The following is a 144,179-nucleotide window of genomic DNA, read 5'->3' as shown; positions in this document are numbered from 1 at the left end:
TCTTTCACGTCCTTATGAGATGTGATCAAAAATATGGTGAATGCGGATATTGTGTATCATTCAATAGAAAAACAGATTTGTAAAACATTTCCGTGTGTCCTCCACACCCTGTGCACTGGACCTGGCACCGTGTGACTTCTGGCTCTTCCCACACTCAAAACCACCATGAAAGAGAAATATTGGAAATCTTTTTGAGACATCAAGATAACCAAGACAGCAGCACAACTAAAGATACAAAAGTGTCTAGGACTGCTTCAGAAAGTGGCACCATTTTTGGAATGAGTGTTCAAGGAAAGTATTTCTGAGATTAAAGGCAACATGCATTTTACTGTAAAAGAGGGGTTTTTTTTAGTATGTATTCACTGTATTCTTTGATCATACTTTGAGAATTAGAGAAATCAAAATTCAAAGAAGTTTCTCCTCAAAAAATCAACCTATTTAATTCTCTTATTTATGTAATAACAAGGCAGAGGGCAGACAGATTTATTGTTTTGTCAGACATAAATAGCATCAGAATGAATTTAACCCAGATCCTCTGTTCTGATTTGTGACCAAGGATCATCAACCTGTTGTAAAATGAAAAATAGGATAATTTAGAATACTTTCTAAATGTGAATCAGTTCAACTTAAAGAATCATCCTTTATCTCAAGGTTTGTGCCTTTTAAGGCCTTCTACCTTTTTTTTTTTTTTTTGCAATTAAAATCTTGCCTCTGTTAGGCAATAATGACCCCAGATGTATTTGGAGTTTTGGGGGTTTTCTTAAATGCCCTGATTTTGGCAATCCTAAAGCAATTCATCACCACTGTCCCTTTTTTTTCAAATAAACAAACGTCTGAGAACAGCAAAATAGAACACCTGTTTCCAAAAAGAGCAAGCAGGAGTCACAGGCAGGCCTGCTGGAAGAAAGAGATGGAGGGAGCCGCTCCGGTTACCTTCATAAACAAGCAGCCAAAGCCCGGCCAGGCTCCTCTGGAATCCCCCTCCTCCTGCTCTCCGCTCCTTCATCTCCCAGTGAATCAGAACCTTCTGGAGTCCTTGGGCCCGACTCTTACACGTGGCCTCCCTGGGTCACCACGCATGTGGCCAGCATGGGTGGGAAGGAGACTCTTGCTGGCTGGGCCCTACCTTAGAATGCAAAGGGCTTGGGTATTATTTCTCCACTAATCTTAAGCCCTTTGCTTCAGGGAAGAATGTGAAGATCCAAGGGAAGACTTTTAGAACACAAAAGGAGCTAAACTCAGTGTTTCTCTGCTCTGTTACTAACCCCTCACTCGCTCCTGCTCCTTCCTAGGGAAGGGGAGGCCCAGTGACTAGAAAGGTTTCGTCAGGCCCCAGTGAGTCTCTACCACAATGTCCTGGAAGACCAGTTGGACCAGACCATTCAGATTCCGGCTTATACTTAACAGAGGCCTCTGAAGCTCTCAAAGGATTAATGTGAAGGTGCACCCCGGGCTCTCCATCCTGGGGGCTCCTCAGCTGCCAGCTCACCCGTTACAGCAAGGAGGATGTGATGGGTTTTGAAAGAGGAAGGAGGCAGTGAGAAGTTCAGAGATCTGAAAATGTTTTCAAGGGAAAAGGAAACCAAAACAGGAAAGAAATATGTGGTCAACACTTAGCGGTATATCCTCCTCTTGGGTTGGATTTCTTTTCATCCATTGCTCAGCCTAGCAATTATGCAAGCGACAGAGTCAGAGGACACTATGTGGGCAAAGGACACACTTCTGGGTCCTTAGCCTGTTGCTATGAAAAAGTGTGATCCTCATCTTCTTCTAGGGCAATCAGAAACTGAAAAGTGGTTTTTTTGGGCTAAAACCTATGACTCTGTGCTCGGGGTGTCCAGATGCCTATCTCATCTAATCAAGATCAGAACAAACAGGGGCTGGGGCTTTAGCTCAGTGGCATAAGCACCTACCTTGCAAGCAGGCAGTCATGAGTTCGATCCCCGGTACCAATAAAAAGGAAAAAGACAAAAAAAAAAAAAAAATCAGAACAAATTTGCCTTCCTTTTTGTAGGCTTTATTATCTTAGAACATTGGATTAGGCATTATGTAATTTTCAGGAATCAGCTGGACATTCAACTGCCAGACTTCACATCTGGCTCCAGATCCTAGCCCCTCAGAGTGATACCTAGAAGTTTCCAGCCATTGTTTCCAATCTTTAGTCACCTGGGACTCAGGAAAAGCAGACTGAAAGCCTCGAAGACAGAGGTAATCATGGAGGCTCCCCAGACCCCAGCCTGCCTCCATACTAGATCCCTTGCTTCCGCAGCGGGTCAGTCTGAACCCCTATGTCAGAATATGGAGTGCTTCCCTGGATTCATTTTTACTGTTCAAACAAATCAAATTCACCATGGTTTAATTTTAATTTTCATTAGCACTAAAAGTAAAGCCCCACACTAACCAGTGACAGGGACCAGACGGTTTTCACTGGGGAGGACTGCTCTGGTAAGGTTGCATCTGGCCGAGAACCAGGCTGCCTCTTCCTCTGGACTATGGTTTGGACAATTTCAGGAGTGCTGGCTGCAGAGAGGAGGGAGGGGCCTGACAGGGACCAGGATGCTGTGTGATATATCAATTACGAGGCCCTTGGGTGCTTTCTGGTTCCATCTGCACCATTCCACATGGGCTTGTTTTACAGAGCAGGAAGCAGCTGCTCGGAGAGTCAGGGTGCTTGCCCCAGGTCACTGGATTAAAGAGGACAGAACCAGCTCTGTGTAATCCAGGGTCAGTCTGGCACTTGAATCAGCTCCTTCTGTCTCCTTAGTGATCTTTTCTCAAAATTAGGCTTCAAGCTACCTGGCTAACACCTGGGGGCATGAGGATGAGGGGGATTGTAGTTTTTGAGCCATATTGTGACATCTAGAGAATCTAAGGAACAGAGAGAAATAACCCACTATGGACACAGAAGGTGGCCTTGACCTGTCTGTACCAGGCTTCCTATCTCCCTCTGTGTCTAAAGTTCTGAACCAAAAACCTATATAGGACACCAGAGGCCACTCTGGCACAGAAAGAAAGAGTCCCTATTTCATTAAAAGCAAATAAACAAAACCCCAAAAACTTGGATTCCAGATTGTAACAGTCTGTCCCAGCCAATGAGCAGGTGAATGCCATGAGCTTACTTTTCTAACAATTTCTAGAGCTGAGACACATCGCTGTTGTACTCATGACATCTTGGGTATGGAACAATTATTCATTCTTTCATTTCAGGTACTATTAACCAGTGTCAAGTAGTTCATGTTTAGATATATAAAAAGAAATATGCCTCAGAAAATAAAAACACAATCTGATATTTAAGCGTAAGGAAGCAGAAGTGTTAGGGATGCAACACGTGGCCTTTGCACAGCCCAGGAAATCCTCTGGCTTCTGCTTCAGGGATCTGAAGACTGTTTACATTCCAGTGGAATTCCTGGGAAAGTCCAGAGCTCTGCACACTATGAAAACAATGTCTTATGGACATAAATTTCCACTGTGCAATCTGAGACAGGGAGGCGAGGCCGGGAGGGTCCCTGGATGGGACTGGGCTGGACCAGCATTCACCTGCTTGCTGCACCTAAAACTGTTTGGAGGGTATGTGGACTCCTTCTGGAGGAGCCAAGCTTAGCCAACCACTGCTGCACTTCTCACTTCCAGGAGCAGCTATTGCTAAAAATTTCTATAAGTTTCAGAGTGGCAGCCACACCCAAAGTGGGTTAGGCACTTGTAAGATATGGGTACCTCCTTGGTTTACTAGGGAGTCTGGAGACAGAGCCAGCCACAGCTGGCCGCAGGCAACACTAAATCCTTCCTTTTGCAGAACAGGAAATATAGACCCTAGAAATTCAATGTATTAAAGTTCCACAGTGGCAGAACCAAGGCAGAAAGCCAAGTTTCATTTACCTACTCAACACATATTAATCAAGCTCTATACTGGGTTCCGCTGTCAACTTACACTAACAACGGAGAAGAGAGCTTTCAGCAGACTTGAGTTTATCTGAGAATAAGAGACATGGGGTTGCTATCTGTGATGCACAGGTGAGAACAAGTCACAAGGACATCTACCGAGATCCAGGTGAGGGGAAGTTTTCTAAAGAGAAAACCAAGCCCAAATAAGTTACTCTGAAACAAGGCTCAGAATGAGGCTTTATCTGACTGTTTTAGCCTTGAAAAATTTCTTGTGATAAGCCTTGTTACAGAAATTCATGCAGGCATGCAGAGTGAGCCAGGTATGCATGGGAAATAAGATATCAGAGGCATGCAAGATGGGAACGGTTTAAAACACTCCCAGGAGAGTTCTTATTTCAAACACACAAGCATGAGTACCCCACACTCCTCTGCCATGACTTCCTGACTGCTTTTTCTATGTTTGACAAGAGTGACTTCACCTTTCAGGAGGGAAAAAGTAAGGAGTCAAAGAGTGAAAGAGAGATGGATTTGGGAGTAATCTCACCCTCCGATTGTGTTATCAACCTCCTGAGAAGGAAAAGCCATATTCTTATTTCTATCTAGAAGAACACGGAAATATCATTGCTCTGGCCAAGAATGGCCTTGAGGAGGTGAGCATGTCACCCAGTCTTAGGCAAGCAAACCTGAAGGAAGCTTGTTACAAGGCTTGGAAGTGTTACCGGGAGCCCAGAGTGTTGTCAATAGGGACGTGCTGCCTGGAGTGACGGGAGCCTGAGGCTGAGGTCACCAGAGAAGCGAGTGGGGGAAATCACCTGGGCCTTGACATCATGGAGCCACTGAGACACCCAACTTGGAGGCCCTGCGACAGCCCTTATTGATATGTGAGCTGATAAAATTATCTTCCTGATTCAGCCAGCTGAGTTGGGTTTTGTAATCCTTGGCAACTGAAAGCACCTTTCAAAGACATTTGAAGTTTTTGTGGCAGGTCATTACCAGGGTTTCCTTCTGATGGCTCTTGTTTTCTCTTAGGAAGGGAGAGGCAGGAGAGATGTGAGAAAAATGGCAAATTGGAAATCAGCTCTCTAGGAAAATTCAGGAGTGTTGATGATGTCAGAGACCAAGAGACCACAGCAGGACCAATCTGCTCACCGGTGGCTCTTCACCAGCTGTCCTTAGCAGCCCAAGAACAGCAGTGAGAATATGGGTCATGGCATTACTTAACATGTAGGGGTTTTCCAGATGAGTGCTTTTCTCAGGCTGCTACATTATATTTTCTTCAGAATGTCAGTGCAGCTCAATATTAATAAGTGTCTACCATGCACAAGGTAGTCAGAGGCTCCTGTGAAATTAAAACATAATATTCTGGTCTCTAGATTGGCCCACATAAACTCATCGGTACTTGCTCCCATCCCCCGGGGGGGAGGGAAGGGGATGGTAATGTGAATTCATAGAACGAAATGATCACTAATTGTGAGATTGCAATGGGCACTGTGTCTTAAAAGATTTGGCAGGAACAAGATGGAAACAAAATTCACAAAAGTACAATAAATCTTGGCCTGTTTTTAACATTCTTTGGGTTAAAAATAATGCTCTAGATTGGTTTAAACAACAGCAACAAAGAACTGATGACATGTATCACTGACTTTACTCTTCCTTAGAGAATGCTCACCCAGCAAGTAACTACTTCAGCAGCAACTTGCTTTTTGGCCATGGAGTGGGGCAACCAGAGAAATGCTAATGGTTACGGCAAAATGCAGAATTTATAGGTGGCAGAGGGAGCCGTGAAAGGAAGTGCCCTCTTTTCTTTGGACGGAGGTACAACAGTGTGGTAAGCAGTCAGGACTCCTTCAAGGAATCCCTGGGAGAAGTCCCTTCAGCAGGAAGCCCTTGCAGTGTGTTTCATGCCACTGCAGCTTCCTGCCTTCAAGCCTATGAGGAGGGCAAAGAGTTTAGGTGGAGAGGGCAGCGGAGGGCCAGGACCACTTTGAGGAGCTTGAATTCAGTAACCCTGTAGAGAGAGGAGTTCCCAGGACCCAGGGAAGGTAAGTCATGCCATCAGCTGTGTGTCTTAGAAACCAGCTGTGATCTTGCAGAAGCTGCCCTGGAGAGGAGAGGCCGGAAAAGGAATGTAACGGGGGTTAGCCGGTAGGTGAGACAGACACTGTGGGGACAAACCCTTCCATTCACGTGCCTTTAAAGTGTCTTTTTAAAGTTTTTTAACTTTTATTTTAAAGATAATAAAACCCCCAAAACCAAAACAGAATAAATCTTTTGTATTTCGTATCTGCCATCTTCAGGACCCTCACAGGAGCATGCACAGAAGTGTGTGTGTCCACCATCTTAACCTTTGAACGTGGGAGGAGTGCACGGAGCTCACTAAAACTGCGTGCATGCTTCTGCCGTCTGCAGTGCTAATAAACATCTGGAACCAGTGGCCACCACTCTGAGCACCTCTTGGAATTGCAGAGGCCAAAGTTAACTTGTATTAATCTCATGATGTTTCAATAAATTTAGTATTAAATATTAATACAAAATTTTCTTTTTTTGGCAAATATTGACCTTGAACAGAAATATGTCTATCATCTTTCTTTCTGGAACTAGGAACGAAAGAGATACTCAGATGTGTGTACATTAAGCAGCCTGTTCTTAATGTGCTTCCTGGTATGAATATTTGCAGGTGGTCAGAATAAAATCCCGGGGCTTCCTCGAGGGGACAGCTAGGGGACAGCATGTTTGTTTTGCAGAAGACTCCTGTGCTCTCCTTAGTAGAGTTATGAAGTTTCCCCCATTCTTTTATCTTCTACTGTGCTCTGTGCTCCTTAGAAGGGGAACCCACTGTGTCTGGCTATCGGGGAGGAGGCTTGTGAGATACACTTTCTAACGTGAATTAAATTCAAATTCTAAAATAGAATAGGTTTTCAGAACACAGAAATTGTGAAGGATCACCTTTGGATTTACAAGGATAGAAGTTTATTTCTGAATCCTTAGCTACAATGGAGTTGGCTTTGACCTTCTTGAAATATTGGAATGGCTGCAGGATTACGGAATAATAGCCAAAAGAAATTTTTTAAAGATCACAATAAGACTTGATTTGAGTATTTTAAAAAATTATAAAAGAGATTCAAATATATAACCATAACCTCCTCTCTAATATTTCTTGAACATATTCTGTCTCTCTACATTGAGCGAATTCACCTCACCCTCAGCCTTCAGTGGCTTTTTCTCTCCCAGATACTCAACCCACCAATCCGAAGTTCTCTCTGTTCATTGCCATCCATCACCCCTCTCAGAAGATTCCAAAGTGGGAAAAGGCACTCACAATGAATGGCTCCTTTTTGGTGGTCCAAAGAAGGCTAGTATCACACTTATGGAAACACTAAGAGACCCCTAAGAGAGCTTTTGTATTCCAAGCAACTGCTTCCTTACTTCCATTGTGGGGCAATATTCCAGTGATCCCTTAACAGTGCAAGTAATCAAGTCAAGTCTGTAATTCCTCTTTTGGCCTGTTTTTTCAGGTATGAGAAACCCACAGTGGCCTGGAAGAAATGTTAACTTCCAGCTCAATGGAATAATCTTTGTGCTTCATGGCAAAAGCATTTCTGTTCCTAGAGCAAAGATTTCTAGGCTATCAGAGCATAAACTCAGAGAAACAAGAAGCAAAATTTTGTGGATGGCTCAGTAGGGGGTAAAAGGGAGTACTACCACTCCAATTTCTACCCTTAGACTCCTAGACCCATCCTGGCTATAAGAGAAACAGGATTATATATTCAATGTTGACTTCAAAGCTTATGTAGTTTTCCGGAGAATTTTGTTCAAAACTTAAAGGTATTACCACTTAGCACTGTAAAACACTTTTATCAGTAATCTATTAAAATGCTACTTTAGTATGGTGGATTACATGATGATGCCAGTGAGTTCCATGAGCATAGAGTTACTGCTATATCTCATTTACTGAAAAGTGGTTTTCTTGATCAGAGCAACGCTGTGCAGAAAGCTCTGATGTTAGATAAAACATTCTATAAATCCGTAGAAGATAGTTTTGTCAGAAACAACTAGATAGAGGAAAGGTAAATGCATATCCAGTGTCTCTTCCAATGAGGATAAAACGCTGCCCCTTCCATAATGGAAATGGTCCTGTGTAAATTGCCATGAGGTAATTAGCTGATCATCCCCAGGGAATGGTGACATTTGAGGGCTTAGTGTTAGTCTCTATTATTGGCAGACTGAACCCTCAGCAGAGCTTTAGCCTGACTGACCTTGGTTAGCAGAAGTCCATGTTGCCAAGCTCATTCACGACCTCCATCTCTGTCACCATGGCCACTTCATTCATAGACCCATTAGGTAATAACAAGGATGGCTGGGATAAGGGGCTGATTGGTATCCACAGACTAGATTATTCTATCCATGTGATTATTAATGTCCTCCTCTGCTGAGGATGTCAATGTGCTCTTCATCGGGCATTCACATGGAACACAAAGATCTTTACATTTTTTTGCTTATGTGAAGAGGCCTTTCCACACATCTCCATATTTGCCATCAATTTTCCAATCATGTTTATTCCAAATACCTAACCGTCCAGTAAAAACATTGGTTATAACTCATGAATTAGTTTATTGCCTTATTTCTCCTTCCAAAACAAATTCTCCTTTTTTTTTGTTCTATTAGACCCTCATCAGGTTAGATAATGTCTATCCAAATTGGTAAAGATAATTTTCATTAGTTAGTCAACTAATTCAAATGCTAATCTCCTCTGGAAACACCCTCACAAGCACACCCAGGAGTAATTTTTTAGTAGCTGTCTAGACAGAGCATTCAAACAAGCTGATATCCAAAATTAATCATCGCATCCTTGATGATCTTATACATGAAAGTTGAACTTGTATTTCTCCCTGGGATACGCTGCCGTGGGTAGAGTTGTAGGGAACACCTGTGTGGGTGCTGAGATGTCTAGCTCGTGGAAATAAACCCTGAAATCGTTGGATGACACCTGGAGTTCTCCTCATTTAACACCTCTTGTAAGTCACATTATTCATGTGATGTGATCAAAATATTATGAATATTTTAAGATACAAAGAATTATTACAGCAAAAAGGCACATTGCCATCAATCCACTTCAAAATACTTGCTCTTGCTTCCGAGGCTTATCCAATCATTCTTGTTACTTTCTGAAGCAGTTTTGCCCATATTCTTTCATGAGTGTCTTTTCATGGCTGTCTCCACATTCTGAATCCATTCAACATTTTTGTGGTGATTTCTGTCACATAAAAGCATTGCACTGTGTCCACATCAACTTTATTCGGTGGATCTGGCACTGTGCAATTTCTGGCTCATCCCCCAAGTCAGAATGACTATAAAGGACATCTTTTGAATAGATTTAGGGCATCAAGGCAGCTGTGACAGTGCAATGAAAGACACCCAGGAAGGAAAACTTCCAGAACTGATTGAGAAAGTGGCAAGAACGTTTAGGGATCCTGTATCTGAAGTGCGGGGAAGTATGCTGAATATTTAACACACATAGTGATGTGTGTTATATAATATTCACTGCACATCTTATCACACTGCAGAGGTCCCTGGCATTCTCTCTCCTGATGTGTGTTAAACACTTCTTGGAGGTGGAGTGTGAGGCATTAAGAGGGCACCGAGTCCTGTTTTCCACCTGGACCCGGGTGTAAAGCAGAGACAAACGGCTGCCTGAAGCAGCGCGTTGGCAGCAATAAGGAAAAACAAGACAATTCTTAGGCGTTGGAGCAAGTCAGAAGTACAGGTTCCAGTCATCCTCTTCACTTGTGAATCTTAATTCTATCGTTGATACTGGAAAACTGAGATGTGTTGCATCATGATTAGAAAAGGCGACCTTTATTTCAAAGGGCACAGCATGGCATCCATAAAACTCTGTGGGGTTTTGAACAGAGAAAAAGACCTAAACATAGTGAACTATGAGGTTTTCTATTCCTCTACCTAACCCATCTGCTCTTTAGGACAGTCTGGTGTTGATATTAATATCCACGTTGTTACTGGCAATCTCTTTCCCCAATCTTTGCCTTCCTGATTCACTAGTTCCTAAATCACTGAATTCCCCAGTTGAGTGGTCCCTGGGGTATGCAGTGCTGATCGTAAGCTTCCCATGAAACCAGGCCGAGAGCAAATCCCCAGTGAATGTTAGTGAATTCACAGCATCATCAGACTACATACAGAGGAAATAATGAACACTGAACTACCAGAAAAAATGAGTTTTCTAATTTTTGCTAAGTATCCTAAAAATATCAGAAGGGGAAAATCGCTTCCCGTCTCCTTCGCTGCCAAAGGGTTTTCTCCCACGAGCAGTTCATTAGCAGCGACCTGCCTAACTCTGAGCCCAAAGAGCAGCAAGAGTAAACCTAAAACACACACTGAGTGTGGGGACCCAACCCCAGCCAGGCTTAGGGAGTCGGAGTCGAAGAGCGCTCAGCTGTCACATGGCCGTCGGCTTCCAAGGCATCCCCTCTCTTCTTCTTTCTTGGGGTGGGATTTCTCAGACAGATTTTCACCCACACAGAGATGCTGACATTTTCCCCTGACCTTTCTACTTCAGTTATTTCCAAATTTGTTTCCCCTGCTGTGAGATCCTTTGCTTATCATCCTGCTCCCATCTGTGCGGGCCACACTTGGCATGGGCTGGTGGGGAGTTCCAGGCCCGTTTCCTACACGCCTCTGCGGTGCTTCCACATTGGCTCAGCCCAGCTAGCCTGGGAACACAACATCCCACCCAGTGCTGACCTGTGATCAGCCCCTGATGGAGCTTGCCTCTCTCTACCTTTCAGATTTCGTACCCAGAAATATTTTCTTGTTTGCAGGGAATTCTGACTACCACAAATGAAAACTTTGTCTCGGGGCTCGCACTGCCAAGTAAAGCCAAGAACGTGCTGTGTTGTAATATGCTGTCGTTGATACACCCAGAAAGCTCATGAAGTTTGGGAAATTAAGAGTACAGAAATCGCTCTGGCCTGTGAGATGAACATTCTAAGAGGAATGGAATTCAAACTGTTAAAAATAGACCAGAGCTTGGTTTTTGTGGGATCAGGGAATGTAGAGATTCTACATTTGCATTTGCAAACTTAAAAATTTGTTTCTGAATTCTTCATCAAATTGGACTCTGTGCGTTTTCTTGGAAAAGTATCATAGCTGCAAAATTATAGTTGGTGGTCAATAGAAATGTTTGAAAGTTTGCTTAAAACTTTAAAATGAATAGAAGAAGGGGACTTGTTTTAAAAGATTTTTCAAGAGAGAATCTGAAAAAAATTTCCTTGAAAACCTCACCTTTCATCAAAGGTTATTTTTTTTTAAATCGGTACCAGGAATCGAACTCACAACTGCACCCTTACAAGGCAGGCACTTATGCCGCTGAGCTAACTCCCCAGCCCATCAAAGGCTATTTTTATTTATTTGATTTTATCATTTTGTTTTGGTTTTGAGACAGGGTCTCACTGTGTAGTTCAGGCTGATCTTGAACTCAGTAATTAATCCCAGCTGCCTTGGAACTTGTGGTGATCCTCCTGCCTCAGCCTCCTGAGTTCTGGGATCACAGGTGCTGCACCACGCCTGTCTCATCAAGGGCTATTAAATTGGCATTTAAACATGCTGCCCAGCACTCTTGGAAGAGTCATGAAGGTGTTGTGTCAGCTGTGTGTCTGGCAGTCACTGGCAGCGTCTGAGCAAATGAATCAGCAGGTGAAGTCTGGAGGAGACTTATTCTCCCCAAGACTGGAGACATGGATGAGGCAAGGTGCAGCCATGGAAACTCATGGCCTTTCCTATAATTTCTTCTTCCCTCTCAGTCACTTCGGAGGTTTCAGAGCGACCTTTTAGAAAGGGCACTCAGTGCCATCTAGATCAACCGCCCCTGAAGGGGATGCAGCAGCAGAAGCAGGTAGAAAATGAAGAGGAAAATGACAAGAGAATTGGGCCATGCGGTGACAGCTGGGAACACACAGGGCTGTCCCTGCTGTCATGCGGAAGCGGTGAAGGCCAAGAAGCTTCTGCGTGAAGGAAGCTCTTCAGCTTGGCCCTGATGTGAATAAGGAGTGAGTACGAGGGGATCCAGATGTGACCCCCAACATCCCAGGCATTATTGAGGGGGCTCTGGCTTAGCTTCTCCATGAAGCTTCCCCATATTTAGCCCCTTGAGTGGAGCTCTCTAGGATGAGAGATCACCCCAGACATACGGCTGTGTTTTGGAGTAGGAAGCTAAAGACAAGGCAAGCCAAGTACGATGGATGGAAAGCGCTTTCAGCATTTAGAAAATGCTTTTTAGAGTTCATTATTTTCAATACCTGACCAGATGGAGGAAATGACTAAAATTCTGACCCGATTGCAAAAGCAGCTGAGAGGTTAGATGCAGTAACAAAGGGGGATTTCTTACTCTGTGGACAGAGCTAGATTCATCCTAGTTGAAAGCAGAAGCCGGGTAAATTCTTGATTTACCTGGCTGCACATTCACTTTCCCCACAGGAACAAAAACTTATGGGAGGAACTTCTACCCTGAATGGATAGTGAGACGCAAGCAGAAGCAGGCTGATGAACTGGAAGGCAGAGAGGAAAGTGGAGAGGAACAAGACCGGCACGTTCTGCGTGCCCATTCGGTACTGGTGTCACTCACAGCACTCAGCATTTTTGCATTTATTCACCTAATGAGTGCATGGCTGGCTCCACTCATTGACAAGGAGAATAAGTGACTGGGCTCCAACCACAGGCTCCGGTGAGAGTTCCGGGCTTCCAGCAAAGTCCTGACTTTTCCACTACCACTTTGCTTCCCTGAAAACACTGAGAAAAAAAAAATGCATAGCCTCTGAAGAGTGCCAGGCATTTAAACTAGACCTGGAACAATGTTTCTGATCACCCAATTAAAGTTAGCTCCTCGTGGTGACTTAAAGGTTTGGGGGAATAATGGTCTCTGCAAATAACTGTCCTGCACAACAGCTGGAGAGAGCAGCACAGACGCCGACATGTCTCCCGAGGACACCAGCTCAGACGTGATAGACACGGGAAAGGTGGAGAAGTTCACAAGTAAGGGGTGCTGTGCAAGGGAGGTTGCATTCAGAACATAGGCTGCTAATGTTTGGCAGGCATTAAGGCTTCTGAAAGTACCCAGGTGAAAAGTGGGGGCATTTGGGGTACAGTCAAAGCCGACAGCAGAGCAAGGAAGGCAAAGACCTACTCTGGAGGCTTTTTGCTTCTTCATTGTCTTTGTCAGTGAGAATAATGTTCCAACTTTCTGTGTTAGAGGCCATATTTGTAATGGTATAGGAGATAGGGCGTGGCAAAGCTGGCTGGGGACATATAGGGAGAATCACAAGAGCTCAGAGCAACCAGAGCCTCTATGCAGAACTTCTCCTGACCTCCCAGCGAATTCAGAGGGCATAAAGGAAGACCAGGTGCCACAGGGAGCTGCTATGCTGAGTTCCCAGGATAACCTGTGACATGTTTCTGAGTGTGTATAATCTCACTTTTCCTTTTATACTTTTTCTCTTTGTTAAGCCCAAGTTCTCTCTGCAGAGCTGGTTTCTTCCACATCTACTCATCCTGCACTTTTCAAATAAACTTTTGGATCCTGGGTGGGTGAGGTCAGTGACAGGAGTCTGAGTTCAGTCCTCTCTACTGGCAGAACCAGAGACACGCAGCCTTAGCACTTGAGCCAACAGGTGATCTCTAACTTTTCTTTTTGTTTTATTCGGTTCATCTTCCTCCTCTTTTGTCAACTATCTCACTTGACTTTATGATACTTTCATGTGAGTAAACACTGTCTCTTCCCTTTCTGGTTCACTTCAAAACCCCAAGGCCCTTCTTCCCTTCCAATCCTTCCCTCCTTTCTCCTCTAATTACCCAAAACCTGAATGATCATCCCGTGCCCTCCAACCTTGCTCCTACTGCAGTCAACCTCATGCTCTCTCCATCCCAGCCCCTGTCCTCCCAGTGTACCCCCACCACACACACACAGCAGGATAAAATTACTAAGTGGAAAATCATTGCATACAAGTTCCTGTTTTAAATTAGATTTTATTATCTTTCTGTAGACCTTCCTCCTATGGTTATGCATATCAGGCTAATAGTTACCACAGTCTGTTGTACTCAAGTCTATTGTTATTGCTAATTGAGCTAGTTTAACCAGGATATCATAATACTATAACTAGTTTTTCCCCTGTATGACAACTGCAATTGTAAGGGGTCAAAGCCATCACCATAGTCCAATACCAAACGGGTGGACCCTAAGTCAAATAAATAGCAACTCTTCAGTCTTAAAATATTAGGAAGGCAATTTCTTGGCATAGACATAAAGACCAAGAACCACCTACATCTAGAAGACACACAGAGGAACAGACACTTCCTAGGAAAGCCTCAACACCGTGATAAGGCTATCTAACATAAGAAATCTACAAGCATCAACACAGAAAACAAAATGAAATAAGAAATACAAAAATGGCAAGACAAAGAAGCAAAATGCAATCCCAAATGCACAGCTTCCCAGGACAAGGTGAGAATATAAAAAGTTAGAGGAAATTGGAAGTCAACATAGGGAAATCTCTGAAATGATAACAGCAGAAGCTAAAAAAACAAATGGAAGAGGTCATAGAAAAAATCATCTCTAAGGTGCAAAAAAAAAAAAAAAAAAAAAGGCTATCGAAAGAAAAGCTCTTAGGGGGGGCTGGGGATTTAGCTCAGTGGCATAAGTACCTGCCTTGCAAGCAGGCGGTCATGAGTTCAATCCCCAGTACCGATAAAAATGAAAAAGACCAAAAAAAAAAAAAAAGCTATTAAAGCAGATACAGATAATCAAATAGAGGAGCTAAGAAAAACAATTGAAACCATGAGTACCAAACATAGAAAAGAAATGGAATCAGTGAAATAGATCCGAACAGAAACACAGGAGAAAATAAATTCCACTGAAAATACATGCAGCAGACTGAATGAACTGAGGATGGAAGAGCAGACTGACCAGAAGCCAGGAAAAGAAAGGGATCTTAAAAATTGTAAAAGACCATGAAAAATCAATCCAACAGCTGCAGGATGAAGCAAAGATGAACAACACAAGATTGGTTGGAGTCATTGAGAAAGCTGGAGACGGCGCAAAAGCCATTAAAAATCCCTTCACAGAAATGATGGTAGAAAACATCCCCAACATGGATAAAGGATTTGACAGACAGATAAATGAAGCATGTCAAACTCCAAATAGCCATGAGAAAAATAAACCTACATCAACATGTATCAATATTCCAGAAATTCAACCCAAAAACAAAATACTAAAAGCAGCTAGATGGAAAGGACAGTGCGTGATGTACATACCCCTGATATATTGACTGATGTGCTTTGAAAGTTTTAGTTTTTTTCTTTTTTCCTTTTCTCCATGAAATAAAATAGATTTGGGGAAAAATAGAAAAAAATAAAATAAAAGCAGCTAGAGCAAAGAAACACATCACCTATAAAGGGAAGGGAAGGGCTTCTCAACTCCAATCAAGGAGAGCCTGGAGTGAGGCATTTCAAACCTAAAGGAAAATGATCTGTGACTCAGACTGATGTACCCTCCCAAAGCTATCTTTCAAAATTAATGGAGAAATAAGGTGCTTCCATGACAAAGAACAACTGAAGAAGTTTATGACCACCAAGCCAACTCCACAGAATGCTCTGAAGGACATATTAGAAAGAGATAACAAAGACCACAAACACACGAATATCAGTGGAAAGAAGCAGCTATGCAGAGCAAGTAATTAAACAGAGGCGAAAGACAGGCAATAAACAACAGGAAACAACATGAAAAGCAAAAGCTTATATATATCAGTTATAACCATGAACATAAATGGCCTCAACTGACCAATCAAAAGAAAGAGACTGGCAGAATGGATCAAGAAGCAAGATTCAACAATATACTATATTCAAGAAATACATTTAACCCAAAAGAAGTTCATAGACTAAAAGTCAAAGGATGGACAACAATTCTCCATGCCACAGGAACCCAGAAAAAAGCAGGGGTAAGTATTCTATTTGCAGACAATGCAAACTTCAAGTGAAAACTCATCAAAAGAGACATAGAGGGTCACTACATACTTGTTAAGGGGAAACTACAAGAAGAAGAAGAAGAAGAAGAAGAAGAAGAAGAAGAAGAAGAAGAAGAAGAAGAAGAAGAAGAAGAAGAAGAAAAAGAAGAGGAAGAGGAGGAAGAGGAAGAGGAGGAAGAGGAACAGGAAGAAGAAGAGGAAGAGATAATAATCATAAATATTTATGCACCAAACATAGGTTTACCCAATTACATGAAACAAATATTAACAGACAAGGAAAATAAAATAAGCACTAACACAATTGTAGTGGGGGACCTTAATACCCCACTCTTACAAATAGATAGCTCAACTAGACAAAGTGATCAACAACAAAAAAAACATTAGAATTAAACCAAATCTATGAACGGATGGACTTGGTAGATGTCTACAGAGTATTCCACCCCAAACATCACAATAGCTATTCTTCTCTTTTACAAATAGACCATGTATTAGCTGACAAAACATGTTTAAGTAAATGCAAAAGAATTGAAATCATCCCATGCGTACTATCTAACTGTAATACAGTGAAACTGGAAATCAACAACAAAGGAAATCACAAAAACTACATTAACACAAGGAAAGTAAACAACACCCTTCAGAACAACCAATGGGTCACAGAGGAAATTAAAGATGAAATTAAACAGTATATCCAATTAAATGATCATGTCGATACAATATACCAAAACTCATGGGATACAATGACAACAGTCCTATGAGGCAAAGTTATAGTGATGAACTCACACATTGGCAAAACAGAGTGAGCTCAAATAAATAACCTAATGTTGAACCTCAAACTTCTAAAAAAAGAAGAACAAATCAAACCCAAAGCTCATATGAGGGAGGAAGTTATAAAGACCAGAAATTAATGCAATAGGGACTAAGAAAATAATACAAAGAATCAATGAATTGAAAAGCTGGTTCTTTGAAAAATAAGTTAAATTGATAAACCATTAGCCAAACTCATCAAAAAGAGAAAAGAAAAAACACAAATTCAAGCAATTAGGAATGAAAAGGGGGAAATCACACGAGATTCCACAGAAATTCAGGAGAATATCAACAACCACTATGAGATCAGAGAAGAAATGGACAGATTATAGATACAATTAAGTTACCAAAACTAAAGCAAGAAGATATAAAAATTCTAAATAACCTGATATCGGCCAATGAAATTGAAAATGTAATTAAAAATTTACCATTAAAAAAAAGCCCAGGCACTGAAAGATTTACTGTTGAATTCCACAAGAAATTTATAGAAGAACTAATCCCACTAAAGGTGAAACTCTTTAAAGAAATTGAAAGGGAAGCAATACTTCCAAAATCACCACTGGAAGCAAATATTACCCTAATTCCAAAACCAGAGAAAAATGCAACCAAAAAAGAAAACTACAGGCCAATCTTCGTAATGAACATAGATGCAAAAATCCTTAATAAGATACTGGCAAACAGAATGCAGCAAATCATCAGGAAGATTATACACCATGACCAAGATGGATCCATCTCAGAGATGCAAGGATGGTTCAACATATGCGAATCAATAAATGAAATACACCATATTAACACAACCAAAGACAAAAATCACATAATCATCTCAAAAGATGCAGAAAAAGCATTTGACAAAGTCCAACACCCATTCATGATAAAAATCCTACAGAAAATTGAAATAGATGATCTTTACCTCAATCTTATAAAAGCCATCTATGACAAACCAATAGCTAGCATCATATTAAACAGGAAAAAACTGAAACCTTTCACTCTAAAGTCAGGAATAAGCGAGGATGTCCATTATCACCACTTTTATTCAATACAGTTCTGGAAACATATCCAGAGTAATTAGACAAAGGAAAAAAAAAGGAGTAAAGATATGACAGGAAGAAGTCAAATTATCATTATTTGTAGATGACAGGATACACTACAAAGAAGATCCTCAAAACTCCACCAAAAAACTTGCAGGTTTAATATCCAAATTCAGTAGTATAACAGGATATAAAGTCAATGCTCAAAAATCAATAGTATTCCTATACACAAGCAATAATATCATTGAGAGAGAAATTAGGGAACTTACATCCTTCACAATAACATCTAAAAAGATACTTAGAAATACTTAGAAATCAATTTAAAACAGGATGTAAAAGATTGATATGGTGAAAATTACAGTACCTTAAAAAAGGAAATCTAAGAGGCATTCATTCTTCTCTTCAAAAGGAAAGATATTCCTTGCTTTTGAAGAACCAACATAGTGAAAATGAGCATACTCTCAAAGGTGTGCAGATTAATACGATGCCAATCAAAATACCATTAGCATACCTCACAGAGTTAGAGAAAACACTCCTAAAATTCATTTGAGACTAGAATATACCTAGAATAGCAAAAGCAATTCTGAGCAACAAAGACAAGTTGGAAGCATCACAATTTCAAAACTGAAATTATACTATAAAGCTACTGTAATAAAATCAGCATGGTTATTAAAAAAAAATAGGCTTGAGGATCAGTGGAACAGAATAGAAGATGCAGACACAATCCCAAACACTCTCAGTCACTTTTCTTTGGCAAAAAGGCCAAACATGTTCACTGGAAGAAAGAAAGATAGTTTCTTCAACAAAGGGTGCTGAAAAAGCTGGTTTTCCTGTATGCCAAAAACTAAAACTAGATCCATGTCTATCACCATGCACTAAACTAAAGTCAAAATGGATCAAAGATCTAAATATTAAAACAGAAACACTGGGGCTGGGGATTTAGCTCAGCGGCATAAGCGCCTGCCTTGCAAGCAGGCAGTTGTGAGTTCGATCCCTGGTACCGATAAAAAAATAAAATAAAATAAAATAAAATAAAATAAAATAAAACAGACACACTAAATCTACCGAAAGAGAAAATAGATAGAAATCTTGAAGACATAGGTGTCATCAGAGACTTCATGAACAAAACCCAGACTGCAAGGGAAAGGTTACAAACAATCAACAACTAGGACTTCGCCCTATTGAAAAGTTTTTGCATAACAAAAGAAATCACCAACAGAGGAGAAAGACAACCCACAGAGTGGTAAGAATTTTTAGCCAGTTGTTCCTCAGTCTAAAGACTTATATTGAAAACATATAAAGAATTGAAAAAAACCAGACTCCTCCTAAATTCAAAGCCCCAATCCAAAAATGGGCATCTGAGATGAATACACACTTCTTGGATGAAAAAATATGAATGGCAAATAAGTACATGAAAAAGTGTTCAACAGCATTAGTCATTCACGAAATGCAAATTAGAAAAACACTGAGATTCTATTCACCCCAGGAAGAATTGGCTATCATCAAAAAACCAACTGATAACACATGCTGGAGGGACTGCAGGGAAAAGGAACCTTCTCTATTGTTTCTGGGAGTATCGACTGTGCAGCCACTGTGGGATCAGAGTGGAGATTCCCCATGAAGCTAAGATTGGAGGTCCCATTTGACCCAGCCCTTCCCCTTTTTGGTATCTTCCCAGAAGAATTAAAAACATCATACCACAGCAATATATGTGTACCCATATTTATAACAACACCATTTGTAATAGCTAAATCTTGGAAACAACCCAAATGCCCATCAACCAAGGAAGGGGTAAAAAAAGATGTGTTTTTAAAAATGTAGTGGAATACCACTTAGACATAAAGAAGGATAAACTTGAGACTTTTATAGTTAAATGAATGCAACTTGAGATCATACTCATAAGGAAATAAATCAGATTTGTGTGTAAACACTGATTGTCTCACTAGTGTGAGAAGCTGAGTGAGTAAATAAGATCCAAAATGCACAACAGATATTGTAAATTGGGAAGAAATTGTTCAAAAGCAAAGACAAACTGTGATAGGGGGAGGGGAAAGAAGGAAAGGGAAAAAGAAAAAATATTTATGCATAAGATAGTTAAGATAGTTATACAGCTAGTTTCTTTTAGTTCATTGAAAAATTTGTGTTAATATTGTTCGGACAAGATGTCATGCCTGTCTCTTGTACCTTGAATAACTACTATGAAGACAGTCATATGCAATCTATTAATTATTGTAGCTCTGCTACTAACCTGTTTTCAAACTGTTTTATTGTTATTCTTATTTTTTTCTCTTTAAAATAAAAAATCAGTTAAACTATTAGCACTGTTCTTGGCTTGTGTGGTCCAATTTTTTGTTCAAAGCAAGAAGGATCTGTAACACTTTTGATTGGCAAGCCATTTCTAAAAAAACTAACCGATAACAGTAATAAACTCTATCTCCTCTGTCTATCTCGGTGTATATCTCTGTCTGTCTGTCTCTGTCTGTCTGTCTGTCTGTCTCTCTCTCTCTCTCTCTCTCTCTCTGAGACAAGGTCTTGGTATGTGGTGAGGTTAGCTAGCTCAGGCTGAATCTGAGCTTACTACAACCCTCAGCTTCCTGAGTACCAGGACTGCACGCATGCACCACCATGCCTGGCTAGGTAACAGACTCTTAAAACCCAATTACCTGAACCGAGTTTTAGCTTCTTGTCCTAAACTAATGAACTTTCTGAGAAAAGTGCCCAGAAAGATCACAATGCAACACTCTCTGTGACAGGAAAGAAGAGCAGAGGTCACCCCAGAGGTATAGTTTCCCAAGAGATATTTTGAATTCAAGAAAGGAAGATGGTGAAGTCTCCACATCACTGTCAGGCCAGATGCATTGCACAGATTCAGGGCAAACCATCTGGGAGGGACCGATCTCATCTACTTGTACTCTTCTTCATGCAGACCAGAAGAAAGCGATAGGCAGGTGGCAGTAACAGTTTTTAGTACCTTGAAGATAAACAGGAAAAATCAGGGGCTAGACTATAATAAATCAGTGAAGTGTACTTGCAACTGGAAAGGAAATTCTGCTCATGAAACCGCATCATCCAGAGAGAGCTCTTTGGGAGGTTGATCACGGTTCTTCCTATCCTATTTAAATATCCTGTTTTATTGGATGTGAGCTGAAATGGCTTTTCTTTTTTTTTTTTTAATTTTTTATTTTTTATTTAAGGAGAAAAGAAAAAAAAACAGTGAAGGGGTACAAGTTATACAGATTTACAGAAGAAAAAAATGCGCAGTAGGAAATCACTAGTTAATGGATTACATATTGCCATCTTAGAAATAATTGTTCAAGTCACAAAATTATAGCTTGTAGAATGGACATTCCAACAATGATACTGCAAAGAATTCTGTTCAATGATCCAATAAAACTCTGTGATATCATTTTCTATCTTATACACTTAAATATACATGCAGTTATATAGTTTAGAGCACTTTCTTTTCCTCTCTTTTGTACAATGACTATTACACATTTTGGGTTTCATTGCTCCCACGGTTCTTATTGCTTTTTTGGAAGAGAGTAAAACCAAATGTGACATAACAGAACAGAATCGGTCAAGTCAAAAAGGTGGACATAATAGATAATATAAAAACATAATACAAGGTGATCAACAATGGTTACCATAATGCCTCCCGCTATCTCTAATAGAATTGCCTATATCATTAGTTGTAATACAATTGAACAAAACAGTAAAGAACAAAACCGACAAGGGGTTTGTGGCCGGGGAGAGCAGGCAAACCTCCTCCAGCCTTCCTCTCAGCGGAGTCCGGCCGGGCCGCCCCGGGGGGGTGACCCCAAAGGACAGGTAGGGGCGGGGCCGGCCGGGTGGTGGAGGAGGGCACAGCCGGCCAGGGGCACCAGGAGTCCCCACTGGGTGGCTGGAGGGGCCCAGGCACCTCTGGAGCGGGCCAGGCTGTGCAGGAGTGGGGCTGCTCGCTGGAGGACCTGACTGGGTCCTGCAGGCAACACAATCCGATCCGTCCCGGCCCTAACGCCGGCCTGTCACCTGCGCTGTCCTTGGCGAGGACGCTGGGCTCCTGCCCGAAGTATTTGCGTGGTGCTGGGACTCCCGGGCCTGCAGCAATCAAACTCAGGGCCTTGCACTTGCCAGGCAGGTGCTGGCACTGAGCTATATCCTGGACTGTGCAGTCTGTGTATTGATGCCCTGCTGTGCCAGAAACCCCGTGCTAAAGGAAGTACTTGCTGCAGAGGAGGAGCTGCGCGGATCCGGAGCGCCTGCAGAAGCCCCTTCCTTTGTCTGGAGGAGGAGGGATCCCAGGTTCCTGAGGCACCTCGGCCTGTGCCCAGCCACGCCTAGCCATCGGTGTGCAGAGGAGGAGCTGCGCGGATCCGGAGCGCCTGCAGAAGCCCCTTCCTTTGTCTGGAGGAGGAGGGATCCCAGGTTCCTGAGGTACCTCGGCCTGTGCCCAGCCGCGCCTAGCCATCGGTGTGCAGAGGAGGAGCTGCGCGGATCCGGAGCGCCTGCAGAAGCCCCTACCTTTGTCTGGAGGAGGAGGGATCCCAGGTTCCTGAGGCACCTCGGCCTGTGCCCAGCCACGCACAGCCATCGGCGTGCAGAGGAAGAATTGGGCGGACCCGGAGTGCCTGCAGAAGCCCCTTCCTTTGTCTGGAGGAGTGAATATTTCTGCAAGCAGGGAGGGATCCCAGGTTCCTGAGGCACCTCGGCCTGTGCCCAGCCGCGCCTAGCCATCTGCGTGCAGAGGAGGAGCTGGGTGGATCCAGAGTGCCCGCAGGAGGCCCTTCCTTTGTCTGGAGGACTGTGGATATCTCTGCAAGCAGGGAGGGATCACAGGCTCCTGAGGCACAGCGGCCTATGGTGAGTACCCTAACCCGGCTGCGATCCAAGAGCTGTGGATCTACCAAGGGGCAGGTGGGCGCACAGTGTCCCTGAGGCCCAGCTTGTCTGGAACCGCGGAGTTCTGAACAAGCAGAGGAGGGCCATTGGTTTTGCAGGCCCAATGGCCTGGGGTAGAGTGGTGCCAGAGTCTCAGTAGCTGCAAACATAGAAGGGGATTTTCAACAGATCCTGAGGAGGCTTTCAAATAACACTTGAAACAAAGAAATATAGGAAAATGACAAAACAAAAGACCAAATTACAACCTCAAACCTCCAGCCCATCTCAGGAAACCCTAGGAGGAATGTATTTAGAAGAAAATATATCCCATCTTCCTCATATATCAGACACAATAGCTACTGAAGTTGACAAGCAACTCCAGGAAGTTTAAAGAAATTCAAACTCGAAATAATATCCCAGATAAAAGAAGAAATGATAAAAGAAATGAAAGAGATTCTAAATATATCTAAAGAAAACACAGATAAAAAATTGGAGGAACTAAACAAAAAGATAGAATCCCTAGATGAGCAATATAAGAAACAAACAGAATACATAATGCAGATGCACAGAGATATACAGGAAATAAAAAACTCCACTGAAAGTTGTAAAAACCGCCTTAATGAAAGTGAAGATAGAATTTCAGACCTTGAAGACAGGATTGCAGCTAGTAAACAGGAAAGGAAAGATCTTTTAAAAATAACAAGGAATCAGGAAACAACAATTCAACAACTGCAAGATGATGCAAAGAAGAATAACATAAGAATGATAGGGATTAATGAAAAAGAAGGAGACAACATAAAGGATATCAAGAGGATATTTAGAGAAGCAATAGCTGAAAACTTCCCAAGCATGAGATCAGAAACTGACATCAGGATCAGTGAAGCATATAGAACTCCAAATAGTCATAACCAAAATAAAACTACACCCAAACATATAATAATCACCATCCCAGAAATCCAACACAAGAATAGATTATTAAAAGCTGTCAGAGAGAAAAGACAGATCACTTATAAAGGAAAACCTATCAGAATCACAGCAGACTTCTCATCACAAACAATAAAGTCAAGAAGAGCATGGAGTGAAGTATTCCAGATCCTAAAGCAAAATGATTTCCAACCTAGACTGATATATCCTGCAAAACTATCATTTAAAATAGATGGTGAAATATGATACTTCCATGACAAAGAACAGCTGAAGAACTTCATGAACACCAAACCAACCCTGCAAAAAATATTGAAAGACAGTTTAGATACACAAAGGAAAAAACCACTAAGCAAAGCAAATAATTAAACAGAACAGAAAGATAAAGATGCAACAGCAGAGAGATAAGATGCCTACAATTAACCAACATTTAACAGTAATAACCATTAATGTAAATGGTCTCAATGCACCAATCAAAAGAAACAGACTAGCAGAATGGATCAAGAAACAAAATCCAACCATATGCTGTTTACAGGAAACCCATCTAACCCAGAAGGATACTCACAGACTGAAAGTCAAAGGATGGAAAACAATTCTTCATGCAGCAGGAATCCAAAAAAAGGCAGGAGTAGCCATTCTGTTTGCAGACAACGTGAACTTTAAACCAACAATGACCATAAAGGATAAAGAAGGTCACTACATACTCGTAAGGGGAAAACTCCAAGAGGAAGAGATAACTATCTTAAATATATACGCACCAAACTCCAGAGCGCCCAGTTATATAAAACAATTATTAACAGAAATGAAAACTCAAATTATCAGTAACACAATTGTAACAGGAGACCTTAATACGCCATTGACACCAAGGGACAGATCGACCAGACAGAAAATGAGTAAAGAAATAACAGAACTGAATCATACCTGTGAACAAATGGGTTTGATAGACATATACAGAATGTTCCACCCAACAACATCAGAATACACATTCTTCTCAGCAGTACATGGATCATTTTCTAAAATAGACCATATATTAGCTCATAGAACATATTTAAACAAGTGCAAAAGAGCTGAAATCATCCCTTGCATGTTATCGGATCACAGCGCTCTGAAATTAGAAATTAACGATAAAAGATACTGCAAAAATCCCACAAACACATGGAAACTGAATAACACACTCTTGAGTAATCAGTGGGTCACAGAAGAAATTAAAGAAGAAATCAAACAATACCTAAAAGAAAATGAAAATGCAGATACAACTTACCGGAATCTGTGGGATGCAATGAAAGCCGTCCTGAGAGGAAAATTTATTGCACTGAGTTCCCACATCAGGAAAACAGAACGAATACAAAAAAATAACTTGATACTACACCTCAAACAGCTAGAAAAAGAAGAGCAAGTCAAGCCCAAAGCCAAAAGAAGAGAGGAAATTATAAAAATCAGAGCAGAAATCAATGCAATAGAGACTAAGAAAACAATCCAAAGGATCAACAAATCAAAGAGTTGGTTCTTTGAAAGAATAAATAAAATCGATAAGCCCCTAGCCAACCTTATTAAAAAAAGGGAAGAAAAAGCTCAAATTCATGCAATAAGAAATGAAAAAGGAGAAGTCACTACAGACCCAATAGAAATACAGAAGATCATCAACACCTATTTCGAAAACCTCTACTCTCAAAAGTTTGATAACACAGAAGAAATAGACAGATTCTTAGAAGCATATGAAGTGCCAAAGCTAGATCAAGAGGATGTAAAATTGTTGAATAACCCAATCTCGGTTACTGAAATTGAAAATGTAATTAAGTCCTTACCCACCAAGAAGAGCCCAGGCCCAGATGGATTCACTGCAGAATTCTACAAGAAATACAAAGAAGACCTAATGCCGACACTCCTCAAACTATTCAATGAAATTGAAAGGGAAGCAATCCTTCCTAAGTCATTCCTGGAAGCAAATATCACTCTAGTACCAAAACCTGAGAAAGACCCAACTAAAAAAGAGAACTATAGACCGATCTCCCTAATGAACACAGATGCAAAAATCCTCAATAAAATATTGGCAAATAGGATCCAGCAAATCATCAAGAAGATGATACACCATGACCAAGTGGGATTCATCCCAGGAATGCAAGGATGGTTCAACATACGCAAATCAATAAATGTAATCCACCATATCAATAAAGCCAAAAATAAGAATCACATGATCATTTCTATAGATGCAGAAAAAGCCTTCGATAAGGTCCAACATTTATTCATGATAAAAACTCTACAGAAAATTGGAATAGATGGTCTTTACCTCGATATAATAAAGGCCATTTATGACAAACCAACAGCCAGCATCATACTAAATGGCCAAAAATTGAAAGCCTTTACTTTAAAATCAGGCACAAGACAAGGATGTCCTTTATCACCACGCCTATTTAATATAGTACTGGAAGTACTAGCCAGAGCAATTAGGCAAGAAAGAGAAATAAAAGGGGTAAAGATAGGAAAAGAAGAAGTTAAGTTGTCATGGTTTGCAGATGACATGATACTCTACATAGAAGACCCCCTAAGCTCCATTGAAAGACTCTTAGATACAATAAATAAATTCAGTAATGTGGCTGGATACAAAATGAATACTCAGAAACCAATAGCATTCCTATACACAAAAAACAAAATCACAGAGAGGGAAATAAGGGAAACTGGACTATTCACATTAGCAAGCAAAAAAATGAAATATTTAGGAATTACTCTTACGAAAGAAGTGAAAGACTTATACAGTGAAAACTATAATACACTGAAAAAGGAAATTGAAGATGATCTCAGAAAATGGAAAGACATCCCTTGCTCATGGATAGGAAGAACAAACATTGTGAAGATGGCCATTCTCCCAAAACTCTTATACAGATTCAATGCTATCCCAATAGAAATACCATCAACATACCTTATAGATCTAGAGAAATCACTCCTAAATTTCATCTGGAACCAGAAGAGACCTAGAATCGCAAAAGCAATTCTAAGCAGCAAAGACAAAGCAGGAGGCATCACAATCCCTGACTTGAAATTATACTACAAAGCAACAGTAGTAAAATCAACATGGTATTGGAATCAAAACAGAGCTGAGGATCAATGGAATAGATTAGAAGATACAACCACAACTACAAACACACTCAACCACCTTATCTTTGATAAAGGAGCCAAGCAGGTTCACTGGAAGAACAACAGTCTCTTTAATAAATGGTGCTGGAAAAACTGGCTCTCCATTTGCCGAAAACTAAAGCTAGACCCATGTCTATCACCATGTACTAAATTAAAATCTAAATGGGTCAAAGATCTGAATATTAAAACAGAAATGCTAAATCTATTGGAAGACAAATTGGGTAGAAACCTTGGAGACATAGGAGTAGGTAGAGAATTCATGAATAGGACTCAAACTGCACGGGAAATACTTCCCAGAATCAATAACTGGGACCATTTCTTATTAAAAAGTTTTTGCATGTCAAAAGAAATCTCCAGCATAGTGAAAAGAAAACCCACAAACTGGGAAAAGATTTTAGTGAAGTCTCTCTCAGACAAGGAACTCTTGTCTAAAACATATAAAGAATTAAAAAAACTCAGACCTCCAAAATTCAAAGATCCAATCCAAAAATGGGCATCTGAGATGAATATGCAATTCTCAGATGAAGAAATGCAAATGGCAAATAAATACATGAAAAAATGCTCATCATCATTGGTCATTAGAGAAATGCAAATTAAAACCACACTGAGATACCATCTCACTCCTGAAAGAATGGCCAGGATCAAGAAAACCAACAACAACAAATGCTGGAGAGGCTGTGGGAAAAAAGGAACTCTCCTGCACTGTTGGTGGAAGTGTAGACTGGTACAGCCTTTGTGGAGGTCTGTCTGGAGGTTTCTCAAAAAGTTGGGATTGGAAATCCCATTTATTCCAGCTATTCCACTTCTAGGCATATTCCCAGAAGAACTGAAAGCATCATACCACAGGGATATATGTGCACCTATGTTTATAGCAGCACAATTTGTAATCGCCAGATCTTGGAAACAACCCAAGTGTCCATCAACTGAGGAATGGATAAAAAAGTTGTGGTATTTCTATACAATGGAGTATTATTCAGCTATAAAGAAGGATCGCATTGAGATATTTATCAATAAATGGGCGCAGCTTGAGACCATACTCATAAGTGAAATAAATCAATCTCGCATGTATGAATACCGAATAGTTTCCCTAATGTAAGTAATGATTCAAATATATAAAAATATGTGATAATCATGATTCCCCATTATGTGGCCTTGAAGCCTTATAAAATTTTCACTTATTAATTAGAAAGGCTTTATTCTGGGCTTTTTGATATGGAAATATTTGAAGCTATAGTATATGAAGTTTTATCCAAATATTTTAAGGAAAAAGACAGACACTATGGTAACTACTATTCTTTAAAAAAAATTATTTAGCTATTTCTTATGTTTATTTTAATTAAGGGAAAAATTTAAAAAATTAGGATATATAATAGTAACTCTTTTCGATCTCCTATTAACTTGTTTTGAAGTCCTGTAATACTCCCAAGATCTTGTTTTGACTGATTAGACTCTGTTCCATTCTGTGAGATAGTAGCAAGTCTGAGGGTATAGGCAACTAATTTGAAGGCAATAAGATTCACAAAGATGCCCATTCTGGTTTGGCTATTGTCTCCTTTGGAAGTCCTGTAATGTTCACAATGCCTAAGTTTTATTGGTCCTGTTCTCCACTGTTTTGTCCAACTTTATAATATCTAATGAGATAGACAATTCCTTTTAAGGAAACAAGAGACAATGTTGATAACCATTGTTAGTAACCTTGTACTCTGTTCTACATCATGTGCTATGTCTATCCTTGGTTTTGACTTACAGCTTTGTTTTGCCATATTTGACTTTATTCTCTCCCCCCCGCAAAAAAAGTAATAAGAACTGAGGAGCAATAAAATCCAAAATGTGTAAATTTTGTTGTAAAAAAGAGAGGGAGGAAAAAAAAAAGAGCTCTAACGGATATAACAGCAAGTGTGTTTAGGTGTGTTAAATAGCTGACTATATTAATGTTTTTGGATCATTGCACACAGCTGTTTGCAGTCTCTCTGTTTGAATGTCTACTTTGTATTCTTTGATACTGTGATTTGAGCAACTATTTCCAAGATGATAATATGTAATCTATTAACAGGTGATTTCTTACTGTTATGTTTTTTTTTGTAGTTTTGTATTATGTGTAATCTTACACTGCTTTGTTTTGTTTTGTGTTTTTCTCTTTTTCCTCTTAAATAAAAAAAAAAGAACAAAACCGACAAAACCAAAACATTGGAGACATTGTAGGTCTTCAAAAGTAGATAAAAGTCAACGAGAATGGGCGTTATAATGAATCTCATTATCTTCTCAGCTGATGCCTAAACTTTCGAACCTGATACTATCCAGTAAAACAGAATAGAGGAACCTCAGTCAAAAACAAGATGGTGAGAGTAATACAGGGCTTCAAATTGAGATAATAGAAAGTCAAAGTGGGTTACTATATTATATCCTGCTATTTTTTTTCCTTTAATTAAATGGATAAAAATGAAAAAGTAAATAATGGAGTGGAGATTGAGAAAAAAAGAGGGCATAACAGCGAAACAGGGCAGATCAAAACATAACCATTTAAGCAGAATAGTGTTTCACCACCAGATAATTCTGACCCAAGAGTAGTTACCATATTGACTCTTTCCTTGAAGTCCTTGAGTACAACTTCGTATACTGTAGCATTAAGTATATCAAAACAATGTAAAACCATTTAAGAGAATGACAGCATTATAGAGTATTTAGAATCGACTAACAGAAAATGAACAATGGTTTCTGTATAATCTCCTTGTCTTTAAAAGGTTTTTGCTTATACTATCGTATATAATAAAATCCAATAAGATACAACCTATTTAGACCATTGGAGCCAGAAGAACAAAAGCTAGAAGAGACTTCAAAACAAGATGGTACTAAATCAGTATTACCTATTAAGATGTCATTTTCTCCAAAATAGCTGTTCCTATCATCCAATCTTCTCTGTCTCATTTCTCTTGAGCTCTTTTTCTGTCAGTAGCTGTCAGTTCATCTTCTTCATTTTGTTCTCTGTTCCATTCGTTGTGGCCTCCCCGCCACTATTTCTGGGTTCTTTGTATTTTTCTTTTTTTAGAATATCCTGCAATACTTTCTGTAGGGTTGAATTGGTGGTTGCAAATTCCCCCAGTTCCTCTTTATCCTGGAAGCACCTCATTTTTCCATCAATTTCCAGGGACAGTTGTGCAGGATATCTCAATCTTGGCTGGAGATTATTATTTTTCAAAGCTTGAATTATTTCCCCCCATGCTCTTCGTGATTTGATGGTTTGTGCAGAGAAATCTGCTGTAATTCTGATGGGTGTTCCCTTGTAAGTGGTCTGTTTCTTGTCTCTTACAGCTTTTAATATTCTGTTCTTGTATTGAATTTCTGGAATTTTTATTATTATATGCCTGGGTGTTTCTCTGTTAGGGTTGTAGGTAGCTGGGGTCCTGTATGCCTCATACATCTGAGTATCTTTACCTTTTGCTAAACTAGGAAAATTCTCCTGGATTATTTCTGTGAGTAGCTTTTGTAGTTCACTTGTTTGTGTCCCTACTTCTTCTTTTATGTTCTTAATCCTTAAGTTATTGCTCCTCTTATCATCTTCTTGTCTTTGTATTATTGCTGTTTGTTTCTTTGTTATTTTAAAGAAGTTTTTCATTTCATTCTCCCATATTACAAGTCTGCCCTCCAGTTCAGATAGTCTGTCCTTAGTTTCTTTCAAGCTGTTATGCCAGTCTTGGATAAACTTCTTAATTTCTTGGTAGTCCCTTTGAACCTGCTTCACATACTCAATGCTTTCTCTGTTTTCTCCATCAAGCAATTCTCCCCTCTTTTTCTGTTCTTCCATTCCACCATCTGTTTTTTCCTGGGTGGTGCTTAGCATTTCTCTAACTATTCTGCATACTTTTAGCTTCAGGTCGTTGATAACTTCATTCCTGAATTGGTCTATGAGGCTCTCTATATGGCGCTTAATGTATATTGGTGCGGTGTCCACTATTGCCTGTTTCTCAGAATTGGGGGCCGAGGAGCCTTTCTTGTTGCTTCCCTTCCCCATATTTTCTGTTCCTTATAAAATGCAAGCTTACATAGGAGGCCTGGCTTCCCTGCCTGTCAGCCACAGCCTGATCAAATTGCGCTGGCTAGTTGTTCCCGCCCACTGCTGCGCACCAGGGAGTTGCGGAGGAGGCAGCCTACGCGGGAGTCAGTCGCTCCTCCGGGCCACCGTCAGGCTCTGGGATCTGGGTTAGGCCAGCCTACCAAGTCCGCCCACAGAGTCACGCAGGCCAGGCACTTTTCACCAATCCCGTCCGAGAGGGAAATGTGTGGCTGGAGTCGCCACCGCGCCCTGCTCTTACAGGACTGCCCGAGCCCAGAAAGTCCTCCGCTGGAGTCAAACTGTGGTGGAGTGTCAGTTTCTCTCACTCACCTCGCAACAAGTCAGTGTACGCCTCTTTGTCCGTCCTGTTTTCGACTCCGTTCGCAGACTCCCGTTCCCAGAGCTTCTGCGCGTCTCTCCTTGCCGAGCCGCTGTGGAGGCAGCCAGCCGCCGGGCAGCGGGAAACCCAAATCGCGGTTTCCAATGGCGCGGGGTCGAGCCTCCACACCGAGTCTTTTCTGTTCCTATTTTAGCACCAGGACTGTATTCTAAGTTGGTTTCTCTCAGCCCAGTTCGTTCCTAAGTCAGCAGAGCATATCTCTACCGGTTCATGTCTCCTTAGTCCGCATCCTTCCTGGCCTCTGAGAAGAGCCTTTCAGAGAGCCTCCGGTAGTTGCTGTTGTCTGTCCACCATGTTCTCCCGGAAGTCCTGAAATGGCTTTTTAATCAGAGTTCTGGTTATTTAAGATGAAGGTTGACTGAAAAACTGGTTGGCAGAGATAGAATTCATAGGAACTTGATGGACTGCAACAAAGACTTGAGCCCAATCGGGAAGCATGTGGTGTGGACAACATGGAGTTCTGCACATCAATCACAGTGTGCATTTCCGAATGGCGCACAAGCACAGGATGGCTGGGGTTTTTGCCAGAACCTTGGCCATGATGTGTGGTTGCATTCTTGAAGTACATGACCTGGGTCAGGGGAGTGAACTGCCTGTCCATTCCGCTCAAGTTGGAAGTCTTATCAAAAAGACAGTTCAGGTCAGGGCGCACACTCAGAGCGGGATGGTGACAGTGGGAGCGTGGCCAAGAGGAACAGGGTGGGAAATCAGAAGCGGCCAAAGGAAACTAGAAACAATGGAAGGAACTGGAAATACTGGGTCTGGAGAAGAGAGCCTGATAAGAAATGGGCTTCTCTGCAGTCTCAGAAGGCGGCCCAGGTAGATTTGGAACTGATTGTCAGGAGAAACATTTCAAGAATTATAGACACTTGGCAAAAAGTGAAACCAAAACATATCCAAAAAAAAAAATGCCATAAACTTGTGGATTTCCTCTCTTACTTTTGAGATACAGATTGGATAGTCACTTGCGGAGCAAGAGGAAGAGATGGGAGATTTTTTTGCTTAAAGCCTTATCATACCCAATGACCGGTCATCTAGCTTTCTCCTGAACACTGCTTGGGATGGCAAGATCACTACCTACTAACAGTGCCTAAACATTTCAGTACATGTTTATTGGTTATAGATACCATCAGTTATTAGGTTACTATTCTTAGGTAATTCCTAGACGGCTCCTCTGCCTTTGAAACGGTCTCATAACTGAGTCCAAAATGAATTCTTTTTTGCATTCCCTGCTCTTATTACCTAATTCAGCCTGCCATGATCTCTTGTTTACAACAGAGCAATTATTACTTGGATGAAATCTTCAGCCTTTTGTTTTATGTTCCTTCCATTGCATTCACACAATGGCCACAGTGCTCCTTCTTAAATGCATATTTTATCAAGTCAGCATCATCCCTAAGACCTCTAGAGGCTCAGTTTCTTCTATAAACCCATCGTATAATAAGGATGGGATAGAGGAAGCAAGCAATAGGCTGTTCAGCAATTAAAGAGCTTTCCAGAGCTTAAGCACCAAGTGCAGGGCTTGGACCTTGATTGGCTACTGACTTGGACAACACAACTCCAAACTTCCTTATGCATTATAATAGAAATCCTTTAATTAATTTCTTAGATTTTTTCCCCATCAAGCAATCATCTTATTTTGCCCTTTCCCAGAATCTAAGCAAATGTTCTTCATGTCTATAACCAGGGGTATGGAGGAGAAGCACTAATCTTCTCATCAGGCTCTTCAGGGAATAATGGATTAAGATGCCACCAGCTGTGTGAGTCACTGCTCCTCAGCACTCTGCCCTTGGTAAAGAAGTGGTATAATCAATTCCTGATTTTCTATTAACAGATGGAAGCAGACATAAATGTAAATAATCAGAGAATATTTCATCTGGTATATATCAGTGTTATGGCAATGCCTTAAAACCTTACTACAAGCCAGAGGCTATGGTGTGTAACTGCAATCCAAGCGTGCTGGGAGACAGAGGCAGGAGAATCAAAAGTTCAAGCTCAGCCTGGGTGTTATGTTTAAGATCAAAATCTCGTGTGTTTGGAAGGTTATTGGATCCTCGGGTGCTAAACTCATCAGTGGATCCATCCATTGAGGAGTCCAGCAGCCAGATATGCTGTTAGGAGGTGGGGTCTGCTTGGAGATGGGTCACTGGGGATGTGACCTGTGAAGGGTTTGTTCCTGTCCCCTGATCCTCCCTTCTGTCTCTGCTTCCTGGCTGCCATGTGTTGAGCAGCTTTCCTCAGCCAGGCCTTTCCAGCGTGCTGTTTCTACTTTGGTGTAAGCAGACTTTGGATTGACCCCACTGAAAACTGTGAGTCAAATAAAACTCTCCTCCTCTAAGTTGGGAATATTTGGTGTTTTGGCCCAATAATGGGAAAGGTGATGAGTATACTGGGCAACACAGCAACCGAGAGAGACTCTGGCTCAAAAACAAAACAAAACAAAAGGTCTGGGGTTGTAGTTTGGTAAGAAAGCCCTAAATTCAAATTCCAAAAAAAAAAAAAAAAGTAACCTGCTTACCTCCCTGGTAAGCAGCCATGGCTTGAACAAGCTTCGGCCACCCCAGGGAGAGAACCAGCCAGCGTCTCCCGAGATCTGTGCCTTGTTGGAACTTAGGGTGCTGGGAAACAAAGCAATCTGCTCACCTCCCTGGTAAGCAGATGTGAGCCTACCAGTGTGTGGGCTGAGAATCAAACATCCTGTCCTCCTCCATCTCCCCCTGTTAGCAAATGGGAGCCAGAGGTCTGAGCATCTCTTGGGAGGCTGACCATATGCCATATAGCAAATATGGGGATTTCCTTCTCCCATCTCTTTGAAGGCAAATATTGTTATCACTGTTTTGCTTTGTTCTGATTGTTTTGCCCTATTCAATATTCTGTTTTGATAAGTTCTACAGTGTTCTGTATATGGTTTGATTTTGCTATACCTAATTGAATTGACAACTATTGTGAAGATAACAAGATGTACTATGGCACCTATTACTGTTATCCCGGTAACCTACTATGACGTTCTGTACCAATTTCACTGCATTGTCTCAGTTGGCTTTGTTCTGTGTTGTTCTGTTGTATTTCACCTTCAAAATAATAAAAAATTAAAGTACACCACCAAATTCCCAACCCCCACGACTAGCTGAACTTCCTGCAAAAAGTCAGAAAGAGCTGGAAATGGGAAGCAGTCTTTGCAAAACCTTTGGAGAAAGCTGACTGATAAAATGAGCACTCACATCCTTTTCTTTGGACAATTGTTTCTAAATGGCATCTTTTAAAATTACTTTTCCGAACAGCATTTTCTGCTCCCTCCCCCACAGGGAAATTTTATGTTGGGATTCTCTTTCTTCAGGTGGCTAGAATTGTGAGAGGGCGATCCTGGAGCTGTAGGATTGTGAGTCCTTGGATCAAAGAATGAGAAAACAAAGCAAAGCAAAACAAAACAGCAAAGCAAAGCCAGTGGGCATATTCCTGAAGCAGGCAGCTCGAGAGAGGCACAGGGCCATGGTGAAAAAGAAGCCTTCACACTGTCTGATTCACCACGTCTGATTGCCTGCTTTTCTTGGAGTTCTTCAGACACGTCTCAGGCTTTATAGTAAACTCCCTGTTGATAATAGAAAGTCAAAGAAAAACCAGAGTGCGACCCAGTCATTATCTGAACAGTCTTCAAGCTCTTACTACTTTTATGAAACTTCCCTGATCACATCAGCCCAGCGATGCTATCTTCTCAATTCCTGTAAGTGCTAATTATCTCTTCTCCTTAACGCTCTTTAGCGCTCACGTTCACACTGTGAATTGCAGTCATATACCTCACAAGTAGGTTATGCTTTACCTGAAACCATGATTTATTACTCCTTCATATTTCCCACAGCACCCAGCTGAGCAGAAGACACACTGAGGCCCACTTTACCTACAAGTGGAGGAAATGAAGTTACCTTGACTTTGATAAAAGAGGGCCTAACGATGTAGGAAAGAAGAGTGAGACACTTATGATGATAGTAGGAAGAATTCTGGATTACACCAGCAGAGAGGCAGCTTTAAATGGCTTCCTAACAGTGTGTACAAGTCAGGACCAACCACCTCTAGGAGGTTAGAATGCTGATCAGCTTCACAAGTGAAATTCGCTTCCGACTCACTGGTATGTGGCATGCAACTTGCCTGTTCTGTTGCCTAAATTTCATGTGTTGACAATGATCTATGCTGAACCTTTCCACATTTACATCACCCAGAAAAATAAAGAACTCGCTGTACAAGTTCAACTTTAGAGAAGTCTGCTTTAGCAGGCGTTGATTATTGTGAAAAAGATCTGGGGACTTTAGTAGAGCTCAAGCTTAGTATGAATCAAGGACCCACTTCCATTTCTTAGGCAAATATAATCTTACACCAAGTTAGAGAATCACATTAACTTAGGGCTAAGTGTTTTGGTCATCTAGAAGGCTACTCTCTTGAATGGCTGCTTGGCTTTGGTCTCCGGGATGGAGACCTTTGGATGGCTTTGGAATCATCCGGGCATAGAGGTGTGTGCCTGTAATCCCAGCACTCGGGAAGCTGAGGCAGGGGGAGTGTTGTGAGTTCGAGGCCAGCCTGGGCTACAAAGTGAGTTCAAGGCCAGCCTGAACTGCATGGTGACACACTGTCTCAAAAAGATAAGAAAAAAAAAAAAAGAGAGAAAAAGAAAAAGAATCATCCAGGGTCTCATTGGATCCCATTCATGGTCCCTGAAATGGTCCATTCTATGTGGCACAGCTCAGTGCGTGGTAGATTCCCTAGTATGCTAAATGCTTTTTTCTGTCTACTGCCCCAGCATTTCTGCCTGTTGGACTTAACTGAGCCCACTGACCAAGCGCTGATCCCTGGCGGCATCGCAGGGAAAAGCTGCTGTCACGCAGCAGCCCAAAGCCCAGGCGAGGCTCACTCTCTGCACTTCTCTAGTACTTCCGTCCTTCTCTGCGCTGCTGCCTTTCTTCAGAGGCTGTATAGTATGAAGAAACTGTGACCCCGAAAAAAGACATTTGCTCAGAGTCTAACCATCAAAAGCATGAGAGTGACATTCACATCTGCGGTGACTAATTGTCTCACCAGGCAGCAGCTCCTTTGTTAGTGTGGGAGAAGCTACACCACAAAATAGCCGGGAGGGCATGGAAGCCAGGAGCCAAATGTCTGCAGTGGGTGAGCGCGGGACCAGACGCTGCTAGGAGTTTTCTGACTTTCCTATGAAAACACATCTACGTTTTCAGTCAAAAGGATTGGTCACATTTGAAGGAAATCAGTGTTACTTCTATTATCAATTAATTAAAATGATAGTTTTTGAAAGCTATGCATTGTTCCAGAGCTAAGAATTTCAAGGTGAGTAGGGAACATATGAGATTTTTAATTTCTGGTACATTCACCATCACCACACACGTGTTAGTTAGCCTTGGTAGCTTGTTTCTCTATGAGCTTATGTTTTCAAAGCGTATCTAAGCACCCTCTGTTGTTCTGAGAAACAACTTGGCATTGTAAGGCCTGCTTGAGAGTAAAATATATGTCAGGACTTAGGTGTGCCTTTATTGTAAATGTTGAAAGTTATGAATTGCTGAATTGACCTTACCAGAATCTCCTGGAAGTGAGAGGACCGGGATTGCTCCCTTGGGTCAGTTCTAGGTCACTGTGCTGTGAGTTTTTGTGGCACTTAGTCATGATGGGAATTAAGGTTGACTTGGATTTCCCCGTGGCATTTCCACCCGATCAGCTGTGAAATGCAGAGGGTATGAATTCTGTTTCATTCTAGAGTAGCAGGAAACTTCTGCTTTTCTTCCCAAACAGACTCCCTCCAATTTATAGAAGTCAGAAGTCTCGGGAGAATCAACGGCAGATGTTTCTGGTGTGTGATTCACCCCCAGGGACCGTGGGAGGCCATCGCAGGAGTTTTTGACAGACCCCCCAGGGTACCACTCAGAAGTTAAAGCCATTTCTTACTAATTCAAACTAATTAAATGGCGAACTGTCTGAATTAATAAAAGCCTTTTAATCGGATGTTGAAAAAACTTTTCTTTCAGTGATTCTAAACTTAAGGGGAGATCACAAAAGTAATGCATCAGATTTTCAGTTGTTCTTTACTCACTTCCCAAAATTCTAGCATTTTCCTGCATTTTAAATCACTCTGTTCTCAGTTCTCATGTATCTGTGTTCTCTCTTTTCTCTGAACTAACTGAGGGATCATCCATTTAGATTTCCCTTGAGGTCTTAGGACTTCCAAAGTATTTCCTAAGACTAAAGGCATTCTTTTAGGTAACCACAGCTATCAAATTCAGGACTTTTAATGCTGATGCAATAGTTTAACCCACCATTCATACTTTTCCAGGAATGTCCCTTTATTTCTTTCTCTTTCTGCTGCTTTAGTGTCTTTAGACACTGAATCTGGAACAAGTTTTGAGCCTGCTTCTATGACAACAGCCAGTCACTTAATGAATGTTTGTCTGCTGGGTTTGCCGATGTGTCCCTCTGTATCCCTGGTCAGAAAACCTCACAATGAGGAAAAACGCTCCGGCATTCCAGGCATCCGGTGGTCCCCTGCTCTCCTTCCCAGCATTCTTTGGATCACCTGATCACACTAGACCATCTTCCCGGCTCCATGTCTCTTTTCTTCCTCATGATCAGTAAGCTTTGTGGGAGACACTTTAAGCCCATATGAATATCCTACTCCTCATCACACTTTCCTTCCTAAACTTGCTTCTTGCTCTGAGCAGTCTTGGCTATGATGGTTATAAAACCATTACTCTTCTACCAGGCGTGGAGCACATGCCTACAATCCTAGCACTCGGGAAACTGAGGCAGGAGTTCAAGGCCAGCCTGGGCCACATAGTGAGTTGCAGGACAGTCTGAACTATATAGTGAGACCTTGTCTTTTTAAAAAAAGGGTACTTTTCTATCTCCAGCCACCTTCTCCAGAAGAAATGACTTTGTTCTTCCCCTCTCACTTATCTATTACTTGTATAGATTTCTGTAGTCTAATTTTATTCCATGGGTTAGAGTTCCTTCTGTCATTATTACTGCTGATGCCTAAATTTCCCCAGAGTTGACTATTTGGAGACACTGGAATGTGGCTCCTATCTGATTTTGATATGAGTTTTTAAAAGTACCTTCCTTTTGGGAGCGGCGAGGTCTCCAGGATCCTCATGTACCTTCCCCAACCCTGCCCTCTCTGCAAGGATCTGCTTCCTTTTCCTGGGAATGGCGTTCAGAAGGCAAGACCTGAGCCACAGGGTTCTGTACTAATGAAGTGCCTTTACCTCCAACCCCCAAATTAGGAAATACACATACACACACATGCATTCAAGCATGCACACACACACACACACACACACACATATGCGCACATTTGCTGGTGAGGATGTCTCACATCTAACAGAAATACAGAATTCTGAAGTTGTCCTGACGTGCTCAGTGTCCCATTCATTGCCATTCTTTGTGACTTCCACCTACTGCATCTGTGTCACCCTCCTCTTCTCCCACGTGAAGCCTGGTTTCCAACAACACCCATCTCATACACTGATTTTCCCTGCCCCACACCACACACTTTCAGAACTGTTCTCCTCAGATCACCATGCACATCAGTTTCTAAAAAGAAATTGACACACATTTGCAGTTCTTTATGTTTTCCCTAGAGTATGGACATCTAAACCAAATGTTATATTTCCAACTGGTTGAATTATTTCTTCACCACCCAATGCAGTCAGGTCCTTTTCCAAAAGGCCTACCTGGGAAAAGGTCGCTGCCCTTCTGTCACTTACACATGATACCCTCTTATCCTTTATATGGAAGTGATTTCATTGTTTTTTGCTTTATACTTCCTGCATTTCTTTTTTCAAAATAAGCCCATTTACTCATATTTTTGGTATAATTTCTCCTTGTTGTACATGAAAAGATGGTATATTGTAGATACCCTTTTGCATGGCTTTCTAAAAACTTACTATCCCCTAAAATTTAGAGAAATCCTCTCTGTACAGCTGTATAGTACTCCACTGTATGAACAACATACTCCAAATCATTTGGGTAGTCCCAATATTTTGTTATTACAAATAATGGTACCATTAAGAACCTAATAGATGTGCATTTTGATGTTTTTCAGGTAAAACTTCTGGATAAATTCCTAGAAAGAGATTCCAGAAGAGTAAATGTTTGTGTGTAGTGCTGTTATATATAGACAAATTCCTTTTTGGGGTACCATTTTGCATTTCCCTTGTCAGACTACAATTGACCCTGAAGTATCACAGAATGTGCTATCAAGCTTTTGAATATTTGCCAGTCAAAATGGTAAGAAGTAGCATTTCTGTGCAGTTCTAATTTTAATTTCATGAATGAGATTGTTTATCATTTCCTAGATTAAGGATCATGCTCATTTATATCCCTTTTGGGAACGGCTCAAGTCTTTTGCCTGTTTTAAAACAATATTTTAAAGTTTATTTGAAAGTTCTTTACATGTTAGGGAAATAGGACTGTTATTTGCGATAATTACCTAAAATATTTTCCCTTCATTGCTGTCTTTTAATATTGCTTATGCTTTTTGTTATTAAATTCTTTTGTCATCAGATTTATCAAGTATGTCTTCCCTTAAATATTATTGTTTTATTTAATATGACTGAGTTATAGTTTGAAACCTTCTACCTACAGTTCTGCTATTTATATAGTTATATTTAGACTTCTTATTCATTTAGAGCTTATTTTTGTATATACAAGTGGGCATGATTTTACCTTTCCCCAAATGTTTAGCTAATTGCCCACTGCATTTGTTAGAAAGTCTATTTTGACAGCAGCGATTCGAAATGCTACTAGTTTTTGTTATATCCTAGATTTCCGTATGTGATAACATCCACTTTTTGACTTTCCCTCTAATCCATTCATGTTCCGACATCCAGTTGTTTTTAAGGTAGAGATGTGATAATGTTCTAATATCCACTAGGGCTGGTCTTTCTCACCCCATTTCACACCCTGCGCCCCATCTGTTCCTTTTCAGTGTTTTCCTAGCACATTTAATTTTCCATATGAACTTTAATATTGATTTCTCTAGTTTCTGGAAGGAGGAAGGACCCTGTTGTTCTATTGGAATTTCATTAAGCATACAAATGAAGTAAGAGACAGCTGACATCTAACTGACATCCAGACTTCCTAACCAAGAATCTGAGATGTTTTTCCATTGGTTCTACTTTTGTAGTTTTAGAGAATGTTTGTAATTTTCTTCATTTAGGTTTTGAACATTTCTTTCTTAAGGTTGTTCCTAAATGTTTTACGTTTCTCAATGATCTTGTAAATGAATTTTTTTCCCATTGTATTTTCTAATTGGCTACTATCTGTGTAGGTGCAAGCTGTTGATCATTGCAGCTGATAGCTATTCTAAAGTATAATTAATTTCACTACTTACAATATATAATCTCAATGTTTTTAATGTTCTGGAACTTAAAAGATATTTTGCAGTATATATTTTAATAAGAGCATATAATAATCTAGCAAAACCAAAGATGTTCTGGTAGAATATATTTCTTCCCCAAAAGAACTGATCTATAATTCATTTATCCATGTTGTTTCTAGTGATATAATCATTTTAAATAATACATTATTTTTTTTAATGCTTTAAAATTATCTACTTCAGTGACACTATAATTTTAATTTTAAAAATATAATTTAAAGAGCTTACAAGCAGAGATAAGTTTCAGCTCAGATCCTGCTCACCTTCTCTCAAGTTTTGAAACTGTAAACTTTCTAATAGAATTAGATACTCAATCCATATTATCATAGTGACCTCAAATACTGGTGTTTATCACAGACTGATCAGGCCCACAACTTCCTAAATGAGATGATGGTGAAGGCTTAAATAACAGAGACAAGTAGTATGATTTTAGGGCTCCAGGAGGATCAAAATCCTCTACCAGAATTTGAGATTCTGGGGGCTAAGACAAAGAACTTCTCTGAGTGGACCGTATTTATTTGGTTTTCAAAGGGAGGGGCTACTGAGGAAAATGTGGGAACTGAGCAGCACCTTGGGAATGAGCTCAATGACTTCTCCAAGTAGTAAACTATGCTGATTTAGAGAACTACCTTATCTCCAGGTTGACGTTTATGGCAGGACTGAGACAGCAGGAGTGGATGTCTGCAGCTGCAGTCTCTATCTAGTTAGAGACTAGGATTTGGGGCCAAGTCTCCTCAGCTGTGGCCTTATCTTGTCCTTTGAGACATCACTGGCATCACAGGCCACTACAGGTCTCAACCGGGACTAGTGATTTGTAGAGGTTCACTTGCTATGAATCCCCTGCACATCTCCAGACCTGGTGCTTAGGCCCAGGACAGTCTCACTGGAAAACATAGAGAGCCAATTGGTTAATTTTAAATCCTGCTCAGAGCTGCTTCCTCATGGTCTCCATCAGGTATTTGTTTTACAAACCGGCAGAGCCAAAGGAGCTGTATTCTCCAAGCTACCTTGCAGTGTCCCTGCAGTGGCTCCTGATTATTCCTGGAGGCTGACCCCTGGGTGTCAGCCAACCCACTAGTACTGATGAAAACCACAGTGTTTGACAGTGCCACAAAATCCACAAAGCTTTTAGACAAATTAAACTGTGGTTAGCCCCATAGCACTTATACGCATTTAGAACACAGTGGTAAGTGCAGTCCATATACCATCTGACGACATTTTGTCAACTACAGGCCACATACATGACCACAGCCATCACATACACTTGGTGCTTACCATGATCACATCACTGGTTGTTTCATTCATCATGGCCCCTAAGTACACAAAATCTACTGCTAATGCTGCTGGTAAGAGGCAGCATGGAACACCAGAAACAAAGCTGAAAACAATCAGTGCTAACTCAAGGGGTAGAGATGTGATGCTTGCTATGGCTGGTCAGGCACATCCCACCCAGTCAACCAGAGCAATGGCCCTTGGAGAACAAGAACAAAGGGACAGGAGCTGTGAAAGGGCTGCTTCCCTGGCAGTAATGCCCGTAGCAAACATTTCACAAGTGCCTATATCAGATACGGAGCAATGCCTTTTCTTTTTTTCTCTTTTCATTTTATTTCTTTAGTTTGTTTTTAATTAGTGTATATCTCATACATAATAATGACACTCATGTTGGGGAATTGGTACATATTCATACTACATCTTAATCATTTTATTTCCATTTGCCCATCACCAGATCCTCTTCTTTATCTCTACGAAACCTCCTTCCATGTTTTCTATCATCTATCTCTTATTTTGCTTTTTAAATGACTTATATTTTGGGTTTCTCATATAAAAGAAAATGTGATATTTAACTATCTGTATGGCTTATTTTACATATTTAGCATTGTAGCCTAAAGGTGTATCAATTTCTCTAGAAATGACTCAAATTTATCCTTCCTTTTGGTTGAGTAGTATTCCTTTGTGGATTTAGCTATTATGAACAGTGCTGCTATAAACAAGAGTGTGCATGTATCACTGTAACATGTCATTAACTCTTGGTGAGACTTACTGAAGAGGAATAGCTGGGTCAAATGGAATTTCTACTTTTAGTTTGTTGAAGAATCGCTAGCATGGAGAAACTTCTAATGACCTGGATTGAGGTCAGGCACCAAAGTGTATTTCTGTCAACATCACAACGATTACGGTCAGAAAAAAAGTTCATTTATAATGTTCAAAGGAAAAGCTGGAACCAACTAAATGCTGATTAGATACCCAATTCTTGATCATCAAACAATGTAATATTTGTCTGCCTTTCTATAATGTGAAAGTGAGTGCTGAGCCTACATACACAGGTGTGCGGTAGACTACGGCATCTACATATATCTCAGTGTTCACATGACGAAATCACCTAACAGCGCCTTTCCCAGAACATGCCCCTGTTGTTAAATAACACATGGCAGTATGTGTGGGAGTTTATTTCATCACCCGTGGTGTTTACTATACAGATGAATTTAGAGACCTATGGTAAGAATTCCCCACATTCCCCTCAAGGCTCCAGGACCTCCGGTTGGCCTCTGTAACTGTGTAATGCCTTCGGGACTATGTATAATCCACAGAGCTCTACGAATAATCTACAGAGACTGAGGATATTTGCAAATGCCTCAACTTTTTAGTAGGAATGCCTTTTTTACGTCGAACTCAAATATGTCTTTTAAAATTTATATCTGGGGGCTGGGGATTTAGCTCAGCAGCATAAGTACCTGCCTTGCAAGCAGGTGGTCGTGAGTTCAATCCCCGGTACCGATAAAAATGAAAAAGACAAAAAAAAAAAAAACAAAAAAAAAACAAAACCTCAAATTGCAGATACTAATTATTATTGATTTCATAATGGACTCCAAAACATTATGAAATCAATAATAATTAGCATAATGGCTTTTGTTGTCTTCAAAATAGCTACAGATAACTTCAGATGTAGTGAAAATCAAACAGAACAGAACAGAAACAATAAAAACAAAACAATGAATGTAATAAAGGACTTCAAAACAAGCCAGTAGCAAATCTAAAATTGCTACTATAATATATCTTGCTATCTTTCAAATAGCTGCTCCTACTATCGAATTTAAAATAACACAAAAGAGAATAAACTCCAACCCAACAAAACAATAGAAATGATATAGAGTCGACTTTGAAACAAGATCATAAGGAATCAACAATGGTTACAGCCCTCAGAAGGAGATTCCTCCGTAGATGTCACATTGTGTACCACTATCCTCTACCTATGACCAGACCGCCGGCCCTAGACCTGCAATGTTAGTGAAACACCAAAGCACCACAGGCATTTAATTGCATTTCTTCTCCATAGCTATCTTCACAGCCTGTGTTTCTCTAGATAAGCCAGTTGCTTACGTGAGGAAGAGGAGGAATGATTGGTACTTCTTGTTTGCCAGCCCATACCTCAGAAGGGGCTGGGGTCTGGCTGGCTGTTCCCTGTCAGGTGAGGGCCCATGTAAGGCTCTGGTTCCCGGACTGGGTTTGCTTGCTGGTATGGCCTTGTTCTTTCTTTCCCTAGTCCACGAATGTTGCTGACTTACGGGGAAAGACGTGGGTCTGACTGACCCAGTCTTGTGGTGGCCTGCACTGAACATCAGTTTTATACCAGACAAGGTCCCAGAGGTTGGGGATAGTGCAGTGAGAAATTGTTATGGTTTAGATTGAGAGTGTGCCCCAAAAACTTCATGTGGTCAGGGATGAGGCTTTGAAAGGTGATTAGATTATGGGAATGATACAGCTCACTTGCTTTTAGGAGGTGGGGCCTGGTTAGAGGTGGTTACTGAGGTGTGACCCAGGAGGGTACACTTTCCTCCACAACTCCTCCCTTCTCTCTTTTTTCGTGGGCACCATGATGTGAGAAACTTTCCTCTGAGGCAGATCCTTCCACCATCTGTGCTGTGTTTGCATTTGGGCCAGGCAATCATGAACTGAAACTTCAGAAATGGTGAGCCAAGGGCCAGGGATTTCGCCTGCCTGACCAGTGTGAGGTCGTGAGTTTGATCCCCGGTACCGAAAAGAAAAAGAAAAAGAAAAAGAAAATTGTGAGCCAAAAATAAATCTTTCCTCTTTTAAGTTGTGGGTGTCAGGTACCAAGTCCCAGTAAAGAGAAAGTGACTCAGACAGCAATGTAAATGCATATACCCAGAACTTACAGTCTAAATCTTGCTGCATTAGCTTAAAAAGGAAAGAACTTCTTACTTTATGAGACAAAGAAGTTTAGCAATACTATTTCTTATAAACATAGGGACAAACTATACAAATAGCCAAATATTATGAATAGGCAAATATCCTTGTGCATTTGTAAGGGACTCCCTCGTGTGTAACTACTCCTTATTGATATATGCTATTCTGTGATGCACAATTATTTCCAGAACATTAGTTACATCAGTAATAATTTCCTCTGCTCGGTATTTTTTAAAAACTCTAAAATAATTTATGTGAAGAGACAAGGAGGAATAGTTTGTAGATGATTCCACATGACTTGCAGTATTGTTAGGGAATATATGCAAAAAAAGGTCTATGTAGCTTTGCAGAAGCCAGCAGAATTCACAGCTTCTGGTGTGAACATCCTGGCACTGAGCTGTGTTATCTATTAGAATTTGCAGATGCAATAATCATGTGGACAATGACCACTCGTGGCACAGTTTCTGCCTCTCTGAAACAGGAAAATCTTGACATGCACAAAATTGGGATGAATGAGTCTCTAGAACCCAGTTGTCTCACCAGAGCTAAGAGCCTGACAGAACAATGAAGGAGACAATTGCGGTTTCTGTTCTCTCATTCAGCCCATGCCAAAGCTAACTATCACAATAAAACCTGCCTATCCAGCGACATCATCTAATTATGCATGAAACAATGGAAAGTGCTAAAAAAAAGAGGGATTTTTATGGACTGACCTCAAGGCAATCTGAGGAAATAAGGAGACACCGCGTTTCATGAGCTGTGTTTTGTTTCTCATGGTTTGAGGGTGTTGAAGTCACTTTTGAATTGGATCCAACCGCACTCCAGCTTCATCCTCTCCTATCACAACAGATTAACACATTATTGCAGAATCTGTACGCTACATGCAATGAGAACTAGACAAGCTAGTGCACACAAAGGGCGTTTTCTAAACGACATTAACATCTCATGGAATCCGTGGATGAGTAGCTCAGCCACCCCCACACACCTGCTCTGGAAGATCTGGGAACGTCCACAAAGCCAGAGAAGTTCCCTCTGCCATGAACACTGATCAGCTCCCAAGAAGCATGAGCTCTGAATTCCAAAATCTTTAGAGAAGAAATCCAAATGATTCAGCCAATATTTTCCTTAGACTCAGGCAAGGCTGACCTTGCCATGAGCTCCATGAGTCAGAGAACCCTGTCGATGACAAAACCACACACACAAAAGGTAAACTTATTAAAGGACACATATAGTGTCTTTATTGTGGGGATTCTCTATATGGCTGGTGCAACACAAGCTTGAATCCTGAATGGTCAGGAGAGTGTCTTTCTGCCTGTGTTGCCGTAGGATGTGGAGTGAAAGGCATCCTCCTTTGGATTATGTGATACTTTATGGAGTGTGCTGTTGCTGATGTTTGAAGCAAACATTGTTTTAGATGCAGGGAAGATTCTCATGTTTAATTCTTGTAAGCCCTTTGGGATTTCACTGGTAACAAACTAGAAATATATGAGATAAATATCATTTGAGTTTGTATGTAAGTGCTTTTTTTACAACTGTCTTACAGATGCTGACCTGATAACTACTGTTGTTGCAAACAAAATATTGCATTTTCCAGTTAAAAAATTAAATCTAGAAAAAAAAGAACATGTTAATTAACTTGCCAAATTCCTCTCTTAGATACCATAATTAAAATAGGTTCTTCCATAATACTGTACCTACACAATATGTGGGTAGTGTTGGACATCTGTTTTCTTATTTTTGTTCATGCTACTGTTTGTGATTCTAGAAGCACTCATAGTTTTAGTGTATTCATCATAGTTCTTCAAGGCAGCTTAGAAATATTTTGCAATGTTAAGCAATTCAGATTGCTTTTAATTTTCTATATATGTAGATCTACAACATCAGTTAATTATAATGCTGAATTTTCATGGGCAACTATTTTACATGAATGAAAAACTTGCAAGTAGTTTAGCTCTTATCAAACAATTAGGCTCGCTCTCTCTCTCTCTCTCTCTCTCTCTCTCTCTCTCTCTCTCTCCCCCTCTCTCTCTGTTTCTTTTTTTGGTATCAAGGATCGAACTCATGACCTTGGGCCTACCAGGCAAGTGAGCTAAATCCCCAGAACAATTAGGTTTTGATAAAATTACACAATTGAGAATTCAGCTTGATTTAACTGATTTATGATATTCATTAATTACAGCTTGTGAACTTACACATTGAGACAGACTTCATTAAAGGTAGAAAGGTTTTACATTTATTAAAGGTGCTCTGTAGAGCAAATTTAGGCCAAGCAAAAGCAGCAAAAGAAGTACACCATACTGCATGAAAGCAGATCACTGAGAAAGAACACAGTAGCCCCAAGCCCACTGGTGACTGTCCTTTTGTATCTTCCACTCTTCAAGCTGATGTCATTCAGATCTAGACTGCCCTGTTGAGACCTGCTCCAGTAACAGTGAGAAGAAATGAAGGCAGCCCCCACTGATTGGCTCCGAGCGCAGGGTTCTGGGGAGTGTCCTGGGCGTTAGTAATTGGCAGGTCATGCCTGCTTCCCCAGCCAGTTTTGCCATGCCCTAATCTCTTGTCTCAACATTATTTTTGGCTATCTCTTAGGAGAATTCAAAGTGTATCTCTAAGCCTGGCATGGTGGCTCACTCCTGTAATCCCTGCACTGGGGAGACTGAGGCAGGAGGATTGTTGTGAGTGTGAGATCAGCCTGAGCTACAAAGTGAGCTCAAGTCCAGGCTGAACTGCATAGTGAGACCCTGCCTTTAAAAAGACCAAAAAAAAAAAAAAAAAAAGTGTATCTTTAAAAATTTTAGAGAAAATGGATTATCTTTCTAAAATGGCAGATGAGGTGACAAAAGTGGGACTCCAATAAAGAAAAAAGAAATTTGAAGACTTGGATATCTAGAAAGGATCTGTATCTATAAAGCAATTTCTACTAGAGACCAATTTCTAAATACAGTATTGGTCCAGATACAATCTTATACTAAGAGAGATTTCAACAAATTGAACAGTATATTATTGTCACTTTCATTTCTATAATATTATGACACTGAAATTTTGAAAGAAACAAAAATAAGAATTACTCTAAGGATATTGCTGTAAGAGACCATGACAGTTCCATGATAATAACATGTCACATTTAGGTAGCTTGTAGTAGACTTTATGGTCATGACAGCTCTTTATACCTAGTTCCACTACAATAATTAAATGTTACATGAAAGTTGCATTGTTCATCCCAAATCTAGTATTGTTTTAAGGACCGTATTAACAATTCCCGTTACACCAAAAGGGTAGAGTTGACCCAAAATGCAACTCATTCAAACAAAGAACTATGACTCAGCCAATACTGTGCATCCAGACGTAACAGTTGATAGACTACAAACTTAATGAAAAGCTGAATCATAACAACATACTTATTAATTTGACTCAAGTAGAAGGCAGGAAAATATTTTACCCAGTAAGTATGTAATAATGCACAAAAGATGTGTTATTTTATTATTCATAAACACTGATGAGCCATGAACTAACTGGATATACTAACATGCCTAAAAATAATAATTCAACTTTCTTTCCTATTTTTCTAACACTCAATGATATAAGGGTCATCCCTGTGTTTCTCAGGCATGTACACACAGGTGTATGTCTAAAATGTTACACAGAGAGTTAGAGCCCTTCTAATTTAACAGAAGGAGGATGCTACATCTTTCAGGCACCCTTACCAGAGGCTCAGTGATCTGGGAGCATTTTCCAGAGGAGATTGGTTGTTGTGAGCTGACTGTGACACACTCGGCAGGTCTTTCCCCTTCTTATTGTTCTCATTCTGTGCTAGAAACTCTGGTAATCTGCTCTGTCTGCCTTTGCTTTTGTTTTTTACTGGAATACACTCGCCATGTGCTCTGCCTGACAGCCTTCCCTTTCCAGTTCAGGTTGGTGTCTGCTCCTAAGCAGCTGTTACTCTCATTAGCATGAGCGAGAACCCCCACTGCCCTTTGAATCCCACCTGCTGTCCTCATTCCCGGAGGGGAGTCATCACCTGCTGAACACTGGTCCCTTCCAAGAAAATGCAGATTCTGCAGGGTAAAGACCATGGCTTTTTCTTTTTTTGATGTGTGTTTCTAATATCTAGCTCACAGTCTTATGCATACAAGGTAGTCAGACATTTACAGAATGAATAAATACAGTAAACTTCTGACAAATTTAAGGCCACTAATATTCATATAGTATACTATTATACACAGCAGATTATAAAATATTAATATTAGAGTACTCAGTATAATCCTTTTATATCTTAGTGTGTCAGAAAGCTTTTGGAGGTCATTAATAATGAAATTAAAAATAATTATATGAATGTTTCTGCCAATGTGAATGATATACCTAAATTATGAGTCAAGTGGTAGTGGTAATTTTTTTCAGGCAATGGATTTAACCTTGATGGGAAGAGAGGGAAAGTCACACTGCAAATACATATGCAGAGCAATGAGAGGAATTCTTGTGGGACATTTTGCAATTGACTGCACTTCCCTTTTGCCCATGAATTAGTCAGTGCCTGTGAATAGAGTCAGATGGAGAACTGTGCTGACATCTTTCTCCTCGCCGGAAACGCGCAAGGCTCAGAGCTCACGGCAGGGTCCTGCAAAAATCTCTATCAAGGATCTGTACCACAAGGCCCAAGGGCCAGTGGAAACGAGGAAGTCTGTGCTGGAGGCTGGGAGATTGCGCTGAAAGCCAGGAGACGATGTGCAAGATGAAGTGTCCAAGATGAAGACGAGGACTGAAGTTCTCCCTGAGGAAGACAACAGCCCAAACTGCAAGAAACCAAATGTGCTATGTTTTTAAACCTGGATATAAATCTCCTAACTCCTCACTCATCCAACAGTTGGATAGGTTTTTTCCCAGATATTTTTGAAGTTTAGGAATATCTCCTCCCTCCTCTCCTCCCTCTCTCTGTCTCTCTGTATGTCTGTCTGGCTCTTCTTCCCATCTCTCACTCTTCCCAAAATCCTAGGTTATTTTTTCTTTTTACTGTTTCTTTTAACCAAAGTAGGATTTTGCAATCCAAATTATTATGTAACTTGTTTTTGTCACTTAAAAACATAATTTGAAACCTGGTAATGGTAGCACATCCTCATAATTCCAGCATCCTGGAGACCGAGGCAGGAGAATTGCTTATGTGGGGTCAAGGCTCGCCTGTCTCAAAGCACACACACACACACACACACACACACACTTTGAAGTTCTTGCTAGGTAGTTTTTCTAATGTTCTTTTCAGATTTTCAGACACATTTTCAATATGTAATGAGAAGTATTTAACCAAAAAAAGTGTGCTACATTCTTCCCAGTGGACATCTAGCAAAGATCTCTCTTGTTCTCCCAGGCATTCCTGGATGTGCTGGCCTGGTCTTGAAGCTCTTGATTATGAGGCTTTCATGGTGACATCACTTGGGAAGTCCAGGCTTATCCAGTTTATCCATGGACAGAAATTGCCCTGGGGATTTCAGCTCTACCCTATTTGGAAACTTCAGAAAATTATGTAGAAATTATATCAGGAAAACCTTTGATTTGAAAGATAATCAAGAGTCACTTATTAACTTTCCCATACATTTTGAAAAAGGAAAATGTTTACATATAAGCATCTACTTAACAGAATCTTGCCAAAGGGCTGAAAACATCATTTCTATTTAGTTTGGCAAAGGGTTAATCCACAATAAACAAACTACGAAGTTACTAAGTAAATATGAGATAGTCAAGTCTCCTTAGAATCTGTTTCCAGTATTTTCCTTTGGCTCAGGTGAGAAGGGACAGAGAGAGATTTGACTACTATCTTCAAGCTAACGACAGATAAGCCTGGGATCTAATACGCTAAGTACTTACTTAAACCTCTGTTTTCCACATGTCAGTGATGGTTACAGCCACACACAGTCACTCACTCGCTCCAGAGCTCAGCCCGGGGGCCCACAGACCTCTACTGGATCAGGTGAGGTTCGGGAGCCCCTCAAAATGAACCCTGATTTGGTCTTCTGTTTCTTTCCCTCTAAAGTGAGGGCATTGGACTAGATGATCTTTAAGTGCTTTCTAAAACTATAATTCAACCAATCTATGATATATCAGCTAAAGTTATAATCTTTGGTCAACTATATTTTAGGGCAAACTATGATGTATGTGTCTCTTCCAATCACTTGGAAATAGTAGCATGTGGTTCTTGATCCACAAGAAAAGGACCATGGAAAAAGAAGAGACTCTAGCACACAAAGGAAGAACATCCCCAAAGAGAATTTTGCCACACTCCACCTTCTCTGTTTTCCACATGGGAAGGATCCAAGAGGACAGAAGGAGTGAAGGCCAGCACAAGGGTGACTGTGCTTCCCAGCCCAAGGGCCCCAAACACTGGGAAGCCAGGGGTCGATTTTGCTGTGGGTGGTCTGCTGGCACGCTCAGTTATCTCACTCAAAGTCATAGCCAGACCTCCATCAAGTTGAAATAACAGACATGATAAAAACAGCAGCAAAGTTTATGGGAAGCAGTATTACTACCCCCGAGGGTGGGCCAGCCTGGAAAGTGTCAGCTAACCCTCTAATCTGGGGATTACTGGCTTTCTTCTCCATGGAGAAACACGTTTCTCTATCATCCAAGATACCCAGAAGCTCTCCTGCTGAGCACAGTTTCAGAGGACTGGGAGAGGCCATTGCTCCCTGGATGATCCCAGTTGTTTGACAGGGTAAAGCAGCTCAAATGCAGTCCTGGATGGACACCTCCTGAGGAGCAGTGTCTAGACAGAGTGCACCGCGGCAGTCTTGACTATGTGGTCTCCAAGGAGGCGGAATGTACTGTCTCATACTGATGAGGCAGGCAGCTATAGAGAACGCTCTGGGATGGTCCTCTCTCTTTGATTATAAATTAGTTCTTTAACTTGTTGAGTGTTTGGGTTTTTCCTTATAGTAGATCTTTCCAGTGAGATAGGTATGCTATTGGTAAACAATAAAATAATATAATCTCTAAGTTTACAAAGGTGCTAATGGGCTATATCACCAAACAAGTAACAAATCCCACTCGGTGGATATGGTAGAAAATATTCCCAAAGACCAGTTTGTGTGAACAAATTTATCTTTCTCTAATTTCTACACCTAGAATGTTCCTATTTCCTTTGATGACTGAAGTACTACATATTGTAATATGAATCACTAAGTGATAAAAGTTTGCAGAATTGTTGTCTGTGGATACAATGAAATTGGCATCATAAGTTTTAGAGATAAAAACACTTCACATTTTGGAAATCGGTTAATTAAAAAAGTATTTCTAAACTGGGAAAGAAAGAAAATCTTAATGTTTCTTTAAACACAGACACACCTTGGAGTGAGTTTTTCCAAACTGGGCTTCCCATAGTGTATTTGTTTTTGTTGTTGTTGTTTGTTTTGTTTTCTGAGAAGATGCTACAGGGGTGGCCCTCACGGCTGAATGAGCCATTGCTTCAAACAATCCTAATTTGAGATTTTACTTGAATACCATGCTATCAAAAAGAAGGAGAATGGGAAGGGGAAGGGGAAGGGAAAGAGGAAGAAAGAGAAGGAGCTAGAGAAAAAGGAAGAGGAGGGAGAGGAGGAGAGGAAAGAGGAAGAGGAATGGGGAGAAGGGGAAAAGCAGTAAGAAGAGACAGGAGAAGGAGGAGGAGAGCAGGGGAGGAGTGAGGGCCTTGGGAATCACTGCCTAGCCTTTTGTGTAACTAACCTCTTACACAGAGTGGAATGCACCAGTTTCAGAATCACAATGGCCATTAGCAACCCTATGTGTCAATATGGGGAAAATGCAGTTTTCTAGAACTTTGGCTCTGTACAGATGTTTGGGACACTGCTGAACTACAGCTCAGCCCAAACTTTTCTGATTTACTTAAATTGGCCTGTAAGAAAAATTAGAAATTAGAATGGAATTCAATCTCTGTCCAACAGAGGGCACTGGTACAAATATTACCTCAGCCTTGAGGACCGATAACTTTGGACAGTCATGAAGTTCAGAAGCTGGAAACGGGTGTAAATGTCATTGCCTTTGTTTGTCACTTGCCCAGAAGAATGTGAAGAGGCCCACTTTTTGTACATTCCAGCGATCTGGCCTCCATTATTTCCTGCCTGCTTTTCATCCATCAGCCATCCTAATACAACTTTCTTTTTGTGGGGGAGGTTGGAGTTCTCCCCGAGACCCAGGGTCCCAGCTTCTGGAAGTCGCCTGTCCCTGTAGATGTGTGAACCCTGCTGTGCCGGGCTCCCCTGGACTTCGGGGTGTGTGTGCGGTGTGGAGAAGAGCTGCGCTGAGTTCTGTACCGGGGACCAGGAGCTCCTCGCTGTTTACAGCTCTCGGGCTTTTGTTTGGTTCCGGAGGAAGCACTGAATTTCCAAACAGCTGGTAAGCACTGTCCGATGAGAAGCTGGCAACAGCTGGGCAGTGTGTGTTCAACTTACAAAATCTAGAACATGAAAGAGAAATTCAAAGAAAAATTTTCTAATACTAAAAGCATGCTTTAGGTTTATGTAAATACTGAATCTACTCTGAAGGCACCAAGGAAATCGCTATACTAAGAACCATTCCTTTTTGCCCGTGTGCAGGAAATGTGTTCTTTTGAAAGCAGAGCCAGTGGTGTTTGTGAAAACAGAACTCAATTAGGATTCCAAATACTTGGATTCCACATCTTTTTTCCTACAGTGGTTGACAGGTAGTTGAAACAGAGATTTAGTGGCCCACAAAGCCCAAAATATTTTTGCTTTTTTTTACACACACAAAAAAACCATATATCTCTGCTTTAGAGAGATTAAATGTGATTCTTTAGAATAAACATGACATCAAAAAATTATATTTATAGCCTTACTGAAAGATGATAAAACAACCAGAAAGAAAACAGAAACAAACACTGAGTTTACCAAGGAAGAAGCCAGCTATGGTTTTTACAGCCTGCTGAGCCTTGCTACGTACTCTGTGAACCGAATGAAATATGAAGAAGTGAAATGTCTTTAATTTTTACTATTTCTATTTCTTGAGTTTAATTACGTGCTTTTTAGGCTGGAGCTAACATTTTTAGGTAGAAGATTGGTCGCTGCCTCGCTCGGAAGCACGCAGTCAGCTTTCCCATAATTATTAGCTGCCCCATAAACGCGGCCATCCTGGGCTCTGTCCTTGCCGTTCCCATCTACAACCCGAGCAGGAAGAAAAGTTCTGAGAAGGCGTTACGATGCGTCACTGCGCGGTCATTAGAGTCCAAACGCTCTTCCTTGATTCGTCTGAATACATGAACTTAGTTATCGACCTCCGTTATCTGCCTCTAGACCGAGTTTCGAGGCCTATCAGAAACTGTATACACTGGCGCACACAGCATGACTCATATATCATATATGTCATGACTCACTCCCTCCTTTTTGGCACTGGGAATCGAACTCAGGACCTTGCGCTTGTCAGGCAGGTGCTGTGCCACTGAGCTATATCCCTGGCACCATGCCTTATTTTTCTAAATAACAAATCTCTCATGGCAAGCCAACATCTCTGTAGTTCTTGTGGTTTTTCCTCAGCCTCACTGGCTGGACCCTGGAGATCCCAGTCTAAAACAGGACAAATGAGGCGGCGGACCCCATTTCCAGTCCCCGTTAATAAGAAATCAGAGGTTCCCCACAGGCAGGGGTTCTCCTCACCGATTAGAGCTGCATCTCCGGGCGCCACCTAGTGGCCGGCAGGTCGGCCTGGCGCAGGGCTGCCCCTAAAGGACGGCGAGAAGGCAGCAGCTGTCGTTTGTATCCCCACCCCTCCCCCACCCCGCCCCATACAACAGCGCGCATGCTCAGAGCTGGGCTTTTAGCAAGGACTGGCTCTTGATGCTTCTAACTCCACCGGTGCATCTACAGGTGAATTCATAATTTGATGCATTAACGGAAGGCGGTGAAACATAGCAGGAAGTACCCAGGTGAAGAGAATGGGTCACAGGGGACTGCGCCTTGCTCTTGGGGACTATTCCCTAGCTTTTCCCCCTCTCTCTGCTTCCTGGCTGCCACAAGATGAGCAACTTTCTTCGGCCACACGCTCCCACCTTATGATCTTTCTGCATTCCACAGGCCTTTAAGCAACAGAGCCAGCTGACTATGGCTGAAACCACAAGAGAGCGGTTGAGTCTTTTTGCCTTTAAGTTGCTTTTCCGCAGGTATTTTGTCACAGCGATGAAAGCTAACGCAGCAATTAAAAACTCACCGGCTCACTGGGGGACTTAATGGCTAAAAAGCCTTTTCCTAATCTCTAAAAACAATTGGCTTGGGACTGAGTTCAAGGGTTTAAGAGAATGGCCCTTCTCCCTCTCGATCTTTGGCAATGAAGCAAAGAGAAAGGTCAGAACTGCGCAGAATTAATGTGGGGGCCCTTGTGCTCTGATTCCTGATGGAGAACCTGGATGAAATCAACTTTCCTCCTTTGCCAACTTTCCTCTCTTTTTGGTGAACTAAGAATCATTTACTGATAGTGATGAGGACACATTAGCATGGAAATGTTACTCACACTTGCAGTGAGCAACACACTAAAAATAGGAACAGAAAGGAGTACCCCCCCTCAAAGGCATTCCAGGATTTTGAACCCTGGGGTACAAGTTCATTCTTTGGTTGTCATAACCCCGAGGGACTCTCCAGTTATCTCATGGAATTCAATTGTGGTGACTGCTTTCAGATCCATGGGGAGATGGCTGAGGATCAAAAATCTCCCATGATGTAATAAAGACCTTTTGGATGAGGGTACATTTAAGGGTTCAGTCTGCCTCTTCAAGATTGGAGTAGTCAGAAAAGCAGAGAGTGCACTGAGGATTTTAGGGTTCCACATTGCACTGTCGCTGAGTCTCTGAGACTTGTTTACTATAATCATAGTCTCCCTTGAGACTGGTTGCCATGGTTACATATGGTTTGAGCAGTTCCCCAAATGCTAATGTGCTGCACACTTGAGACCAAATGTGGGGACATGGAGAGGTGAAGGGTCTTTAAAAGATGGGTCCCTGTGGGAGTAAAGAGGTTTCTCTTCATCACCCTAGGATGCTGAGGCAGGAAGATCACCACCACAAGTTCAAGGCTACCTAAAGATATAGTTCTCCAGAGACCTAGGTTAGTTCCTAGAGAGCAAGTTGTTATAAAGACAGTGAACCTGATCCCTGCTGATTTCCTGTCTCACCACGTTTCTCTTCTGCACAGGACTTTTTCCCTTCTGGCTTCTCCACCATGTTGTGACAGGACCAAAAGAAGCCCTCATCAGAAGACAAACAGATGGGACTGCTTGATCTTGGCTCTTCAGTCATCAAAACTGTAAGCCAAATAAACTTCTCTTCCTTATACATTAACCTGTCCTGGATAATTTGTTATAGTAATGGAAAGTGGACTAACACAGTATGGATTGTGTTCCACAATTCCCTAATAGTACAACACCCTTATCACTAGGCTACTCAGCAGAGGTTGTTGTTATGTGCCAGAACTCTACTGGGAGTAAACAGTGCATCTCAGGAATCTTAAAAATCACCAGTTCTCACCTTGGGCTGTTTAGATGGTTAATTTTAATAGCAAAAAAGTAGTTTTAATAAAATCATAGGGTATTAATTGAAGCATAATGGTTGAGCATGATGGTATACTCCTGTAATCTCAGCATTTGGGAGGCTGAGGCAGGAGGATGATGAGTCCAAGGCTAGCCTGGGCACATAATGAGTTAGAAGACAGCCTGAACTACAAGCAAAACCCTGCCTCAAACAAAACAAAACAAACACTAAAAAAACCCTATAATAGTTCTTTGTATGTATATGACATTTCCTCTAAGAACCTTGAAATGCAGGCATAAAAATTTGAACAACAGGTACCTTTCTGCCTGTCTTAAATAATTCCTGAATTTTTGCTTAGTAACTTTCTTTGAATGTCTGAGTTTCAAATCTGAGCCCAGTTCTGGAAGGGTTACAGATCCCAATGGTGGATATTTAGTCTGCAGCGGTGGTTCTGGGTCAGACCCTGAGATCTGAGCCCTCTGCAGGTGATTCTGATTTGCAGCCGGGGCTGAGACCTGCGGAGGTATGTGACCAGCACACAGCTCAGAACCCCTGGCACAAGGTGACCTTCGAGTGGCCAAAAGGACCAGCCAGTTTCCAGGAAATTCTGCAGAGGCGATGGAAGTCAGACACAGATGTTATCGGCAGAGACACTGAGTTCACACTGCACCTATGGATGTGGCTTCTGAATTTCCATGTCTTGTACCTTTCCGGTTCTCTATATGTAGATCTGAGTTTTGGACCTAAGTCTAGACACTTTCTGTGTTTTGTTTCATATTTTTTGTTGCCTCTAATGGTATTATTAGCAGTTTTAAAGAAAACAACAGTGGAACACTAACTAAGTGCTGAGTATAGGGTTAGTGGCTCTGTTTTGTTGAAGACTAGATGTTCTTCCTGAGATCTAGCCCCTCCTTAAACTTCTCTGTAAACAGCCTCTTCTGGCGCTTGTGGAGGTAGACCAGCTGCAGCGGTTGGTATCAGTAGGGGGCTCCACCTGGCCTAGCTTGCTGACTCTTCCTTCCACTTCTTCACCCTCCTCCTCTTCCCTCCACAATCTCAACAGCTGCGCTGGATGGAGCAGAGTAAAATGCATTTCTTTCTAATCTATTATTGTATTGGGTCTCCATAGCAATCTTATAGAAAAGACCACAATGCCATCCCTATGGTATAGGTGAGAAACTGAGGATTAGACAGAGAAAACAGAGGATTAGATCCTTCACTCCTCTCAGTCAGAACAACTTTTGTGGCCTCATCCTACTAGACCAGTCTAGATTCTCTACTTACATCTTCCTTATTCTCATGAGTATGGGCTTTTTATCACAACTCACAGCTGTGATTTGTGCACCATATAAATCTCTTGTGATAGTTGCAAAAGAACAGAGGATCTCAGTGGAGCTCTCCACCCAGGCTGCCCAAGCCAGCGTGCTGGAGCGCAGTACCCCAGCCTCAACTGGACAGCTTCCCCTTTTGTGGTAAGGGTGTCATGGACCCTTGATCACTATCAGGCCCAGACCAGTAGTCACTGATCCTGCCTCTGCAGTCAACCCATCAACCAAGGCAATGAGCTGGACCAGATGAACTCGCTCTATGAACCAGATGCTGTCACCCCGAAATCACTGTGTCTCCCCAGAATTGCCATATCCTTGTGTCATGACCAACCTTTTAATACACTGCCCTAGAGTTTTGTCTAGTGCCATCACGAGCCTTGCTGATCTGCAGTCTGCAGTGTCTACTCCATGGGTAATGTACTTCCATTCTGTCTCTTTCTTTCTGATACCTCCATATTGCCCATGAGTACACACAAATCGTACCAAGGAAAACCTCTTTCTCTGTTTTCCCCCTGAAGTGCCTCAGCCGTGGAGGCCACAGTCCCTTTGATCAGCTCCATTTGACCAGCAACCTCTTTTGCAAAAATCCCCAACAAATCGTGGGCTTCCACTGACTTGCCTTTCTTTCTCCCTGAGCGGCTTCTCTGCAGAGATGTGGTACAGGACATTCTGCTTCCTCTCTGCAATCTGTCAGGATGACATCACTTGCCCAGGGCAGTGTCAAATCGCTTCCTTGTTCTTGCTCAAATAAAACTTAAAACCCCCCTTGTAATTTCCCTTCATATTTTCCTAATATTGAGTTTTGCATCCTTTTCAAGTCTCAACTTATTCTAGATAGTAACCCTTTCTGACACTTTAAGCTCATAATTGTCTGGTAAGTGAAGGTTTGGCCCACAACTGTGAATACACAAGTCAGTTAAAAATTCCAGCCTCAAGAGGAAATATGCTATCTCTCCAATCTCTCTGCTTTTATGAACAGGTCGACCACCTCCAAACTACGTTCGGAATTTGAAGTCACTCTTCTCAGAGGTTGGCAAACATTCAAGTACTATCTTCCTTTGTGTTATGTGACAAGACCCAGCCCCCACCCAGTCCTTTCGGAAGCTAGACAGTGGTCAGGGCCTTGAGTCACCCCGTATATTCTGATTTTGAGTTGATTCCCAGATAAGCTGTGGAACACAATGGGTCCATCCTCTTCCAGGGTCTAACTGGAAGAGCCACACCATGTCTTTCTGAGTGATGTAATGGAAAGGAATCACTGGCACAGCTAACAATACTGGCTTTACCTTCCAGGAGTCTAGATCAGGAACGAGAAATGCTGTGGTAGGTGACTGTGGCATGTCAAAGACTCAGAAAAAGTGTACTTTCTGGACCAGGAGAAGTTTGTTGCAGAAAATCATATTATAACCACCATGTTTCTTGACTCCACTCCCCCCTTGTCATCAGCCAAATCCAAAGATTTGGGGACAGTGGGTCACTTGCTGTTCACTTTAGAGATCAAATCATGGAAAAGTCTGCAATCCAAGAGAAGACCACACACAAACTGGGAACTGGAAGGACAAAGCATCAGACTGTGTCTATAGAAAGCAGCTTCTGCTCTCCACAGACAAGTCAGAGGCCACGGTGTGAGAGGCCTCTCCAAGGCAACACACGTCAGTTTTAAGCCACTTGCTCATCTGTCATGGTTACCCACAGAATTTCCTCTCTCTCTGTCTCTCAGACACACACACACACACACACACACACACACACACACACAGCTCAGCATCAAGGGGCCCTGGCTTTGAACCCTCCTTCCATTCTGTTGTTGCAGGGTAACCTCAAGCAACTCAGTCAACTGCTGTTTGCTCCTTTCCCCATCTGTAAACCTAGATTACCACCTACCTGGGGGGCTCCTAGGTAGCTTTATATCATATGGTGTGATAGGCTGGCAGGCAGGCGGCACAGAGACAGAGAAGGAACTGCAGAGAGTGTGATGCGCGGAAGGCCCCCGAGCTCTGGTGCCTGGTCACTTAGCTTGTCCCATTCCCGGACATCTGTGCTGTGGGACATTTCAGGAAACAAAGTGAGTCAGGAGAGTCTGTCTAGGACTGAATTTAGCACAGGCATTAATGGTTACTAACTTGTAAATGTGTTTTTTTTCTTTAAAAGATTATCAAAGTACAGCACACACCACTGCGAGTGCATGCAAGGAGAAAGTGCTGTTACTGGAGCAGCTGAGGGAACACAGAGGGACCCAGGGAGAGTGGCAGACTGGGGCCCAGGAGACGGCCAGGAAGAAGCCTGGGAGGAAGAGGGGCCTTCGGTGTCTGGGAGTCTGGGCCACACTGCTGAATAGCTGTGGCCTCTTGAACTTAGTGGTGGCGTCTGGAGAATGGGTGGCATCTGGAGAATGGGTGGCGTCCGGAGAATGAAGAGCCACCTTCCAGGGAGAGCTGCTCTGCGGCTCAGAGTTAGTGTCGGGAGCGCTTTGTGTTACTGAATGAGGCCTGCTTTGTCCATGGCGCAGTAAGCTATCCACTGAGACGGGTTTCTCTTAAAAGAGGAGTTAGTGCAGCTCACAGGGCTTTCCCAGCACGTTCAAGGCCTGGGTTCAATTCCCCACTAATCAAAACAAAAAGAAAAATAACAACATCGAAAAAAACTTTACTCACTAGCTATTAACCCCAAAAATCTCAAACCCTTCTCCCAGAAGGTTAGGGGTATTTATGGGATTAAGAACAAGGTGGCTTACCATTTGAGGCATGGTGTAATCTCGTGGTCTTCCTGTCTTCTGCTGGATGCCACCCGGCCTGCAGCCTCGGAGTCCTCTGACTGAAAGCTGTGTGTGTCCTTTAGGGACCTGGCTCCCCACGTTCATGCTCGGTTTAATCCAGTGGGCCCTGGGAACGGATGCTGTGTCGCCTCTGAGCATGGCGGTGGCCCTCAGTCCTCATCCTGCTGTCACACAGTCCACTTTCTTTAATTCACAGAGAGAAAAACATTGCATGCTAGAACTTTCTTAGCTTGGAAATTTTCATTTTCTTCTACTTGTTTTTCTGTGGTAATCGGAATGCGTGCTTCTAGCTGCCGGCATCAGTAGGCGAGAGAAAGGAATGAACAGCAGCGAATAAATATTAATGGCTTGGCTTCGCATTTGGCTTCTCTCATGGCTCACGGACCGCTAGCTGGGATTTTGGTTCCGCACACCCATCGGGTAGGTGATTGCTTTCTTTAAAGGTGTCGCTCGCTAGTTGTTGGTGATGGAATGAATCAGATCTGAAACTGATTTTTTTCATCACGAACCAATTAAGGAAAGTGCTGAGCTCCCAAACACACGCACCAGACTTCTATTTAGAGTTTTCCCAATTTTATTGCTTTACCCCCTGGTCTTTAAAGTTCATTTTTACATTTTTTAAAAACCATTCATCTTCCTAGACGTCTGCTCTCCTCGCTTTCGTCTGCACGACTCCTGCCAGCCTTCAGGATCAGTAACCCTGCACAAGACTAAAGCTAAACATCAGGACGAGTCTCTCCTTCCTCTAACTGAGACCTTTTACTATTTTTGCAAGCACCTGCTCCTCAATTAAATACTTAAATACTCACCATCTGTGTCTCTGTTTTGAGACAGGGTGTGTTGTTCAGGCTGGCCTTGAATTTGAGGTGATCCACCTGCTTCAGCCTAAGGGGAGGGGATTCCCAAGCAAACCTGAGACTGGACTGGATGTTGATGCACACAAGAAAGACACAGGGGTGACTTTCAGGGAAACATTTTGGTGATCAGAAGTAGAGTAACAGGACGAACTCCAGTGGTGACAGTTTTGAGATGGGTTCTCAGGTGTGGGATGGCAGTCAAATGTCCAGGTTCACACCTGTCATCCCAGCCCTCTCAAAGGCCAAGCTCTAGCCCAGCCTGGGCAACTCAGTGACTTAGTGAGGCCCAGTCTCCAAATTTTAAAAAACACTGAAAAAATAGTATTAAAAGGTCTGGGATATCAAATGTAAAATACATGAAAAAGATTTCATGGAGAAGACCAGATCCTGTCCTGGGCAAAAAGAGGTAAAATCAGCAACCTGGGTGGTGGGAGAGGAGGCTGAGCCAGGGCCACGTGGCCTGAAGCCACAATCTTTCCCAGCGTGGAACCCCCGCCCCCCCCCGGGGGACCTTCTTGTCCCACCGAGGCACAGCAGCTGAAGAGAAGAAGGCTGGAGCTAAAAGTGGACTGAAAGGAAAACCTTTGTTTTTCCTCACATGTTTTTATTTTGTATTAGTCCATGTTTATAGTACATAATGGTTTTCTTCCTCATGGGGAAGTTGGAACACACACATAACCTATCTCAATTTTTTTAACATCCCTTTCCCCTCCCACCTTTCTCTCTTGGTCTTCTTTCCTATTTGCAAAAGATCGATCTCCCTGATTCCTATCATCTATCTTTTATCTTAGTTCTTTTTAAAATTCTTTTTGTTTGTTTGTTTGTTTTTGTTTTAGTCTTTTTGAGACAGGGTCTTGCTCTGCAAGGCTGGCCTTGAGCTCACTTTGTAGCCCAGGCTCAAACTTGCAATGAACCTGCCTCAGCCTCCCCAAGTCCTGGAATTGCAGGTTATGTGCCACCATTCCCAGGATATTTTATTCTTGAATTTATTTACACTTGGATATTGAAACTTGCGTGTCTGATTTATTTCACTTAACACTGTGGTCTCCAGGTGCATCCATTTTTCTATACATGACTCATTTATCCTTCTTTACGGCGGAGTGGTGCTCCATTGTGCATACATGCCACAGATCCCTGGCATTAAAAACGTTCACGTAGTTGTGCAACTGTCTCATCATCCACCTCCAGAACATTTCCACTTCATCCCTAATAAACACTACCTCCTTGGTCCTCTTCTTCCTGCAGGACTGGGCAGATCTGATTGTACTTTCTGTTTATGAATTTGTCTGCTTTAAGTACTTCACACAAGTGGGATCACACAGTGTCCTTTGGCTTTCTCTTAGTGTAATGGCCCTGAGTTTATCCATCGTGGAGCATGAGTCAGAATTTCCCTCCCCAATCCTATTCCCTTCTGTGTGCAGAGCACATGTTGTTGATCCAGTCGTCTGTGAATAGTGGCAGCTTCCTCCTCTTAGCCTCTGGAACAGTGCTGCTGTGCACATGAACATGCATGTAAGTTTGAGTCCTTGCTTTCAGTTACCTAGGACACGCATGGGACAGTGACAGAGGCTGGTTCCTATGATAATTCTATATTTATTATTCAATTAAATTATTTATTTTGTGGCACTGGGGGTTGCCCTCTGTTTAATTTTTTGGAAGAACTGTCACTGATTCCATATCTACTCCAATATTTTAAGGTAAGAGATTAGGACTGGGGCAAACCTGCTGGGAGGAAGCTGTCAAGGTCTTGGAGACCTAGGGCACATGAGCAAAACACAGGCTCCAGGATGACCCTGAAGTGCCTGGGTCCTGCACACTGAACCAATCAGAAAAGCCCTCTTTGCAAGACTTTATTTATATCCGCAGGAAACCAAGCAAGTCTTCCACAGGGCAGTTTAGACCTGCCACCAGCCCCAGTGCGTTTCTGATAGGACAACATCCCAATGGCTTATTTGCATGAGAAGAAGCCAGTCCAGGAATCACAGCTCCAAAAGCCCCCTTGCCCTTGTGCTGGAGGCTGCCAGGAGTCTGACCGTGGCCACGCTCCCCCTGCAGAGTGGGCTTCGTCCCCCCTTCAGTGAGTGTGCACCCGCTACCTTTTTCCCAGCCTGGCTCTTTTGGTGTGCACCATGATCAAAGTCTCATTTGGGGTCCCCCCCCCATGACCTTCTACCTCTGGCTGTCCTTAGTGAGCCACTTGCTGCAGGGCCCCACCTCTGAGAATCTCAAGGAGCCACCCAGGGTCATCTTTCCTCCAAGTTCCCACCTGTCCTCATGGACATCTCAGCCTTAGAGATAGGAGTAGAGTTGTCTGCTTTGAGGGTGCTGGGAGGCCTCCTCCCTTCCCTTCCTGATCTGGGTAAATCCCTCCCTGGTTCTTGAAAGGGTTTTGGCCCAGACAGGACTCTGTAGCTAGAAAAGCCTCAACCAGAACCAGGAAGCTCCTATCTCCCCCACCCCTAGGAATTTACCTGTGACGTCATCTTCCCCACCCCTGGGAACTTACCTGTGGCACCAAACCTAGGACCAATGGGCTACCCGTGCATTCCTGATACCCCCTTAGGTTCCACTCCAAACCCAGGCTACTTACATACCCCCAACGCCACATGTCTTCCAGAGAGAAAGCCAGACTCCAGCGGTCGGGTATGCTGGTTCTCTCTTTTCATGTTCTCAGAATAAAGGCCTCTTTTGTTTTATACTCCTCATCTTTTGGAAATAATCCTATCATTTGGTGCCACGACTTGATCGACAGGTGATTGACTCCTGGGGCACACCCAGTTGAGTCACCAGCCGATTCTCGAACCAAATTAAATCCTGCCACTTTTCCTCTCCCAGGATCTTAACCTGTCACCGCCCACCTGCACTCAACACCGGCCAATTAATTTCAGGTGAGCACTCTCTGTAAAATCCTTGGCGCTGGGCTCCACCCCACGTGAATTTTCTCCCCCGTTCGCGTGGCTCTGTAATGCTTCCACATCCTTAGGACAGCCCAGGGAAGGGTCTTTCTGGGCAAACCTGTGTCCACAAATCTCTCACCCTTTGGGTTCGGATAGCCTGAGGCAGAGCTTTTGGACCGCCCACACTGTGGGGTCCTCAGTTCCCTTTAAAGCTTCACTCTCTCACGGGCAGAACTGTTACTGACCCACGTGGACTCCACTCGTACATCTCTCAGTGACGACTGGAATATACGAGTTTTGGAACCTTACCTGCCATGTGGTGCCACGAAACAAGTGATGGCTTGCCTTCTGGACCACAGCTTCTTTCTTGTCTGAATTAGTTATGGGAAACGTGTTCTCTAACTCCCAAAAGATGCCTCTACAATGCCTAATTTCCAATGTACGTACTCTTAAGATTAAAAGTACCATAAAGACTAAGTGATTAACTTCTTACTGCCAGGAGGTCTGGCCAACTAATCCACTTAGCGGCGACCATTGGCCCAGAGAGGGGACATTTGACACCTACATTCTCAAAAATCTCTATGATTTTTGCTGGGCCAGTGACAGGTTGATAGAACTCCCATACATCGAGGCCTTCCTGGTCCCGAGAACACGCCCGTCTCTCATTAAGTCCGGTACTCCCACCCAGATACTTTTGGCTAGCTCTGCTGCAATGCAAACTGTTTCCTCTTGCCAGGATTTGCTCAACGATGTTCGGCCACCACCTGCCTACCCCCAAACTCGTTCCTCACGGTTACCTCCCGCCATGGTTCTGCCCTCCCCTCCCCTGCTCTCTGATTCTCTGAGCAGTACTGGTCCCTCTGTGCCTCAATTGCCTCCCGCTGTGTGACTGTTTTCCTCTTCATGTCCCGGGACCCATAATTCTCTCAGCAACTCTAATCACTCTGTTAGTGCTTCCTCAAAGTCTCCGACTCATTCTCCTGATAATTCTCTGACCTCTACGGCATTCTTGCCGCCCGCTCACCAAACCCGATCTGGGTCATTGTGCCCTTCTGGCAAGCTGTGCTTGCACAGGGAACGTCGCCATGTTACAGCTCTCCACCTCCTGACAGGGTGCCGCCATCTTGGGACGGATCTCACGGTCAGTGGGTGCACCCTGTGGCTCCTCTTGTGAACAGCAACAGCCACCCTGTTGTGGTGCACATGACGCTTCATTGTACTGTGGACAGCAATTTTCTCACTGCAAAGCACACAGTGAGACGCAATCTGCCTGTGTTTCCTCATCCCAGGGTGACTGGCAGCTGCTCTGTAGCCACTCTACAGATGATTGCTAACATGCATCTACCAGATGGATGGCTGCCCAATGGCTTCTACTCTCTTCTCCTCAGGCTCTGCTACCGCTTCGGGAGCAAGCTGGCCCCAAGGGACTGGTTAATATACATGTGCCTTTCTCCCTTTCTGATCTATCCCAGATTACCCACAAATTAGTTAGCTTCTCTGTTGACCCACAGAATTATATCAGGCAATTTGAATTTATTACTAATTGTTATGATTTACATTTTAAGGATGTTTATGTGATTTTAAATACCACCCTCAACTCACAAGAGCGAAATCAGCTGTGGCAAGCAGCTCAAGAAGAAGCCGACTGCAGGCATAAGGCAAACACCGCTGATAACGACCCTGGGCCTGTAGCTGTGCCACAACAAGATCCTAACTGGAACTCTCAGAATGGACAAGGTTCATCAAAATTACATAAGATGATTGAGTGTCTGATTGTGGGCCTTAATAATATTGCTCACAAACATACTAACTATAACAAACTTTTAGAACAGGTCCAGGAGGCTAATGAAAACCCAGCTGTGTTCCTAAATCGGCTTCAGGAAACATTACTTAAGTATACTAATGTAAACCCAGACTCTCATGAAGGGATGATTGTTGTTAACTCTTATTTTATTTCCCAGTCTGCTCCTGATATTCGTGCAAAATTACAAAATGTTGTACATGGCCCTCAGACTCTACAAAGGGGATCTACTTAAATTAGACTTCCATATCTTCAACAACAGAGGTAAGGTTCAAAAAGAGGAGAAGCAAACTCAAAAATTAAAGTTTGCTAAATATCAGTCTGACCTCTTAGCAGCGGCACTTGGAGCTCCCAAGACAAGAAATCCACAACAAGGTGTGGCTGCCCGAGTCCCGCCCAGACCGTGCTTCAAATGCAGCAAACAAGGACACTGGGCAAAAGATTGCCCTAACCCTGGCATTCCTCTTGGGCCCTGTCCATACTGCAACCTTAGGGCATTGGGAGAGCGACTGTCCTAGCTGCCAGTGAGTGGGTAAGCCATCCTCTAATCCCTCGCTCTCACAGGAGACTTCGTCAATGCCAGATTCGTCACTGACTGATCTGCTCGGACTTGCTGCATAAGACTGATGGGGCTCGGGGCTCACAGCCCCCACTCCGGTAAACTGGTCGGAGCCCTGAGTCTCACTGGAGGTCTTAGGTAAGATAATATCTCTGCTTGTGGATATGGGGATGACTTATAGTGTACTTCCTGAATCTTCAGTACCTTGTAGTAAATCCTTGATTTCTGTTGTGGGTGTTAATGGCCAGCCTAATAGGCCTTTGCAGACTGGGCCTGTCCCATGTAGATTCCAGACTCTTTTCTTTACCATAGCTTCCTAGAAATCCCAACATGTCCCATACCCCTTTTAGGTAGAGACCTTCTTTAAAAGCTTAATTTTTCCTTCACTTTCTCTCTCCCCACAGCTCTAATCCTCCAAACAGCCTCACAATGCATCGCAAAGCCATTTCCTCCCTTTGCTCCTTCTCTGGTTGACCCCAGAGTTTGGGACACATCTAATCCCACTCTGACTACACATGCCAAGCCTGTTTTAATCTGTCTCAGGGATCCCTCAATTTTTCCCTGAGTTCCCCAATACTCCAATACCCCATAGCTCCCCAACATTTAAGGGGACTTAAACCCATAATTAAGCAGCTTTTAGACAACAGTTTTCTTAAACCTACCCATTCACCCCACAATACTCCCATTCTCCTGGTACTCAAGCCTGATGGGTCCTATTGCCTGGTACAGGACCTTAGGGTAATTAACAGTGCTGTTACCCCGACTCACCCAGTGGTGCCAAATCCTTATACCATGCTCTCTCATACCCCTCCCTCCACCACTCACTTTACAGTTATAGATCTTAAAGATGCCTTCTTCACTATCCCCCTACACCCTGATTGCCAGAACCTCTTTTGCATTTACATGGACTGACCCAGACACACTCAAGTCTCAACAACTTACTTGGACAGTGCTCCCCCAAGGGTTCAGAGATAGTCCCCACCTCTTTAGTTAGGCTCTCCCTACTGACCTCACAAAACTTGATCTCAAACCTAGTGTTCTTCTTCAATACATAGATGACCTTCTATTATGTTCTCCATCCCATATGTTAGCCGTACACCATTCAGCCAGTCTTCTTAATTTGCTTGCTAGTCGTGGATACAGGGTGTCTCCTGCTAAAGCTCAGATAGCCTCCCCAAAAGTCAAATACCTAGGTCTCGCTCTCACCCCCACCACTCGCTCCATCACCTCAAATCGTAAGGCAATTCTTCATGATCTCCAGGTGCCCACAACTAAACAGCAGGTTACATCTTTCCTAGGTTTAGCTAATTTCTTTCATCTCTGGATTCCTAACTTTGCAGCTCTAGCTCAACCCCTCTACAAGGCCGCTAAGGGTCCCTTACCAGAAGCCCTGGACACTACTAGGCCCATACATGCCTCCTTTCAAAAATTAAAAGAGGCTCTCCTTAAAAGCTCCAGCTCTTACCCTTCTTGATCCCACCCAGCCTTTCATCCTATACACTACTTGTCAGGGCCACAACGCTATAGGTGTACAAAAAAAGAGACCTTCTTTTCAAGCAGTAGCTTACTTGTCAAAATAGTTAGATCACATAGTAAGAGGATGGGCTCCTTGTCTCCGAGCTCTTGAAGCTGCAGCCCTCCTGACACAGGAAGCTAAAAAGTTTAAAATCTATTACAGTACACTCATCTCATCACCTACGTGAGCTTATCTCACATAAGGTGCTCCCCGCCCTAATGACCCCTTCCCGGCTTCAACAGGTACACTTAGCTCTCTCTCAAGACCCTTCCATCTCTATTGCAACTAGTGGTCCTCTTAATGTGGCAATCTTACTTTTCACCTCAGAGGGCCATCCTCACCATGACTGTATTGAGTTTTTACAGATGCCTCCCACCCCTTTCCCTCACATCAGTAGCACACCTCTCTCTTTGGCCTTTGACACATGGCTCATAGATGGCAGTTCAACAAACACAGACAACAAAAAGAAGGCAGGATACACAATAGTTAACCAGTCAAAAGCTATAGAAGCAAATCCACTGCCACCTGGCACCTCCTCATAGAGGGCAGAACTTATTGCCCTTACAAGGGCTCTTACACTAGCAAAAAATAAGATTATAAATATATACACTGACTCAAAGTATATATTTAGCATTTTACACTCTCATGCCTCTATCTGGCAAGAACAGGGTTTTATTACCACTCAGGGAACCCCCATCATTAATGTTCCCCTTATCCTTAAACTTCTAGAGGCAGCCCAACTTCCAAAGCAGGCAGCAGTTATTCATTGTAGAGGAGACCAGAACTCTACAGATCCTACTGCTCAAGGCAATGCCTTTGCAGATTCACAAGCCAAGTTAGCTGCACAAGGGCCCTGCCCTCCTCATCTTCTCCTGTTAGTCCCAAACAGTCTACCTCAGCCCAATTATTCACCAGAGAAGTTACAACTACTTAATGAACCAGGTTACACACAAAACACTCAGGGATGGATTTTTCAGAGATCTAAACTTGTTCTCCCACAACAACAGGACTTAGACATCATCACGGACTTACACAACTGTTTTCATATAGGATCACAGGCCCTATACAAACTCTTAGCCCCAGTAGTCACACACCCTTCTGTAAAATCTATCATTCTTAAGATTACTCACACCTGTGATCTCTGTGCCAGGACCACTCCTCAGGGATGCATGGCACACCCTTCCTTTCTTACCCATCAGTTTCGAGGACACACTCCTGGTCAGGACTGGCAGATAGGTTTTACACACATGCCCCGCCACAGCACTCTCAATTATCTTCTCACCTTTGTTTGTACCTTTTCAGGATGGATAGAAGCCTTTCCCACAACCAGGGAAACTGCTGATGTAGTTACCAAAGTCATATTACAAGAAATCATTCCAAGGTTTGGTCTACCTCAGAGTATTCAGTCAGATAATGGTCCCGCCTTTATTTCTCAGATCACTCAACAGGTATCCTCAAGCTTACACATCACCTGACACCTACACATCCCATACCATCCACAATCCTCAGGAAAAGTAGAACAGGCAAATGGCCTCATAAGACACACCTTACAAAACTCACTTTAGAACTACACCAACCTTGGCCTCAACTTTTGCCCTTAGCCTTAGCCAAGCTCAGGGCACTCCCCCGGGCTCCTACTTTCCTAAGTACTTTTGAACTTAGGTACGGCAGGCCATTCTTACTCCACAATCTTCCTACTCCCCAAAATCTCCCTCCCCTGGCTGACTATGTCCCAGTCCTCTCCTTCCTCTGACACCTGTTGTGACAACATGCTGATCTCTGCCTTCCACAACCCTCTGGAGAAGCCAAGCCAGATCCTCCCCTATCCCCAGGAGATCTAATTTATCTCAAATGTTCTAAATCCACAGGACTACCACCAAGGTGGAGTGGCCCCCATCTGGTCTACTTGGCTACCCCTACAGTGGTCAAAGTTGCTGGACTCCCATCCTGGTTTCACATCACTCAGGCTAAGAGGTGCCCTCCCAGCCCTAAATCTGATCATTCTGAGTGGTCATCTCATCTTCTGTCGCTCACCTGTCTCTGTTTCACGAAGGCCTCGCAGCCACAGTTAACAGGCTAAGTCATGTTTTGTTATCCACTTTGGTTCCTAATTTCTTCCGTTCTATTCATGATCATTTCTACAGCAGGACTCTTGACAGTCTTTCCCAAAGACTCCCACATCATGCATAAGATCATCTTCATGATGCTCTATGCAATGACTGTGGTAGTTCTGTCTACCCTCAGCTGTCTGGTTAAGCGTGACATCCCTGAAAGCCTAAACTCTTACCTTCCCTATACTGGTACAGCCACCACCTTCCCTACTCCCCCCAGTTTTTCCAGTTTAACTCCTGGACCAGAGCCAAGATTTACACACCTACCCTCTTAAGTTTTATGCTTTCAGATGGGGGAGTAATCACCTCTCATAACATCATTTCTCCTAACCTCACACTAAATTTTCAGAATTCTATGTCACTGTGACAATGACACTACTTCAATGTCATCCTGATATAATGACATGGCTAAAATCAAAGGCACGTTTCCCTCTACCTCATCTGGCTCCTTAAATATGACAGTGCCACGTCTCCTCATAACATCTTGTCTCTTTGTTTTTCCAGTCTAACATCCGTGCATTCACCAGTGATTTGTCCTGGCTAAACCACCTGGCACCAGAATCTACCTGGGCATCCACCACCACCCCATGGACTCCCCTAGACTCCAGTACAGCGCCACCTGCCAGCAGGAAATAGTTTTTAAAAAATCTTCCCTCCTTTTCATAATAATAATCATAAGACGGTATATGAAAGGGTTTCGGCCCAGACAGGACTCTGTAGCTAGAAAAGCCTCAAGGGGAACCAGGAAGCTCCTGTCTCCCCCACCCGTCAGAATTTACCTGTGATGTCATCTTTCCCGCCCCTGGGAACTTACCTGTGGTGCCAAACCTACGACCAATGGGCTACCCGTGCATCCCTGATGCCCCCTTAGGTTCCACCCCAAACCGAGGCTACTTACACACCCCTCACGCCTCGTGTCTGCCAGACAGAAAGCCAGACTCCAGCAGTGGGGTGCTGGTTCTCTCTCTCCCTGTTCTTAGAATAAAGGCCTCTTTTGTTTTATACGTCTCATTGTTTGGAAATAATCCTATCAGTTCTGCTGAGACAAAACTCAGGTAATCTAGAAACATGTGCCTTGGGGCTTGGGTGGAACAAAGGGAGGGCTCCGAATGTCACCCCCTGGGTAAGCCTGTGGGAATAGAGCTGCCATATTTTAGTCAGCAGATAACAGACCCAGGTTTGTACTTGGAACTTTCCAAGCATTTTTTAATGCTGAAACAATAAGCTTCTACCTTTACTGCCTTAAAAAACTGATCGCCACAGTCTTTTATTACCAGGATAAATGGAAAGGATCCTGTTTCCACAAGCAGTGGACCATTGACTTATAAACTTGCTCATTCTGAGGGCTGGTTGTAACTCAAACTGTTTGTAAGTCAAGATTATTTTTCCCATGAGAAAGAATGGAAATACCCATAATGCATTCTGAACCTCCCAAAGCACCCCTTAACAACCGTTTCATAATAAAAATGGTTGTATAATGTGCGTAATGTACCAGAAACACCAATTGTTTCCCAGTGTATCCACCAGGAAGATATAAAATGTGCCTAGTTTACCAGAAACAACAGTTTCATACTGTACTCACTGAAAAATATTTCCATAAGATGAGAAGTATAAAACAAAAAGCGGCCTTTATTCTGAGAATATGGAGAGAGATGACCGGAACCTTCCACCGCTGGCGTCCGGCCATCTCTCCTGCAGAACACGTGCAGTGAGGCACAAAAGCAGCCTCGGTGTGTGGTGGAACCTAAGGGGGGCATTAGGGATGCACAGGTAGCCCATTGGTCCTAGGTTTGGCGCCATAGGTAAATTTCCAGGGTCGGGAAGATGGCATCACAGGTAAATTCCTAGAGGTGGGGGAGAGAGGGGCTCCTGCTTTAGGTTGAGGCTTTCCTGGCTACAGAGTCGTGTCTGGGCCACAACCCTTTCACTCACCTTCAAGTTGACACCTTTGGCTCGGGAAAGGGAGGATGAAGTGGGAGGTGGGCATTGTTTGGAAACAGAGTTCCTCCACAGCATCAGGAATCTGCTCTCGGGTGTCTTTTCTCTCTTGGGAGAGTCTGCAGCCCACTAGGCCTTGCTTCTGGCTCATCAGATCTCAGCCTTTTCAGAGCTAAAAACTGACCTGTGTCTTTCTTTTCTTTTTGGACTGGAGTATGAAATGAGCTTGTCATTAACAAGCAAATAAGCGATTGGCTTTTTCTCTGTCTGGTGGGCCTTCATGTTTAAAACTATATGCATTTTTTTAGGATTTCCCTCATTTTAGAAGAACTTTGCCGAACTGGGTGTTGATGCCCCCCACCCCCATCGTTCAGAAAGCTCCTCACTGCCGTTCTCTGCTGGCAGCCAGAAGTTGGTGCAGTTCCTCCATAGTCAGCTCCCCAAGTGTTCCTCTACTAGTTCCTGGACGTCACCACTGTCCACCTGCAAGCCTGCGGGCTCTGCTGTCATGACAGTGTGGTCTATCACAGGGTCACTGGAAGGCTCAGGCTCCTCTGTGTACCCTTCAGAGTCTCTCCTGTGTAATTTTAGGCTACATGTGGTTCCAGGCAGATGTCAGGGTCCTTAGATAAACAGTGGCCCAGCATTTCTCAACTAACCCCACACCGGAAAGGATGTAATTTTCCTTCCAGAACTCTTTAAAGGTTGCACCTGTATCTGAGACCACCTGCAAGCACTGCAGGAGCAGCTTCTTGGTGGATCGCTTCTCAAAGCTTGCTATAACCTGCTGCTCCACAGGCTGCAGTGGAGGAGTTGTATTAGGTGGGAGGAACTTGACTGAGAGCCACGGGAATTCTTCAGCCAGTTCCTCTTCCAGATCTCATGGGTGAGCAGGAGCATTGTCATGATAAGGAGAGCCTTGAATGGTAATGTCCTCTAGATATTGTTTAGCAGTAGGACAGAAAGCCTCCCTGATCTGCTCAAGAGAATGTACTCCTGTTACCCAGGCTTTTGTGTTAGATGTCCACATGACCCTGAGCCAATTCATCTTGATTTTCTGTTTTCTGAACAGGCCTGGGGTCTCAGGGTAATCAACCAAGAGAGGCTTTATCCTGAGGCACCTGCTTGGCATGTAGAAATAAGGCTAGCCTGTCCTTCACAGGCTTATGGCCTGGCAGTTTTCTTCTCTTCCTGAATAATGTACTGTATGTTCTCCTGGGCATTCGCTTCCAGAAGAGGCCAGTTTCATCATAGTTAAAAACTTGATGAGAGAAAAAGTCATTTTTCTATGTTGTGCTTTTGAAGTGGTGTGTGTAGTTTTCAGCCGCCCTTGTATCAGCACTGGTCACACAACCATGCCTAGTCATGCTCTAGACCCCAGTTCTCATTTTAAAATTGTGACACCATGCCTTACTGACACAAAATGTTTCACCATTATCACTCATGAATGGATTATCCTTTGTGAAATTTGCATTTATAGCTAGCCCCAGCTTTTTCACAAATTATAGGCTCAGGCAATATAACTGGCCATCTGCCTTTCATTTATCCACACCGATAGCCTTCTGCCTTGTCTAACACTCTTGATTGCGATTTAATGTAACGCCTTTTTGGGGGTGGGTTGGGGTCCAGGGAATTGAACTCAGGGCCTCACACTTGCCAGGTAGGTGCTGCACCACTGAGCTAAGTCCCCAGCCTGAGTGACATTTTTAGCAACACTAGCTTCCTTATACAGATCTTTTCTCTGTAAGATTGTGGAGATGGCGAATATGTGCATATTGGTGAAATTGTTTACACAAAATTGTTTACAAAAAATTGTTTACACAAAAGCCACTCATATTTCTCCACAATTTCCTTCTTCTTCTCAATTGTGATTGCTTTTTTCCCCTTCCCTTCCTTCCTTAGCTTCTTTTCTTTTGCGGGCTATTTGGCAGCAGTAATTGTTGTGATTATACAAAGCACTGGCTGAAATCAGCCCCATGAGTCTCTGTCCTTCTGCAGAGCCATCCTCAGAAGGATCCCAGACCTGGTTAATCTCTTTCCGTAAGCCCCATGATGTGTCATTGGAAACTTCCAAAGATCCCAGAGACCTCACCATTAGGCTTAAGAAATGGAAACATTTGACACAGAGGATCTGAGGAAAAAATAACTTACTTTCTATGGCAGTACTGTTTGGCTTCCACATCAACTCAGAAATGGTGAGAGATGGCACAGAATGGCAGTCTATAAGTTATAATGCTCTTCTTCAGTTAGATCTTCCTCATAAAAGTCAAGGAAAGTGGACTAAAGTCCCGTCTGTCCAGGTTTTCATGGTTCTATCTGGAAGCCTCCTCTGCAAAGGCCCAAGAGACCCCTGAAGAAGAGGCTGAGATGGCTGATGATTCCTTAGGTCCTGCCTGTCTCTCAGGGAGATGTGGGTCTCCCCTTCATGTTTCATGAAAACAGCTACACTGGAGGGGGGGGTCTCCCAAGCCACCTCCTTCCATCCTCAGGCCAGTAAATCAGGGCCACCCTCTCAAGTGACTCAGAAACTCCACCATCTGCCACTCCCTAGAAAGACCAAGGACTCCTCAGACCCCTCCTCCTGCTCTCAGGGTGGGGAGGTATGATTCCTCTTGTGTGCATTAAATGCACAATATAAATATATACAGTGTGCCCTCAAAATAGACACCCTGGTCCCTGTACTACACTTGAGGCTCTGGTCTTATCTAGAACAAACACAGAGCAACACAATGGAACGGCTTCAATTCTACTTGTTACAAATTATACAAAAGCCAGGGCCTGATGGTACCAAAAGCAGCCAGTATTGTTTACATGAGGGTTGAATGCTAACAGTTAACTTTCTCCCATTGAATTCCAGAATCGGTAAAAAACACCTTGCCTTTCAACTACAAACCAGGGAGTTGTCCTAAAGTGAGCAGGAGAACACTCAGAAGCAAATGGAAAGGTTGGTTTTCCTCCCTTGCGCTGTGCCATCCCGCGCTGATACCAGGGCCTCTAGTCCCTGTGGCCCGCTCCAAGCTCTGCACACACCCCCCCCCCCTCCACGGCCCGCAGTTTTCTGGCTTCCTCTCTAGCCCTGGGGCAAGCTGGGCCTCTCTCGGAGAAGCCTGTCCCAGAGCCAGGCCTGGAAAGACAACAGCGAGAAACTGTGGCAGGGTTTGCAGCAGCTCAGTACAAAAAAAAAAAAAAAAAAAAGTTTGGTTCGGGGCTGCAGCTGGCAGTTCGGATTTGGGGGCGGAGTCGAGGGGGGGTCACCACTAGGTCAGGTTCAAGTGTGCATGTGCACAGAGGGGCCTGGGCACTTATTGAGCGCCAACTGTCTACGTGGGGTGTGCTTCTCCTGTGCGAGGAGGTGGGGTGCGGGGTCGGGGTGGGCATGTGCCTGGGGCGGTGGAGGAAGGGAAGAGGTGGGGGAAAGAGACGGAGGAGGAGTGAGGGAGGGAGGGAGAAAGCCAGGAACGGGGCGTGTCCCTGATAGGGGCTGGCCGGCAAGCAGGCCCGGGATTCAGGCCAGGTTGTGGCCGTGGCTGTGTATGGGAGCACTGTGTTCTGGGTAGGCAGCAGCCTATGTGAGCGCTGTGTTCTGGGTAGAGAGGGAGCACCAGGCCTTCAGGGCATCTTTAGTGGGGACAGGGAAGCAGGTGCAGCCCAGCAGCATCCAGCCCACGTGGGCCCTGGGCACTCCTGCCGTACTGAGGAGGTGACAGGCATCTGCTTGGTACTTGCCCTCCCTGTCTCTGGTGCAGCAGTGCACTTATCCCAGCAGAGAGAGGCCAGTGCTTACACTCTTTTGTTGCTGCTGAACATATTTGTACCTCACTGAAGTTTTTCAAAAAATAGTTACTGGTTGTGAGGTCTGCAATCCTAGCTGCTCAGGCAGCTAAAGCACTCAAGGATCACTTGAGCCCAGGGGTTTGAGACTGGCCTAGGAAAGAGAGTGAAACCTGATGCTAAAATGTAAAAAAACAAAACAAGTCATTCCACTATCCAGAAATAACTGTGCAATACAAGTACATTACTTTAATCTGTAGTTGGGGGCAAATCAGGAAACATCAAGGCTGCAGTTAACTGGAGAGAACTTTTATCAGTCCTAGAAATAAGCGCAGACCCATAGGAGAAAAAGGCGCCCAATAGGCGGCAATGGGTAGTCCTGGGGCCCAGCAGGCGGGGGTGGGTATTCCGGGGCCCAGCAGGCGGTGGTGGGTAGTCTGGGGCCCGGCAGGTGGAGGTGGGTAGTCCTGGGGCCTGGTACATGGTGGTGGGTAGTCTCGGGCCCGGCAGGAGGTGGTGGGTAGTCCTGGGGCCCGGCAGGCATCGGTGGCTAGTCCTGGGGCCTGGCAGGTGATGGTGGGTAGTCCTGGGGCCCGGCAGATGGTGGGGGAGTCCTGGGGCCCGGCAGGTGGCTGTGGTTAGTCTTCGGCCACGGCAGGTGGCGGTGTGTTATCCTGGGGCCCAGTAGGTGGCAGTGGCTAGTCCTGGGCAGTCGTGGGTTGTCCTGGGGTCCGGCAGGTGGTGGTGTGTTGTCCTGGGGACCGGCACTTGGCGGTGGGTAGTCCTGGGGACCGGCACTTGGCGGTGGGTAGTCCTGGGGACCAGCACTTGGCGGTGGGTAGTCCTGGGGCCCAACATGGGGCAATGGATAGTTCTGGAGCCCAGCAGAGGGCGGTGGGATGTCCTGGGGCCTGACAGGTGGCCGTGGATATTCCTGGGGCCCGGCAGGCGGCGGTGGGTACTCTTGGTCCCTGCAGGGGGTAATGGGTAGTCCTGGGGTCCGGAACTTGGTGGTGGGTGGCCAGGTGCCCGGCAGGCGGCAGTGGGTAGTCTTGGGGCCCATCACATGGTGGTGGGTAGTCTGGGGCCGGCAGTCGGCGGTGAGTTGTCCTGGGGCCCGGCAGGCTGTGCTGTGTTGTCCTGGGGCCTGGCAGGTGGCGGTGGGTATTCCTGGGGCCCGGCAGGAGGAGATGGGTAGTCCTGGGGCCCGGCAGGAGGAGATGGGTAGTCCTGGGGCCCGGCAGGTGGCGGTGGGTATTCCTGGGGCCCGGCAGGTGGCGGTGGGTATTCCTGGGGCCCGGCAGGAGGAGATGGGTAGTCCTGGGGCCCGGCAGGAGGAGATGGGTAGTCCTGGGGCCCGGCAGGTGGCGGTGGGTATTCCTGGGGCCCGGCAGGTGGCGGTGGGTAGTCCTGGGGCCCGGCAGGAGGAGATGGGTAGTCCTGGGGCCCGGCAGGTGGTGGTGGGTAGTCTTTGGCCCCGGCAGGTGGCAGTGGGTTGTCTTGGGCCCGGCAGATGGTCGTGGGTAGTCCTTGGGCCCGGCAGATGGTCGTGGGTAGTCCTTGGGCCCGGCAGGTGGTCGTGGGTTGTCCTGGGGCCTGGCAGTTGGCGATGGGTAGTTTTGCGTTCTGTTAAGGTTAAGAATGCTATAGCTAGGAGGATTGGGATAATTAGTAGTAATAGGTTGATTGGCGGTGGTCGGTAGGCCTGGCGCCCGGCAGGTGGCGGTGGGAAGTCCTGGGGCCCGGCAGGCGTCAGTGGGTTGTCCTGGGGCCCAGCAGGTGGCAGTGGGCAGTCCTGGGGCCCGGCAGTTGGCAATGGGTAGTTTTGCGTTCTGTTAAGGTTAAGAATGCTATGGCTAGGAGGATTGGGATAATTAGTAGTAATAGGTTGATTGGCGATGGTGGGTAGGCCTGGCGCCCGGCACATGGTGGTTGGTAGTCTTGGGGCCTGGCAGCCGGTGGTGGGTAGCGCTGGCGCCCGGCACGTGGTGGTGGGTAGGCCTGGTGCCCGGCAGGCGGCAGTGGGTAGTCCTGGGGCCTGGCAGGCGATGGTGTGTAGTGCTGGCGCCCGGCACGTGGTGGTGGGTAGGCCTGGCGCCCGGCAGGTGGTGGTGGGTTGTCCTGGGGCCCGGCAGGTGGCGGTGGGAAGTCCTGGGGCCCGGCAGGCGGTGGTGCGTAGTGCTGGCGCCCGGCACGTGGTGGTGGGTAGGCCTGGCGCCCGGCAGGCAGCGGTGGGAAGTCCTGGGGCCCGGCAGGCGGCGGTGGGTAGTCCTGGGGCCTGGCAGGCGATGGTGCCTAGTGCTGGCACCTGGCACGTGGTGGTGGGTAGGCCTGGTGCCCGGCAGAAGGCGATGGGTAATCCTGGGGCCCGGCTGGTGGCGGTGGGTATTCCTGGGGCCCGGCAGGAGGAGATGGGTAGTCCTGGGGCCCGGCAGGAGGAGATGGGTAGTCCTGGGGCCCGGCAGGAGGAGATGGGTAGTCCTGGGGCCCGGCAGGAGGAGATGGGTAGTCCTGGGGCCCGGCAGGTGGCGGTGGGTATTCCTGGGGCCCGGTAGGAGGAGATGGGTAGTCCTGGGGCCCGGCAGGAGGAGATGGGTAGTCCTGGGGCCCGGCAGGAGGAGATGGGTAGTCCTGGGGCCCGGCAGGAGGAGATGGGTAGTCCTGGGGCCCGGCAGGAGGAGATGGGTATTCCTGGAGCCCGGCAGAAGGCGGTGGGTAATCCTGGGGCCCGGCTGGTGGCGGTGGGTATTCCTGGGGCCCGGCAGGAGGAGATGGGTAGTCCTGGGGCCCGGCAGGAGGAGATGGGTAGTCCTGGGGCCCGGCAGGTGGTGGTGGGTAGTCTTTGGCCCCGGCAGGTGGCGGTGGGTTGTCTTGGGCCCGGCAGATGGTCGTGGGTTGTCCTGGGGCCCAGCAGGTGGTCGTGGGTTGTCCTGGGGCCCGGCAGTTGGCGATGGGTAGTTTTGCGTTCTGTTAAGGTTAAGAATGCTATGGCTAGGAGGATTGGGATAATTAGTAGTAATAGGTTGATTGGCGGTGGTGGGTAGGCCTGGCGCCCGGCACGTGGTGGTTGGTAGTCTTGGGGCCTGGCAGCCGGTGGTGGGTAGCGCTGGCGCCCAGCACGTGGTGGTGGGTAGGCCTGGTGCCTGGCAGGTGGCGGTGGGTTGTCCTGGGGCCCGGCAGGCGATGGTGCGTAGTGCTGGCGCCCGGCACGTGGTGGTGGGTAGGCCTGGTGCCCGGCAGGCGGCGGTGGGTTGTCCTGGGGCCCGGCAGGCGGTGGTGGGTAGTCCTGGGGCCCGGCAGGCGATGGTGCGTAGTGCTGGCGCCCGGCACGTGGTGGTGGGTAGGCCTGGCGCCCGGCAGGCGGCGGTGGGAAGTCCTGGGGCCCGGCAGGCGGCGGTGGGTAGTCCTGGGGCCTGGCAGGCGATGGTGCGTAGTGCTGGCGCCCGGCACGTGGTGGTGGGTAGGCCTGGCGCCCGGCAGGCGGCGGTGGGTTGTCCTGGGGCCCGGCAGGCGGTGGTGGGTAGTCCTGGGGCCCGGCAGGCGATGGTGCGTAGTGCTGGCGCCCGACACGTGGTGGTGGGTAGGCCTGGCGCCCGGCAGGCGGCGGTGGGAAGTCTTGGGGCCCGGCAGGCGGCAGTGGGTAGTCCTGGGGCCTGGCAGGCGATGGTGCGTAGTGCTGGCGCCCGGCACGTGGTGGTGGGTAGGCCTGGCGCCCGGCAGGTGGCGGTGGGAAGTCCTGGGGCCCGGCAGGTGGTGGTGGGTAGTCCTGGGGCCTGGCAGGCGATGGTGCGTAGTGCTGGCACCTGGCACGTGGTGGTGGGTAGGCCTGGTGCCCAGCAGGTGGCGGTGGGAAGTCCTGGGGCCCGGCAGGCGGCGGTGGGTAGTCCTGGGGCCTGGCAGGCGATGGTGTGTAGTGCTGGCACCTGGCACGTGGTGGTGGGTAGGCCTGGTGCCCGGCAGGTGGCGGTGGGAAGTCCTGGGGCCCGGCAGGTGGCGGTGGGAAGTCCTGGGGCCCGGCAGTTGGCGGTGGGTATTCCTCGGGCCCAGCAGGCGGTGGTCGGTAGTCCTGGAGTCCAGTGGGTGGTGGTGGCATTCGTGGATCTGAAATGAAATACGCTCGGGCGCCGAGCGGGCCTGGAGGCCTGAATGGCACAGGTCCCGGCAAGAACTCGCCAGGATGTAGCGGCAGGTCGTGGCGACCGGGCAGCATGCCGGGCGCATAGTCTCTTAAGCCCAGTGGTGGGCCCATGCGTGTGACTGGAAAGCAAGAGGGACATGCGGACACGTCCTGAGGAGCAGCCCAGCTCTGCTGCAAGGGTTTCCCTTCCCCTGCACCAGGAAGTCGAGTGATGCACTGGACTTCACAGATAAGGAAAACTGAGGCTCAGTAAGGCTCAACCACAGCCTGACCCTCCCTTCTCCCACTGCCGGTGGCCTGTGGCATCCCAGGTGACCACCCCGCTGAGACTGGCACTTCGGCTCTGCCGAAAGGGCCCTTCTGGTCCAAGCAGCTGTGGAGGCTGCACTGGGCTCAGAGTGCTGGGCCTCATGCTTAGAGTCTGGCAGGCTGCAGCTGCCGATCAGGACAGGAGAGGAGAGAGGACAGGGTAGGCGAGAGGACAGGGTAGGCGGTGGTGCCAGCCCAAGTGTCCTACCGTACCGAATGGTGGCGGTGGCCTAGGAGACATCGGCCGAGGCCCGAAGGGCCTGCAGAGCAGTGGTGGCGGTGGCGACCCATAGCCCATGTGGGGCGGCATGGGGCCTCCCAGGAACGGGGGCCCTGGATGGGCTGGGGGCCCCTTCACGGCCATGCTCACCTGCGAACAGAAGCAGGCCCAGTTTCGAGCTCGGCAGTGGCACCGGGTGCCCATCCCGAGAGGAGTCAAGGGATCCCCGGACCCTGCCGGGCCCTCGTGAGCAGCACGCCACACAGCGAGCATGGTCACCACGCTGTCCCCACTCGGGTGTGGAGATGAGCTCCAGAGGTGCCAGCGGGGCGCTGCGCCAGCTCGCTGCACTCTTGCCAGCATGAGCGAGGCCCTGGGCACGACAGGCAGACACAAGGGCTCCCAGGGACCCGGGGTCGCTGGGGAGAACAGGAAGCTGCCTCGGCCAGTTGACACTGCACAGGGAGGGGCTGGCGGAGGCGCCTGGGCCTGGGCTGCTTGGAAGGCAGTCCATGGAGCTCTGACCATTGCAGGCGGCCCCATGCGGTGTGAAGGCTGCCAAGGCAGCAGCCTCAGGACCCAGGAGGCACAGCAGCCTGGGCCGCCCGGGGTCGGATTCAGGTGGCCCTGGAACCGGCTTCCCACTCCCACAAGAGCCCACGCCCACCTCATCTCCATCATTGCAAGGGGTCTGCCTAGCACAGACCCTGAGGACCCCACCAGCTGCTCCCAAATATCAAGGGCACGCGAGTGTGGCGATGCACACCAGTCATCCCGCACTCGGGAGGCTGAGGCAGGAGGACTGCTAGGGAACTGCAGGTCGGCTCTGGGTACTGTGAGGTCAAGTTCAGCTTGAGCTGCATAAGGAAACCCTGACTCAAAATAAGTACCAAACCAAACACTCAAGTCAGGGGCATGAGGTGTGCTGTGCTCCAGCACTCAGCACGTGGCCCCAGCCTTAGTGAAGGCCCCAGTCAGATGGTGACCTAGTCAGCAGGGTCGCCACGCCCAGGCCAGCTGGAGAACAGAGGGGAAACGGAGGGCCCATGGAGCAGCGTGGGCCAAGGCACGGGCTCCAGGCTCACCTTGGCGTTGTCCATGTCCTTCACTGGAGAGGAGCCGCGGGAGCTGCTGTTGGCCACGGGGCCAGGGCCGGGATCTGGGGGCAGACAAGGCATTCAGAGGACTTTCCCAGGACGAGGACGAGGACGGGGACGAGGGCAGGGACGAGGTCGGGGACGAGGACGAGGATGAGGACGAGGACCGGAAGAGGCCACAGGCACGCCCTCGGAAGTGCCCTCGAGAACACTCCAGAGCCCCAAGGACAGTCCCTGGAGGGAGCAGAGGCATGGCTGCCTCTGAGAGGCAGCTGCAAGGCCCCTGGGAGGCAGGAGGCCAGGGAGCCCTCGAGTGGAGCCAGAGGTACCAGGCTCACTGAGCAGGCGTCAAGTGGGGGTGGGGGTGAGGGTAGGGGGGGGTCGAAGGAGGCCTCTGAGCCTGCGCGGGCTCCACCTGGTCAGCACTTCGTGGACCCGGGGAGCTGGGAAAGCTGCGCTGTGGCAGCCCAAGCCAGAGGCGGAGGCTGCTTTAGGTCTCAGGCTGTGGAGGAGGAAGACAGGGCCGCGGAAGACTGAGCCCGCACACAGTGGCCACGTGCTTTGGGAGCAGCACACAGACCTGTAACACGTGGACCTGCCAGCTCAGGAGCCTTCCCCGGTGGCCCGGAGTGGGATGAGTGGTGACGAAAGTGCGCCCACTCATTGAACACTGTGCAGAGAGGGAGAGGGCGACACTGCGGCCTCTGCCATGCCACAGCCAGAGAGGGTTGGGAGTGACGGGGTGGGCGACTGCTCCCAGGACCCTGCTCCTGCACTGCAATCGAGGTGGGCCTGCACAGGGCCCAGGGATAAGTGGAAACCTGAGCCGGGACTGCCCGGGCTCTGTACCAGAGCTCAGGGAACCATGCCCGGGGCAAGGCAGCATGGTGTCCCGGAGTCCGGGACTAGAGGCCCTGGAGAGGCTCACCGAAGTCGGCTCTTGCAATGTCATGGCGTGCCAAGTTCAGGCTTGCAGAGGGCGGCCATCCAGGGGGCTGTGCGCCTGGGGGCGGGGAGCATTCACCGCCACTCACAGGGGACGGGCCAAAGGAGCCCTTCTGGCTCAGGGGACCTGAGGAGACAACACACGCGCTGGTTACCAGTTCTCTGCAGTGGCTAAGTTCCCCGAGTCCCACTCAGAAGGACAGAGTGCCCACCTCTGTGGGGCGCGTTCTGCACTCCAGGACAGTCTGGCATCCGATTGATGATCCCAGGCTCCTCTTTAAGCATATCCAGCTTCTGGGTAATTTCCACCAGCCTGCACACAGACACAGTAGGGCTGGGGGTGACCATAGCCACCCTGAGTGGGCTGAAACGTGGGCGCCACGCATAGCGCCATGCGCTGCTAACCTCTGCCGCAGGTTGGCGGCCTGCCGCTTCTCATCTGCCACCAGGCGCTCTGCGTTTCGGGCTTTGAGCTGTGGAGACAGAGAGGCCAGCTCAGCACAGTGGCTGAGTGAAGCTGGAGAGGGCGAGGCGAGGCGAGGCGAGGAGGAGGCTCTTACCCAGTTCTCATGGGCTTTTTTCTTCTCAGTAGCAAGCTGCAAGAGAACAGGGCAAGACGCAGGTTGAGGGACCAGTCACCGGGGCTGCAGCCCTCCATGACTCCTGTGTGGGGGATTAACGGGTGCTGTCACCACAGCGCACTCTATTCCTTGCCTGGTTTTTAAATGAGCGCTCCGTTTTCTCTAATTCTGCTTCCACTTCATGGATTCGCCGCCTAAAAATAATACTTAGCAGTTAGAATCAAATAAATTCTGCAACAATCTGACCATGTCTGACCTTTAAAGACTTCATCATACAGAAACATTTCATAACGTGATGAGTGCAGTGTGAACCTCAGTTTCCTGATTTTTCATTTAATGCCTAGAGATTATGAGTTGACAACTTGTCAATTTCCTTAACTGTCCTTGAATAACATTCTCAAAATAATCTGGCTAAGGCTACCTTCCCCATAAAGGTTTTCCCCTCAGGGGATGGGGATTTAGCTCAGCGGCATAAGCACCTGCCTTGCAAAGCGGGCGGTCGTAAGTTTGATCCCCGGTACTGATTAAAAAAAAAAAGGTTTTCCCCTCAAATTATAGCCACAAGAAATGACTCAAAATGCTGCCCCCGGTCTGTCGGAGCACTGAGACTCTGGTGGGTGTGGACGTGTGACAGAAGCAGGCCGATTTCCTAAAAATGGGCACAGGACACATCTGCAAAGGAGCTTCGCTGTTAACAAGCTTCTGTCTGTTAATGTAGAACCCCTCCCCGTGTGAGTTAAATACATTCCATTCTTGGGCTTCTCATGTGCTTCTGTGCCCATCTCTTCTATGTAACAAAGCAACTCAGCCCAGTTCCTCTGTCTCGGACGCCACACTCACTTGTAGATTTTCACCTCCTCTGTGGCCGGCACCACCTTCTCATCCACAGCCAACAGCGCCTGCTCTCGCTGCTGCTGTGCACATTCCGCCTGACTCAGTATCCTAGGAGAAAGGCAGCTGCCAGGGCTGAACTCGGCCCACAGGCCACTTCCCCACCCAGCAGCAGGCACAGGGTTTCAGGAGGGCAGTCAAGCTCCAGGCTCTGGGCCATTTGCTTGTGTTCTTATATTCTCTCACCTCTCCTTGTAATTGTCTAATCAGCAAACAGAACAAGTTAAGAGCACAGCATGCGCCAGGCTCTAGCTGCCTGTGTGGGAGATGAGTGTTCCCCGAGGGAAGCCAGGATTGTCCAGCAGAGCTGCTGGGAAAGCAATAGGCGGAGTCCACCTCCCTCCCTCCCCACATACTGTCTGGGAAGAGCTGTTTCTCTAGACCTAGGCCATGATAAGCACACAAGATAGGCCAAATGGGTGGATGGGAGACTTGGCCCCAGCCAGAAAGCGAAATGTGGGCCCCAGAGGCCAGTGCTGCCCTCCTTCAACCCACACATGGAGGACAATGCCAAAGATGCTGAACTGAGCCCTCGACAAATCCCTAGGCTTTAAGAAATAAGCAGTGGAGCTGAGGCTACAGAGGCAGGGACACTGGGCCCAACTGCTAGCTGGATGATGGTGACGGCGGACAGGCAGGAGCAGCCTCAGGTCGCCATCACAGGAAACCAGCAGCACCCTGGGCCCCAAGTTTCCTCTATGATCACTGCACATCCAAGCTGCTAGGCAATCAGAAGTGACAGGAATGGCCAGCATGAGACACTGGACAAAATCTCTGGGACTCACTTCTGCAGCTCCAGCTCCTTCTGGTGGGACAGCTCCTTCAGGATCTCCACCTTCTGCTGCAGCATGCTAAACTCCTCCTCCATCCGGGCCTTGTCTGCCTGCAGCCTGCCGCAGTCCTCACCTAGCTTCACGATCTGGTCTGGGAGGTGAGACACATCACCAAGGGCACCGCCAAAGACACAGAACCAGGCTCCCAGCATCCCTGCCTCATTCATGCCGGCACTCAGCCTGACCACCATGCGGTCAGGGACCTACCTTCCAGATCACATTTGGCAGACAGGGAGGCTCTCAGCTTCAACTGCAGGAGTTGGAGATCTTTCTGAAATACGGATATTGTGGAATGTGTCTGAAAATTGTGAGGGAGGGGCACAGGCTTGAAAGTAAGGCTCAGTCAGGACTCATGGGCCCCTGGGGGGACTCTGTGAAGGGACTCACCTGGGAGACATCCATCAGCCGGTGCATGTGAGCCTTGATCTTACTCTCCCCACCTACAAAGAGAACAAGTGTGGCTGTGTCTTCCTGTGCCGTTTCTAACACTGTTGTCTTGACTTCCACAAAACTAAACTAATGCTCATCAAACACTGTAAAGAAAAACAATTCACCAACAGAACTGACACACTGACTTTCATGACAACTGCACCCTTAGATTTTGTAAGCTCCTGCCAAGACAGCATGCCACCTGGCCTGTGGCTGAGCAAGCCTAGCTCTGCCACATGATGGTCTAGGGGGAGCTGGCCGGCGTGGGTCCAGACTCGCACTCTGAGCACCCTCTGCAGCTGGGCGGCACCCTGACCACTTTCCTCATCTCAGACCCTGCTGCTCTCCAGCCTCTGCCCTCACAGCCTGGGCTGTGGCTCCCCATCCCCACACTCTAGGTGACCCTGGCCAAGTGCCTGAGAACCACAGAACAGCAGAGGCCGTGAGTACGGACCCGTGTGTCATCTCCAGAAAGCTGAGTGAGTGTCTTCTCTGGCACAGAGGCCGACACAAAGGCAAAGGCTCCAGCGTACACATCCAGTTCTCAAGGGGTGGAAAAGCAGCTTTCCCCACTTGCCTGCTGCTACTGCACCCCAGTGACCCAGACATAAGTACAAATTATTCAGATGTTGGGAGCCATTGAAGCTGGAAACCGACCACATGTGCAGGGCCAGGGCATGGCTGGCCCAAGAACAAAGAGCCCCTGGGACTGCCATGTGAAGAAGCTGCCTCAGCCCAGAGATCACCAAACCCCAAGACAATCTGAACAGTGGGCTGCTAGGACAACAGGGCATCACATGACATTAAGTTGCTAAAACGTATAAACGCCCCTGCAGTGAGGGGCCAGTTCCTTTCTTCCCATGAGGAGGGTAAGGGCTCCACCTGACCCCAGATTTGTCTATTTTCTCATCCTCTTGTGGTCCTTCACACTAAGAACCTAAAGAGCTGCATGGGTCAGTTGGGGCAAGAAGAAACTCAGCTGAGAAGCAGTATCCATGTATGGAATTAAAGACAAAAATGCTTAGGAGACTGAGGTAGAAATTTTGCTGTGGGTTTGAGGCCGGTATGGGCTACACAGTGAGTTCAAGGCCAGCCACTACATAGAGACCTTGTCTAAAATAACAATAAAGAGAAGAAGACAAAAAAGGGCCCTTGAAGGGCTGGGGATTTAGCTCAGTGGCACAAGCACCTGCCTGGTGAGTGCATGGTCATGAGTTAGATCCCTGGTTAAAAAAAAAAAGGCCCTTGGGCTAGGGCCGGTCTTACCTCCCACTTCTCCATTGGCTAATTCACCTGGCTCACATCTGCCTGGACCTGGACCCTCAGATTCCGATCTCCTCTCCTCCATCCGGTTCAGCCGCATGATGCAGTTGTTCAGAGCCTAGCAGAGAAGCGAGCAGCAGTTAAGAGCCTCTCCATCCTCACAGTGGGTTTGTTTTCCAAGTGTTCATGATCAGGCTGGGCCGGCTGGGGTAACTTACACCAATGCTATCATCCTTATCATGGAGAGTGGCTTCCAGATCCCTCTGAGACTTTTCCAACGTCCTGACTCGCTGGCTGAGTTCAGCGTTCAGCTTCTTCTGGTCTTCAACTTCCTGCTCTAGCTGAAAGTCACATGGAAGGGTCCCTGCGGACTGGGGATTCCACAGAGGCACAGGACCATGCAAGTGGGATGGGGAAGCAGGAGTCATGTCCCTCCTTGTCCCATCGCAGAGGCTAAGACTTGGTTCAGGCCTGCAGAGTGTGACTTCTACCCTGAGCTGTCAACGAAGCTGACCCCAGCCATCAAGTCCTTCTGAAAAATGCCTGCTGACTCAAATGCCTGACTTCCAGGTGGCACCCGTGGGCATGTATTGCTGGGGCTTAACATATTCCCACTGGCATGAACTGCTGCAGGGCATGCAGGACTGTCCTTACCACCTAATGGGACTATCCTGTGTATCCCCCTAGCAGGAACATAACCCATTCAAATGGAAGCTGCTGGCAGCTAGCCGTGGGATTTCTGGCCTCAGTGTGTGTGTGTGTTGATCACAGATCCCTGATCTAACCTTCCTATGGCCAATGTGAGGCAGTAACTATTAGAGGAGGCTTAGCAAAGCCTTAAATCTGAGGTTTAAAAAGCCAACCCCTGGCCTTGCTGAGGCCAAAGTAATGACTAGTATCTAACAAGACAAGGGCCAAGAACTGCCATCAATTTACAGAATTGAAAATCCACGAGAAACACAAAAGGAGCCTGTGCCCTCAGTAATGTGCAAGCTGGGGAGGACAGACTCGATGCTCCCCAGCTTGCTGCAGGGGCCTGCATAAGCAGCTCCTCATGAGAGAAGATGACAGAGCTAAAGTCGATGGGTTTTGCACCCATTCTGACCAAACATTTACAAAATCTGCACTTTCTTCTCTTCTTCAGCCTTGTGTTTTCTTCCTGAACCTGGTGGCACTCAGACTTCACCTTCTCCTCACTCAACTTGCCTTCATTCAGGGTGACCTGAACCTAACGCACAACACGACTGTTCATGAGCCACGCCAGGGAGGGGCCCCCAGCCCTGCCCCTCAATCATGCACGGCCTCTGCCTTCCACGGCTCTCAGCACTCATCAGGTCACCACTGCTCCATGCAGCTGAGTCTCGACACTGACACCGGCAGGGAGTGTGGACAGCCTTACCTTGGAAAATTCTGAGGCATTCATCGAAATAACCTCCTTTAGCTTCTCCACAGATTTCTCATTTTCCAGGACCTGCCACGGAAGCAAGGAACACACAGAACGCATTAGGACTGTGGGAGAAACACTGATACATATGCTAAAGAACAAAAACGTTACTACAAGGTACCCCAAACTATCCACTATGTTTTAGGTAAAATCGGGATTAAACATGGTCTGGGGAAAAAATCTGCTTAAAGAGCTGAGAGAAAAAACTGAAGTCAAGAGTTTCATGGCACCCTCAAGTTTTGGGGTAACCACATGACATAGTATAAAGAAATGTTCAAGCAAACCACGGAAAATGAACAGCTTTTTCTGGTGTCAGGAAAACAAGCCCCAAAAGGTCTGGAGATTTAGCTCAGCAGCATTAAATGCCTGCCCGCCAAGCACTGGGTCATGAGTTCGATCCCTGGCACCAAAAAAAAAAAAAAAGCTCCAAGATCACTTTAAACATGTTCTTGTCTGAATTAAAAATGGTAAGAATGCTGGGTATGGTGGAGGACGCCTGTAATCCCAGCACTCAGGAAGCTGAGGCAGGAGAGTTTAAGGCCAGCCTAGGCTACAAGGTGAGTTCACAGCCAGCCTGAACTGCATAACAGAACCCAGTCTCAAAAAGACAAAACCAAAATAAACCAATAGAAAAAAAAGTGTTTCTGGGGGAATAGAAAAATCTCATGTGCCAAATTTCTCAATATTTATGACAATACTGGCTCAAGGGGTGACCCTAACCCACCGTTCTTTTAACTGCAGGTTGTATGTCATAACTTCCTGCCAAACAGCATGGTGCACAAAGGACTGAAAATGGGCAATTCACCAGGTATGTGCTGAGCAAAGGACCAGGCCACACAGGAGGTGGGAAGCATGAGAACTCTCCTCACTACATTTCCGCTTAGGGGATTTGCAGACTATTCGAAAGGCACAGAGTTCACTGTGAAATAAAACCAGTTTACACAGACTACTCAGCTGGACCAATTTTTTAGTGACTGTGTGTTCTGGAGGACACAACTATGAAATTATCCAAGATTCAGGATCAAAACACTTCCCGTGCCTATAAAAACATTCTACTGAACTAGTACTAAAAATCCCACAAAATGGGTACAGGCATGTTCAGTTCTGTTATTCCTAGTCTTATGAAGTTAATAGCATGGAAACAGCTCAACTGATTTACGAAATAGCTAAAAATACACCTTTAGTAACACGCAGCGGCAGAACTCACCAAATCCTGATTTTTCATGTTGCGTTTCCGCTCACATTCTAACATATCACTAAGAGTTCTGGCCATATCATCCAGAAATTCCTTGCTTTCTTCAAGCACCTTGATTTTATCCAGAAGAAAAGAGATTAAAAGTAACAGTACGCATTAATGCTTGCTTTTGTTTTTAGACTATAATCCCCCAAAGAGAAGGACTTTTACCTTGTATTTAATTGCTTCCTCAGAGAGAATCCTATTCTGATTCTTGGTCTCCTGAAGAAGCCTCTGCGATTTATTGATCTATGTAAAAAACACATTCAGAACTAAGTAACAGAAGTCACTGTGCTAGTAAAACCTTGTTCCAAAGAAGCAAGCAGAGCGTTCCCTTTACACAGGATGGAGCATAAGATCTGGAGGGCTCAGAGGAAATGATGAAGCGAGAACACAGGCCTTCAAAATACCGTAATAGCTGAGCTACACCACAGACACGCTAGAGGAGGGCCCGTGAGAGGTTCTACCTTCTGTTCATAACTTGACAATTTTTCTGCAAGTTGTGCATTCTCCTTTGTGGTAGTCTTCACCTTTTCGGCAATCTGCTGTTCAGTGACTAAAAAGAGGAAATAGCCAGGTTATTAGGAGCATTAAATGGAACTGAGCTGCACAGTGTCTCAGCAGCAAGGACACCTGTGAGGCTCTGTGAGAGACAGGGCTTAGCACAGCTACCTGCCTGTCCAGAGAGACCCGAAGCTAACAGCAACAGTGCACAGGACACTGTTAAACTTCAAGAAAACTATAGTAATACTTGTTTTGAGGAGATACCAATTACTGCAAAGGCAGGAGATACAGTAAAATGTTACACAGTTGGAGAGGCTCCTTTCACAAAAGGCACTTGTTCTCTGAAAACGGATCACTTCAAATGAATGTCATTTGCTACGAGAAAAAGAAACTTTAGGCTACAGATCTGCACTGCTGTCTCGAGCTCCTGCGCCGATAAACCTATAGGGGCCGAGGTGTCCCTAGCACAGACACACTGTCCTCTCTCCACGCCTGTGTGGCCCAGCCACGCTCTGTCTGCTCCAAGTAAGCAGTCACCCCTGCACCACATCTCCTACCTCAGCCGGTACCATCACCCTCCCCACTATACCATGGTTAGTAGCAACAGTAAAATGTGGAGCAGTTAGTGAGTCAAATCAGACACCAAAGTCACTGTCACTCCTAGCCTGCCTAAAAGCCCTCCCAAACACCAACAGGAAGAGATTTACCTTGGTATATTCTCTCCTTTACCTAGAAGAGAAAGAGAGAAATTTGATGTCAAACATTTGATTAAAAGGAATACATAGTTCCTAACACAAGTCAGGATCATAACCAAGTGAAAATTTAGTAACTTTAGTTCAGAATAAACCCATACAATTAAAAATGTATTATAAATAGCCTCTGATACAGAGGAACAGTAAGGAGCGTGTCTTACTTCACAGCTACACACGGGCTTGTGTGCCAGGACCAAGTGAACACCAGGCTTCTGAGATGAGCATTTGGCTTCAACAGTGAAATGCTTGTTTTTATAATACACACATTATTGATTTACTTACTCGAAATTACTTGACAATCCCAAAAGCAAGCATGCAGTCTAGAAATGGGTGACCATATGGAGGACTGGCGAGCGAGATTACCAGCATGACCTTTGCACTAAGATACGCCTCTCTCACTCACTGGAAGATACCTCAGAAACCCTATTTCAAGTGATCTATTGACTCAATTAAGAAATAATCTAATACACCTCATCATCTGATTTCCCCAGACCACAAAAACAGTAATAAATCTAAGCGGAAGGGAAGACACCAGAAGAACACAGAGAAATGACAGCTAACGGCTTCCAGGAAGAGCACAGACCCAGGTCTTCCTCCCGGTGCCTTCTGGGGTCATAAATCCTAAACTGCAACTAATTAAATACCACAGCAGCGATCACTGCACTTCTCTGTAATGCAGACTCTGTCTTCTCCTTCCGAGTGCTATAAACAGTATAGGACAGCAGAGCGCAGTGCCAGCTGAGGGGCGTGGGGGGGAGGGCGACTGTGCTCTCCAGGATCAGGAGTGTCCCCTCAGAGCCATGTGACCTCAGGGAGTGGGAGGAAGTGAGCCCGGGGCAGGGTGTGAAGCTGCAGGGCGGAGCCTGAGAGCCCTGCTGGGTAGCAGCTGCAGGGGAACCAAAGGAGAGGAGCAGGGGGAACAGCACCTTTTCACCCCCAAACACTCTGCGTACCCTTCCAGGCCTGCTTTCATCCAAGAAGCTGTTCGGTGAGATTCCAGAAGTCCTCACAGGAATCTTTCATAGGGTGCTGTTTTGGGGTTGGTTTTGGTGGTACCTGGGACGGGGCCTTCACAATGAACTACATTCTCAGCCTTCCCATTATTCTTGAGACAGGCTCTTGGTAAGTGACCAAGTTGCCCAGGCTGGGCTCAAACTTGCACTTCTCCTGTCTCAGCCTCCCTCTCCTCCAGGGCCACAGGAATGCACACACCACTCTGCCTGATCTTGCCTGGATGTTTCTACCATCTTACTGTATTTCTTGCCCTGTATGTTTCTACAGCACAGTTCATCAGTACCTCACGGTCTGTTTCCCCTTTTCCCACTTCACATTAAATCGTGAACACCTTCTTTGTCCCCTGCCTTTGAAATACATACAGCAGCGTAATATTCTGTTCTGTGGATATAAATAAGATGAAACATGATATTCCCTAATATAGATCATTTAGGTTTCACCAAGTTATTAGTCTATTAAATACTACATCTAATACCTTTGTATAAAATCTTAACATGTAATTTATTTCTTTAAGATCATTTACTGACGTTATCATACCATATAAAAGCAATTTATATTTCTTATCCTGTTTTGTATCCCATTTTAAAGGCTTATGATATATAGAATTATTAAACTGCTTTTCAGGATGGCTGTACGAGTCACCAACTCTACTAATAAGTGGATATGGTTAGCTTGCTCTTAAGTCTTTGCCAGTACCAAGATTAAATTATTTCAGAAAACTAACTTGAATTATAACCACTGATTTGTTTATGTTAATAACTGAAAGGGCCAATGATAATAGAATCCTCAATATATTCAGAAGTCAAAGAGCAAGTTAATTCACTCACTGGAAAAACATTCCTCCACAAGAAAATCGCAAGCATAAGGATTCCAACACAGGTAGTGAACAATACAGGCTCCCAGGGGAGCCCATAAAAGTCTCCAGGCCCGGGCTGGAAATTCTCAGGTAACACTGCAACCAGCTGAAAAGGAAGGGCACAAATAACGGAAACGTTAACAGAACTGGTGGAGCAATCACAAAGGATCATCACAGATACTCTCAATCTACTCTCCATAGTCTAAACCAACTTCCAGGTGCCCTGAAGAAACCTCCGGAAAGGGGATACAGGCAGGCTCGCGTTGTTGAGTCTCTAAACTTAGGGAGTGAGTTGAACCTACTTCCCAGTTGGCCAACAGCCCTTCTTCATCGCAGTGTCTGAGCGGTTTTCTATTACTGCACACGCAGGCACATACACACACTCACACACACACACACACACACACACACACACACACACACCCCACATTGTAAATACATGATAGGTTTGTGCGTCTGCAAACAAAGGCACTATGACAATGATCGCCACAAGTCAGGCATCACTCCTCCAGGAGGCTGCATGTCAATTTGCTGCACCCTCATGAAACAATCCGTGCGAGGAAACAGGTGGGGCGTGAACGTGGCTCCCAAGGCGATGGCTGGCTTCAGACCATGCCGCTCCCTCAGCCCGGCCCTCTGCAGCCCACACCACGCTCCTGCCGGCTCCTGCCCGTCGGGTACGGCTCTTCCGAAGGGACCGTCCCACCAGCGGGCGACCAGCGCCCCTTGCCCAACCCTGGTTCCCCCGCCTCACCTTCAGTAGCAGGGTTACAAAGGCCGAATACAGCTTCGACAGGCGCCTCAGCAGCTCGGGGGTACCCGGGGACGCGAAGACCCCGGCTACAGTGGCTGATACCGTGTCCATAGCGAAGGACCGCTCGCTGCGGACCCGGCCGGACCGGGCAGGACCGGGCAGGACCTGGCCCGATCGGGCCGGACCCGGCAGTGGCAGAGAAGTCTTTCCCAGTGGCAGCGGCAGCAGAGGGCGGAACTGCACAGCTACACCTTCGGCTTCGTGCTGCGCTGTGAACCGTAAACTTAGGTAACAGAGGGTCTCCAGGACGACCACAAAGGGGCAGGGCTTCACAGAGGGGGCGGGGCGAAAGCTGGACACCGCGCGGGGGCGGGGCGGGAGCGTCCAATGAACGAGGCCAGTGGGCGGAGCGTCCAGTGAGCGCAGCCGGGGGCGGGGTCCCGGGGTCCCCTGGCCATAGAGCAAGGCTGGCCAGTAGCCGCGCTAGGGCACCGAGCTCAGGCGCCTTCACCGCTGGACCTGGGCACTAGGCCTGGCACGCCGCTACGTGGCTGCTGGCCTGGTTGGCACCTTCGCCTGGGTGGGGCGGGGCCACGCGTCAAAGTTCAGGGTGCAGACCCCTGGCGCTGCGGCTCACCTCAGAGCCAGGGCCCAGTCGCAGGTGGCTGGCATTGTAGGTGATGGAGCCTCCCCTAGTTATTCACAGTGTGGATTGAAAGGATCAGCAACTGATGGCAGAAACAAACCACTATATCAAAAAAGCGTTGGGTGATTTTTTTTCCATGTACTCAACAGGTCTTTCCTGATTATGTCTCAAAAATCAAGAAGCAAAAAGGGAAAAGACTGTAAATCTGATTACTTAACACAAAACAGAAAATGTGGAAAGGAAAGTTTGTAAATGGATAAGGGGAGGAACCTTGAAGGGAGGGTAGGGGAATGGGAAAGTAAACAGTACCATGTAGAGGTACAAATCCTCTATTGATGATCATTGGGTATGTCCCAAATGTACCAATAAAATCTAACTGAAGTGAAAACACACAACGCTTGTTCAGCCCCTGCCTACAGAAACAAAACACACGGAGAATAAGCTAGTGAGGCTCAGAAAAGATGTGTAAGTAACTGTGCCACGGGAACACGGCTGCATGGCTCCTAACTGCACAAAAGCTTGCTGAGGTGGCTGGCCAGAGCCCTGAACTGAACAGCACTGGGGAGAGATGGGGTGCGGCACTCTCCCAAGGTGCCTCGCTGTATGGAATGACAAGGGCCCTAAATGACCGCTGCCAACCATTTAAAGAGATTATGTCAAATTAAATTTGAAAGGGTTTTGGCCCAGACGGGACTCTAGCCAGAAAAGCCTCAATAGGGACCAGGAAGCTCCTATCTCCCCCACCCCTAGGAATTTACCGTGATGTCATCTTCCCCGCCCCTGGGAATTTACCTATGCCGCCAAACCTAGGACCAGGGATTTGGCTCAGCGGCTCAAGCACTTGCCTGGCAAGTACAAGGTCATGAGTTCAATTCCCGGTACCAAAAACAAAAAAATGAACACTAGTGGTCCTGCCTACCCCCGACAACCATGAAAGCATTTTATAGGCACTACTGCAGACCCCCTCCACAAGCCCATACAGGTCACTCCTGAGTCTCCATCACCCTATTCTCCCTTTGTGGATCAAGTCCTGATGCTCAGGTTCCTTTAAAATCACCCCAGGAGTCCAAAGGTCATATGACCAAGGTCATTAAGACTGGATCCTGGGATTCTCCACTGGCTTTGATATTTGGAAAGCCTCAACCCACTGAGGACTCCACGCTGAACTCATAAATGACAGAGAAAAAAAAAACACAAGACTTTCCACCAGACAGCCTGGCCTTCCACAGTGGCCTGTGCCAGAGTCAGGTGCTGGGTGTTATTTTGTGAGAGTGGTATCTAAGCCAACACTTGACACGGGGCAGGTAGGTACTCAACAATAATCTCCACATGAATCATCTACTCCATCCTGTCCTCAAACAACAAGATGTGTTTAAAGTAGCGGTTCCCCCCCCCACTGGCAAATAATAAATTTAAAAGCATGAAAAAGAGAAAGTCACTTAGCTCAACCCATCTAGAAACAAGGAGGTTTGGTATTATTAGGACGCTTCCTTCCAGTTATTTTCTAGGCATGTTTTTTAAACCTTTGGAATTAGATGGTAGGCACACTGTAACTTTTACCAGAAACATCCTCCCTGGTTATCTTTTAAATTGCTCCTAAATATTATTTTGCATAACTTCATAAACCTCCATTTTAAAGACACATCCACTGGAATTCACCTATCCACTATCTCCAGCCCACACCAGTGGAAATATAGGTTGCTACTACTAGAGTTTTTAAAAAATCTGAATGATGGGTGCATAAAAATATCATTTATATTTCATGTTTTGTCTCAGCTACATCCCCAGAAGAATAATTATCTTATTAGACTATTTGGCCATCTTGAGATTTTGGCCCAAATCTGTAAAACTAAACCACGCTTTATATTTATTCTTTACAGAAATGAGGGAAGGGGCTGTGAGCTACAACCCTAGTTAGCCCCATTTGTTTATTTATTTAGAGAAAGACGCTCACAGTTACCCAAGCAGGGCCGGAACTTGCAATCCTCCTGCCTCAGTCTCCCAATTAGCTGGAATCACACACGTGCACCGCCACACCGGCTGTTTTTCTTCTTTTTTTTTTTTTTTGTTTTTTTTTGTTTTTTTTTTTTTATTTAAGAGGAAAAAGAGAAAAACACAAAACAAACCAAAGCGGCGTAAGGGTACACGCAATACAGAACTACAAAACAAAACAAAACAAAACAAAAAACCATAACAGTAAGAAATTACCTGCTAGTAGATTACACACTATTTTCTTGAAAATAGTTCCTCAAATCACAGTATCAAAGAACACAAGGTGGACATTCAAACAGGGAGACTGCAAACAGCTGTGTTCAATGTTCCAAAAACATTGATAAAGTCAGCTATTTAACACCCCCAAACACACTTGCTGTTATATCCGTTAGAGCTCTTTTTCTTTTTTTTTTTTTTTCCCTCTCTTTTTTACAACAAAATTTACACATCTTGGAAGGTGGTGAAGTACTAGGTTATTGAAACAGTCATGCTGTGACCTCTATTGTTATATTGTTATGTCCTGTTTTATCTCAATCTCCCCCTTATTGTTTCAAAAAAAAATTATTTAGTCATTTCTTATGTTTGTCTTAATTAAAGAAAAAATTCAAAAAAATTAGGATATATAAATAGTAACTCTTTTTGATTTCCTATTAACTTGTTTTGAAGTCCTGTAGTACTCCCACGATCTTGTTTTGACTGATTAGACTCTGTTCCATTCTATATGATAGTATCAAGTTTGAAGACATAGGCAACTACTTTGAAGACAATAAGATTCACTAAGATACCCATTCTGGTTTGACTATTGTCTTCTTTGGAAGTCCTGTAATGTTTACAATGCCTAAGTTTTATTGGTCTTGTTCTCTACTGTTTTGTCCAACTTTATAATATCTAATAAGATAGACAATTCTTTTTAAGGAAACAAGGGACAACGTTGATAACCATTATTGATAACCTTGTACTCTGTTCTACACCATGTGCTATGTCTATCCTTGGTATTGACTGACAGCTTTGTTTTGCCATATTTGACTGTATTCTTTCCCCCCCCCAAAGAAAGTAATAAGCTCTTTTTCTTCTTAATTTGAGGTCTTCATCCTAGATGACTCTGATTTATCTACAGACTAAGCAGTCCTTCCCAGCTCTGGGCCTCCAAATCAGACAAACACATCTTCCTTATACTCAACCCAACCCAAGCCAAAATCAGAGCCCTGTGGTGCTCACTTTCTGACCTCCTCCCAGGCTGACTCTGCACCAGTAACTAACAGCGTTTGCATAGGATCCCTAAATTAAACCAATACCACCACCCAGCCCCTACTATTAAATCATACTACTTATGATTTAATACAGACAAGTGTATCTTAAGAAACTGTGAACTACTTTACTAAAGCTGCTGCATCATTCCCTTCTGGTTTAGTAAGCAAAACATCACATAAAACAGGAAATAGATTCAACTTGATGTAATTCAGCTGACTTCTAGGTACCCTTGCATCCTATGGCCATATGCTTTTAAGAAAATTCCTAACTTGTATCTGTGTGTTAAAAAAAAAAAAAGCAATACTTTTAGGTAAATTTTGTCCTACCTGTAAAAAGCAGGGAAACGATTGGTCAGGCCCTATCACCTGCAGCTCACCTGGGAGGAGCTCTGAATGGTGGGTAGTTAGGACTCCGGGAAAAGCCAGAGTGTCCTCAGCCATAAAGACTTCCCACACCAGCTGCCCCAAACACACCTACTCTTCTGTAGCCATATGCATTAATACCTGGGCTTGAGCCAGCTACTCTGCAGCCACTATGAACCTCTCCAGACTATGCACCCTTCCCCGCTGGGGCTCCCGCTTCTCCTTGGTCTTCTTTCATGGGCCCACAGAACCAAAGCATCTCAGAATCTAATGTCACAAGGCAACTGACAGCTGTGACTCACAACTCACCAACTCATAACCCCAACATCCCTTTCAGAGCGACATGCCAGGAGCCACAATCTATTCACGCCAGCCAGAAGTAGAGGCAGGAGAGAACTTCAGATCCCTAGAAGTCTGCCTCGATTTCTAGATGACAAGGCAAAGCCCTCTCTAGTAAATCCCATGCTGTTCATCATGAAAATATTTCCAAGGCCCAGCCAGCAGCTCCCCAGCAAGAGCTGCTCACTGGCCTAAAGCAAAGCATGGTGCTGGAATCCTCGGATTCCACAGTCTCTGGCTCCTGCCAGAATCCTTGGGGCAGGGAGGGGGGCACCCATGGCCTGTGACAGCAGCACACATTCTCCAGCATGGCATCCAAGACTTGAAAACTGAGGTCACAAAGCCAAATGCCGATGGGACACAGCGAGAAATGCCAAGCAACTGGACCCAGGCAGGCAAGAGAGGACGCTGGAATCATGATGCTTGGGAGCAGCAGGCCTGACCCTTTCCATAGGCAATGACCACCCCTCTGCTGGAAATGACAGTCAGATCTGACTCTTTTCAAAAAGCCCACAGGTTTTCTTGTTTATTCCTAATGTTTACAAGCCTTTATGCTATCCAAACTGTAACAGCATATAGGCTTGAAAATGTCTACAAATCCCTCCTTAATACAGACATATATACTTCCTACCTCTCCAATCTAATTTGCCCCTGCTCTATCACAAGAGTCCCATGTTCTTCACACCCACACGCACATGCTATGTCACTCCTAACTCCTCTAACTTGCACACGAGTCTCTCCCATGCGACATCTGAGACACCCAAACTGTTCACCCCAGACTTCCTTCATCCCAAGAGTTTTCTCTATCTACACTGCACGTATCATGATCCCTTTTTCCTTTTTTTTTTTTTTTTTTTTTTTTTTTTTGGTACCAGGGATTGAACTCACAACCTCGCACTTGCCAGGCAGGTGCTTATGCTACTGAACTAAATCCCTGGCTACCACCCCGTTTTCATGCACTGCAGGCATTTGTTTTTCATTGCTGGCATTTAATCATCTTGCCCTGCTCCTTAATCCAAGCTGCGCCTTAAACCTCCAAAAAGACCGAACAGTTTCTATCTCTCATTTGTATCTTTCTACCTTCAGTACTGCGAACGGTATGTTCGCACACACACGACTTAATAAATGTTTACTGAATGTGAAAATTCTGCGCTTTTCAAACGGTTCATGCATTGTGACCCACTGTTTCATCAGAGAATAACTCCATGAATTTAGGAACAACAGCTGTTTTGATTTTTAGACAGGGTCTCCCTAAGTTGCTCAGGATGGCCTTGAACTTTCAATCCTCCTGTCTTAACCTCCCTCCCAAGCATGTATTACCATGCCCAGCTAACAACTGCTCTTCTAAAGAAAAACACTAAGACAGACCCCCCCAAAAAATGTTAAAGAAGATGGGACCATGCAAAGGGAGGTAGTCCTGCATGAACTGAAATTAGATTGTAACATACATGCTGTATGTTCAGGGTCATAATGTAAATTTTATTTTTTAATGTAGGTCACAGCCAGAACAGTACAGAAAACATTGCTCTAGAATGAGTGAGCTCAACCACTGCTCACTCACTGCAATTATTTTTCACGCAGTCAGATATTTGCCATTAAAAAAATTCTGATCCACACCCCTGCAGGTCTCCTCCCCTAAGTTCTGTTCCCCTACCAGTGCACCGATCCTGCAGCTCAGAGAAACAAGGAGGCTAAGTCACTAGTTACATTCTCGGCTCATTCTGCAGACTTCTGCAACCATCCTCCAAATTCAGATGTTGCAAGTCGAGGCTTGGGGAATTTGTTCCGCAAATCACCCTAAGTCAGCCCTGCAACAAGACAGCAGAATTCAGTACTCAGCAAAAAAGCACCCCATCCCTTCCATGTGCAGGTCCTCAGACTCCTGGGAATGGGAGACTGCACGGGCTTGGAAGAGCCAAGCCCTAGAGAAGTCAATACCCCCAGCAACAAATCTCCACCCACCCCCTCTCTCCTGCAGAAATGAAACATGGGACTAGGCTGAAGATCCTGGTGGAGTCCAAAGTTCAACACACTTCAAAGTCCAACAATATATACCTTTAGCAAATCCTATGCTGCTTCTCTCCAACCTCCAACTGCATGCACCCTCATGCCTAGAAGAATAAATGGCCCCAGTTTCCCAGAAGCCCCGAGTCTTCAGACTTGTTTCTCCAACTTCAAGGTCAAGACCAGGCAGTGTCATGTAAATGGCAGCACAAAGAGGTGAAAATGACAGGTGGTACATGCCTGTAATCCCAGCACTTGGAAGGCAGAGGCGGGAGGATTGCCATGAGTTCAAGGCCAGCCTGGGCTACACAGTGAGTTCCAGGCCAGCCTGAACTGCAGGATCCCAACCCCCACAAACAGACCTCCCAGGCCGGACATCCTCAGCTACCTCTCTGACCACTGAATGCCTGCTCTCTCTAACACTCTATCCCTGGGGTTCCCAACAAACCCGGTGCAGCACTTGCTGGCAGCCCACTTACACTTGGATATCCTGGCAAACACAGAAACTTCCACACAGCCCGAGTGTCAGTTACTTCTCTGCAAAACAAACATTTCTGATTTCTCGAGTTGCCAGCTACAGTGGCTCTAAGCCCCTGGCATGTAATCAATTTCCACAAAGAATTAATTTCCATTCATCTCTTCCCTTCACCCTGGCCCTGTCAAGGTAATGTCTCACCCTTTTTTCATTTCCAGTTAAATCCAGTGCAAACCCTGGGCACACCTGGAGTGAGGCAGCTTACTAGCTGATGTGTCTCCTAAGGTTACTTTCAAAATCCTTTCCAAACACCCCTTCCTTGCAGTCCTCCCTGACCCTAAAACTTTTAATGTCTGCCGGGACATACAGACAGAACAGCAATTCCCCAGTCTGATTTTCTAGGACTTGCACAATCTCAACCACTGTTCTCTCCATCTTCAGGAAACAGGCAAGTTGGCCAAGGCCATGCTCATGGTCACTCTGTCGCCATCTCGAGGGTCTCCGAGAGCGCCCTCCTCTGACCTGCAACAGCACCTGTGTCTGCACCTGCCCACCACACCGTTCATGTGTCCTATCTGGAGGTCTTACTTCCCACCTACCTGTCTTCCCATGCTTCGCACAAGGTGACAAGTCCCAAGGCCAAGGATCAAACCCAGGCTTTGCACATGCCAGGCATGTATGGCACCACTGCTGTGCTACATGCCAGCTTCATTATCTTCTGTATCCTCCCTCCTCCATAACTGCTCCTCTGATCCTCCTTTCGTGGCCCTTTCTACCTGCTACTCCTGTGGACTCTGGGTTCTGCCATAGGCACACCTTCCTCCAAAAGAAGTGAGCCTTCCCCAACTCGGACTTTTCCTCTCTCTGCTGTGGCTCCTGGCCTTCACCAACTCGGGAAGCCATGGCTCATGCATCTGAAGTTGAGCTCTTAAAGTCATTTCCACCTAGCAGAATAGGCTTCATAGGGCCTCAGATTTCTTGGGTACCTCTTGACATCTCCCAGGAAGCCGGGGGTCCTGCTGAGAACACAGCAGCTCCCAGAAGGACCTGTGGAGTCCAACATAACTACTCTGTCTCTGTTTACAGAGCCTCAGGCTCTGTTTACACAACACCCCGGGAAAGGGTCCCAAGACCTCCAATACCTGTTGAAGCAAACTGTCCCAGTCACACCTTCCTGCACAGCGGGTGTGAAGAAAGCAGTGAGGGCCTGCAGATACCCAGTGCCTGCCCAGCTGCACCGCAGGAGTGCCAGAGCCTGGGGAGTCTCCAGAGCTCCACAACCAGGCAGCAGGGCGGCTAACAAACAGGAGGTGTGGCGGTGCCCACCACTTGGCATGTGGGCTCCTTTAGATCGCTCTCCACTAGCTGCAGTGGAAGGCACAGATCTAAACTCAGAGGCATGGAATTAAACGCTGCCTCTGAAATTGTTTGCAGATGCCAAATTCCCAGTCCAGGCCCCAACCCGGAAACCCCCGATGCCCAAAGTGCCACCGCCTGGCAAGGCCGACCGGCCTAGCACGTGGGGTGAGGGGAGCCAGGCCGAAGGCACAGGGCCAGAGAGGGTAGTGGCCAAAGCCTGCTTGAGAGAGGATGTGGGGCCAACCCGCCAGGAAGAGGGTGTGTCGCGGAGTGGACAGGCGCGAGCTGGGCATCCGGCCGGAAAGGGTCCGGGAAGGGGCATGGAAGGGCCGGGCTCTCCGTGCAGGGTCCTCCGGAGAGGTGACTGCCAACCCCCACTCAAAGTTGGGAGGGTCCTGGGTCGGGAGCTCAGGCTCCAGCGAGATAAGGTGGCGTGGAGCGGACAGGCGGCCACCACGGTCCCCACCCCTTGGCCACAAGGCCTGCGCGGCCACTGTCGCAGTGCCCCCCGCGCCCCGCCCCCGGCCCTGGGCCATCAGCCCCCGCGTGGGCGCAGGGCACTGGAAGCGCTCGGCAACCCTGCCACCCCCCAGCAGCAGGCTGCAAGCTTTGGCCTGGCGCAGCTCACTTCCCCACGCTGGGCTCTGGCTGCAGCTGACGCTGTCCTTCCCGCACCGCCCCGCGCCCTACGCCCCCCACCCCCCCACGCGGTGGGCTCCCCGACCTCGCGCCCTCTGCCGGCTCCCTTTGCGCCCACCTGGCCGCCCAGAAGCCTCAGGGACAGGAGGGTCGGAAGACAGAGCACAGGGCTCAGCCAAGGAGGTAAGGGCTTGACAACCTTCACAGGGCAGGAGCCCTTGGCAGGGAGACTGTGTGGTTCTGGTCAGCACCCCAGAGTCAGAACAGCAAGACGAGCTAGAGGCTGGGGCGAGCAGATGGGGGACAGGGAGAGAACAGGGCCTTGTCACACACAGACACACACACACACAGACACAGACCAACTCCTGGCAAGGAAGGGAACTGAGGCATACCCTACACAGGGCTCATGTAAGCGTGCATGCCAAAGAAAAGGCTGTCACAGTAAATCTGAAGAGAACAAAAGACAGACAATCTCCCAAGCAAGGGTGCAAGTTACAAAAAAAGGAAAAGGAAACTCTTTTCAGTAAACGCGTCAGAATGGTTAGTGATGGAGCAACATTTCTTGCAGAAATTCTGCCTCATTGTAAAGTGGATTAAAATGAGTTGTCATAGATACAAGACATGCCTCAAAAAAGTGTGGTAAGTTAAGAGTAATGTGAGAGGGAAAACCCAACTCGTTACCCTTTACGCTGACTGTAATGTAAGGACCCATGCACTGCCCGGCATCCTTCAGGCCAATCTTCTCGATTGTGATGGTGAACAGTGTCATGCCCAGCCTGAGGGCGGCCATGATACTAAAGTACCTGGCAACAAGGAAGCCCCAGTAACAGCCAGCTCTGCCAACAGTTTCACAGTAAATACTGTCAGCAAACATGGAAATATTCTACCCGCTCTCAACCCATAACCAGGCAAGCACGATGCAGTCTGGCCTGCAAGCCTCCTGCACGCTGTTCTTCTTTGCAGATGTATTTTATACACAACAGTGACGTACACGTCCACATCTCATCACCCTAAGGCAGACATCAATTCAAGTTCAATCAAGGAAAAGTCAGGTGAAAACTTCCAGTAGGTCAAGGAAGCCAGTTATAAATAACCGCAGAATAGCTACGGTGTCCTCTTGCATGTACCTGGGGACATGCCATAGGTTTTACATCTCAGCATTCGGTAGGGTGAGGAAGATGCTTTTTAAATAGTTTGCTGTCCTGAAGTCTCAGAGACTCAGTCAGATCAACACATCCTTTAGTTGCCGTGATAAAGAACGTCATTTGAAGTTTACCAGTTATACTTAGTTAGGCCTTTTCCGTCCCATTTCTCTTCTCTTTGTCCTGTTCTGTCTGACGAAGCTCACAGAGGTTCCTGCCACAGAGAATGTCACACAACACCACAAAAGCAGTTTGCGTGTTTGAGATCTTCAGATGGCTGGGCCAGTTGGGATGCCAGCAACATTACAGACTGGATCAGGAAAATCTCCACAAACCAGGGACTACTTTCCAGAACATGTGGTTAGCTTAGCACATGTATCAAGGTAGTTCACATTAGCAGACGAGGAGAAAAACTTTTGTAATCTTGTCAACAGATGCAAAAAAAAAAAAAAAGTCTTCAATTAAGTCTTAAACATTATTAGCAAGTTTTGTTTCGCTTTGTTGCTTTTTGAGACAAGGTCTCACTGTGTAGTCCAGGCTGGCCTGAAACTCATGGTAATACAGGCAATAAAAAGTCATTATCCTAGAACCAAACTGCATAATAATGTGGGCACAGGTTAGTCATCACTGAAACCCTGAGTCCTCCCTCAGAGAAACAAAGAATCCTTTCCTCTATATGATTAAGCTAAAGGTTACATGTTCTCTTGCTGTTCGATGTCATTTCTGTTCTGTTTTTCAATGTTTACAGATAACATCAGTGCTGTACACAGTACACTCATCGTGGGAGCTGGCACACATACCAAACAAGCTGATTCCTCTTCAGTCTTCCCTGCCCTCCCTCCTGATGGCACTTTCAATGACTAGAATTTTACAAGTCTTTTTTCCAGTGAGGCTTACATCCCAGGACAGCATGGTTCCAAACCAAGTACAGTCAATTAAATGACACGTTCTCTTTCTTACTCTGAGAGGAGAAAAAATTCACACTAAAAAGGTTCAGTGAGCTTCTTGTATCTCTAAAATGAAACAGCAAATACCATACAGAGCACAAACATCTCGACTGAACTTGCATTTAACTTTATACAGTCAGTGGATTTAATTCAATTTGGCAGCCCCAGCCACATACAGAGCACACCTCTGCGTCTCATGACTTAGCTCTGCTGCTCTAAGGGCTGCGTTTTCCATGGAGCTACGGCAAGGAAGCAAACGGCCAGGCAGGTGGGAGTTTATACAGCTGCAGCTGCACGCGCTGCGGTATAGTCTGCAAAGCAGACTGGCAACATACAAGACCTCCACTTAAACACATATAACACGGATAGGAAGAGTAAGTTCTAGTTCTAGTCTTTCACAGCACATATATTGTATAAACATCTAAAAGGGAGAAGTTGGAAGGTTCCCTGCACAAACAAATGACTAAGGGGCTACAACTGCTAAATATTTCAATTTGATGGCTCTACATTGTATATGTGTACTGGCCTCGAACTCAAGATCTTCCTGCCTCAGCCTCCTCAGTAGCTGAGATTACAGACAGACACCACCATTCCAGGCTCTTACTGTGCATTCGTATATACTGTACTCCATAAATATGTAAAATTTAAATAAAGTAATGTTGAACATCAGCAAGGCAGCTATGGAAATGGCATGATTGGGAAGGAAGGAAGGCAGAGTGCATCCCGACATCAAAGGACAGAGCCGCGCCGGGAGCCAGTCCAAGCCCCCAATGCACTGGATTGGCCTTCAACAGTGACTGCAATACTGAAATGTGTCCTTGGCCGCCTTTTTTTATTCACTGACACCAGCAAGGAATGGCCACTAGAGGGCGCGCCTGCCCACCTCTGAGCCCGGGCACTGTGCCTTTTGAGTCCATTCAGTCCTCCTGGGGCACTCCACCCAGCAACAGCGAGGTTGCTGGGAACTCAAGTTTTCACCTCTCTGGAGCAGGGACTTTGGGGAATTTTGACTCTATATCCCAATCCTGTTAGGGAAACATTTATTCAGTTTGGGCCTCTCATTTCTTTGAAATGAAGCAAATACGTTGTCAGTTTTTTAAAAAACTTTTTTTGTTTTGTTTTGTCTTTTTCTTTTTTATTGGTACCAGGGATCGAACTCATAACTGCCTGCTTGCAAGGCAGGCGCTTGTGCCGCTGAGCTAAATCCCCAGCCCCTAAAAAACTCATTTTAATGAAGGAACATGAATTACAAAAGGTCACCAGCCTATCACCTATCAGGATGTCTGTGATCAATAAAAACAGAAAGAAAACAAGTTGTCAGGGAAGTGGTGAAATTGCAGGTAGAATTGTGACTGGTACCGGAGGTGCGTCCCGGGGGAATCCCGCCAGGATCTCGGGGTCGGGAACAGAGAACTGAGTGAGACACAGAAAAGGTAGCAAGGTACACACTCACTGAAAGGGTGGTGACACAGGCTCTGCAGGGACAGCGTAGTTGGGCTCAGACTCCTAGCAGCTCCAGCACAGGGGCAAGGGGGCTTTTGGAGTTGCAATTCCTGGACTGACTTCTTTCTCATGCAAATAAGCCTTTGTGACATTGTCCTATCAGAAATGCACTGGGGCTGAAGCCAGGTTTAAACTGCCCTATGGAAGACTTACTTGGTTTCCTGCGGATATAAATAAAGACTTGCAAAGAGGGCTTTTCTGATTGGTTCAGTGTGCAGGACCCAGGCGCTTCAGGGTCATCCTGGAGCCTGTGTTCTGCTCATGTGCCCTGAGTCTCCAAGCCTTTGACAGCTTCCTCCCAGCAGGTTTGCCCCAGCCCTAATCTACCTCAGTTCCCTCTGAGGGACAGAATCTCCAGTTCTTCATGGGATGCTGAGGCAGCACTGGCCTCTTCTTACAGCTGCTTCCTGCTGAAAAGGCCTGCAGGCCCTACCTACTGCTGGGGGACCTGTGCTCTCTGACTACCCTGGGATGTTGGGCTCACTGGCTGGGCTGGCAAGAATTTGCCAGAAGACAAGGAAAGGGCTGAGGATTTAGCTCAGTGGCATAAATGCTTGCCTGGCAAGTGCAAGTTGTGAGTTCAATCACACACACACACACACACACACACACACACACACACACACACACAGAGTGAGAGAATGAAAGAGAGAGAGAGAGAAGGAGAGAATAATTAGTGCCCACATGTCAGGAACTGTCAAACTGCCTGGCCAGTGGGAGAAAGCTGTAGGAGAGTCATGGACTGGATCATCATCTGAGGATGGATCTGTTGAAGCCTTCAATGGACAAATCTTACTACCAGGTTTAAGAGCCAGCAGCCAAGTATGAGAAAGAGCAGGTCAGAATATTTCTTGGTCTTTATCTTGAAAAGTGTACTATGTCTGAGCCAGCAAAAAGACGGTGTTTTTCCTTGTATTATTTGAGACACTTTCTAGGAGTTTTATTTCCATGTGTTCTGTGGACAGGAAAGCATTGCAAAGGGATATTAGGCTACCAAGAGCCTGAGAATGCAGCCCTGGCAAGATTACCCAGTAAAAAGCAGGAGTCCCAGTACCAGTGCCCATGTAAGCTGTGGGCACAGTCAATCTTCCAGTGCCATAACTCATTCACACCAGCCACCTGCTACATGGAGCAGGGCCCCAGTGGATGCCTAATATAGTTGCATGCCCAGTGTCCAGATTCCTTGCGTTTAAAACCTGAACTCTTTCCTTGATTGGCCCTGGGTTTCCCTTGGACAATCTGGGTGTGCTTAAGGTACTGCCACTCATGACAGTACAATTTTGGCCTGTCTTTGCTCTTGGTTCCTCTCCTATTTATCCTCCTCTAGATCACGATTGAAAAGGATGAGTTTCACAGTGGGGTCCCAGGGGTCCAGGAACTCATCTGAAGTTTTTTAATTTGTGCTGAACAGCTAGCTAGGGCTGAATGACAGTGAGAAACGCTGTCCCACTGGTACCTGACCTTCCTCTGGAGTCAGAACTGAGTTCATAGATTTATGGAAAGCTTTACTAATCGACCAGGAGAGGCAGCTGGACTGTCCTCTTTGCCCTGCATGACCTCTCTCACCCTTTCATAATTAACATGTTTATTAATGCATCTTTTTATTCCCATAAGAGCAGTAATTATTTTAGACCTCATTTTCAGTCCTTCCCGTTTGCTTCTACCGGGAGGACAGTGCCCTCTCTGGGGCGACTCTGTTCTTTCCACAGCACACTGCTAATCTGCATATGTCTTAGCCGCCTCTAGGAGTCCTCATATTTTTATTTAGGGTGCATCAAGTGGACAAATTGGACATCTTGCTATGCAAGGTCAAAGACACGGGTCCAAGTCTGAAGCCCCACTTTCTTGCTTCCCGGGCATCTTGGGGGCTGCTCTTTGTTTGGGACAGTCACCCACCTAAAGCAGCAAGCTGGTGGCTGCAGAGAAGATGAAAGAGCCTCTGGAGTCCATCAGCTCCAGGCTCCAGCTCGTCATGAAAAGTGGAAAGTGCACAGTGGGGTAAAAGCAGACTCTGAAGAGTACTATGCCATGTTGGCCAAAGCTGGCGTCCATCACTACAGTGGCATAATATTGATCTGGGCACAGCATGTGAAAGTACTACAGAGAATGCACACTGGCGATCACTGATCCAGGTCATTCCGATATCACTTGAAGCATGCAAGTACACATTGGGGAGAAATAAACCACGCAAAATTCTTCATTGATATAACTTGCTACAGCTTGTTTAAAAAAAATAGAAGCCCATCTCCAAACCTATTAGGATTTCCTGAAAATCGGCCTGACTCTTCCTTGCAGTTTTAGAAACCTGCCACGGAAGAGGAATGTGGACTTGAGTAGTCCCGGGTGTCTCTTAGGAGCAGGATGTGAGCAGGAAGGGCAGGAAACTCTATTCCGCATGTGTCCTGTGGGGCTCGGAGCCATTTGAGGAGCAGGAGGAGGGGTCTGAGGAGTCCTTGGTCTTTCTAGGGAGTGGCAGATGGTGGAGTTTCTGAGTCACTTGAGAGGGTGGCCCTGATTTACTGGCCTGAGGATGGAAGGAGGTGGCCCAGGAGACCCCTCCTCCAGTGTAGCTGTTTTCATGAAACATGAAGGGGAGACCCACGTCTCCCTGAGAGACAGGCAGGACCTAAGAAATCATCAGCCATCTCAGCCTCTTCTTCAGGGGTCTCTTGGGCCTTTGCAGAGGATGCTTCCAGATAGAACCATGAAAACCTGGACAGACGGGACTTTAGTCCACTTTCCTTGACTTTTATGAGGAAGATCTAACTGAAGAAGAGCATTATAACTTATAGACTGCCGTTCTGTGCTCATCTCTCGCCATTTCTGAGTTGATGTGGAAGCCATACAGTACTGCCATAGAAAGTAAGTTATTTTTTCCTCAGATCCTCCGTGTCAAATGTTTCCATTTCTTAAGCCTAATGGTGAGATCTCTGGGATCTTTGGAAGTTTCCCATGGCACATCATGGGGCTTACGGAAAGAGATTAACCAGGTCTGGGATCCTTCTGAGGATGGCTCTGCAGAAGGACAGAGACTCATGGGGCTGATTTCAGCCAGTGCTTTGTATAATCACTACAATTACTGCTGCCAAATAGCCCGCAAAAGAAAAGAAGCTAAGGAAGGAAGGGAAGGGGAAAAAAGGGGAAAATCACAATTGAGAAGAAGAAGGAAATTGTGGAGAAATATGAATGGCTTTTGTGTAAACAATTTCACCAATATGCACAGAATGTCAAAATTCGCCATCTCCACAATCTTACAGAGAAAAGATCTGTATAAGGAAGCTAGTGTTGCTAAAAATGTCACTCCGGCTGGGGACTTAGCTCAGTGGTGCATCACCTACCTGGCAAGTGTGAGGCCCTGAGTTCAATTCCCCGGACCCCAACCCACGCCCAAAAAGGCGTTACATTAAATCACAATCAAGAGTGTTAGACAAGGCAGAAGGCTATCAGTGTGGATAAATGAAAGGCAGATGGCCAGTTATATTGCCTGAGCCTATAATTTGTGGAAAAAGCTGAGGCTAGCTATAAATGCAGATTTCACAAAGGATAATCCATTCATTAGTGATAATGGTGAAACATTTTGTGTCAGTAAGTGGTGGTGTCACAATTTTAAAATGAGAACTGGGGTCTGCAGCATGACTAGGCATGGTTGTGTGACCAGTGCTGATACAAGGGCGCCTGAAAACTACACGCACCACTTCAAAACCACGACACAGAAAAATGACTTTTGCTCTCATCAAGTTTTTAACTGTGATGAAACTGGCCTCTTCTGGAAGCGAATGCCCAGGAGAACATACAGTACATTATTCAGGAAGAGAAGAAAAATGCCAGGCCATAAGCCTGTGAAGGATAGGCTAGCCTTATTTCTACATGCCAAGCAGGTGCCTCAGGATAAAGCCTCTCTTGGTTGATTACCCTGAGACTCCAGGCCTGTTCAGAAAACATAAAGTCATGATGAATTGGCTCAGGGTCATGTGGACATCTAACACAAAAGCCTGGGTAACAGGAGTACATTCTCTTGAGCAGATCAGGGAGGCTTTCTGTCCTACTGCTAAACAATATCTAGAGGACATTACCATTCAAGGCTCTCCATATCATGACAATGCTCCTGCTCACCCATGAGATCTGGAAGAGGAACTGGCTGAAGAATTCCCGTGGCTCTCAGTCAAGTTCCTCCCACCTAATACAACTCCTCCACTGCAGCCTGTGGAGCAGCAGGTTATAGCAAGCTTTCAGAAGCGATCCACCAAGAAGCTGCTCCTGCAGTGCTTGCAGGTGGTCTCAGATACAGGTGTAACCTTTAAAGAGTTCTGGAAGGAAAATTACATCCTTTCCGGTGTGGGGTTAGTTGAGAAATGCTGGGCCACTGTTTATCTAAGGACCCTGACATCCGCCTGGAAACACATGTAGCCTAAAATTACATAGGAGAGACTCTGAAGGGTACACAGAGGAGCCTGAGCCTTCCAGTGACCCTGTGATAGACCACACTGTCATGACAGCAGAGCCCGCAGGCTTGCAGGTGGACAGTGGTGACGTCCAGGAACTAGTAGAGGAACACTTGGGGAGCTGACTATGGAGGAACTGCACCAACTTCTGGCTGCCAGCAGAGAACGGCAGTGAGGAGCTTTCTGAACGATGGGGGTGGGGGGCATCAACACCCAGTTCGGCAAAGTTCTTCTAAAATAAGGGAAATCCTGAAAAAATACACAGAGTTTTAAACATTTGTAGAGAAGGCCCACCAGACAGAGAAAAAGCCAATCACTTATTTGCTTGTTAATGACAAGGTCATTTCATATTCCAGACCAAAAAGAAAAGAAAGACACAGGCCAGTTTTTAGCTCTGAAAAGGCTGAGACCTAATGAGCCAGAAACAAGGCCTAGTGGGCTGCAGACTCTCCCAAGAGAGAAAAGACACCCGAGAGCAGATTCCTGATGCTGTGGAGGAACTCTGCTTTCAAACAATGCCCACCTCCCACTTCATCCTCCCTTTCCCGAGCCAAAGGTGTCAACTTGAAGGTGAGTGAAAGGGTTGTGGCCCAGACACGACTCTGTAGCCAGGAAAGACTCAACCTAAAGCAGGAGCCCCTCTCTCCCCCACCTCTAGGAATTTACCTGTGATGCCATCTTCCCGACCCTGGAAATTTACCTATGGCGCCAAACCTAGGACCAATGGGCTACCTGTGCATCCCTAATGCCCCCCTTAGGTTCCACCACACACCGAGGCTGCTTTTGTGCCTCACTGCACGTGTTCTGCAGGAGAGATGGCCGGACGCCAGCGGTGGAAGGTTCCGGTCATCTCTCTCCATATTCTCAGAATAAAGGCCACTTTTTGTTTTATACTTCTCATCTTTTGGAAATATTTTTCAGTGAGTACAGTATGAAACTGTTGTTTCTGGTAAACTAGGCACATTTTATATCTTCCCGGTGGATACACTGGGAAAACAGTTGGTGTTTCTGGTACATTACGCACATTATACAACCATTTTTATTATGAAACGGTTGTTAAGGGGTGCTTTGGGAGGTTCAGAATGCATTATGGGTATTTCCATTCTTTCTCATGGGAAAAATAATCTTGACTTACAAACAGTTTGAGTTACAACCAGCCCTCAGAATGAGCGAGTTTATAAGTCAATGGTCCACTGCTTGTGGAAACAGGATCCTTTCCATTTATCCTGGTAATAAAACACTGTGGTGATCAGTTTTTTAAGGCAGTAGAGGTAGAAGCTTATTGTTTCAGCATTAAAAAAATGCTTGGAAAGTTCCAAGTACAAACCTGGGTCTGTTATCTGCTGACTAAACTATGGCAGCTCTATTCCCACAGGCTTACCAAGGGGGTGACATTCGGAGCCCTCCCTTTGTTCCACCCAGGCCCCAAGGCACGTGTTTCTAGATTACCTGAGTTTCTCTCAGCAGAACTGATAGGATTATTTCCAAACAATGAGAAGTATAAAACAAAAGAGGCCTTTATTCTAAGAACAGGGAGAGAGAGAACCAGCACCCCACTGCTGGAGTCTGGCTTTCTGTCTGGCGGACGCGAGGCGTCGGGGGTGTGTAAGTAGCCTCGGTTTGGGGTGGAACCTAAGGCGGCATCAGGGATGCACGGGTAGCCCATTGGTGGTAGGTTTGGCACCACAGGTAAGTTCCCAGGGGCGGGAAAGAGGACATCACAGGTAAATTCCTAGGGGTGGGGGAGACAGGAGCTTCCTGGTTCCCCTTGAGGCTTTTCTAGCTACAGAGTCCTGTCTGGGCCAAAACCCATTCATATGCCATCTTATGATTATTATTATGAAAAGGAGGGAAGATTTTTTAAAACTATTTCCTGCTGGCAGGTGGCGCTGTACTGGAGTCTAGGGGAGTCCATGGGGTGGTGGTGGATGCCCAGGTAGATTCTGGTGCCAGGTGGTTTAGCCAGGACAAATCACTGGTGAATGCACAGATGTTAGACTGCAAAAACAAAGAGACATGATGTTATGAGGAGACATGGCACTGTCATATTTAAGGAGCCAGGTGAGGTAGAGGGAAACATGCTTTTGATTTAGACATGTCATTATATCAGCATGACATTGAGGTAGGATCATTGTCACAGTGAGGTAGAATTCTGAAAATTAAGTGTGAGGTTAGGAGGAGTGATGTTATGAGAGGTGATTACTCCCCCATCTGAAAGCATAAACTTAAGAGGGTAGGTGTGTAAAACCTGTCGCCTGTCCAAGGAATGAACTGGAAAAAATAGGAGGAGTAGGGAAGGGGGTGGCTGTACCAGTATAGGGAAGGGAAGAGTTTAGGCTTTCAGGGATGTCACGCTTAACCAGACAGCTGAGGGTAGACAGAACTACCACAGTCATTGCATAGAGCATCATGAAGATGATCTTATGCATGATGTGGGAGTCTTTGGGAAAGACTGTCAAGAGTCCTGCTGTAGAAATGATCATGAATAGAACGGAAGAAATTAGGAACCAAAGTGGATAACAAAACATGACTTAGCCTGTTAACTGTGGCTGCGAGGCCTTCGTGAAACAGAGACAGGTGAGCGACAGAAGATGAGATGACCACTCAGAATGATCAGATTTAGGGCTGGGAGGGCACCTCTTAGCCTGAGTGATGTGAAACCAGGATGGGAGTCCAGCAACTTTGACCACTGTAGGGGTAGCCAAGTAGACCAGATGGGGGCCACTCCACCTTGGTGGTAGTCCTGTGGATTTAGAACATTTGAGATAAATTAGATCTCCTGGGGATAGGGGAGGATCTGGCTTGGCTTCTCCAGAGGGTTGTGGAAGGCAGAGATCAGCATGTTGTCACAACAGGTGTCAGAGGAAGGAGAGGACTGGGACATAGTCAGCCAGGGGAGGGAGATTTTGGGGAGTAGGAAGATTGTGGAGTAAGAATGGCCTGCCGTACCTAAGTTCAAAAGGACTTAGGAAAGTAGGAGCCCGGGGGAGTGCCCTGAGCTTGGCTAAGGCTAAGGGCAAAAGTTGAGGCCAAGGTTGATGTAGTTCTAAAGTGAGTTTTGTAAGGTGTGTCTTATGAGGCCACTTGCCTTTTCTACTTTTCCTGAGGATTGTGGGTGGTATGGGATGTGTAGGTGCCAGGTGATGTGTAAGCTCGAGAATACCTGTGAAGTGATCTGAGAAATAAGGCCGGACCATTATCTGATTGAATACTCTGAGGTAGACCAAACCTTGGAATGATTTCTTGTAATATGACTTTGGTAACTACATCAGCAGTTTCCCTGGTTGTGGGAAAGGCTTCTATCCATCCTGAAAAGGTACAAACAAAGGTGAGAAGATAATTGAGAGTGCTGTGGCGGGGCATGTGTGTAAAACCTATCTGCCAGTCCTGACCATGGGTGTGTCCTCGAAACTGATGGGTAGGAAAGGAAGGGGGTGCCATACATTCCTGAGGAGAGGTCCTGGCACAGAGGTCACATTTGTGAGTAATCTTAAGAATGATAGCTTTTAGAGGAAGGTGTGTGACTATTGGGGCTAAGAGTTTGTGTAGGGCCTGTGATCCTATATGTATGCTAGCAGCTAGACAATGGCAATGCTCTTTTTTCTTTCTTTCTTTCTTTCTTTCTTTCTTTCTTTCTTTCTTTCTTGGTACTGGGAATTGAACTCAGAACCTTGCGCTTGCAGACAGATAACTGTGCCACTGAGGTATACCCCCGGGCCCAGACAATGTTCTAGAAGCTGACTATATAACAGTAAGGGACAACTAAGTCCCTGTTCTCATTGAACTTACAGCCAAATAAGCATGGAAGAATCAAAATTCCTGACAAGGGAAAGATTGTCTGGTGCTAAGTGTAAGGAAGAAAAGGTGGATGAAGGTGCAGTTGGGGGACGCTACTGTGGACACATTGGACAGGGACTGTGTCTCTCCTAGGTGCATTTGAGGAGGGACCTGCAGCGAGTGATGCAGTGAGTGCGGGAGCAGGTCTTGTGGCCCAAAGCAGTGGTCTTGGAAGACAGAGTTGGGAGCGGATCTGTGGGCCAGGCAGGGGCCCGTCAGCCTGGAGCAGCAGGCTCCAGGGAGGAGTGGCAGCTGGGGGAACCAGAGAGTTGTTTAGGCCAAGATCAAGTAGAAGGGAAGCTGCTGGAATTTTTGAGCAGAGGAGTGTGTCGTGTAATGCAGGTTTTAAAAAAAATTGCTCTGGCTGCTGAAGGTTGAACAGTTTACAGCTGGGTGCCAGCAACAGCAGGAAACAGGAGCCTGCTGCAGGAGGCCGGGTAGGCCAGACGGGGGCTGAATTAGGCAATGGTGGGGCATTGCTCAGGTAGTGCATAGGTGAGCCAACAGAATTTCTTGATGAATTGCGGTGTGTGAGAACGAAAAGAGAACTAGAGATGATTTCAACCTCTTTTCTGAGCAAGTAGGAGAATAGGCTCTTATTTGCTTAGAAGAAAGGGAGCAGATTTTGGAAGGGCAAGAGAAATGGATTTGGAGATGGTAGTTTTTGATTTGTTTGAGTTAGAATTTCACTATGGAGCCCAGGTTGGCCTGAAACAGGTGAGCCTCCTGCCTCAGCCTGTCAAGTGCTGAGATTAAAGGCACGTGCTACCACATCTGGCTCACGACTCACTTGAGATCTGATTAGACATCCAAGTGGAGGTGCCAAAGTGGTAACTGGTTATAAGAACCTGCAGTTCAGGAAAACAGGAGACGTTTATCAGTGGGGGCTCGGGTGGAACCCAGAGACACCATTCATTTTTAAGTTTCATCTTGCTCTGCGGAGATGGTCTTCAGGAGTCCTGGGAGCTGTGGAACATCAGGACGTGCTTTGAGTCAGGGATCACCAGAACTATGGAATATGTCTACTCTGTCCCTAGGTCCAGCCAGAGACTCATCCTTAAGAAACCCTTGTGAAGGGCCTCCTGCAAGCCCTGCCAGACAGCGAGTGTTGGATACACATACAGTGAAGAACAAGCCACAGTGGCTGTCTTCACAAAATGTCTCCTAGCAGATAAGGCCAAGAGAATGGAGATGTTAGTACAATGATTCAGGGGTAAGATGTGGATGCTGTTGGACACAAAGGAGGGGCATGGCTACTTTTTGTGGGGCCAGAAAGAGCTTCCCTGAGAACATGCTACGGGTGACTAAGGGAGCTGGGTAAAGGGGTGAAAGGGTGCATGGGGCGTTTCTAGGGGAGGCAGCAGCACGGGAGCGCAGGGAGTCTGCACCGGGGAAGGACAGAGGGAGGGGCAGTCTCAGACTCAGCACCCTACTAGTGAGCTAGGGATGTGTCCACATAATATGAGGCAGGGCCCTGTCTGTTTTGCTTAACCTCCACTAGTGGCAGATACTCCCCAGAGAGCCAGTTCCCTTGATGGAGATGAGGAAAAAGCCGCCAAGACCTTAATGGTGAGTGTGGGGTAGGATGTGGGAAAAAGCAGGGTGGGGGTGGCTCTGAACGGGATGCACCTAGGGTAGAGCAAATGGTAGTTGTGGGGGAGGGATGTATCAGGCACAGGAGTGGAAGCCAGAAGTGAGGCTCTGAAGGGTGTAAGGCGTGTACTGAGCAGTGTGAGTTCAGGAAGGGCCCGGATTCCACGTCACGGAGCTGATTGCTGGCCGAGTGTGCTTGTGTGGCAGGATGTGTGTGATGCGATGTTCTCCCTGACTCGGTGTGGATGTGTAGAGCTCTGGAAGGCACACCATGCAAGTACCTACCTGCAGGAAAGGGATTTGCATCCAGCCTATGCTGTGAGCATATGCCTTGCGTGGCTGGGGTTGCCCAGACTGCATCTCAGAGTGAACAAGCTACTGGTTCTGCTGGGGACGGGAGAGGCTCTGGGCTTATTCGGCACAGGGCAGGCACGCATGTAAACATTTTGGTTTTATTAATCATTTTAGGAAACCCATAGCTTTGGTTAAAAGTTTGCACTAGACGTTTTAAGAAAAATAAATTCACAGTCAGACACCAATATCTGTTTAGAAAATCAAGGGGTTTATATCCTGTGATGGAGCTGAGCCGGAGCCCTACTTCAAAGTCTAAAACTTTAAACATTTCCTGAACATCTCAGCCCACAGGCAAGACCTGGGCTTTGCTGTAGGGACTCGGTTCCCTTCCCTCTGAGCCACCTTAACCTGGGTGCTGCAGTTAAAGCTCAGTTCTGTGTTATTTCTATTGTTCCTTAATTGTTGCAAGGGCAGTAATTCCCCTCCTGGGTGGGTGTGTGACCCTCAGGACAGGGGCTATGCAGCAGTGTTTGAGAACAAATGGAAACATGGACATGAAATTGAATGGATTGGATTTGTTCCTTTCATAATAAAATCTAGAATCCCAACCTGCCATTTCTGGGAAGGAGGAGCTTTGTGTATTAATGGAACTGGTGCAGTCCCACACCTCGTTCCTCTTAATGAAAAACAGAGCTCTTTCCTTTAGGAGGACAGTTGAAAGGTAGCAGGAGGTTTTCAGGAATGACTCCAGAGCAGTGTCTTCCTTGGGCAGGACAAGTCAGAGGGGGGCGCTATTGACATTTTAGACTGGGCCACTCTGTGGCCTTGGGGGCTGCCTTGTTCCCTAAGGAAGTTTAGTAGCATCCTAGGCTCTGTCACCCTAAATCCAGTAGGCGGCACTTCCTCCCAGTTGTGACAATCAAAAATGTCCCCAAACATTGCTAAATGTGCCCTGAGAGCAAAATCAGCCCCAGTTGAAAACCTGCATCCTCTAGGAATTTTGGTTTGTGTAATTTTCTTATTTGGCACATTGTGGGCAACAGGGGAAGCACTGTTGGTGCTGATTTGCGAGCCACCATCTCTGCAGGATTTTATTTCATCTTCCAGGTAAAGAGGCTGATGTCACAACTTCAAGGCCCTGCTGAAGGTCACGCAGCCAGGTTAGCAGTTCAAGCAGGTTTGCCTTTGCTGAAGAAGCAGCAGGCCTGAAATTGTCCTGTGGTTTCATAAATCAGGTCGGAAAATATTTTTAAACTTTTTTTGGGTGGGGAGGTATGATTCCTCTTGTATGCATTAAATTCACAATATAAATATATACAGTGTGCCCTCAAAATAGACACCCTGGTCCCTGTACTACACTTGAGGCTCTGGTCTTATCTAGAACAAACACAGAGCAACACAATGGAACGGCTTCAATTCTACTTGTTACAAATTATACAAAAGCCAGGGCCTGATGGTACCAAAAGCAGCCAGTATTGTTTACATGAGGGTTGAATGCTAACAGTTAACTTTCTCCCATTGAATTCCAGAATCCGTAAATAAAGCCTTGCCTTACAGCTGCAAACCAGGGAGATGTCCTAAAGTGGGGAGAACACTCAGAAGCAAATGGAAAGGTTGGTTTTCCTCCCTCCATCTGCACTTTCCTGCGCTGCTACCTGGGCCTCTGGTCCCTGTGGCCTGCTCCAAGCTCTGGTCCCCCATGCCTGCCTGCTCGACCACAGTTTTCTGGCTTCCTCTCCAGCCCTGGGGCAAGCTCGGCCTCTCTTGGAGAAGCCTGTTCCTGAGCCAGGCCTGGAAAAACAACAGAGAGAAACTTTGCAGGGTTTGCAGCAGCTCAGTGGAAAAAAAAAAAAGAAAGAAACAAAGAAAGCAATGCACACCCTCAATTTTAGTTCTGGTTGCAGCTGCCTCTTCTGATTTGGGGGTGGAGGGGGGGTCACCACTGGGTCAAGTTCAAGTGCGCATGTGCATGGAGGGGCCTGGGCAGTTATTGAGCGCTAACTGTCTACCCGGGGTTTGCCTCTCCAGGGCGCAGAGGTGGGGTACGGGGTCAGGATGGGCACGCGCCTGGGGAGGTGCAGGGAGGGCAGAGGTGGGGGAAAGGGACAGAGATATGGAGGAGCGGAGGGGGCGTGTTCCGGATCCGGGCTGGCAGGCAAGCAGCTCCTTTCTGGGGACAGCAATCCGGGCCAGTTGTGGCTGTAGCACTGTACTTGAGCGCTGTCTTCTGTGGAGGGAGGGAGGCCGGCCAGGTGGGCACGAACGGAGCCGGCGGAGGGCGCGCGGCCTGAGCCAGCGGGCCCTGTCGGGGGCCAAGGGCGCGGGACAGGAAGGACGGTGCCAGCTGCAGCCAGAGCCCAGCTCTGGGAAGTGAGCTGCTCTGGGCCGCAGCCTGTAGCCAGCTGCTGGGGGGTGGCGGGGTTGCCGAGCGCTTCCTGTGCCCTGCGTGCCCGCGGGGGCCGACGGCCCAGGGCCGAGGGCGGGGAGCGGGGGGCACTGCCAGCAGTGGCCGCGCAGGCCGGGTGGCCAAGGGGTGGGGACCGTGGTGGCCGCCTGTCCACTCCACGCCACCTTATCTCGCTGGAGCCTGAGCTCCCTACCCAGGACCCTCCCAACTTTGAGTGGGGGTTGGCAGTCACCTCTCCATAGGACCCTGCCTGGCCCACAGATCCGCTCCCAACTCTGTCTTCCAAGACCACTGCTTTGGGCCACAAGACCTGCTCCCGCACTCACTGCATCACTCGCTGCAGGTCCCTCCTCAAATGCACCTAGGAGAGACACAGTCCCTGTCCAATGTGTCCACAGTAGCGTCCCCCAACTGCACCTTCATCCACCTTTTCTTCCTTACACTTAGCACCAGACAATCTTTCCCTTGTCAGGAATTTTGATTCTTCCATGCTTATTTGGCTGTAAGTTCAATGAGAACAGGGACTTAGTTGTCCCTTACTGTTATATAGTCAGCTTCTAGAACATTGTCTGGGCCCGGGGGTATACCTCAGTGGCACAGTTATCTGTCTGCAAGCGCAAGGTTCTGAGTTCAATTCCCAGTACCAAGAAAGAAAGAAAGAAAGAAAGAAAGAAAGAAAGAAAGAAAGAAAGAAAGAAAAAAGAGCATTGCCATTGTCTAGCTGCTAGCATACATATAGGATCACAGGCCCTACACAAACTCTTAGCCCCAATAGTCACACACCTTCCTCTAAAAGCTATCATTCTTAAGATTACTCACAAATGTGACCTCTGTGCCAGGACCTCTCCTCAGGAATGTATGGCACCCCCTTCCTTTCCTACCCATCAGTTTCGAGGACACACCCATGGTCAGGACTGGCAGATAGGTTTTACACACATGCCCCGCCACAGCACTCTCAATTATCTTCTCACCTTTGTTTGTACCTTTTCAGGATGGATAGAAGCCTTTCCCACAACCAGGGAAACTGCTGATGTAGTTACCAAAGTCATATTACAAGAAATCATTCCAAGGTTTGGTCTACCTCAGAGTATTCAATCAGATAATGGTCCGGCCTTATTTCTCAGATCACTTCACAGGTATTCTCGAGCTTACACATCACCTGGCACCTACACATCCCATACCACCCACAATCCTCAGGAAAAGTAGAAAAGGCAAGTGGCCTCATAAGACACACCTTACAAAACTCACTTTAGAACTACATCAACCTTGGCCTCAACTTTTGCCCTTAGCCTTAGCCAAGCTCAGGGCACTCCCCCGGGCTCCTACTTTCCTAAGTCCTTTTGAACTTAGGTACGGCAGGCCATTCTTACTCCACAATCTTCCTACTCCCCAAAATCTCCCTCCCCTGGCTGACTATGTCCCAGTCCTCTCCTTCCTCTGACACCTGTTGTGACAACATGCTGATCTCTGCCTTCCACAACCCTCTGGAGAAGCCAAGCCAGATCCTCCCCTATCCCCAGGAGATCTAATTTATCTCAAATGTTCTAAATCCACAGGACTACCACCAAGGTGGAGTGGCCCCCATCTGGTCTACTTGGCTACCCCTACAGTGGTCAAAGTTGCTGGACTCCCATCCTGGTTTCACATCACTCAGGCTAAGAGGTGCCCTCCCAGCCCTAAATCTGATCATTCTGAGTGGTCATCTCATCTTCTGTCGCTCACCTGTCTCTGTTTCACGAAGGCCTCGCAGCCACAGTTAACAGGCTAAGTCATGTTTTGTTATCCACTTTGGTTCCTAATTTCTTCCGTTCTATTCATGATCATTTCTACAGCAGGACTCTTGACAGTCTTTCCCAAAGACTCCCACATCATGCATAAGATCATCTTCATGATGCTCTATGCAATGACTGTGGTAGTTCTGTCTACCCTCAGCTGTCTGGTTAAGCGTGACATCCCTGAAAGCCTAAACTCTTCCCTTCCCTATACTGGTACAGCCACCCCCTTCCCTACTCCTCCTATTTTTTCCAGTTCATTCCTTGGACAGGCGACAGGTTTTACACACCTACCCTCTTAAGTTTATGCTTTCAGATGGGGGAGTAATCACCTCTCATAACATCACTCCTCCTAACCTCACACTTAATTTTCAGAATTCTACCTCACTGTGACAATGATCCTACCTCAATGTCATGCTGATATAATGACATGTCTAAATCAAAAGCATGTTTCCCTCTACCTCACCTGGCTCCTTAAATATGACAGTGCCATGTCTCCTCATAACATCATGTCTCTTTGTTTTTGCAGTCTAACATCTGTGCATTCACCAGTGATTTGTCCTGGCTAAACCACCTGGCACCAGAATCTACCTGGGCATCCACCACCACCCCATGGACTCCCCTAGACTCCAGTACAGCGCCACCTGCCAGCAGGAAATAGTTTTAAAAAATCTTCCCTCCTTTTCATAATAATAATCATAAGATGGCATATGAATGGGTTTTGGCCCAGACAGGACTCTGTAGCTAGAAAAGCCTCAAGGGGAACCAGGAAGCTCCTGTCTCCCCCACCCCTAGGAATTTACCTGTGATGTCCTCTTTCCCGCCCCTGGGAACTTACCTGTGGTGCCAAACCTACCACCAATGGGCTACCCGTGCATCCCTGATGCCGCCTTAGGTTCCACCCCAAACCGAGGCTACTTACACACCCCCGACGCCTCGCGTCCGCCAGACAGAAAGCCAGACTCCAGCAGTGGGGTGCTGGTTCTCTCTCTCCCTGTTCTTAGAATAAAGGCCTCTTTTGTTTTATACTTCTCATTGTTTGGAAATAATCCTATCAGTTCTGCTGAGAGAAACTCAGGTAATCTAGAAACACGTGCCTTGGGGCCTGGGTGGAACAAAGGGAGGGCTCCGAATGTCACCCCCTTGGTAAGCCTGTGGGAATAGAGCTGCCATAGTTTAGTCAGCAGATAACAGACCCAGGTTTGTACTTGGAACTTTCCAAGCATTTTTTTAATGCTGAAACAATAAGCTTCTACCTCTACTGCCTTAAAAAACTGATCACCACAGTGTTTTATTACCAGGATAAATGGAAAGGATCCTGTTTCCACAAGCAGTGGACCATTGACTTATAAACTCGCTCATTCTGAGGGCTGGTTGTAACTCAAACTGTTTGTAAGTCAAGATTATTTTTCCCATGAGAAAGAATGGAAATACCCATAATGCATTCTGAACCTCCCAAAGCACCCCTTAACAACCGTTTCATAATAAAAATGGTTGTATAATGTGCGTAATGTACCAGAAACACCAACTGTTTTCCCAGTGTATCCACCGGGAAGATATAAAATGTGCCTAGTTTACCAGAAACAACAGTTTCATACTGTACTCACTGAAAAATATTTCCAAAAGATGAGAAGTATAAAACAAAAAGTGGCCTTTATTCTGAGAATATGGAGAGAGATGACCGGAACCTTCCACCGCTGGCGTCCGGCCATCTCTCCTGCAGAACACGTGCAGTGAGGCACAAAAGCAGCCTCGGTGTGTGGTGGAACCTAAGGGGGGCATTAGGGATGCACAGGTAGCCCATTGGTCCTAGGTTTGGCGCCATAGGTAAATTTCCAGGGTCGGGAAGATGGCATCACAGGTAAATTCCTAGAGGTGGGGGAGAGAGGGGCTCCTGCTTTAGGTTGAGTCTTTCCTGGCTACAGAGTCGTGTCTGGGCCACAACCCTTTCACTCACCTTCAAGTTGACACCTTTGGCTCGGGAAAGGGAGGATGAAGTGGGAGGTGGGCATTGTTTGAAAGCAGAGTTCCTCCACAGCATCAGGAATCTGCTCTCGGGTGTCTTTTCTCTCTTGGGAGAGTCTGCAGCCCACTAGGCCTTGTTTCTGGCTCATTAGGTCTCAGCCTTTTCAGAGCTAAAAACTGGCCTGTGTCTTTCTTTTCTTTTTGGTCTGGAATATGAAATGACCTTGTCATTAACAAGCAAATAAGTGATTGGCTTTTTCTCTGTCTGGTGGGCCTTCTCTACAAATGTTTAAAACTCTGTGTATTTTTTCAGGATTTCCCTTATTTTAGAAGAACTTTGCCGAACTGGGTGTTGATGCCCCCCACCCCCATCGTTCAGAAAGCTCCTCACTGCCGTTCTCTGCTGGCAGCCAGAAGTTGGTGCAGTTCCTCCATAGTCAGCTCCCCAAGTGTTCCTCTACTAGTTCCTGGACGTCACCACTGTCCACCTGCAAGCCTGCGGGCTCTGCTGTCATGACAGTGTGGTCTATCACAGGGTCACTGGAAGGCTCAGGCTCCTCTGTGTACCCTTCAGAGTCTCTCCTATGTAATTTTAGGCTACATGTGTTTCCAGGCGGATGTCAGGGTCCTTAGATAAACAGTGGCCCAGCATTTCTCAACTAACCCCACACCGGAAAGGATGTAATTTTCCTTCCAGAACTCTTTAAAGGTTACACCTGTATCTGAGACCACCTGCAAGCACTGCAGGAGCAGCTTCTTGGTGGATCGCTTCTGAAAGCTTGCTATAACCTGCTGCTCCACAGGCTGCAGTGGAGGAGTTGTATTAGGTGGGAGGAACTTGACTGAGAGCCACGGGAATTCTTCAGCCAGTTCCTCTTCCAGATCTCATGGGTGAGCAGGAGCATTGTCATGATATGGAGAGCCTTGAATGGTAATGTCCTCTAGATATTGTTTAGCAGTAGGACAGAAAGCCTCCCTGATCTGCTCAAGAGAATGTACTCCTGTTACCCAGGCTTTTGTGTTAGATGTCCACATGACCCTGAGCCAATTCATCATGACTTTATGTTTTCTGAACAGGCCTGGAGTCTCAGGGTAATCAACCAAGAGAGGCTTTATCCTGAGGCACCTGCTTGGCATGTAGAAATAAGGCTAGCCTATCCTTCACAGGCTTATGGCCTGGCATTTTTCTTCTCTTCCTGAATAATGTACTGTATGTTCTCCTGGGCATTCGCTTCCAGAAGAGGCCAGTTTCATCACAGTTAAAAACTTGATGAGAGCAAAAGTCATTTTTCTGTGTCGTGGTTTTGAAGTGGTGCGTGTAGTTTTCAGGCGCCCTTGTATCAGCACTGGTCACACAACCATGCCTAGTCATGCTGCAGACCCCAGTTCTCATTTTAAAATTGTGACACCACCACTTACTGACACAAAATGTTTCACCATTATCACTAATGAATGGATTATCCTTTGTGAAATCTGCATTTATAGCTAGCCTCAGCTTTTTCCACAAATTATAGGCTCAGGCAATATAACTGGCCATCTGCCTTTCATTTATCCACACTGATAGCCTTCTGCCTTGTCTAACACTCTTGATTGTGATTTAATGTAACGCCTTTTTGGGCGTGGGTTGGGGTCCGGGGAATTGAACTCAGGGCCTCACACTTGCCAGGTAGGTGATGCACCACTGAGCTAAGTCCCCAGCCGGAGTGACATTTTTAGCAACACTAGCTTCCTTATACAGATCTTTTCTCTGTAAGATTGTGGAGATGGCGAATTTTGACATTCTGTGCATATTGGTGAAATTGTTTACACAAAAGCCATTCATATTTCTCCACAATTTCCTTCTTCTTCTCAATTGTGATTTTCCCCTTTTTTCCCCTTCCCTTCCTTCCTTAGCTTCTTTTCTTTTGCGGGCTATTTGGCAGCAGTAATTGTAGTGATTATACAAAGCACTGGCTGAAATCAGCCCCATGAGTCTCTGTCCTTCTGCAGAGCCATCCTCAGAAGGATCCCAGACCTGGTTAATCTCTTTCCGTAAGCCCCATGATGTGCCATGGGAAACTTCCAAAGATCCCAGAGATCTCACCATTAGGCTTAAGAAATGGAAACATTTGACACGGAGGATCTGAGGAAAAAATAACTTACTTTCTATGGCAGTACTGTATGGCTTCCACATCAACTCAGAAATGGCGAGAGATGAGCACAGAACGGCAGTCTATAAGTTATAATGCTCTTCTTCAGTTAGATCTTCCTCATAAAAGTCAAGGAAAGTGGACTAAAGTCCCGTCTGTCCAGGTTTTCATGGTTCTATCTGGAAGCATCCTCTGCAAAGGCCCAAGAGACCCCTGAAGAAGAGGCTGAGATGGCTGATGATTTCTTAGGTCCTGCCTGTCTCTCAGGGAGACGTGGGTCTCCCCTTCATGTTTCATGAAAACAGCTACACTGGAGGAGGGGTCTCCTGGGCCACCTCCTTCCATCCTCAGGCCAGTAAATCAGGGCCACCCTCTCAAGTGACTCAGAAACTCCACCATCTGCCACTCCCTAGAAAGACCAAGGACTCCTCAGACCCCTCCTCCTGCTCCTCAAATGGCTCCGAGCCCCACAGGACACATGCGGAATAGAGTTTCCTGCCCTTCCTGCTCACATCCTGCTCCTAAGAGACACCCGGGACTACTCAAGTCCACATTCCTCTTCCGTGGCAGGTTTCTAAAACTGCAAGGAAGAGTCAGGCCGATTTTCAGGAAATCCTAATAGGTTTGGAGATGGGCTTCTATTTTTTTTAAACAAGCTGTAGCAAGTTATATCAATGAAGAATTTTGCGTGGTTTATTTCTCCCCAATGTGTACTTGCATGCTTCAAGTGATATCGGAATGACCTGGATCAGTGATCGCCAGTGTGCATTCTCTGTAGTACTTTCACATGCTGTGCCCAGATCAATATTATGCCACTGTAGTGATGGACGCCAGCTTTGGCCAACATGGCATAGTACTCTTCAGAGTCTGCTTTTACCCCACTGTGCACTTTCCACTTTTCATGACGAGCTGGAGCCTGGAGCTGATGGACTCCAGAGGCTCTTTCATCTTCTCTGCAGCCACCAGCTTGCTGCTTTAGGTGGGTGACTGTCCCAAACAAAGAGCAGCCCCCAAGATGCCCGGGAAGCAAGAAAGTGGGGCTTCAGACTTGGACCCGTGTCTTTGACCTTGCATAGCAAGATGTCCAATTTGTCCACTTGATGCACCCTAAATAAAAATATGAGGACTCCTAGAGGCGGCTAAGACATATGCAGATTAGCAGTGTGCTGTGGAAAGAACAGAGTCGCCCCAGAGAGGGCACTGTCCTCCCGGTAGAAGCAAACGGGAAGGACTGAAAATGAGGTCTAAAATAATTACTGCTCTTATGGGAATAAAAAGATGCATTAATAAACATGTTAATTATGAAAGGGTGAGAGAGGTCATGCAGGGCAAAGAGGACAGTCCAGCTGCCTCTCCTGGTCGATTAGTAAAGCTTTCCATAAATCTATGAACTCAGTTCTGACTCCAGAGGAAGGTCAGGTACCAGTGGGACAGCGTTTCTCACTGTCATTCAGCCCTAGCTAGCTGTTCAGCACAAATTAAAAAACTTCAGATGAGTTCCTGGACCCCTGGGACCCCACTGTGAAACTCATCCTTTTCAATCGTGATCTAGAGGAGGATAAATAGGAGAGGAACCAAGAGCAAAGACAGGCCAAAATTGTACTGTCATGAGTGGCAGTACCTTAAGCACACCCAGATTGTCCAAGGGAAACCCAGGGCCAATCAAGGAAAGAGTTCAGGTTTTAAACGCAAGGAATCTGGACACTGGGCATGCAACTATATTAGGCATCCACTGGGGCCCTGCTCCATGTAGCAGGTGGCTGGTGTGAATGAGTTATGGCACTGGAAGATTGACTGTGCCCACAGCTTACATGGGCACTGGTACTGGGACTCCTGCTTTTTACTGGGTAATCTTGCCAGGGCTGCATTCTCAGGCTCTTGGTAGCCTAATATCCCTTTGCAATGCTTTCCTGTCCACAGAACACATGGAAATAAAACTCCTAGAAAGTGTCTCAAATAATACAAGGAAAAACACCGTCTTTTTGCTGGCTCAGACATAGTACACTTTTCAAGATAAAGACCAAGAAATATTCTGACCTGCTCTTTCTCATACTTGGCTGCTGGCTCTTAAACCTGGTAGTAAGATTTGTCCATTGAAGGCTTCAACAGATCCATCCTCAGATGATGATCCAGTCCATGACTCTCCTACAGCTTTCTCCCACTGGCCAGGCAGTTTGACAGTTCCTGACATGTGGGCACTAATTATTCTCTCCTTCTCTCTCTCTCTCTTTCATTCTCTCACTCTGTGTGTGTGTGTGTGTGTGTGTGTGTGTGTGTGTGTGTGTGTGTGATTGAACTCACAACTTGCACTTGCCAGGCAAGCATTTATGCCACTGAGCTAAATCCTCAGCCCTTTCCTTGTCTTCTGGCAAATTCTTGCCAGCCCAGCCAGTGAGCCCAACATCCCAGGGTAGTCAGAGAGCACAGGTCCCCCAGCAGTAGGTAGGGCCTGCAGGCCTTTTCAGCAGGAAGCAGCTGTAAGAAGAGGCCAGTGCTGCCTCAGCATCCCATGAAGAACTGGAGATTCTGTCCCTCAGAGGGAACTGAGGTAGATTAGGGCTGGGGCAAACCTGCTGGGAGGAAGCTGTCAAAGGCTTGGAGACTCAGGGCACATGAGCAGAACACAGGCTCCAGGATGACCCTGAAGCGCCTGGGTCCTGCACACTGAACCAATCAGAAAAGCCCTCTTTGCAAGTCTTTATTTATATCCGCAGGAAACCAAGTAAGTCTTCCATAGGGCAGTTTAAACCTGGCTTCAGCCCCAGTGCATTTCTGATAGGACAATGTCACAAAGGCTTATTTGCATGAGAAAGAAGTCAGTCCAGGAATTGCAACTCCAAAAGCCCCCTTGCCCCTGTGCTGGAGCTGCTAGGAGTCTGAGCCCAACTACGCTGTCCCTGCAGAGCCTGTGTCACCACCCTTTCAGTGAGTGTGTACCTTGCTACCTTTTCTGTGTCTCACTCAGTTCTCTGTTCCCGACCCCGAGATCCTGGCGGGATTCCCCCGGGACGCACCTCCGGTACCAGTCACAATTCTACCTGCAATTTCACCACTTCCCTGACAACTTGTTTTCTTTCTGTTTTTATTGATCACAGACATCCTGATAGGTGATAGGCTGGTGACCTTTTGTAATTCATGTTCCTTCATTAAAATGAGTTTTTTAGGGGCTGGGGATTTAGCTCAGCGGCACAAGCGCCTGCCTTGCAAGCAGGCAGTTATGAGTTCGATCCCTGGTACCAATAAAAAAGAAAAAGACAAAACAAAACAAAAAAAGTTTTTTAAAAAACTGACAACGTATTTGCTTCATTTCAAAGAAATGAGAGGCCCAAACTGAATAAATGTTTCCCTAACAGGATTGGGATATAGAGTCAAAATTCCCCAAAGTCCCTGCTCCAGAGAGGTGAAAACTTGAGTTCCCAGCAACCTCGCTGTTGCTGGGTGGAGTGCCCCAGGAGGACTGAATGGACTCAAAAGGCACAGTGCCCGGGCTCAGAGGTGGGCAGGCGCGCCCTCTAGTGGCCATTCCTTGCTGGTGTCAGTGAATAAAAAAAGGCGGCCAAGGACACATTTCAGTATTGCAGTCACTGTTGAAGGCCAATCCAGTGCATTGGGGGCTTGGACTGGCTCCCGGCGCGGCTCTGTCCTTTGATGTCGGGATGCACTCTGCCTTCCTTCCTTCCCAATCATGCCATTTCCATAGCTGCCTTGCTGATGTTCAACATTACTTTATTTAAATTTTACATATTTATGGAGTACAGTATATACGAATGCACAGTAAGAGCCTGGAATGGTGGTGTCTGTCTGTAATCTCAGCTACTGAGGAGGCTGAGGCAGGAAGATCTTGAGTTCGAGGCCAGTACACATATACAATGTAGAGCCATCAAATTGAAATATTTAGCAGTTGTAGCCCCTTAGTCATTTGTTTGTGCAGGGAACCTTCCAACTTCTCCCTTTTAGATGTTTATACAATATATGTGCTGTGAAAGACTAGAACTAGAACTTACTCTTCCTATCCGTGTTATATGTGTTTAAGTGGAGGTCTTGTATGTTGCCAGTCTGCTTTGCAGACTATACCGCAGCGCGTGCAGCTGCAGCTGTATAAACTCCCACCTGCCTGGCCGTTTGCTTCCTTGCCGTAGCTCCATGGAAAACGCAGCCCTTAGAGCAGCAGAGCTAAGTCATGAGACGCAGAGGTGTGCTCTGTATGTGGCTGGGGCTGCCAAATTGAATTAAATCCACTGACTGTATAAAGTTAAATGCAAGTTCAGTCGAGATGTTTGTGCTCTGTATGGTATTTGCTGTTTCATTTTAGAGATACAAGAAGCTCACTGAACCTTTTTAGTGTGAATTTTTTCTCCTCTCAGAGTAAGAAAGAGAACGTGTCATTTAATTGACTGTACTTGGTTTGGAACCATGCTGTCCTGGGATGTAAGCCTCACTGGAAAAAAGACTTGTAAAATTCTAGTCATTGAAAGTGCCATCAGGAGGGAGGGCAGGGAAGACTGAAGAGGAATCAGCTTGTTTGGTATGTGTGCCAGCTCCCACGATGAGTGTACTGTGTACAGCACTGATGTTATCTGTAAACATTGAAAAACAGAACAGAAATGACATCGAACAGCAAGAGAACATGTAACCTTTAGCTTAATCATATAGAGGAAAGGATTCTTTGTTTCTCTGAGGGAGGACTCAGGGTTTCAGTGATGACTAACCTGTGCCCACATTATTATGCAGTTTGGTTCTAGGATAATGACTTTTTATTGCCTGTATTACCATGAGTTTCAGGCCAGCCTGGACTACACAGTGAGACCTTGTCTCAAAAAGCAACAAAGCGAAACAAAACTTGCTAATAATGTTTAAGACTTAATTGAAGACTTTTTTTTTTTTTTTGCATCTGTTGACAAGATTACAAAAGTTTTTCTCCTCGTCTGCTAATGTGAACTACCTTGATACATGTGCTAAGCTAACCACATGTTCTGGAAAGTAGTCCCTGGTTTGTGGAGATTTTCCTGATCCAGTCTGTAATGTTGCTGGCATCCCAACTGGCCCAGCCATCTGAAGATCTCAAACACGCAAACTGCTTTTGTGGTGTTGTGTGACATTCTCTGTGGCAGGAACCTCTGTGAGCTTCGTCAGACAGAACAGGACAAAGAGAAGAGAAATGGGACGGAAAAGGCCTAACTAAGTATAACTGGTAAACTTCAAATGACGTTCTTTATCACGGCAACTAAAGGATGTGTTGATCTGACTGAGTCTCTGAGACTTCAGGACAGCAAACTATTTAAAAAGCATCTTCCTCACCCTACCGAATGCTGAGATGTAAAACCTATGGCATGTCCCCAGGTACATGCAAGAGGACACCGTAGCTATTCTGCGGTTATTTATAACTGGCTTCCTTGACCTACTGGAAGTTTTCACCTGACTTTTCCTTGATTGAACTTGAATTGATGTCTGCCTTAGGGTGATGAGATGTGGACGTGTACGTCACTGTTGTGTATAAAATACATCTGCAAAGAAGAACAGCGTGCAGGAGGCTTGCAGGCCAGACTGCATCGTGCTTGCCTGGTTATGGGTTGAGAGCGGGTAGAATATTTCCATGTTTGCTGACAGTATTTACTGTGAAACTGTTGGCAGAGCTGGCTGTTACTGGGGCTTCCTTGTTGCCAGGTACTTTAGTATCATGGCCGCCCTCAGGCTGGGCATGACACTGTTCACCATCACAATCGAGAAGATTGGCCTGAAGGATGCCGGGCAGTGCATGGGTCCTTACATTACAGTCAGCGTAAAGGGTAACGAGTTGGGTTTTCCCTCTCACATTACTCTTAACTTACCACACTTTTTTGAGGCATGTCTTGTATCTATGACAACTCATTTTAATCCACTTTACAATGAGGCAGAATTTCTGCAAGAAATGTTGCTCCATCACTAACCATTCTGACGCGTTTACTGAAAAGAGTTTCCTTTTCCTTTTTTTGTAACTTGCACCCTTGCTTGGGAGATTGTCTGTCTTTTGTTCTCTTCAGATTTACTGTGACAGCCTTTTCTTTGGCATGCACGCTTACATGAGCCCTGTGTAGGGTATGCCTCAGTTCCCTTCCTTGCCAGGAGTTGGTCTGTGTCTGTGTGTGTGTGTGTCTGTGTGTGACAAGGCCCTGTTCTCTCCCTGTCCCCCATCTGCTCGCCCCAGCCTCTAGCTCGTCTTGCTGTTCTGACTCTGGGGTGCTGACCAGAACCACACAGTCTCCCTGCCAAGGGCTCCTGCCCTGTGAAGGTTGTCAAGCCCTTACCTCCTTGGCTGAGCCCTGTGCTCTGTCTTCCCACCCTCCTGTCCCTGAGGCTTCTGGGCGGCCAGGTGGGCGCAAAGGGAGCCGGCAGAGGGCGCGAGGTCGGGGAGCCCACCGCGTAGGGGGGGGGGGGGGCGTAGGGCGCGGGGCGGGGCGGGAAGGACAGTGCCAGCTGCAGCCAGAGCCCAGCGTGGGGAAGTGAGCTGCGCCAGGCCAAAGCTTGCAGCCTGCTGCTGGGGGGTGGCAGGGTTGCCGAGCGCTTCCAGTGCCCTGCGCCCACGCGGGGGCTGATGGCCCAGGGCCGGGGGCGGGGCGCGGGGGGCACTGCGACAGTGGCCGCGCAGGCCTTGTGGCCAAGGGGTGGGGACCGTGGTGGCCGCCTGTCCGCTCCACGCCACCTTATCTCGCTGGAGCCTGAGCTCCCGACCCAGGACCCTCCCAACTTTGAGTGGGGGTTGGCAGTCACCTCTCCGGAGGACCCTGCACGGAGAGCCCGGCCCTTCCATGCCCCTTCCCGGACCCTTTCCGGCCGGATGCCCAGCTCGCGCCTGTCCACTCCGCGACACACCCTCTTCCTGGCGGGTTGGCCCCACATCCTCTCTCAAGCAGGCTTTGGCCACTACCCTCTCTGGCCCTGTGCCTTCGGCCTGGCTCCCCTCACCCCACGTGCTAGGCCGGTCGGCCTTGCCAGGCGGTGGCACTTTGGGCATCGGGGGTTTCCGGGTTGGGGCCTGGACTGGGAATTTGGCATCTGCAAACAATTTCAGAGGCAGCGTTTAATTCCATGCCTCTGAGTTTAGATCTGTGCCTTCCACTGCAGCTAGTGGAGAGCGATCTAAAGGAGCCCACATGCCAAGTGGTGGGCACCGCCACACCTCCTGTTTGTTAGCCGCCCTGCTGCCTGGTTGTGGAGCTCTGGAGACTCCCCAGGCTCTGGCACTCCTGCGGTGCAGCTGGGCAGGCACTGGGTATCTGCAGGCCCTCACTGCTTTCTTCACACCCGCTGTGCAGGAAGGTGTGACTGGGACAGTTTGCTTCAACAGGTATTGGAGGTCTTGGGACCCTTTCCCGGGGTGTTGTGTAAACAGAGCCTGAGGCTCTGTAAACAGAGACAGAGTAGTTATGTTGGACTCCACAGGTCCTTCTGGGAGCTGCTGTGTTCTCAGCAGGACCCCCGGCTTCCTGGGAGATGTCAAGAGGTACCCAAGAAATCTGAGGCCCTATGAAGCCTATTCTGCTAGGTGGAAATGACTTTAAGAGCTCAACTTCAGATGCATGAGCCATGGCTTCCCGAGTTGGTGAAGGCCAGGAGCCACAGCAGAGAGAGGAAAAGTCCGAGTTGGGGAAGGCTCACTTCTTTTGGAGGAAGGTGTGCCTATGGCAGAACCCAGAGTCCACAGGAGTAGCAGGTAGAAAGGGCCACGAAAGGAGGATCAGAGGAGCAGTTATGGAGGAGGGAGGATACAGAAGATAATGAAGCTGGCATGTAGCACAGCAGTGGTGCCATACATGCCTGGCATGTGCAAAGCCTGGGTTTGATCCTTGGCCTTGGGACTTGTCACCTTGTGCGAAGCATGGGAAGACAGGTAGGTGGGAAGTAAGACCTCCAGATAGGACACATGAACGGTGTGGTGGGCAGGTGCAGACACAGGTGCTGTTGCAGGTCAGAGGAGGGCGCTCTCGGAGACCCTCGAGATGGCGACAGAGTGACCATGAGCATGGCCTTGGCCAACTTGCCTGTTTCCTGAAGATGGAGAGAACAGTGGTTGAGATTGTGCAAGTCCTAGAAAATCAGACTGGGGAATTGCTGTTCTGTCTGTGTGTCCTGGCAGACATTAAAAGTTTTAGGTTCAGGGAGGATAGCAAGGAAGGGGTGTTTGGAAACGATTTTTATAGGAGACAGGTCAGCTAGTAAGCTGCTGCACTCTAGGAGTGCCCAGGGTTTGCATTGGATTTAACTGGAAATGAAAAAAGGGTGAGTTTTAGAGACATTACCATTGACATACTCTGTTGACAAGGCCAGGGTGAAGGGAAGAGATGACTTTGTGGAAATTGATTATATGCTAGGGTCTTAGAGCCACTGTAGCTGGCAACTCGAGAAATCGGAAATGTGTGTTTTGCAGAGAAGTAATTGACACTCGGGCTGTGTGGAAGTTTCTGTGTTTGCCAGAATATCCAAGTGTAAGTGCGTGCCAGCAACTGCTGCACCGGGCTTGTTGGGAACCCCAGGGATACAGTGTTAGAGAGAGCAGGCATTCAGTGGTCAGAGAGGTAGCTGAGGATGTGCAGCCTGGGAGGTCTGTTTGTTGGGGTTGGGATCCTGCAGTTCAGGCTGGCCTGGAACTCACTGTGTAGCCCAGGCTGGCCTTGAACTCATGGCAATCCTCCCGCCTCTGCCTTCCAAGTGCTGGGATTACAGGCATGTACCACCTGTCATTTTTACCTCTTTGTGTTGCTGCCATTTACATGACACTGCCTGGTCTTGACCTTGAAGTTGGAGAAACAAGTCTAAAGACTCGGGGCTTTTGGGAAACTGGGCCATTTATTCTTCTAGGCATGAGGGTGCATGCAGTTGGAGGTTGGAGAGAAGCAGCATAGGATTTGCTAAAGGTATATATTGTTGGGCTTTGAAGTGTGTTGAACTTTGGACTCCACCAGGATCTTCAGCCTAGTCCCATGTTTCATTCCTGCAGGAGAGAGGGGGTGCGTGGAGATTTGTCGCTGGGGGTATTGACTTCTCTAGGGCTTGGCTCTTCCAAGCCCTGCAGTCGCCCATTCCCAGGAGTCTGAGGACCTGCACATGGAAGGGATGGGGTGCTTTTTTGCTGAGTACTGAATTCTGCTGTCTTGTTGCAGGGCTGACTTAGGGTGATTTGCGGAACAAATTCCCCAAGCCTCGACTTGCAACATCTGAATTTGGAGGATGGTTGCAGAAGGCTGTAGAATGAGCCGAGAATGTAACTAGTGACTTAGCCTCCTTGTTTCTCTGAGCTGCAGGATCAGTGCACTGGTAGGGGAACAGAACTTAGGGGAGGAGACCTGCAGGGGTGTGGATCAGAATTTTTTTTTCTGGCAAATATTTGACTGCGTGAAAAATAATTGCATGTGAGTGAGCAGTGGTTGAGCTCACTCATTCTAGAGCAGTGTTTTCTGTACTGTTCTGTACTGTACATTGTCTAGGCCCGGGGATATACCTCAGTGGCACAGTTATCTATCTGGGAAGAGCAAGGTTCTGAGTTCAATTCCCAGTACCAAGAAAGAAAAAAAAAAAAAAAAAAAAAGAGCATTGCCATTGTCTAGCTGCTAGCATACATAGAGGATCACAGGCCCTATACAAACTCTTAGCCCCAATAGTCACACACCCTTTTCTAAAAGCTATCATTCTTAAGATTACTCACACCTGTGACCTCTGTGCCAGGACCTCTCCTCAAGGACCTATGGCACCCTCTTCCTTTCCTACCCATCAGTTTCGAGGACACACCGCTGGTCAGGACTGACAGATAGGTTTTACACACATGCCCCGCCACAAGACTCTCAATTATCTTCTCACCTTTGTTTGTACCTTTTCAGGATGGATAGAAGCCTTTCCCACAACCAGGGAAACTGCTGATGTAGTTACCAAAGTCATATTACAAGAAATCATTCCAAGGTTTGGTCTACCTCAGAGTATTCAGTCAGATAATGGTCCCGCCTTTATTTCTCAGATCACTCCACAGGTATCCTCAAGCTTACACATCACCTGGCACCTACACATCCCATACCATCCACAATCCTCAGGAAAAGTAGAAAAGGCAAGTGGCCTCATAAGACACACCTTACAAAACTCACTTTAGAACTACATCAACCTTGGCCTCAACTTTTGCCCTTAGCCTTAGCCAAGCTCAGGGAACTCCCCCGGGCTCCTACTTTCCTAAGTCCTTTTGAACTTAGGTACGGCAGGCCATTCTTACTCCACAATCTTCCTACTCCCCAAAATCTCCCTCCCCTGGCTGACTATGTCCCAGTCCTCTCCTTCCTCTGACACCTGTTGTGACAACATGCTGATCTCTGCCTTCCACAACCCTCTGGAGAAGCCAAGCCAGATCCTCCCCTATCCCCAGGAGATCTAATTTATCTCAAATGTTCTAAATCCACAGGACTGCCACCAAGGTGGAGTGGCCCCCATCTGGTCTACTTGGCTACCCCTACAGTGGTCAAAGTTGCTGGACTCCCATCCTGGTTTCACATCACTCAGGCTAAGAGGTGCCCTCCCAGCCCTAAATCTGATCATTCTGAGTGGTCATCTCATCTTCTGTCGCTCACCTGTCTCTGTTTCACGAAGGCCTCGCAGCCACAGTTAACAGGCTAAGTCATGTTTTGTTATCCACTTTGGTTCCTAATTTCTTCCGTTCTATTCATGATCATTTCTACAGCAGGACTCTTGACAGTCTTTCCCAAAGACTCCCACATCATGCATAAGATCATCTTCATGATGCTCTATGCAATGACTGTGGTAGTTCTGTCTACCCTCAGCTGTCTGGTTAAGCATGACATCCCTGAAAGCCTAAACTCTTCCCTTCCCTATACTGGTACAGCCACCACCTTCCCTACTCCCCCTATTTTTTCCAGTTCATTCGTGGACCGGAAACAAGTTTTACATACCTAACCTCTTAAGTTTATGCTTTCAGATGGGGGAGTAATCACCTCTCATAACATCACTCCTCCTAACCTCACACTTAATTTTCAGAATTCTACCTCACTGTGACAATGATCCTACCTCAATGTCATGCTGATATAATGACATGTCTAAATGAAAGGCACGTTTCCCTCTACCTCACCTGGGTCCTTAAATATGACAGTGCCACGTCTCCTCATAACATCTTGTCTCTTTGTTTTTCCAGTCTAACATGCGTGCATTCACCAGTGAAGTTGTCCTGGCTTAAACACCTGGCACCAGAATCTACCTGGGCATCCACCACCACCCCATGGACTCCCCTAGACTCCAGTACAGTGCCCTCTGCCAGCAGGAAATAGTTTTTAAAAAATTTTCCCCCCTTTTCATAATAATAATCATAATACGGTATATGAAAGGGTTTCGGCCCAGACAGGACTCTGTAGCTAGAAAAGCCTCAAGGGGAACCAGGAAGCTCCTATCTCCCCCACCCCTAGGAATTTACCTGTGATGTCATCTTCCCCGCCCCTGGGAACTTACATGTGGTGCCAAACCTACGACCAATGGGCTACCCGTGCATCCCTGATGCCCCCTTAGGTTCCACCCCAAACCGAGGCTATTTACATACCCCCAATGCCTCGTGTCTGCCAGAGAGAAAGCTGGACTGCAGCGGTCGGGGGTGCTGGTTCTCTCTCTCCGTGTTCTCAGAATAAAGGCCTCTTTTGTTTTATATTTCTCTCAGTGAGTACAGTATGAAACTGTTGTTTCTGGTAAAATAGGCACATTTTATATCTTCCCGGCTAATATACTGGGAAAACAATTGGTGTTTCTGGTACATTATGCACATTATACAACCATTTTTATTATGCATGAAGTTTGGCTGGAAGCGGGGGGCATCTGAATATAAACCATAATACCACACAGTCTTTATGGTAGGAAAGTGTAAACCCTTCATTTGAGGAGAGTCCCTGGAAGCCAACCTCAAGAAAGAATCGGTTCCCTGGGAGTCATTTCACTGTTCTCAGCCCCATACACAGTCAGAGAATGCAACAGACATGGTCCATGGGACCTAGGTACTGCTGATAACTGCTGATAACTGGTGATAACTGGGTTTGTCGATTTGATGCTTATTTTACTGGCATGAAGAATGCAAGCTTATAGGCACAGGAAGGTTTCCACTCAGATTTTAAAGGAAGACCTGGGGAGCAGGAAAGGGGCTCCTGTGAAGGCAAAGGTGCAGTAGAGATCCAGGAGACACCAGTAACTTAGACTATCGTTCATGGATAGCTGTAGACTGTGAGTGAAACCAGCCTGATAGAAAGGCCCTGTGGGCTTCAACTATCAAAGTCATGAGGATAGGGCCATCCAAATCTGTAATGCAATTTTATCACCATATATCCTGGATATCAAATATGGAGCCACAGGTTTAATTGTTGCTCTGCTAGTCTTTGGTCTTGCATTGAGCATTTTAAAAATCTATGTCCTTATTACAGTAAAATCTCAACTCACAAACACTTGAGTTGTGGATTTTAACAGGTGTATTGTTAAGATTTACTGTCAGATTATGAACAAGTCTGACAGGTGTATTGTGTAAGATTTACTTTGTCAGATTATGAACAAATTTGATGTAGTTAAGAACATCCTCCCCTGACAGAGCTCACAAGTCAGGGATTTACTGTACTGTCTTTTGGAATGAGAAAGTTTACCCTGTACCATTCTACCTTGGAATTATGCAAGTTGCATTTGATTTTTGCAGAGGATCCACACCTAAGAGTTTGCCCTTAGTCTCAGAAAAGTCTTTCACTTGAACTTTTGAAAAAAGTGTAACAGATTGAGTATTTGGGGAAGTGATTATTGAATTTCTAGGTTATTCAGAATAGTTATATTAGTCATAAATGTTATTTGGTATTTTCTTCATTTGGCAATTAAGTATGGTTTAAGGTGATGTGCCTGGGTATAAAGTTTACATGGGTTGTACTATGACTACTGCTCCTGATATGTAACACTTCACTGGATTTAGAAATGCTAAGGAGATTAGTGCAGCATACTCCTGGGTATGTATGTATGGGTCATGGAGATATAATCCTGGGTGCTGTATGATCCCTGGCTTTTTATCTCTAGTGTTCTCTTTGCTCTGCTCTCTGACCGTTATGAATTAAGCCACTTTGCTCTGCTGTGCCATCCCATAATCATGTTCTCTTTCGGCACCAACTGAATGTGAACAGAATTCTCCCAGCCTATGAGCTAAATTAAACATAAATTAAATTAAACATTTCCTTCTTTAAAATTGCAGGTGTCAAATATCATGTCCTAGCAACAGAAGAGCCAGTGTGATACGCCAGTTATGTTCACACATTCTGACTGGTCGGCATGGTGGTTGCTGAAGTTGGCAGTGGTGGTGGAAATTTCTTAAAATTAAGCAATGTGAAGCTGTTGGGTGCAGGCGCTCAACATACCATACCCCACCCGGGACTAAGGACCACGCCAGCTTCCGCAATGCGCTACGTCTCTCTTTAAATTAGCCAACCCGTGCGCACTTCGTGCTCACTCCGTACTCTGTGGCAACTCCTGATTGGCCACAGCTGGCTATAGTAGCCAGAGCCTGCATCCCATTCCCACCCTGCTTCCTCGTGGCAGCCTGTGATTGGTCACGGCCAAATATATAAACCAGAGCCCGCGTAAATAAACCAGCAGTTAACTGTCGTCCACAAGAGCGTCTCCTGTTTCACTGGGGCTGCGCCGGTCAACTGGTGGCCCGTATGGGGAGCGCTGAGACCCTCTCTCCGACAGTACGGGGAACGCTGAGACCCTCTCTCCGACAGTACAGGGAACGAGACTCTCTCTCCGACGGAACAGAGACGTTAACAGGTAAAACCATCAAGCGCTGATAGCGGGGGCTATGCCGCGGGCGGGGGCTGACAGGTTAAACTGCTCAACGTTGGTAGCGGGTGCTACGCAACAGGGCCGGATGGCGGGGGCTATCGGGCAACCTTGGGCGGACGCGTCGCAAGGGTCGAGGAACTCGTAAAGAGAGATCCCGGTGCCGTAAAGAGGCAGGTTTTGGGGGCGCCGTAAAGGGGCGCGGGGACTAAGCTGTCCCTGTTACAAAAAAAAAAAAAAAAAGGAAAAATAAAAAAATAAAAAAAATAAAAAAATAAAAAGAAACTCTTGAAATTCCGGTTAACATGGGTAACACTGCTACTCAGCCACTGTCAGTCGCCTTAAGCGACTTACTGAGAGAAAAGGGATTACAAATGAAAAGAGAACAAATTCAAAACTTCCTCGATCAGGTCGATAAGGTAGCACCTTGGTTTGGTCCCACGGGGTCCATTACCATCCCCAGCTGGGATAAATTAGGGAGAGATCTTGACTTTGCAGCAGAAAATGGCCTCTTTGAGCCAGGAGTCAGACCCCTTTGGGCCGTAGTGAGAAGCTGCCTTGCAGACACCTCTTGTCGTGACCATATAAGGGCTGGCGCCATGGCGCTTGGTTACCATCAGGCAGAATCCTCCCTCGAGCAATCTCGCGAGCCCAATGCCGCAGGCGAGGTGACCGCACCCAACCCAGAAACAGAGGACTCGTCAGATAATGAGGGGGAGGAAGAAGAAGTATACAAAATGGCGGATGCAGACACCACCGAAAGAGGGGAAGTCACACACACGCAGTTGAGAGGGCCCTACTCTGAGGCCATAAATGAGCTGCAACGCAGGATTTCTCAGAGTAAATGGGTCAATGAAAGCGAGTACGGGATCCCAGGCCGCCCCGTATAAGACCTAGGGCTCTACCTCCCGACCCGCATCTTGCAAGGGGCCCAAGTCGAGCCCGCCACGATTAAGGGCGCGCCAGCTCAGAGGCCCCGGGGATCCTTCTGCACCCCTATCTGGGCAAGGGTCCTCCAGTTTACCGCCTGTGACCCCCTGGATGGATACTCCCAGGAGATATTATGGGGATTCTCCCTGGCCACCATTAACACCACAAATATGACTTTTCTAAATTGCTCCACCGCAACCTGTTATATGTTACAATGTTGGGATAACAGTGCACTTTCAGCTGTTGTTATGCAGGTACTCCAGTTCGTACCGATGCCAGTTATGGCGGACTCAGACGAGTTTCCTGTGATCCAGCTCGGGCCAACTCTCCAATTGGCTTTCATAAAGGAATGGGCAGGAACAGGGGCTCTGGCTACCATGACTACACTTGCCGCATTCCGCAGTCTACTTCTGCTCTGTCAGATTCGCAGACAAAGGAATAGGGACAAAGTATCAAACAAGCATTGCTGATCATGGAATCTGGTCAAAGCCCGGCAGCATGGCTCGCCATGCTGTGACGCAGGTGTGGAGCAAAGCATCGCAGGGGGTGTCGTCCTTGGCCAGGAGACACCCCGGTCCCCATGTTGGTGAGCATGTGGGTTGGGCTCATAAAACAATACTCCCGCCCCCTCCAAAAGAGCACCAACGAGTAGTGAGGCACTGTCATGACTGCAGCGTGACACCTCACGAGGGGCGCCGACCTCTGGAGACCCTGCGTCAGTTATAAAGAAAGGGGGAGATGTTGGGCGCAGGCGCTCAACATACCATACCCCACCCAGGACTAAGGACCACGCCAGCTTCCGCAATGCGCTACGTCCCTCTTTAAATTAGCCAACCCGTGCGCACTTCGTGCTCACTCCGTACTCTGTGGCAACTCCTGATTGGCCACAGCTGGATATGGTAGCCAGAGCCTGCATCCCATTCCCGCCCTGCTTCCTCGTGGCAGCCTGTGATTGGTCACGGCCAAATATATAAACCAGAGCCCGCGTGAATAAACCAGCAGTTAACTGTCGTCCACAAGAGCATCTCCTGTTTCATTGGGGCTGCGCCGGTCATGAAGCTGCAGCATTAATATCTTTTTTTTCTCACAGTACAATTCCCTATAAACTTTGATGCTGTTTGATAGCATTTTACTCAGAGAACTCTTTGACTATTGAAATGAGTTGTCTAAATTTCTGTTCCTCCTTTATCAACTAAACATTTGTGATATTCTAAGATATTTGCCAGTATTTCAGCAGTGGTGATAACATCTTCACCAAGGGTACATTTCACCTGAGAAACCACTGTCTGTGTTCATTGGCAAGAGGTAACACTCATCTGTTAATATTTTACCTTAAGATTACAATTCATTCTTATTTATTTATCTTTTTGAAACAGAGTTTCACTATGCAGTTCAGATTGATCTTAAACTCACTTTGTAGCCCTGGCTGGCCTTGAATTCACAGCAATCCTCCTGCCTTAGCCTCCAGAATGCTGTGATTACAGTTGTGCATCCCCACGCCCAGTGATTACAGTTTATCTTCAGCCTCCACTTCTCATTCTCATTCTCTGTTGTTTTCATTCATTGACAGCTACTTCCATCACTGCTGAATCCTTCAAAGTCATCTATGAGGGTTGAAATCAGCTTCTTCAAAAATTCTGTTAAAATTGACATTTTGACCTCTTCCTACAAATTCTGAATGTTTCTAATGGCATCTAGAATGATGAGTACCTTCCAGAAATTTTCAATTTACTTTGCCCAGATCCATAATCAAAATCACTATCTGTGCCAGGTACAACCTTACAAAATGCATATTTTAAGTAATGACTTGAAAGTTGCAATTACTTCTTACTTCCAAAGGCCTCATAAAGGAATTGTATTCGCAGGCCTGAAAACTGTAATTTCATGTGCATGTCTATCAGAGTTCACCAAGTTCATTGTCAGTGATCTGCAATATTTGGAGAGGAATCTTTTATTCTGAGCAATAGTTATCAACAGTGGACTTAAAATACTCAGTGAACAGTGCTATAAACAGATGTGTTGCCCTCCAGGAATTCTTGCATCCATAGAGCAGAAGCAGAATAGATTTAGTATAATTTTTAAGGACCGTAGGACTTTTCATAATAGTAAGTGAGCAATGGCTTTAATTTAAGTCATCAGATGCATTAACCTTTAACGAGAGAGCCAGCCTGCTTTCAGCAGCTTTGAAGCTAAGCGGTGGGTTCTTCTTTCTAGCTCTGAAAGTGCTGGGTTGGGGGCACCCACTTCTGAGAGCCTGAGCCTGCTGCTCAGCTGGCCACCTCGGTCAGTTACCTCAGGTCTTCTGGATGCTTCCTGCTGCACTGCATGTCTGTTTTTCAGAGGCAGCTTATTTTCTTAAACCTCATGAATCAAGTTACACTGGCTTCAGACTTTCTTCCACAATTTCCACACCTCTCTCCCTCTTCGTAGAATTGAAAAGAGCCTGGGTTTCAAACTGGATTAAGTTTTGTCTTAGGAAAATGTGGCTGCCTTGATCTTCTGTCCAGACAAGACTTTCTCCTTATCAGGAGTAAGACTGTCTCGGTTTCCTCTAAGTCCTAGGTTCCCTTGGATATCACTTTTCCTTTCCTTCAGTTTGTTCTCTTTGTATCCACATCTTGCCTGACTGGCTCAAGATATCTAGCTTGTGGCTTATCTTGCCTTTGACATGCTTTCCTTTCTAAACCGTATCACTTCCAGTGTTTTTATTTCAAGTGAGTGTCATGCAATTTCTTCTTTCATTTGAGCACTTAGAAACCAGTTCAGTGTCATGAATTCACCGAGTTTTGATGCTGTTGTATCTCAGGGAGTGGGGAGGGCTGGGGTGAGAGCAGAAGGAAGAATCACCGTTTAGTGGAGCAGTGAGAACACACACACACTTATGTCTTCATCCTACGAGAGTCACTTATCAGGCTACAAGACAATTATAGTATCAAAGAACACTAATAATGTCACCAGAGCATATGCAATGGTAATAAAAGGTTGGAAATGTGAGAATAACCCAGATGTGGCAGGAAGCGTGAAGAAGGCAAGTGTCGTTGAAAAAGTGGTATGAACTCAGGGTTGCTACTCCCCATCCATGTACAAATAGCACAGCAGAGCAAAGCATGACAGATACGCCGGCAGTCGAAAACTACATCGTTCTGATATGCAGACTCTAAATTATCGTATTATCAGATTACAGCTAAAGTTATCAAAAACATAATGTGAGTGTGACAAAGGGTCTCTCACTGTCTCAGCCCAAAGTCTGCTCGTGTGACAAGATTGTCATCAAAATTTTACTCATGTGGACGTTGGCTACAACCCGAGCAAGCTCTCAATATAACCCTAATACAACATCAAGGTGGTAACAATGGAAAAACAAACCGGACTTCATGTAGCAAAATGGAATATCTTTTCAAATCTAGATATATTCTTTTCCAGAATCATTAACTGTAGATAAATGTATTAAATGTTTAGAATGCTTTCGTGCACACACACATATATGTAATATATATGTAATATACATATTTTAATTACAAAAGCAAAGCAAATGGTCAAATAATCATAATAGAGAAACAAAATTCCACCTTTTTCATAAAGAAATGAAAGATTAATAAGGGAACTTTCCTCAGTTTCATTTTATCTAATATTGTAAAGCCCCGTCCTCACAGTCTAGTAAGCAGTAGCTCATGGGCGTCTCGGTACTGGTTCCTGAGTTTCATGAAGAGTTCGCACTTTACGATCTTCCTGCCAGCTGACCTCAGTGACACGGATGGCCCTGAAACTCCTGGGCAGAGGGCATTCCGAGGGGATCTCCGAGGTATCCGGATACAGAGCAAAGGCCGAGGAGGAAGAGAAGTTTTGGAAGACTGTGAGCAGGACAAGGAATGGTGAAGCGTGTGAAGATTCCCAAGAAACAGGAAGACCCTGGCCTGTCACAGGCAGCGCTTTAATAAAATGACAGCTGGAAAATGCAAGCCAAAATTGAACTTACAATATAGGTGTTTTCGGGGAAAAATATAGGGGTGTTATTTTCTGAGTTCAATTTTGTCCCTTCAGATGTGTGTGTTTTAAGTGGGCTCAGTGCATAGTGATGGAGATGGAGGTGTGGGGCTGGGGCAGAGGAGGGGCGGGGCAGATAGGGGGCGGGGCAGATAGGGTGGGGCTGAGGAGGGGCGGGGCCGAGGAGGGGCGGGGCAGATAGGGTGGGGCCGAGGAGGGGCGGGGCCGAGGAGGGGGCGGAGCTCTTCCCATGACTTTGTTTTCATCCGTGCTTTCCTGTTCTCTTCTCCCCAAGGAAAAGTGATGTGCGAGAGAGGGAAGGGATTTTGCCCGGCATAGAAAAGGAGAAAAATCTCATGTATCATAACTGGGAGAAAAAGGAAGAAATAGGTAAAATTATAGCCAATGTTATCTGCCTGGAAGTTGATTCCATTTTCTAATTACGTATGAAGAGAATTCTGCTTGAAATTAAGGGAAGGATGAGAAATGTACAGCGTGGGAGAACAGATTACAGGGAGTGTGCCAGATTCCAGTAGGGAGGGGAAGCAAGCATAAAACATTACCCCAATCCGAGGCTTCTTGGAAGAAGAAGGAACACAAAGGTGTATGAGAATATCCACTCGCGTGGTGAGAACACACACTCAGTGAGTTTCAGACGTTACTCAGACTAATGAGTTTTAAAGGGACAAGGTGTAAAACGATGGAAGGGTAGTAACAGAAAGCAAATTGATTGCTGGTAGGAATAGAAATCACTCAGAGCTGGCTGACTACAATTTCAGAGGGCTGGCAGAGCCTGGACTGGAAGCCCTCAGGTTGCTGTGGTACAATTAGGGCAGGGTAGTGGCTGAGGAGATTGAGTGGGAGCTACTTCCAGACACTGTCACCCCCCCCATCATTTCTGTAATGCTTATTCCTTTCTGCCTCTAAAATAAGCTGCACAGCAAATCTCCTAAGCGCCCCTGGTCTTAGTACTGTTGTTAATTGGAGCTCGGGTTACCATTTACCAGCTCTGAGGACCTAGACACAGTGCGCAAACTCATCAAGCCTTTCTCTCCCTATCTGGAAAAACGAAAGTACTGATAATCCTGTCTCACTGTTTTCAAGAGGATTAAATAAGATAAACTATATGAAAAGCTTAGCACATAGAAGTTCGTGTATTATTAGTGTCATGTTAGCCCTCTTAATAGAGTTCTGAAGATGCAGGGGTCCTCACTTATTTCTGTATGCATGTTTCTGCATTGTTATACCATTATGTTTAATTCACTAT

General features: G+C 46.1%; 1 protein-coding gene and 4 long non-coding RNA genes across 6 annotated transcripts; 3 read left to right on the top strand and 2 right to left on the bottom strand.

The window, feature by feature from the left end:
* Nucleotides 1-46,924: 46,924 nt before the first annotated feature.
* On the bottom strand, nt 46,925-61,169 carry LOC134472211 (uncharacterized). Of its 2 annotated transcripts, XR_010042092.1 has the most exons (4): nt 60,333-61,169; nt 59,483-59,639; nt 52,706-53,195; nt 46,925-49,548 (listed from the first exon to the last, which is right to left on the bottom strand). It is a non-coding gene; the product is annotated as an uncharacterized LOC134472211 (long non-coding RNA). The 2 variants fall into 2 exon arrangements; XR_010042091.1 differs by lacking the exon at nt 46,925-49,548 and having other exon boundaries at nt 49,608-53,195; nt 60,333-60,886.
* Nucleotides 61,170-63,489: 2,320 nt separating this feature from the next.
* Nucleotides 63,490-70,601, top strand: LOC134472178 (uncharacterized). Its single transcript, XR_010042052.1, has 3 exons — nt 63,490-66,193; nt 66,494-66,626; nt 69,873-70,601. It is a non-coding gene; the product is annotated as an uncharacterized LOC134472178 (long non-coding RNA).
* A 4,720-nt stretch (nt 70,602-75,321) lies between these two features.
* Nucleotides 75,322-93,370, bottom strand: LOC134472154 (proline-rich protein 36-like). Its single transcript, XM_063233302.1, has 27 exons — nt 93,089-93,370; nt 92,306-92,440; nt 90,420-90,441; nt 89,676-89,764; nt 89,380-89,457; nt 89,182-89,280; nt 87,930-88,001; nt 86,749-86,871; nt 86,534-86,648; nt 85,226-85,278; nt 85,046-85,109; nt 84,791-84,929; nt 83,955-84,056; nt 83,248-83,308; nt 83,094-83,129; nt 82,939-83,006; nt 82,746-82,846; nt 82,517-82,660; nt 81,480-81,650; nt 80,485-80,946; nt 78,403-80,081; nt 78,133-78,215; nt 77,750-77,945; nt 77,277-77,450; nt 76,593-76,971; nt 76,181-76,350; nt 75,322-75,435 (listed from the first exon to the last, which is right to left on the bottom strand). The coding sequence occupies exons 1-27, from the start codon at nt 93,197-93,199 to the stop codon at nt 75,322-75,324; spliced, it is 5,040 nt and encodes a 1,679-aa protein (XP_063089372.1). The 5' UTR covers nt 93,200-93,370.
* A 37,996-nt stretch (nt 93,371-131,366) lies between these two features.
* Nucleotides 131,367-135,863, top strand: LOC134472210 (uncharacterized). Its single transcript, XR_010042090.1, has 2 exons — nt 131,367-134,709; nt 135,348-135,863. It is a non-coding gene; the product is annotated as an uncharacterized LOC134472210 (long non-coding RNA).
* Nucleotides 135,864-136,231: 368 nt separating this feature from the next.
* On the top strand, nt 136,232-139,947 carry LOC134472209 (uncharacterized). Its single transcript, XR_010042089.1, has 2 exons — nt 136,232-137,986; nt 139,169-139,947. It is a non-coding gene; the product is annotated as an uncharacterized LOC134472209 (long non-coding RNA).
* Nucleotides 139,948-144,179: the final 4,232 nt, after the last annotated feature.

The sequence above is a fragment of the Cavia porcellus genome, unplaced genomic scaffold (genome assembly GCF_034190915.1).
Source record: "Cavia porcellus strain 051 isolate PalLab524CR breed Dunkin Hartley unplaced genomic scaffold, mCavPor4.1 scaffold_22, whole genome shotgun sequence".
NCBI classification, from domain to species: domain Eukaryota; kingdom Metazoa; phylum Chordata; class Mammalia; order Rodentia; family Caviidae; genus Cavia; species Cavia porcellus.
This window is presented reverse-complemented; position numbering and strand designations above follow the sequence as displayed.

What these genes read in the sequence shown, in the direction of transcription:
- LOC134472154 (XM_063233302.1), bottom strand. Translation starts at nt 93,199, where the DNA reads ATGGACACGGTATCAGCCACTGTAGCCGGGGTCTTCGCGTCCCCGGGT. An exon ending in AGCCAATGGAGAAGTGGGAG is followed by an intron (nt 85,279 to 86,533) that starts GTAAGACCGGCC and finishes TTCTCTTTGTAG; the next exon opens with GTGGGGAGAGTAAGATCAAG. An exon ending in CATTGCAAGAGCCGACTTCG is followed by an intron (nt 81,651 to 82,516) that starts GTGAGCCTCTCC and finishes GTCTGCCCCCAG; the next exon opens with ATCCCGGCCCTGGCCCCGTG.